Here is a 144,179-nt window from a genome sequence, read left to right on the forward strand (position 1 = left end):
AATGTTATTACATTTTCTAGGAAATATCAAAATACCCCTCAAACACTGTTGCACATGAACTATGATATGAGCTCATGTCAGTGCCAACATAGACATGCTGGATGATTGGAAGGAAGGTTGCGGGAGGGGGGTTGGATGGGGTGACAAATATTGAAGCCAGCTACATTCTGTTCTGTCACTGCCTATTTCGTTTTGTTTGTTTATTTCGTGTATGTAATGTGTGTGTGTGTGTGTGTGTGTGTATCACCTATTTACATTGCCCTGTGATTATTTATTTTTCCTTGTGCATTTCGTGTCTTTATCTTTCATTTTGTGTTTCTCATCTGTTTGCACTGATTTGTGGCTGTCCGTATTTGAGTCTGTGTTTTGTGCCTATATGAATCTCGGTGTGAGAGAGAGGGTGGGGAGGCAACGAGAGAGAGAGTGCGTGCGTGTGTCTATGTGTGTGTGTGTTTGCATGTCTCTCTTTCGGTACCCCGGAAAGATGCAAACAGTAATTGGCTGCCTTTGAAACGGAGCCTGGTTGTGGAGTGGAGGGAGGGGGTGACAGCTGGAGGTGCGAACCAGCTGTAATACGGGAGAGCTGAGGGGGAGGTGAGGGGCGTGAAAGGAGCTAGGCAGAGCATGGCGAAATGGAGAGACTACAAGATTGTTTAGCGAGGGAAAGAAAAACGCCCGAGGGGATTGGGTGGGTGTTCTGAATTCGGTTTTCATTTGAGAAACTCGGATCACTGCATGTGGTTTTAGTGTTGTGACCTGGATAAGAAGTGTGTGGGGTGGGGGCGCTCGAGCGCGGACTGTTACATAAAAAATGCTGTGGGTCTTTAATATAGCACACATCACAATCTGAATTGCCTACTAGTACTTGAGCAATGGCCGGTGCTATTTCTCCACATTACGTCACTTTTTATATTATCTTAAGAGTTAAAAGTAAGAGTCCACGCTTCAGGAAACAGGACCTGCTGCCTGTAGGTTATACATTTCTCTGAAGAAAGCGCTCAACACCATCGACATATACATACAGATTGCAACTCCACTCTTCAGACGCCTGCCGGACGCACTCGCGCACTTTATGAACACCGGTACGGTTGGAGAGTCCCCGCCACAATCTGGTAGGACAGTTGGTATGGAGGCCCTGGCGACTGACCCTACCACTCCCACCCAGTAATGGCCCCCCAAGCATGCCCTGAGGTGTGAAGATGGTCTTTGAAGGCCGTTTACAGTCTTCCACATGGTTTTCTGGTGTGAGAGCTGGCGACAACTGTTTTGGGGTGCCATAAACTCGCCCGTGAGGTGTGAGCTCCCCCTCCCTGTGGCTTTCTTTCATGGAAAGCGGACTCGCAGAATCCCTCGCCCCGTTCAAAAATATTTCTGCAATTTTTTTGGTTCTGGCTGGTGGGGCCACAGCCATAAATGAAAGATGAAGGGAGAGACTGCGGCATGGAGCGCAAGGCAGAGGGGGGCTGTAGAGGGGAGAGAGCACGCAAGGGGGGGGGGGCATACAGTCAAAGAGAGAGAGACCGGCAGCAGACTCAGGAGAGAGCACGCGCACGGGAGGGGTAGAGGAGAGAGACAGTCAAAGAGAAAGAGAAGCTGAGACAGGCAGTCACAGAGAGAGGCAAGCCAGGCAGTGGTTAGTGAGAGAGGCAGAGACAGGTAGTGGAGTGAGATAGAAGCATAAAGAGAGGAGCGAGGCCAAGTAGAAAAGACAGGCAGACAGAAGGTCAATGGAAGAAAAAGAGAGACAGGTAGTCAAAGAAAGAAAGCGAGAGACATTCAGCTCAAGAAAAAAAATGTATCTGGGAGACAAAGAGGGGATTAGTGGAAGGGATGCGATGCGGGGAGACGACATTAGCATTAGTGGGCTGCAAGCACGCGCACACATCAAGATTAGGCGGGAGGGGGTTCGAATCCCGGGGATGTAATGAAGTCTTGTCTGAGGCGGAAGGTGACGTGGATGGAGGGGCTCGGAGGTGGGAGATGTAGGAGACGTGCGTTTTGGGTAGTGCGCAGTTTGGTAATGCCTCCATTGCGTAGTATAAAAACAAGTATGCAACGGATGGTAACTTGAGAGCCATGTGAAGGTTTTGAAGCATTGCAGTGGCAAGCTGGCTACTGAACTTCGAAAGTATTACAAGGAAGGACGCAGCCAGGCCCAGGGCTGTTCACGTGGGTGCAGAGGGAGGGGGTGGGCTGCCTGCTGGCGGGAGGGGGTTCGAATCCCGGGGATGTAATGAAGTCTTGTCTGAGGCGGAAGGTGACGTGGATGGAGGGGCTCGGAGGTGGGAGATGTAGGAGACGTGCGTTTTGGGTAGTGCGCAGTTTGGTAATGCCTCCATTGCGTAGTATAAAAACAAGTATGCAACGGATGGTAACTTGAGAGCCATGTGAAGGTTTTGAAGCATTGCAGTGGCAAGCTGGCTACTGAACTTCGAAAGTATTACAAGGAAGGACGCAGCCAGGCCCGGGGCTGTTCACGTGGGTGCAGAGGGAGGGGGTGGGCTGCCTGCTGGCGGGAGGGGGTTCGAATCCCGGGGATGTAATGAAGTCTTGTCTGAGGCGGAAGGTGACGTGGATGGAGGGGCTCGGAGGTGGGAGATGTAGGAGACGTGCGTTTTGGGTAGTGCGCAGTTTGGTAATGCCTCCATTGCGTAGTATAAAAACAAGTATGCAACGGATGGTAACTTGAGAGCCATGTGAAGGTTTTGAAGCATTGCAGTGGCAAGCTGGCTACTGAACTTCGAAAGTATTACAAGGAAGGACGCAGCCAGGCCCGGGGCTGTTCACGTGGGTGCAGAGGGAGGGGGTGGGCTGCCTGCTGGCGGGAGGGGGTTCGAATCCCGGGGATGTAATGAAGTCTTGTCTGAGGCGGAAGGTGACGTGGATGGAGGGGCTCGGAGGTGGGAGATGTAGGAGACGTGCGTTTTGGGTAGTGCGCAGTTTGGTAATGCCTCCATTGCGTAGTATAAAAACAAGTATGCAACGGATGGTAACTTGAGAGCCATGTGAAGGTTTTGAAGCATTGCAGTGGCAAGCTGGCTACTGAACTTCGAAAGTATTACAAGGAAGGACGCAGCCAGGCCCGGGGCTGTTCACGTGGGTGCAGAGGGAGGGGGTGGGCTGCCTGCTGGCGGGAGGGGGTTCGAATCCCGGGGATGTAATGAAGTCTTGTCTGAGGCGGAAGGTGACGTGGATGGAGGGGCTCGGAGGTGGGAGATGTAGGAGACGTGCGTTTTGGGTAGTGCGCAGTTTGGTAATGCCTCCATTGCGTAGTATAAAAACAAGTATGCAACGGATGGTAACTTGAGAGCCATGTGAAGGTTTTGAAGCATTGCAGTGGCAAGCTGGCTACTGAACTTCGAAAGTATTACAAGGAAGGACGCAGCCAGGCCCGGGGCTGTTCACGTGGGTGCAGAGGGAGGGGGTGGGCTGCCTGCTGGCGGGAGGGGGTTCGAATCCCGGGGATGTAATGAAGTCTTGTCTGAGGCGGAAGGTGACGTGGATGGAGGGGCTCGGAGGTGGGAGATGTAGGAGACGTGCGTTTTGGGTAGTGCGCAGTTTGGTAATGCCTCCATTGCGTAGTATAAAAACAAGTATGCAACGGATGGTAACTTGAGAGCCATGTGAAGGTTTTGAAGCATTGCAGTGGCAAGCTGGCTACTGAACTTCGAAAGTATTACAAGGAAGGACGCAGCCAGGCCCGGGGCTGTTCACGTGGGTGCAGAGGGAGGGGGTGGGCTGCCTGCTGGGAGAAGCTGGGCTGCCTTGAAGGGACAGGGGCAAGTGTGAAGTCACAAAACAAGTGAAAGCGGGATGTAAGTAGGGGGGAGGAGAAGTCTGGGCAGGCAGGATGACTCAGGGGAGGGGGCGGAGCGGGGCAGAGCGGCATGTGGGTGTGAACAAGCCGGGCCTTTGAAGTGAAGCTAAGCTTCACTTCAAAGGTGTCGGAGGAATGCGGGCGGCTGTGCACGCGCTTTTAAGCTCAATGCACATGCGCATTGAGCTTAAAAGTCACGGGCACTGCAAGGAATCGCCACGATTCCTTGCAAGTTAGATAAAGTGTGGATGAGCCCCTATAGTCTCGCTTGCTCGATGCGCATGCGCATCGACAGGCGAGACCTAAAAAAGATGAGCCAGGGCACACGTACTTCTCACACCCATTTAAAAAGCACACAAAGTTGGATTATTTTATGATATCGGCTACTCATCTACCTAATGTGGAAATAGAAATGCTCCCAATGCTAATATCAGATCACAACCCCCTAGTCTTATCGATCGCCTTCAATAAACAAAAAAAAGCCAGACCCTGGACTTTTGACAGAAAGCTATTAGCTGACAGTAATTATATAGCGCGCGTAAAGGATTGGTCCCAGTCGTTCTTTAATGCTAATAGGTATAGTGCCTCTCGCATTGCTGTTTGGGATAGCTTCAAAGCAGGTTTGAGGGGGGAGACAATCAGTTATACTGCCTGCAAGTGGAGAGAAGTGAAGGAAGAGAGAGCGCATCTACTGGGTAAACTGGCAGAGGCAGAGGAACAACATAGGAGGGATGTGTGCCAGGGGAATAGGGATACTCAGAGTATGGAGCGATTGAACAGTTTAAAGGCTGAAATACAAAAGCAACTGGCTAAAATAGCTGCTGCAGAATACCAAACTCAGAGGGCAAGAGTGTACAAAACCGGTGAAAAGGCAGGCAGAGAATTGGCTTTACGTATAAGACAGGCTACATCTAAGAATATTATCACTAAGATTGAAGAGGGGGGCCAAATCTTTAAAATACCAGTTGAAATCCTCGATGTCTTTAGAAGATTTTATCAAAATCTCTATAAGGAAGAGGAAGAATCGGACACTGAGGACCCAGATGTAAATTGGCCGGAAAGTGGCACAAAACTCACATCTATTGAAAGAGACATTCTAGAACAGGATATCACTATGGACGATTTGTTAGAGGCACTACAAGATCTAGCAGCAGGCAAGGCAGCAGGGCCCGACGCTATACCTTTGGAGGTCTATAAACATCTGACAGAAGAAACGTCACCTCTTCTATTGGATTTATTCAATGGAGTTGTAAATACAGGGGTAATACCGGAATCATGGACTAAAACTAATATCGTGGTATTCCATAAGAAAGGTAAACCGGAGGAAAGCCCAGGCTCCTATAGACCAATATCGCTAATAAACAGTGATAATAAACTATACGCAAAAATTATGGCGACGCGAATGGGGAGGATCATTGGGACCCTGGTCTCTCCCTGGCAGCACGGTTTCGTTCCGGGCAGGGGTACAACTGATCACATAAAAAGAGCTATCACATTGTTTGACATCTATGCTGCCGGGGAGGGGGGGGCCGCAATGGTCCTCCTTGACGCGGAAAAAGCCTTCGACCGCGTCAGGTGGAGCTTTCTGTGGAGAGTGATGGAAGATAGAGGATTTGGCCCTAGATTCTTACAGGCAATTCGGGCTATGTATTTTAATCCCACTGCAAGCATTCAACTCATGGGTGAGAGCTCAGATCAGATTCACATAACAAGGGGGACAAGACAGGGGTTTCCGTGTTCACCTATCCTTTTTGCGCTATAAATAGACCCTCTAATCACCCTCATAATGAATAATAATAGAATCAAGCCAATTACTATTAACGGTTTCCACACTAAAGTCCTCGCATATGCAGATGATCTAGCCATAACCACCACGGACCCCGACAGCTCCATGAGGGAAATAGTAAATATCACATCTAACTTTGGGAAAGTATCCGGATATCGTCTAAATGAGGCAAAGACGCAGGTATTATGTTCCAGAAACATAATTAAACGCGATGAAAGATACGTCGACTCTGTAACATACTTAGGAATAATAATTAATGCTCAGCCAAGGGATATTATTAGAGATAACTTTGCACCGTTATTGATAAAAATGAAACTAGATCTAAAACGGATAGATACGCTCCGCTTGTCAATAATAGGTAGGGCCAACGTCATCAAAATGACAATGTTCCCGAAAATCTTATACAAATTCAGATCTATTCCATATAAGATAGATGACATATTGATCAAGGAAATTGAGGCTATCTTTATGAATTTCGTGTGGCAATACGGCAAAGTGAGGAGATCAAGCAAGCTGATGTCCCTTCCCCAGGAGAGGGGTGGGTTGGGAATACCAAATCTCAGGCTTTATAACTGGTCTTGTTTGCTCACAGATATGGCTCTACTCTTCTTTCCTGATGACATTAGATATACTCAGGGAAATATCCCCTCCTTCTGTCAGCTGGCCCTTGGAAGGGAAGCGCACGGGGTTTTGTTGAGAAAATTTGATAAACGATATTTTAAGGCGTCAGTCTTGAAAATATTGGAAGACGCTTGGGGGCTATGGATTTCTGTACAGAAAAACCAGGGTATTCCAAGGTATAATCAACATACTCTACTTTGGAAGTCAGGACTATTTCCACATTTAAGTAGTGACGGGTCATGGAGACATTGGGAAATACAGGGAATCACCACCCTAGGACAAGTAATGATAAAGGGCGTATGTAGACCACTAGAATTTCTAAGACTACGTTATTTACTTCAAGGGTGCCAAGAGTTTAAGTACATGCAGCTGGTTAATACAATAAAATCAAAAAGACCCTGGATAAATATATCCCAAAAATGCGCGCTATTAGACTACATGAAGGGGGGTGGCTGTAAAATAAGGGAAATATACAGGTTATTGATTGAAGCACTCCCTGATGACATGATTAAGACAGAGTCAGCTTGGGCCTCAAAATTAGGCGATCCTGATATTGACCTGGACAAAGTCATTATAATGGATAAAAGGTTCCTGCGATCCTCAAATCTAAGAGCACAGCACTTTATGACCCTCTTTAACTTATATTATACACCGGCGAAATTATATGATTGGGGCAAGAGGGCGGATAACAACTGCCCTAGGTGTGGGAACGGGCCAGCTGATATTGTACACATGTTTTCTGGCTGTAGTAAATTAGCTCCCATCAAGAAGGAAATCGCAGCTTTTTTAGAGGGGCTGCTAGATGTCAAAATAGACCTATTCCCTACACTCTTAATAACTGGTCGTGATACTAAACTAGTTTTAACTATTGAATGTGAGGCGCTCATCTTTATATCAACCGCGGTTTTTAGAATATTAATCGCCGCTGCTTGGAAGGATGTCGAGGTCCCGACTTTCCAAATGTGGATGTGCAGGATGTTGGGGATTCATAATATAGAGTCAGAACTTTATGCTCTAAAGGGATCTTAATCCAGGGAAATGGGTGTACGGATTTGGGCGCCAGTGGCTAAATGGAGGGTATCAAGATGCGGGCCCTTATAATTCCCTTTTGGTATGATTATCTTTTCCTCGACTCTGTTATTATTACTACTCTTCTTTTAAACCCCTGTTTTATATCTAACATTCACTATTTATGATATCTAAGTGCCCTTGCTCTTATATTTTGTAATTGTATTCCTATAATCTCTTGTATATTGTCATGTTTCATATGTATCAAATTGTCTGAACTTTCAATAAAAAAAATACAAAAAAAAAAATAACTATTACAATGCAAGTTGTCACCACGACTTGCTGTAGGGTGCGCTCTGGACTTAGTAATAGTATAATTTACTAATCTAACTCCAGTGTGTGCAACAGTAGGGAAGGTGTTGGAATAGTAAATTATACTATTCCTTAGTTTAGAGCACCCCTACAGCAAGTTGTTGTAACAACTTGTGTTGTAATGGTACTGCGATGTAACAACGCGGTCCTTGTAACAACTGCACTGTAATCTCATGCGTTGTTACGCATGCGATGTGATGGCTGTTTCCCGGTTTAACACATGCAGAGTACATGTGCGATACATAGTGTGCCACCTAACCAGTATGTGAGTCCCCCTGTGAGTTTTCTGATATTGCATCCAGAGATAATAAAACAAACAACATGTATACTTAAGTGAGTCCGGACTATTGGCTTCGCTAGTCCTTTTCAGCTGTATCAAATAACAACAATTATTTTGTTGTGAATAATTACAATTGAAAATTGAAAATGTTTTCTTCAGTTTTGAAAAGCAGAGACTGTGAATTAAACTTTACCAATGTCTTTGGAAGGGGTAGTGAACTTTGGAATGTCTCACTCACAGCAATCCTGTTATCCCTTTCACACACTTTCTTCTGCAGTCTTTTACTCTTTTAGACTATTATACACATTTTCTCCCCACATCTTTCTGTAATCTTCTCTCTGCATATCTCACAATTTCATTCAACTGCCTGAGTGCAGTCAAGGATTGGATGTACATATAGTTTTTACAGTTTTATGACGCAACAGACATGATGAGATACTCACACTGCCTTCTGCCTCAGCTTCAGATCTTTCAATCTTGCACCATACACAAACACCCACACAGAAATTGAACTCCCTCATACACTTGTAGGTGACTTAATTTAAAGTATGCGCTGCAAAAGGGCCATACATTGCATAAAAACAGCTGTTATAGCTAGACGCGGCCGGCACAGGTACGCGCGGTCGGGTGGGGAGGGGCACGGCAGGGGGCAAGTCGACAGACGACGGAATAGGTATTATTTATTTATTTAATTATACCTATCCCATCGTCTGTCGACTTCCCCCTTCCAACCCCGCCCTGCCCCCTGCCCCACCGCCCTTGCCTGTGCCGGCCCCCGCTAGTTATAGCCACATCTGAATTATGAGATCACCTGCAACACCGCGGATCACTTTGGCCAAGAGATTTTGGCTGCTGAAATCTCCATGGGATAATGTAGAGGACACTAAGTAATTACCTGGAGGAATCCGACCCAAAATTACAGATTCCCCAGCAATTACTCAATTCTTATTGGACCCTCAGGATCCAACTTGTTTGGTGGCAGATTTTGTCCCACACTCTCTCATACAACCGCTGTCTGTAACTCAAGGGTGGAGAAAATCCGGGTTGTTCACTGATTCATTCATAATGAAGGCCTGTCAAATTTGGGTAACATGGATTTACATGATTTTTCTACAGTTGTAGGGCAACAATTGCAAAGCAAAACATCTGACCAGTGCAACATTTTGCACTGATTAATCCGTCCCATCATCTGTAAAAATATTGAGCAGAAATTGCTAAAAATATCAGTGTGATTGAGGTGATCCCAAATCTTTAGAGGAAAAACATATCTTTGCTTCTACAGTTCATATTTGTTTTCAATATAACTGTACATGTATTCTACTGCACACTGTTGAGGCAAGTGAACAGTGCATTAAACAAAACCCATAATAATAATCTCATCCTATCTGCCACTTATCAGTCACTTCAGTTCAATCATGCTGATGCACTCATGCAAAATGCACAATTATGCTCTCTTTTCGCTCTCTGTCTCGCTAAAAGACATGCTATGCCCCGGTTTCAAAGAGTACAATCCCTGACTTTTCATACAGTTTTTAATCTTACTCGAAAATGCAATTTCCACCTATCTTTCTTCTTAGTTTGTTTTCTTACTGCACTTCTGTACTTGTTATGATTCTGCTGTGTACTTTGCTCGTGCTCGAAGAAACGCTTATTTGCTTAGAACTAATTGCTTTTCTGCTTTCACGCTCCAGCTTTTTTCTACTTCGTGTTCCACACACGTTTCTCCTCTCCATCCACTGAAGAAATTTACATTGGCATTCAGTTTTTTAAAAATATATTTCAGCTGTTCTTCTTTGCATGATTGCTTTCGTGTGACTGGGTGATGAATAAAAATTGATGCAGTCTGGGTGGAGACTCTCTGCCCCCACCAAGGTGGCTTTGAAAAATTAAGTCCAAACTGTACACAATATTTCACAATCTTTCTACCAAAATTTGTTGAAACGTCGCAGGTTTTTGTAGGCAGTTCTGGCAACCTGGATATACAATTTAGAATGAGTTTTTAGGATATATACCTTTGAATGTAGTGGAGCTTCAGGTATTGTGATGATATTTGTAGAAAAGAAGGAAATAAAGCATGAAGTTAAACAACGCTTCTTGTAACATCTTCTGCTGCAGTGCACTTCTTCTGCTTTGCATTCATGGGATGATGCACAATAGTTTAAGTTCAGAATAGTGTGTTTTCAAGTATGCAATTAATGCTTGATAATTTTGAAGTGGGAGACGCTCACTTCTCGTATAATTTGTTGTGGCAGTTGTCCCTTGTAGCATCAAACACACAATAGGTGATGGCAGGGCTTTAAGTGGGATGAAAAAACTGGGAAGGGGTGGGTCTCATAAAGGGGCGTGGCCAATGTGATCAAGGGCGGGGCCTAAAACACGTAAGCTAAAAATCTGTGCTTACCATAGTGTGCTGCCCGACTTGTATTTTGCTGTTTCTGGCATTGCATCCAGATATATGATACAAGTAACATCATACCTACAACAAGTCAGGATTAGTGGCTTTGCCAATGGTTGTTACTTGCATAAGATAAATAAGCAGCACCTATGGCTTGTATATAATATTGAAAAAGCTTCCACTTACAGCCCTGATGGTACCATGACAATGTTGCTCCTCCTGAGTTTCAAAAAGAGAAGGGAAATCCAGAGAGAAAATGACTCTGTAAAGGATTTCCCTTCCCCTACAACGCTCACCTGGCATGACGCCATACTGAAACTTCTCCACTAGTGACAAGTGAGCAATGTGAGCATGCGCACATCTATGTGCCTTCTATCACTGCTGCCGAGAAACAAACGGACCGCCTGTGCCAGGGCACAAAACAGAGCCCGATAGAGACCTGTTTCGAGGCCCCCTTTAAAAAACTGCAGGTGCTCAGCACCAGTGAGACCCGACCCACTTAAAGCCCTGGGTGATGGCTGCAATAGGTCTAGCCACCTGTGATTGTTTGTGTTAGAATTCCAACCTGCCGTTCTATGGCCCACCCTGACTCCTCAGTTTCGGCACAGTCATATGTATATCCGTTTTGGCCCTACTCCAATAGGAACAGTCCAGCCTGAATTGCCCAAGCCAGGTCCTCCCCAAACCAGAAAAGAAGCAACCCAAGACTGCTTTCGCCATGGTTGTGGATCGTCAGTTAGTTGTATAGTGGTTCCAGCAGCACAGTGAACATGGTACTCACGTCTGATGTTACTTCACTCACATTTTCAACTCATTCTTCTCATACAGCATGGACAGTGAGTCAGCTCATTTCAGCCAATAGCTAACTTTACTGTGAATTATGGCATTCTGCACGTTCACAACATGTACAGACAAAATAGTTCCCTTCAGTGTCAAGTACAGTTATGGTAATGTATGTTTTTGGAGACCAAACAAATATTGTAGTTTTTAACTAATAGATTTCTTTAGGTTGAGAAGGTCCCATAAGCCTCCCCAACAAAATAATCTGCAAAGCAAGCACTGACAAAGCCAAAAGTCTGGCAGCCAAAACAAGATTTATTGGTTTTGCCAGTGCTTGCTTCACTTGCATTGCTTTGCGTTCATGGGACCTCATTTATGAGAAATTGCGCATCGCTGCGTGAAAGCAGCGATGCGTCACTTCTCAGTGCGCACTGCTTGCGACATGATTGATGCGTCATATTTATAATATGGCGCATCATGTCGCAAGGAGTTACAGATACGTCAGTATTTCTGACGTATCTGTAGGCGCAAAAGTGACGCATTGCTGGAGTGTGTCTCAAATGTGACGCAACTCCAGAAATGTGTACTTTCACATGGGCAAGTCCCATGTTGTTAGTGCCTGCGTCAGTCTTACGCCTGCCATGAGGCAGGCATAAGATTTTGACGCATTAGCGGCCAAGAAATGGCGCAGTGAAATCTTATAGATTTCACTGCGTCACTTCCATGACCCTTTCTTGCGTGAAAACGCCCCCATTGCATACATTATACCTGGCGCAGGTATAATGTGGGGCAGGGGTTTACAAAGTGACGCATCTAGGTAGATGCGTCACTTTGTAAATATGGCGCGACAAGGCGCATTTTTTACGCCACTGGTGCGTCAGAAAAAGTGACGCACTGGCGGCGTAAAAGTGACGCACAGCCTCATAAATGAGGCTCTTGGTCTCGCTGACTGTACTCAAAATTCTCCTCCACCAGACACTGAACTTGAGGTCACATGTTCAAGCGAATTATAACATATTAAACAAATAGGCATTTTTTACTATGCACATTTCGCCTGTTACTGGTATCTGGAAGAATTTACATGGATAACCAATTTGAAATGAGGAATGCGTTCTTTTATAGACTGATAAAAACAAAACCTAATTTTTTCTCCCATTCTGACCTTGAAAACGTGCACTCGGCCATAACACCTGTTGTAATGCAGGAGCTGTATTTGCCCTGGGCACAGGTAATGCAGATGCCTATCACGGGACTTATGCATCTTAAAAACGCACTAAGCATTTGCATAGAGGAATTTGTTACTTCACTATGCACTATTCAACTACCAATATCAACAGTAACTTGCTTATGGAATTGCAATATTGGCTACCCACATTCCAATAGATTTTAGTGAACTTTGGTGACATCCTACCCCAAGGGAATCCACAGCTATTCTTAAATTTGCCTCGCGCTTAGCACCGTCTGTAGCACTTTAAAGCGATTGAAAAGCTGCACGGAGTGCTTTACAAAATGCACAAATAAATATAACAACAAACAAACACATACTGTTGGAAATGTCTTCAAAATGCACATGCGTAAGATTTATATTTGAATTTCCAATTTAAAACACACCTAAGCCGACATCGCTGACAATGTAGAATCAGATCTCTCTCATCAGATGCTGATGAACGAATCAAAAGCCCTTTACAGGCAAAGAAGGTTCAGCAATATTAGAACCTTCCTCTGTGTATTGGAGAATATTTTTTTCAAACCATTCACATAAAAGTGTCATAACATCTATGATTATAAATTATCATATCAGAATGATAGTAAAATCCGTAATTTATTCTGTCACTAAGCTTTCTTTTTTAACATGCAGAAATGAAGACGTTTTTCGATCAAGGATACAGAGTTGTATTTAATTATTGGATTGACCTCTGTGTTTGAGTGCTTGTCCACGGTCTATGTTTAATCCATACTTGACAGCCCGATTTCAAATCTTGTCAGTACAGCTCATATTTATATGGCTTGCGGTAAGGTAATGGCATTGTAAACTGCAAAAGCCTCATGCCTTCTTCAGCTTTTGATATTGGTTCAATTAAATTCTGAACATTTTCCTGCTCACAATTAATTTGCGTAACTTGTCCTAATTTTTTAGAAACCATATGAGTTAGTAGGTGAGGTCAAAGAAAATTATAATGATATATTATAATTTTCTATAGTTTGCATGCAATTGCAACCACGTATATTATTGAAATTTGGGGGCAATTTAACGAATATCGTACAAGATAATGCAACAGTTTTCAATGATGCATTGCACAAATGTCAATAGATTTCGTAGCATCAAATTTAGAATATATTGCATTCCTGGGGAGAGGTGCCTGCAAACTTCAGATAATAAAGACGTGATGAGGTATCCTTCCGGGGCAATTTCAGTTTAAAGATGCGCCCATAGCCTTCTGATCTCTGAATCTAGTGTTTAGGAGCACCACAAGCATCATCCAGGGTAAAGTCTGCTGTTTGTCGGCCAAAGATGGCCGCAGAAGCGCAGCAATGCCACAATTCACCTCGCCGTCCAAGCCACGCCTTAAGTCTGTGTGATGCAAACAAAGCTGAGAAAATTCTGGCCTCCTAACTAAAGCATAAACTAAACTGCAAGAGAATTGATTTCCTCATGGATAAATCTAACATCACACACACCTGTCCCCAGAAAACACTAGAAATACTAAACGTTTTTTACCTGTCTCTTTACACAGAGGACTCTGAGATATATGCTTCCGCATGTGCAGCTTATTTTCGAGACATAACACTTCTGTCCATCACGGACCAAGAAAAAGCTAGCCTAAGCTCCCTTTTTTTTCTGGAGGAGGTAGACCTAGCAATTCGTTTGCTAAAAATTAACAGATGGCCAATTTTTTAAAAACCTTTGCCCATGTACTTAAAGCAACCCTCTTGTCCCTTTTTTAACATTTTGCCAACTCTGATGCCATATCCAGCACCATCAGTGAAGCCACTATTGCTGTAATCCCCAAAGAAGTGAAGGACCCTACTCAAGTAAAAAATTACAGATAAATCTCCCTAATTAATCTTGATGCAAAGATTTAAGCTAACATTCTCTGTAAGAGACTAGAACCTATTCTTCCTGGACTAATTAGGAATTCAAAAGTGGGCTTCATGAAACATAGACTCTCCAATGATAACACCCGGCTCCTCTGCCATATTATTGAAAATGCTAAATCGGCCCCCTCTGAAACTGTAGTGGTTACCCTCGATGCTGAAAAAGCATTCAATAAGGTCTCTTGGACTTTGCTCCATGAAACTCTTAAGAAATGTAATTTAGGAGATACCTTCACCAAAATGATCATGGCCCTGTATAGTGGTCCGTCAGCTAAAGTCAGGACGGGGTTTACTTTCCTCTGCATTTAATCTACAAAGAGGAACGAGGCAAGGCTGCCCTCTGTCCCCTCATTATTTATCCTAAGCCTCAAGCCCTTACTACACAAAATCAAATCTAATCTACTACTTCATGGTATCGCCTACAACTACCTCATTGTGAAAGTCACAGCATACGCTGACAATATCTGAATAGTGTCCGAATTGGCTACACAATCTATCCCTGCCCTCCTCCAAACCATTGAAGAACATGACTAAGTCTCTAACTACAAACTCAACAAAGAAAAATCAGAACTCCTTGCTCTGAATAGTCTCTGCTCTAGGGCCTTGTTTGTCAACACAGGTCTCACCTGGCAGCTGAAATGTTCATAGAGGAAGTGGCCCATGGCAGAGGTGTAAGAAACTGAAGCCTGTAGACTTCCGCTTGCGGGAGAGTGAGGTTGAGGATATATGATTTGCCTACGTTTATTTTAAAGCCTGCTACTGCTTCAAAGTGTTCGAGTTCTGACTGCAAGGGTGGGAGGGATGTGGCAGGGTCGGAGAGAGACAAGAGGACATCGTCCACGAAGAGGGACATTTTATGTGGCTCTCTCGTGAATGGTAACCCCTGGATTCCAGGATTATCCCTAACCGCTAGCGCTAATGGTTCAATACTAAGCATACAGTGCAGGGGTGATAGGGGGCATCCCTGTCTAGTGCCTCTAGAGTGGATGAAGGAAGATGATTGTACCCAACTGACCACCACTTTAGAGCGTGGGTGAAGATAATTAGCTCAAATCATAGTAAGAAATTTAGGCGAAAATCCGAATGCCGTGAGTGTGTGGAATAGGAATGTCCAGTCAACCCTGTTGAAGGCTTTCTCAGCGTCCAACCCTACAAATACCGCAGGGATTTGACATCTGTTGGCCTTCTCTATCAGGTGTAGAATTCGACTGGTGTTATCGTGTGTTTGGCGGCCTTTAATAAATCCCGACATGTCAGGGTGTATGTGGTCAGGCATGAGGTCATTCAGTCGTTTGGCTATAATGGAGGAGTACAGTTTCGCATCAAGATTAAGCAAGGCAATAGGCCTATAGGAGGCGCAACAATGAGAGTCCTTCCCTGGTTTGAGTATCACAGAAATCATGGCCTCAGACATTGTGCCAGAGGTCTTTCCCTCTTCCGCCATCTTGTTAAAGAGTCACACAAGGTGGGGACCGATGTCGGGGGCAAATGTTTTATAGAAGAAGACGGTATATCCGTCCGGGACCGGGGCTTTGTGGGGCTTCAAAGCTTTAATGGCAGAATTAACATTGACTATGGTAAAGGGAGCAGTGAGTAAATTGTTCCACCCAGCAGACACCTGGGGCAGTGGCAATGTCTGGAGGTACTCCCGTTGGGTGTCCGAGTCTAGGTCCTTCCCAGAATAGAGGTTTTCGTAAAAGGAACCAAAGATCTCAGCTTTGTCCTCGTCCTTATGTGTAATTTCCTCAAAGGACCCCTGAATGCCACCAATGTACTCTCTCTCCCGCTTATCTTTTAGCTGTCTGGCAAAGTGTTTACCACTCTTGTTGCCCTGGGTATATGATAAAGGTTGTAGTTTGAGAAGCGTGAAGTCCACCCTATTATTATAAATAGCCAGGAGTTTACCTCGGAGCGCTGTCAGGTTGCGAAGGCTTTGCCTCGTGGGATTCAATTTGTAAGTGTGTTCAAGAGAAGTCAGCTCCTCCTCCAATTGCTCCCTCTCTCTAGTGCACTGCGCGTTAAATGCCGAATTAAGGGCAATACATATCCCCCGGAATACTGGCTTAAACGTGTCCCAGGTGATATACTCCGATGTGTCCTACGGTTTATTAATAGCAAAGAATTCAGTGATGGTTTCTCTTAGTCTAATACAGGATTCCTTGTCCCGTGCAAGCGACGTCGGGATGTACCACCTGGGAGTAGTCAAAGCGGTCCCATACCAAGACAGGCATATGGAAAGTAGGCTATGATCTGATACTGAAAGGGGGAATATCTTGGCCTCTTGCAGGGCTCCCTGCAGGGAGTGGCTAATAAAAATGTAATATGTACGATGGACTTGAGAATAGAAAGTGTAGTCTCGTGTCTGTGGATAGAGAGTGCGCCAAGCGTCTCGAAGGCTCATGTCATGAATGCGCTGTTGTGTGTCCATGGAAAAGGAGCCTATGTCCGAGTGACGTGAGTGCTATCCAGGTCTTTCTGCCAGATCAAATTGAAGTCACCCATGAGGATCATTGGACCACAAAGTCCCTTAGTTTCCTCAATAATGTGTGTAAGAAAAACGTCTGTCCAGTATAGGGGGCATACACTGCTACAAAAGTGCATACTTTCCCTCTCAGACGCCCCTTGACCATAACCCAGCGGCCATCTTTGTCACTATGAACTCCTAATGGCTGGAATTGTATGGAAGAACGAAACATGATAGCTACTCCTCTGTGTTTCGTGTGGGCTGAGGACCTGTAGATCAGTGGATAGTGTTTGTGTCGAAGGTGCAAGTCCTCGGCCCTGGCTAAGTGTGTCTCTTGCACCAGAGAGCCCCTCAGAGTCAATTGTTAAAAAGCCACCACTATGTCCCTCTCGCTCCCACCCCGTAACCCCCCAAAAAATCAGGGGGGAAAACAGGTCCGAGGACCCCGTCCACTCCCATCCCAGTAGAAATCTCATAAGAAAAAACATCTTTTTGCGGCTGAAAAGCAGGCCATAATACAGAGCCATATCTAGGAGAATGACAAAGGTAGGGCAGCTGCAATGGAGAATAAAACATATAGCAGGACCCCAGATAACAGTATATATCTAAAAGCAGTTATAGTACTAGACTCCAAACCAGCCTGACTTTAGAAAAAAGGAAACATCACTGCTCTTACATATAGAGCCAAATAAGTCTGTGACTTTCTCACATCTTAAACAGGTGATCGGAGCCATGGAGAAAGGGGCAGTAGGGAGTCCGAAAGTGGGGGATTACGGTTAGAAGCAAGTCTTTATCTGCTGCCACTAGGTATATTAAGAGACGCCGGCCTCAGTAATAATTGTTTATAAGTCTGTGAAGCTCAGTCCTGGCTTGGATGATAGACCACGCAGCTCCCATGGTGCCACCTTTTAAGAGTTCATCAGCGTCCCTTGCGCATACCTACAGACCAGGCGGAAGTTGATATTGGGCCTAGGGAAGGTTCTCCATTTGTACCTTGAGAGGGCCACCCCTCCTTGGAGGGGATGCTCAGAAGGTCCAAACCTTCTTTTAAATCAGTAATGTGGTGTCGCTTATTCTGAAATTCAAAACTGAGACCAAACGGATAGGTCCACTGGTATCTAATTTTGCCATCTCGTAGCTTAGTGGTGATGGGTCTGAACAATTGTCTCCGTGCCAGAGTAGTCGGTGCTAAATCTTGGGTGATGGTGCAAGAGTGACCTTGAAAGGAGATGGAGCCTTTTGTCCTGGCCTCAGGGAGAACTGTCTCCTTTACTTTGTAGGAGTGGAATTTTGCCAAGATGTCGGTGGGGTCTCTTCTCCTCACCATTTTGTACATTTCCCACGTGGTGGACTCTGTCCTATTGTATTTTAAGGTTCTGGGGACCCAGAACCTCTGCAAAGAGTCCCTCTATGAAAGTCTCTAGGTCCGGCTCCTCCACACCTTCCTCCAGGTCTCTGACTCGTATGTTCTCCCTCCGCGCTCCATTTTCAAGGTCCTCTGCCTTGAGCTGCATCTATTGCAACTGGTCCTTGAGTGCACGGACATCATTGCGTAATTCAGTGGAGAGTTGTTCTTGCTCTTGATGCTGTGCCTCCAGGTCTAGCACTCTAGTGCCCACTGAGTACGCATCGTGTTAGAGGGAGGTCAGATGGTTCGTTAGGTCTGTCTGCAATTGTTCCATTGAGGAATTGATGTCTTGGCTGAGTTTGTTGCGCAGTTCAGTTTTAAAGTCTTTAAACATATTCAGTAGTTCTGCCTTTGTGAGGGCCATGGCTGCAGTTCCCGCATCCCCTCACAGCATCGGGTGTTTGTCGGAAGTCGTAAAGAAGTCCGATACCTTACTTGGCGTCTTGCTCGTCACCTTCTTCGGCGCCATATGGATGAGGCCACATGAATCCCCGTAGCCCTGTCAAGGGTGGTGGGAGTACGCCAGGTCCAGGCAGAAGTGAATCATGAAGGGTGGAGTGAGCGAGTTCCACGTGGCACTAAGGAACGGCACAGCCAGGACAGTGATGGTCCCACCTCAAGTTACCAGCTAGGTCTGCTGCACAGTGCCCTGATGAGGTTGACACTGCAATGTGGGAGAGGGAGCGCCATGCTGCCATGGCAACAACCCCGTATATGGTTGAGGCCCTGGTCTGCACCCAGCTCAGTCAGGAGGAGTTAAGCAGGAGAGAGCTCCAGGGAGAGTAGGTTTGCTCCTGTGTGAAAATCTAGCCGCTAATGCGGTCAGCAGATACGGGGTTAACAGGGGCGGAATAGTGTTGCTCGGGTGTCTTCTTCGCTATGCAGACTGGGTGCCCGTGCAGGTGGGTTGATATTTAATGGTTTGGAGTGCTATCGAGAGGGCTCAGGGCAGTTACAGGCTATTGCTGGTCCAGCGGCGGTCGCAAAGGATAAGCCGCGACTTGCACCACCAGGCGCACCGTCCGTTATGGCTGATGTGGGAGACTTTGAGCCCAGGAGATCAAGCACCATATTAGAGTCAGGCATGTGTGATGGAGAATACACCGATCATGTCTGCTCACAGGAGCATGCCGCCACGAGCGTCTCCGAGCATCTGTTAGGAAGGTTAAGTCGGTGCCCTCCTTTTGTGAAATCTGGTGTCCATACCTCCATCAGATGGACCGGGATGTTTCCTGTTGCGGCAGTGCTCCGGCCACTATTTTAGCTCTTGGCGATTTCTCCCCGCAAGGCAGCGCGAGGCAGAATGAGGCCAGTTCAGTCACTCCCAGAGCAATAGGATGGGCTCTGCAGGCGCTTCACATCTTCCGTCACCGATAGGATCTATCTGCAGTAGTTTTGGCCTCGGATAGCCGCCAGTATTTGATCCGGGCCAGCGAGTGGACCGGGAGCTGAGACGGTCTATGTCCAATCAGCCATCTTGCCTGGCCATGCTCCTAGGTGTTTAATATTTTAAATAATGAATGGTAGATATTTACGTAAAATAAAGTGTGTAAATGTTTGTTTTTTGGGCCGTTGTCCTTTTGAAAATATTTGAGAAACATTACTATGATGTGTTTTTAATTTAAATATTCAAATAAAAATTATATTGTTAATTCATTTGTTTTAATAATTTTTTTATGTGGGAAAAATATATTTTCACTATATAAAATAAAAGTAGATTTTTCTAGATTTCTTTATTTTTATTGTCTGTTATAATAAAATACAAGAGTATTAATTTTAGTACTCGAGTATTAATTGTAATGTTCAGGATTTTTTTTAATATTGTGTATTAATACAGTAACCCACCCAAAACCCATTTTATCTTTATATCCCAACTCATTTGTTAGTATAAGATTATTTCAAATAAATATGAAAAACGAGTATTTAATTTTAGTACTCGAGTATTATTTTCAATACTTTGGGGTTATTATGATTTCGGAAGTCCAGCCACCGTCGAAGACCGCCCTTCACAGATCCGCTACAGATAATCGGTCTGATTGCCTAGCGGAGCGATCAGCATCCATAAAATGGTAGCGGTGTCTAGCAGGCACCGTCTGCCAAATTAACATGCTGCATCCCCACCAGTCGGTGTATGGCGGTGAAACCGACATTCACAGGCGTGCAGGGATTGGTTTTGGGGGCCTGTTGTAGGCCCCCCTTGTGTTGGGGGAGGTGTGGGTACCCATGACACCCTCCTACGTTTCACTGCACTAAATGGCAGGCACCAAATGCACAACCTGTATTTTTAACTTCGTGGCTGGTGCTGCAGTCAGCAGCATGCACTGCAGTGTCAAATTGCAAGATGCGACCGCAAGTGCGGATGCCACATGCATGGCTGGTGGTTCCGATTCCCACCACAATGGCAGGCTGACTCGATTCCGCCCGCCATCGTACTGACCCGCTTAGTACTAAATTTCAGTATCCGTGATTTAGTACACTACCCCACCCAAAACCCCTATAATTATATAAAATAAAAGTATATTTTTAGAGATTTTTTTTATTGTCCACGCTAAAAATAAATACCCATGTATTAATTTTAGTTTTTGAGTATTCATTTTAATGTTCAGTACTTTTTTTAAATACTGTGTATTATTACAGTAACCCACACAAAACCCCTTTTTTATTTCTATCCGACCTATTAGAAGGTATAAGATTTTTTATATACTTATTAAAAATCAGAATTAATATTAGAACTCGAGTATTAATTTCAATACTAAGGGGTCTATTAGGATGGCGGATGGATCGTCCCCACCCGTCTAGGGGTTGCGAATCTCTGGCAGACGGTCCTGTTCACCGTTACTTTGTCCGCCCGCCATCGTAATAGTGCCCTTAGTCTCCAAACTGATGGTGGCCTGGCACTGCAGACCATTTTCACTCAGGGACAGACATGGTTTAAATGAAGGCCCCAGGCAGGGAAAATGCCAACAGGCATAGTATTGGTGCAATAGGTTTCTTTGTGCTGACATCTACAGTGGCTCCACTGTTGGTGTTTGAACCAAGAAATAAACAGACAGGGCTTCATCTAATTGTATTGTACTGTTTTCCAGTTATCCTACCTTTAAATGAAGCCCATAGTTTCCCTGCACTCGTATTTTCCTAAGTGACACAAATATCCTGGCAAAAATATAATTGTCAAAAATATTGTGGTTCTATACCTATAATGAAAACTACAAAATCACCATGCAAAAATATTTTTGACCGGAAAAGAAACAGGTACAAAAAAAAATTATCTTAATAAATATTGACTTTATTGTAATAAAATAAAATATCAACAAACCTAAATAAAATATTAAAATAAACATATTAAATGAGTTGTAACCGTAGCGTCTCCCGGTTCACCGATGCTCTGCCCATGAGAGGAGCTGCTCTACAATGGCCGTCATCTCCATGAGCGTTCCGCCCGCTCGGAACCTGTAAGCTCTCGGTGCCTCGCTGCCCCGCTGTTGCCCCGCGGCTTGATACTGACATGCATTGACTAATTAAAAAAGGGTTTGAAGCGGGAATGAAGCGGAGGAAACGACACAGGAAAATTAAAATCGCTGTAGGACGCCGGCACTGAAAGGGCGTTGAAGTTGCTGAAGCCGCTGTAAACTATTGCGAGGAGAATATGAAGACAGCAGCTTGATAGCACAGTGGTGCAACAGCAAGAAGCCAACTGGGAGTTAAGTCCCAGGACCCTGCAGGAACGTGTGAACTGTGAACCAGGGCCGGACTGGGAACTGAAAGCAGCCCTGGCAAATTTTGCCAGACCAGCCCCCGTCCGGCGCGTAGTGTGGCAGCCCCCGTCCGGCGCGTAGCAGGCGAGCGCAGCGAGCGAGCCCGACGGCCACTAGGGTTTTTTTTCAAAAAACGACAGACCAAAATGGTGAATTTTACAGCACATTTTTCATTACATATTCAAATTGTATCAACTTTCAAAGCACAGTAAACAGTAGATGATGACCTTAAAGAACATCAGGTTACCCACCCAGTCATATGTATCCATAGGCATTCTTTCAGACAGCACCAAAAATAGACACAAGTAGTGAATCAGAGAGAACAAAGTAAAAGTGAGACCAAACCCCCCCCCCCACATGGTGTGTAGCGAGCAAGCGCTGTGAGCAACCACTAGGGGGAGTTTGGGGAGTTGAACTTCTCCCCCTCAAGAAAATTTGGGAGACAGAAAGGCCAAAACAAAGCATTTTTCAACACATTTCTCATTACATATTAGATTGTATTCACTTTTAAAGCATAGTAAATGATTACCTATAGAGCACCAGGATACCCAATCCTAAATCACAGACATTCCTACAGAGAACACTAACAAATGAAATGTCGAGCATGAAACATGAATTTAAATTTAACAATTTGTTTCTTCATATAAAATAGCATAAAGACATTTAAAAACACGCTGAACTTCAAACAATTGTGCAAAGGTTCAGAGTAAAAAGTGTACAAGACAATGTGCAAACATTAAATGATTTTTATATATCCTGAGTTTTGTAAACAGTGCTAAAATAAAGCATCTTATGTAAAGTGCAACAGTGCACAACATTATGATTGTAGGCATATTGACATTGTAAACAGCTAACATGTCCTGCCTGAAGTAGCACATCCTTCATATGATATTAAATACTATAAAACATAATAACGTATTTCTTCTCAAACAAGTGTTATATTCAATTGCACTTTGCATTAATTTGTGTCAAGAGGGTGTTTCACGGATGAGATGTCGGAGCAAGTCCCCAAGCAACTACCCATGGGTATTGATGTAAAGCCCTAACTACTAACAAAGGTAGACCTGGATTTAAGACAAAAGCTGATGCCTTCTTGAGGTTTTCCAAGAATGCATGTATGATCTAAAGTACAGCATAAATACAGTTCAGTAAATATTTTAAAGTTTTCCTAAGCATAGGATTTTGTAGTGGATGGATTTTAATTGTTGTTTCAGTGCAAAACCTATGCTGGACAGTAGACATAATGCTCACAGCCTTTCACTATGGTACAAAGGTGTGTGCGTGGTGCAAAGCAGGCTCAAAGAGAGCCAACGCAAGGAGGTCAACTCTGGTTATTGGACTGCATTGTTTGATATTTATAAATGGCCCTCAAAATGTTTACGGTAACATGCACAAGTCAAATGCTTTTCATGTCTAGAGTGCAACCATCAAAGAATATGGATAAAATAAGTGTGATACACTTCTGGAGGGTACAACAACCTGTTAATATTTGTGAATAGATGGTACTCCTAATTACCTGGAAGACATCATTATTACGAAGGACTTCCTATTTAAATATGAAGAGTCTGCATATTAGGCCAAATTCCTGCTGTACCATTCCAGATCAGAGGTATGGTATAATCGGGCACAAGGCAGAACTAAGATCCCAACATGGAGATTCACTGTTTAGGACTTATTGAGAAGGTTGAAGGAGAATGCTAAATAATACAGCGCAAATAAATAGGAGCTATTCAAAGTGATGATCTGAGGAGAGTGCATGGCCAAAAAGTATAGTAACAAACAATAACTGGGACTGAAGAAATAGAAAAAAGATTCAGTTAAGAGAAGCAGCATCTACAATGCAACCGAAAAATGCTAGACTTGTTATATGTATACGAAAAACATGGGCTACCCGTGACAAATTGACTATTGCTACATATAGAAAACCCAGCGCAGTGACCATATAACTAGATCATGAACATATGAAATAGCACAAAAGACCTGCACATTTGCTCAAAGTTGCGTGAAAAACATTGAAATCCACAATTGTCTCAACCTTATACAAACATATTTTGACTTGAACTTATGTAGGTTGTCTACTTACCTATATATTATTGCGGGGCCTCCTCTGATGTGCATGTAAAACGTACCTTTTGCCCAAAAGATTTGTACTGAATTTTGACATTCTGTCCTGAATTTTTGTCCTGAATTTTGACCCTTTGTCCTGAATTCTTACACTCACCGTCCTGAATTTGCACCAATGCCAGTTGGTCACCCTAATCATGCTGGTTACAAGGATCCTCATGAAGAAGGCTGGCTTGGCGCGGTGAGTGCAGGGGATGGGACAGGTGTGAATACTGATGGCGATGGATTGGCACAGATGTATTAAGGGGTTGTATTGTGCGAGTGAGCGATATCTGAGGGTTACTGACTGTTTTGTGTTTTGCCTACGTTCAGGGTCCCTTTGAACTGCGATGCTGCTGTGGGATGGATCCTCCAGAGCTGAGGCCCGGAGCCCCAGTTGTAGCATTGTAGCTTGTTTCATACGGTTGTTTGCCCATCCTTGAATCTATCCCCTGCTGCCAGCCCACACTCCTCTCTTTAATGGGTACAATATCAAGTGGCAGCGCTCAGATTGCACATCATAAAAACGTCTAAACGTCTTATTTATCCCTAGTTAAGTCTTTCACAGCAGCACTTTCATAATAATAGCCGAATTGGGGCAATGTGACTTGTGGGCACCCTTGACCTGGTTACTCTTTCCGGAGCGGAGAAGAGAACCATACCACTACATCACCAGGCTGAGAAAGACCAGGGCGGCCCGGCGAAGAAGACAATGGGAGCATTGCCTGATCCATTTCTCAGCGGGCAGTGCCAGTGCCAGTGCAGTGCTTCCGTTTTTTAATGCTTACAGGCAGCTTGTGTGGGTTTTTGTCTGCGAGTGCAAATTATCCTCTAATTGCATTTCTAATTGAGAGAAGCAAACAGCGTGACATGAGTGACTTATGTGTATGTAACTCTCGAGCCGGGAGGTTATAACTTACAAGTTATGAGGTACATAGTCAGTCACGTAACAAGTTTGCTTCTTTCAGTCACTCTCTGCCCCAATTATTGCATTTAGTAAGATGTGAGGACTATTCTGCAAGTGAGGGAGGCACGTTTCGAACCAGAGGTAGACACTGTGATACAATTACCCATACTGTAAAACTCTGAGCTCCTATCTTCCCCTAGACTAGATATTGCAAGTCCTAGCCTAGATATTGCTGGTTCCACCATGAATGTACTGCTATCAATCATCTGGCCTCCTCTCATATCTTTCTGTCCAGTGCTTTTGTGTTGTCTGAAGATGCCTGGTTTCCGGGTGCGGGATGCATGGTCGGGGTGTGCTCTGGGTTTTCCATCCCTGAGGGTGTTTCTCCGGGGGGGGGTGGGTTCTCCAGGGATTATCGGGCTGAAGATGGTCTGAGCTGATAAGATCTGATGCTCCTGGAAATTGTGTTACTTAAAAACGACTTTGTGAATATAATGGTGTGTCTTATCATGTGTTGAGCGCATCTGTCAAGTGTGTCTTGCAAGTCTCGTGGCAGTGTTGGTCCTTGCGATCTAATTGGAATGCTGGTGTATTTGTATGCATGCGTTCTTGTGGACTCAGTTGAGTTGGCTACTCAAGAGAACTGTGTGTATACTCACACCAAATAAATACGTACTTTAGGACTCAACATGGCGTACCTACTCTTCGAACTCTCTTTAGAATTCTCTCTAGGAGATGAATTCTACACCATCATTACCTAAGGTGCACCTAGTGCCTTAGAGCTCTTTCTTTGTTTTAAGAACAGAGAAGCGATAATGTGACAAAATAACTAAGGTCCCACTGCAGCTGGAGTGCACAGTCTTTATTGTTTATCAGCGTCTCAGGACATCAACAAAACCAATAGGCAAATTGATGAAAAAGGGACGGAATTAGTCCCACTTTGGCCCCTTGAATAACCTACAGTCCTGTCAAGTATCACGCATTGAGTGTGACGCTAATGCATTTCAGTGTGGTGATCCGCATCATCGCACTGAAATGCATTGTCACGCATTATAGCGCCGTTCTGTGCTGCTACAAAAATGCACATTATAAATTGAGCTACAGCACCTGTCAGCGCGGTGCGCACACTGCTCCCAGCAGGCAGAGGCTAACGGGGCTGGGCCTGGCTAGATCTGGTTGCAGCTCTGAAAAGTTAAGTACCGCTACAATGTTACAAGATGTAGAGGCACGTGGCGCCGAAATTAAACTGACGTCACTGCAGTGCCCACTGGTGACGTTAATTGACTTCCTGCCGCCCGCGCTTCTTTAAGTTCTGTGTAGCTCCTGCTCCTTCCTCCTGACATCGCCGCTCTCACCGCAGCAGGGAGGCAGGATGAGGTGATCTTGCGTATCGGCGCTTTCGTTTTCGAGGAGCAGCAAATATCTTCAATCACTGCAACATCAACGCGTAGGCCCCTGCTGCAGCCGGCTTCCCTGTTTGATGCAGAGCTGAGACGGCAGATAGAGAAGGTCTGCTTCCAGACTCCAAGGCGCGAGACCCCGGGGAGTTCAGGGCAGTGAATTTACACGGTGTCACTTAGAGCCAAGGTAAGGAGACACCGGTATGAACTTCCTTGTGGTCACTGACTTGTGTTCAAAACGGAGGTCTGGTCACGGGAGCTCTGATTTCATTATGTTTAATGTAGGACAGGAATAACGTCATTTCTTTTGGGCTCGGCGGGAACACCCGATATTTAAAGTGGTGCTTGTGCTAACAGCGTCGCTCTTCAAACTCTTTCTGTGGCACCTAATGCAGTGTAATTCCTTTACCTGTGTATAGGCTGGTAATTCAATTATTGCATTAGCAGAGGCAGGCGATCCGTGGCACAGCTCCTCCGAAGAGGAAAACACGGAAGTGCCCCCTCCCCACAACGGATTGGGGGTGCTGAGCCACAGTCTGCCATACACACCTACCCTCCCCACGAGGTGTGGGCATTACAGTGAGGCTGGCTGTCAAGGAAACAACCATCTCAAGCCCCCCCCCCCGCCCATCCTCACCTGAACATTCCAGCATGGGGCTTAAATTGAGTTGAAAAAGGGTTCGTAGTTATAGAGCGCTTTCCACGACTTGCAAGGTATCAAGGAACTAGCCTGGCAGATAACCCAGGCAACAACCCCTGGTCGCAATTGACCTGTTCATCTCTGGTAAGTACACAAACAACTCTTCCCTCTCCACTGGCAACCAATGTTGTGCCATCAAATGGCTGCGATACCAGCTTACTGGCTCTCCTTACCCATGCCTCAGTCTCGTCTGTTTTGCTTAATAGCCACAAATCCGTGCGTTTTCATCATGCCCTGGTAGAGCTGAACTTCTGAAAGTGCAGTAGTCTTAAGTATATTAATTCATTTTTTGCCTACCCCAAAAATCTATTTCCAAGAATATCTGCTACATTAAATCATTTAAATAGGTTTTGAAACTCTGAAAGGAAACTCACAGTTACGTGTTTTTAAAGTATATGCATTCATGTTTTGCCTAACCCAGGTAACCCTGAGCACTTACTTCCAAGATCGAGTGTTGTTCTCAAGTGGGTGTAATTTCTAATAAGTATAGGTTTCCCACCTCTTCATTGCTGGATTTGCTTGCGAGAAAGAGTCACTCATAGTCGTTGAAATGTCACTCATAATTACAGTAAAATTATAAAAATGTCACACATAGCAATCTGAAATGGCAGCTATGAACCTACGTCCTTTACAATCTGAAGGAAGACGGCCATTCGTGGCAGTAACTTTATGTTCTGGTGGTCTCTTGCTTATAACTGTGAAAAATGAGCATAAGCAATATCACTCTGCGAGTGCGAACCTGATCCTATTTGCATTTGCATTTCTAATTAAAAGAAGCAAGCAGCGCGACGTGACTATGTACCTGGCTGATAAGTTATAACCTCTCGGGCCGGGACTCCGCCTATCTCTCTGTCCATATACCCGTGTGTATTATCTGTAATTGCAGGTCTGGTCTATATGTGTATTAATACTTGTAAGTGTGTTTGCAGTGGTGCGGGTGTGTTGACCCCTATGTAAAGGTATACCTTGCCCTCTTTTAGATGCCTGCTGGTCTCTGTTTGAAATGACCTGTCTGTTCTTCTGTGTTCATTGTTGTGTGTATGATTGCTGTCCTCTGTACATGGTGCTGGCCTTGCTGCATGTAAGAATTTTCCCTCCCACTCATTACCATCCTTTCTTTCATGCTTACGTCTGTGTCACCTGTATAGAGTGCCTGTTATTGGGTTTTGTGCATACATGTTTGTATCTGTTTCTATGGGTTTCTGGATGCCTTTGTGTCAATTGGGCAATGTGTTATGGATACCTGTTTGTTGGCACCAAATAGAAGGAATTTCTCCGAAAACCGGACAGAAATGAAGTAAACGTTGACATTTCAGTCCCTTTAATTATATCCATTGTCGAGTGTCTGAAGGTTACTCTTGCGTTCCTGCAGTCACATTTTGAGCAGTCTCTATCACTTTGTCTGACAATCTATCTTTTTAGCCAGCCCTATATTTCTGTGTCCTTGTGTGCTGTGTGACTGCAGGAACAACGGACTCACCTCAGGGCAGGCCTGCTGACAGCTGTTGGTGGCAGACACGGGGGTCGGGCTAGGCGGCATTAGAATAAAATTATGGCCCCCTGCCTTCAACTAAGTACCGACGACGTCCGTGCGCACCTCTGCTCCTTGGCTCTCGTCCCTCCTGTGGCAGTAATGCGCAGTTAAATCCCTAATGCGCATGCGGGTCGGGAATTAATTACACCAGCCAGCCGAACCCTGGAGATTGAGGCGCGCAGACGCAGAGGAGGAGACAGGGGCTGCGCACAGGCACCTCCTCCTCCGTCATTTGTTTTGTTAGGTTGCACATTCAGCGATGTGTGCACACCGGACCAATCAATCAGGCTTGCTGGCACTAGTATTCGGGGCAGGCCTGCTTCGGAACTGATCCCAACGACGAAGTGAGTGACGCTGTTGTGGCTTGGGGCCGATTTTCAGTCCGACCGTCACAGGCTGTGACGGTCGGACTGAAAACCGGCCCCCAGCCACAAAACCGGCCCCCTTTTTCGAAAACCGGCCCCCACCCCCCTCCAGCCGACCGGGGGATTGCCTGGTACCCGGACCTCACCAGTCCGGCCCTGCTGTGAACTGGTAGGACATGGGACTTTGGAAGTGGGGGAGGAGATTGAGATTGAATTGCGAAAGAAACAGCGTTTCAGCACACCGTTTCTACTCCAGCCCAGGGCATTGGATACACTGAGAGCTCTTTAAACATTTATTGGATAACTCAGTGTGTTTGCATACATATTTTCAGAGGAGCTTTAACCCATTTAGATGGTACTCAGAATATTTTCCGCGACACTCGCAGTAGAGTGCTTTTTCAACAGCTGTGCTCTAGACGACTTTTGTAGCGGGGGTAAATTCCACCTTTCAGCCTTGTGTCCTTTCCATATATCAGCGCCCAGGAGCTTAGGACTTAGCTGAGCATAGTTGCGCTGCATTATTGAGAGAAATTAAGAGAAGACAACGCCAATAACATTAAAAGTGGTGAAGATGCGAAATAAACAGACTTAAGATGGAGAAGGAAAGGAGTTTTTAAAATATTCTGGCCAATCGCCACCAATGCCCGTACCTGCCCCTAAAGGAGTTCGAAGGAGGCAAAGAAATGCTCAGCAAAGGATGGAGTTAAAATCTAAAGCATTGGCATTTGCTGAGCAAAATAAACAGTTTTGTCAAAATGCCTCTGATGAACCCTTAGAGGAAGAGGAAACTCTATCTGAGCTCTCTGCAGATTTAAGTATGTTGGCTATAGGCGGCGAAGAAAGAGATGGGGATGGAGTTGGCGATGCGCCTAATAGGGAAGTTAATAACTGGGTGAGTTCTAAACAGTATCCTTTCTTTAGTAAGCCCCTCGCTGCGAGGAGCAAATCGATCAGCTCTCCTCATGTAAATAGGGAGGACCAAAGAGCGGAAGATTAAATAGGTCAGATGGTCCAACTGCACCAACAGGATCCCCAAGGCCAAAAAACCTCAACCCGCTCCCGTTCACATGCCGTCAGCTCAGGCAATACATTCACAGCCCCAACTAAATATACAACCAGTGCCAGATCATGTAGAAACAAATATGGTCAACCTGGGGGAAACATCTCTGGCTAGACATTCATCCACTCGAGAGGCCCAATTATCATTACAGACGCCGCAAAAGGAAGGTGGGAATGAGGCCTTGGCAGATAATTTGGAGTCTTCATTTGAATCAGAATTAGAATCAGAATCAGAAAAGGAAATAGCTCCTTCTTCACTGAGAGTTGGCGAAAACCATGGGGGAAAAAAAGGCAAGCGAGATACTTCAGTAAAAGAAATGCTTATAACTATTCAGCAAGAATTAAGAGATCTTAAAATATCACAAGCATTTGAAATCTCACAACTTCATGATAGACTAAGATGGATGAAAATCTATGCAATCTACCCAAAAGGATTACTGAAGTAGAGGCTCGTTTCTCAGTTCTGGAAGATAACATCACTACCATGCAAAAGGTTCTTCAGATGTCAGGGTCCAGCAGAGGGTCGCTACAGGTATACCACGGGTGCCGAGCGTCGAGGGCGGTGTGCCAATTACGCCTCCACCCCCCTCCTGTGACCCATGGTGTGAAACCTTCACACTATCAAAGTGCAGAAACCGTAAAATTGGAAGCCTCCTAAACCAGGAGTTATTAGAAAGACAGCTTTTCTTTCTAATTTTCTTGCACTTTTTCACTATTTATTTTCACTTTCACGTCCCTAGGTAAGGGTGGACCTTAGAGAGTCCATACCGCCAGGGTTTATCTACACCAAGTCCTGAAGAATGCCAGGTAAATTTACACCGTTTCGTGGCTGAAACATGTCGACTGACTTAGGAAACTACCACTTGAATAATTGTGGACATATTTCCTACACATCATTTTATTTATAAGTCCTTAGTGATCCTAATAAAATTAATTTTGATACACTACAGACTTTTTTAAACCTCACATCACTCACTTAATACTCTTTGCACAGCACTGTCCTTACCCACCAACCCGCTCCGCAGTAGATCTGGCGTTGCAGCACACAGAGGGGATGCTAGGTCCCCTCTGTGGGGCCCGATGATGAAGCATGTCATCACTAGGTGGTGAGTGAGGGCTTTCTTTAAAACGCCTTAAGTGAAGTCGTTTCTTTGCTCCTTACTGATGGTCTCTATAATTGCCTTAGAATACTCTTGTTTTGTTTACTAGAATAAAAATAAGTGCCAGATGGAATCAAAGATTCAAGACCTTGAGAACTATAATAGATGGTCCAATTTATGCCTTGAGGGAATATCAGAGGTCCTGGAGAATACGGAAATGGTAAAATGGACTGAGTCTCTGTTGAAGAAGGTAATACCAGAGCTACAAGGAGATCTCACATTTACAGGAGCTCACAAGGTACCTGCATATAAACCCTTGAATTTCAAATATCCATGCACAATTTTAATAAATTTCTCAGACTACAGAATTAAGGAACAAATCTTAAATGCAGCAATATTATTGAGATCGCTTACTACTGATGAAATCAAGAATTTTAAAATCTTCTCTGACATGTCATCAGCTTCAGCCTACAGACGAAAGGATTTTATTAAGATGATTGACTCTTTTAAGGCTAAAGGAGCGCAGGCAATGATTGTGCAACAATCTAAATTAAAAGTTCTAGCCAAAGGAAAATTCTTTATTTTCACGGACACTTCAGAAGCTCAAAACTTTCTTGAAGGTCTTAATGCTGCATAAAGAAAAGGAGAGTCTGTAGTTATAAGAATGAGATTTGTTCGAGAAGTGTCATGAGAAATATCTAAAGTTTTCAGGGGCACCCAGAAGGTGAATCATAATAATAATAATAATAATAAAAGGGGTTTTATCATGCGCAAACATAGCCCAGTGGGCGTCAAGGCGCCTAATTCCAAATCAAGCTCATAACATAGGCCCAGCAGCTCAACCTGTATAAGCTCTCGAAAAGCACCACGTTTTAAGGGCCTTTTTAAACAAGACTAAAGAGGGTAGGGTCTTAATCTCCATTGGCAAGATGTTCCAAAGCTGTGGAGCAACAACGGAGAAGGCCCTGGCTCCCCATCTGGTGAGCTTAAAGCGAGGGACAACAAGTTGGAATAGTCCCGAAGAGCGCAAACACCTTGTGGGATGGTAACGGGTAAGCAGAGAGCTGATAGCGCCATTAGATCCATCCTCGAGTGCTCTGTAGGTCAAGCACAGAATTTTGAAATAGATTCTGTGTTGAATGGGCAGCCAGTGAAGGTCTCTCCTCGCAGCAGTGGCAGAGGAAGCCCTGGGAAGATCCAGGACAAAACGTGCAGCGGCATTCTGCACGATTTGCAGTCGATGTATAAGGCCCTTGTTGGATTCCATGTAAAGAGAGTTGCAATAATCCAACCTGGAACCAACAAGGGCGACTGCAATCTGCTTGCGTGCTTCGAGAGACAGATAGCTGCGAATTCTATTGAGCGTCCTGATCACGCCCCAGCAGGTCGAAACAGTCCGATTCACCTGTAAGGACATCGAGAGTGAGGTATCAAACACTACACCCAGATTTCTAGCAGACTGAGAGGGAGTGGGGCAGATGCCAAGAGAAGGGGGCCACCACTCACTCGACCAGATGTCTTGGTCCTTTCCAAAAATCAGAATCTCAGTCTTGTCGCCATTTAGCTTCAAGAAGTTGGTAACCATCCAATCTGCAACATGTTGCATACAGGACCTGAAGCTAGAGGCAGATGTTATGACAGAGGACTGAGTGAGTGAGACCATAATCTGGGTGTCGTCGGCGTATGAAACCACCTCCATCCCCTGCGATCTTACTAGCCTAGCAAGGGGGGCCACGTAGATGTTGAACAGGGTCGGACTTAATGCTGACCCCTGTGGCACCCCACATTGCAAAGACTTAGCTGGGGAGAGGTGGTTGCAGAGCATCACTCTCTGTTCCCTATTAAGGAGAAAGGAGTTGAGGAGACTCAGGGCCGAACCGGTGACACCAGCCTCCCTAAGCCGAGATGTTAGAATGGCAGGAGACAAAGTGTCAAATGCGGCCGTGAGGTCCAATAGCACAAGAACAGTTGTTTGTCCAGCATCAACCTTGCGTCGGATGTTGTCGACTACAAAGGTGAGAGCAGATTCTGTGCTGTGGTGTTTTCGGAAACCATGCTGGGTAGTGTCAAGATACTCCGAAGCTTCAAGGAAAGAGGATAAATGGCGGTTCAAGTGTGCTTCTAGGATTTTAGCAGGTGCAGGGAGCAAAGAGGTGGGTCTGAAATTTTTCAAGAGGCCAGGATCGAGTGAAGGCTTCTTAAGGAGCGGCTTCACAATGGCCTTCTTCCAGGTAGATGGAAAGATGCCTTGATCAATTGCCCTGTTCATTACCTCAAGTAGGGGGGGAAGGAGGCTGTTCCTACAATCTTTTAACTTTTTGAGAGGCAGAGGATCTAGTGGAGAGGAGGATTTCGTCTTGTCTAGAAGAAGATTCAATCCCTCCAGAGACATAGTAGGAAAAGCAGAAAGGAAGCTAGAAGGGCCAGTATTCAGTGCCTCAGAAGAGCTTATATCAGAAGGAAAATTTTCAACCAGGGAGAGACGTTGTACTTCTAAGGAAGTATGGATGTCATAGATTTTTGTGTGAAAGAAGTCTGCAATATCGTCACAAAGACGTTGAGAACTAACTACGGGATCTGGAAGTTGGAGGGAGCATAGAGAATCAGCTATTTTAAAAAGCTCCCTAGAGGAAGTGAGTGAACTAGTAAGGTTGGAGAAGTATTCCTGTTTCTCCACAATCACTTTCTGCTTATACTCCCGTAGAGCAGACTTGTGAGCCTCCCTATCCATAGGATCCCAGGATTTCCTCCATTTCCTCTCACTGCTTCTGCAGCCCTGTCTTAGAAGTCTAAGATGGTCTGAGAACCATGGCGCTGATGGTTTCCGCCGGGCTACATATCGCAGGGATGCAGGGGCAAGCTTTTCTACTGCGTTAGTAATAGAATCCTGCAGAGATTGTGCTGCCTCATCCGCACCTTTTAAGGAAAGAGCCTCAAGAGTGGGAACAAAAGGGGCAAAGGCCTCATCAGTAAGATTTCTAAAATTTCTTCTAGATACGAAAGGGGTAGTCCCTTTCTTAATAAAATGAGAAGTAGAAAAGGCTAGATGCAGCGGAACCGCAAAATGATCTGTCCACACCAACGGTAAAGGTGTACCGCTGGAGAGTCTAGGATCATTAGAGAAAACCCCGTCAAGAATGTGACCTGCTATATGAGTAGCATTGGTAACAAGCTGAGTGAGATCACAAGCTCCAAGAGATTCAACCAAGGATAGAGTATCCTTAGAGTGGACATCATCGAGATGGAAATTGAGGTCACCTAAGATGGTGAAGGAGGGCTTTCCGAAGTAAGGTTCAAGGATTCTCAGCATATCAGAGGTGAAATTAGCTCTGTAACCAGGCGGCCTATAAATCAATATGCCCGTAAAAGAAATTGAGGGGGCGCAGGTAATACAGAAGTATAGGGCTTTGAAACGATCTTGGGGCGAGGAAAGTAAGTTGACCGTACACAGCAGGGAGGATTTAAAAAGAATGGCAATGCCTCCTCCTCTACGTTTAGGTCTGTCCTGCCTATGTAGAGAATAGCCCTCTGGAATGGCTAAAAGAAGATCATGGCCCGAAGAATCAGTGGCCCAGGTCTCTGTGATGAAAACCCAATCTGGCTGCCTTTCATCCACAAAATCGTGGAAAGCTAGATTATGCTTAATTAACGAACGCGCATTTAGTAGAAACCCAGTGTTATGGAAGACGGTGGGTCTTAAGGAAGAAGGACAAAGGCTGGCAGTAAGAGTGGCCAGGGGATGAAAAAAGGAAGAGCAGGCCGTACAGCGGCAAGAGTGTAAAAACTCTAGCGGAGTAAAACGATGTAAAGAGGGGCACGCAGGAGGTCTGAGAGCCAACAGCGCGGATGGAGCATAGCGCATAAATATCTTACCAGGGAGTAGTGGAGCGGAGGCCAGGTCCAGCCCGACCTGCAGCCCGTCCTCAGCGCGGACGGGCGCAGACGGGCTGAACTCTGGCGTAACTCCGGCGTCATTCTGGCGTCCCCGCAGCGCGTAACCGCTGCGCGTAAGCATGGCTCAATTTACGTACTGCTCGCCTCCTAGAGAGAGGACTAGAGCGTGCAAACAATCCCCCAAAGCAAGATGGCCGCCAACGAGACGTGGGCGAGGGACCCGCCTAAGGCGGTGAATCACCAATTAGAGTGCGGAAGAGAGGGGCAGAGATGCAAGTGTGCGTGGCCGGCAATTCTAAAAGCAAGGTAAAAGCTTGAAATGAAATTAAAATTAAATGACCAAAACGGGCTTTTTAAAATTTCCTGTAAGCTGCTAGCAGGTCGCGCTGCGTGCTGCGTGTAGAGCGCTGCTGGTAATGCGCTGAGCAATAGGAAGCGAACTTGCGAAGTTTGCCTCAATTTATGCACTGCTCGCCTCCTAGAGAGAGGACTAGAGCGTGCAAACAATCCCCCAAAGCAAGATGGCCGCCAACGAGACGTGGGCGAGGGACCCGCCTAAGGCGGTGAATCACCAATTAGAGTGCGGAAGAGAGGGGCAGAGATGCAAGTGTGCGTGGCCGGCAATTCTAAAAGCAAGGTAAAAGCTTGAAATGAAATTAAAATTAAATGACCAAAACGGGCTTTTTAAAATTTCCTGTAAGCTGCTAGCAGGTCGCGCTGCGTGCTGCGTGTAGAGCGCTGCTGGTAATGCGCTGAGCAATCAGGAGCCGCAACAGGATGCAACAAGATGGCATCCAGTAAAAAGAGGAGAAGGATAGTGAGTCTAGCTGGGGTTTCCCTCCTTCAGGAGAGGGTGGGGTGGGGGTGAAGCAGTTAGGAAAAGAGAGTTCATAGATGACATTTTTTTGTTTCAGAATGGTAAAAAGGAGAGTTCAAAGGTGAAATGTAATGTTTCACAATAACTTAGAAGAGAATCTATACATGGGTTCATACGATATCAGTCAAGAGGAAAAAGCACATGGAGCATTTTAATATTCTAATATTTTTGGATATAAGCTATAGTGTAATTTGTCTAATAGATGGAAGATTAGGGGGGAATTTCTATGTCTGTTTTACTTATTTATTGATTATAGTATGCTGCTCATTCTATATTTTACACAATTTGCACAACTTGCACAATTTGCACCATAGTATATTGGTTTACTGCTCGCTTGATTTGCACGACGGGAATGGGCTGTATACACGCTGTCAATACTGTATGCTTTTTCCAACTAGGAAGAATTCCTTTACCTTTTATCAACTGTTATTGGGAAAAAACGTACTGGGATGATATTTCGAGTCATTGTTTACATGCGCAATTTGTACATTCAACGTAAGTTGGACTTTGGTCACCATTATAGGCTGCTAAATGCATATTTTGCACACATTGGCATATTTTGCACTAGAGCACATTGGTCTTATTTGGGTGAATTGCATAATTGAATGGATAGTACGCTACTTGGTAGCATAGTCCGCCTTTTTTTTACTTTTCTTCTCTGGGTCTGTCTACTGCTACCAGGAAAAGATATCTATGGTTATTATTCAGAGGTCATTGTTTGCATGCGTAACTTTGCAGATTTAAGCACGAGTCCCACTTTAGTTAGTGTAGGATGGGATAGGTGCCCTAAGCAAATTAGTTCTCTCTGCTTTTTTAAAGACCTATGATGTATTGGAACAAATTGCCAATTCTGTCCTTCAATGTCAATGGGTTAAATAATAGACGTAAAGCCTCTGCAATGGAAAGTTGGCTTAAAGGACATCACCCTGATGTGGTCTTTATGCAAGAGACACACTTCCAAACTCAGTCTGATGCTAGTAAAACTTTCAAAAACTGCGCAGGCTTTCATTGCGCATCTGTATCAGGCGCAGCCCAGAGGGCGGTGGGCATATTTTTAGGCAAACACGTCCACTTCCACGTTGAGGCATCACACTCACACTCCTGAGGTAGATGGACATTTCTTGATGGCAAATATTATACTCGCTACAATTTACGCACCTGTGATAGATGATCCGCTCCCTATTTTACAATTAAAACAAGCATTATCAGGTATAACCGGACAAATTATTAGGGGAGGCGATTTTAATTTTTTACAGGGCCTGGCTCTTGCCTCAACAAAGACAGATCGTAAGGCAAAATAAACCACAAGTTGCCATCGCTCTATCTAGCTGCAATGCAGATTTAGATATAATAGATATATGGCGTTTTAATAAGCCGACCCAATTTAGGTACTCCTGCCATTCAGCAAAATATGATTCAGCATCAAGGCTAGACTTTTTTCTGACTTCACATAATCTTTTAGTCAGTAAGTTTGAACACATTTTTAATGCTTTCTCAGACCATGCGCTGATCAAAACAGAAATTATTGTAGGAAAGACAGATGAAGGAGTATCCAGAAGGTGGTATTCCAATAAACTTAATTTAGCAGAAGAACAACGGTGTACAGATATCGAGAAGGAGATTAGCTAATTTTTCAATATAAACAAGGACTTTGCCCCAATAAAGGTAACATGGCACGCTTTTAAAACCACATTAAGAGGTATAATTACCTCAAAGGATATCCCACAACAGAGGACCAAAAAGGAGGAGAGAATCGCGATAGAAAACAAGCTTACCTCTGCGAACCTGGAGTACGTTAGGAATAGGAGCTCAAGCACTAGGCAAGAAGGACTAAAAGCCAAAATGAGAATGAGAGACTTTTATTATGAACTAAATGACATGGCAAGTAGGACTTACCTCCAGACAGGCTATGAAGACAGAGAATATAGAGGAAGGCTCTTAGCATGGTAAGCAAAGGAAAATAGAATAGTGCGAAATAGAATAGTGAGCATTCGGAACGAAGCAACTAATATGTATACAACGGTGCAGGTAGGCGAAACCTTTCTCAAGCATTATAAGGATATTTATCAAACAAGTCACCAGGTTCCCTTAGAAGCAGTCAATGACTTTTTATTGGAGTTGACAATCCCAGTTTTGGATAAGAAATTTAGTGAAATGTTATTAGCTGATTTTACAAAAGACGAACTAGATTTAGTTATCAGCTCCCTCCCTAACTGCAAAGCTAGCGGAGTGGATGGTTTGCCTACAGAATTTTTAAAGAAATTTTCCACAACACTCAGCCTCGAATTTTTAAGATTTGCAAACTATCTATTACATGAGGGAGATCCGCCAGCATCCTTTCGTATTGCAGCAGTGGTCAGTATTTTAAAAACGGAAAAAGACAGTGAGATTGTGAACTCTTACAGATCTATAGGTCTTTTAAATACTGACTATAACATTTTTACTAAACTTCTCGCAAATAGATTAAATAAAATGGTGCGTTCACTTATAGAAATGGATCAGAGCGGATTTATAGCAGGGAGGCAGCTTCATGCTAAAACGAATTTCTTATTAGAGGCATTGGATTTTTATTTTACAAACAAGATTAAGGCCCTGGTCTGGTTTTTAGATGCTGGAAAAGCATAAAACCTGGTCTCTTGGAGTTGTCTGTTTTCAATTTTAGAAAAATTTGGCTTCCCAAAATAATTTATATTTTTACTAAAGCAGCTTTATAAAAACTTTCCGGCGCAAATTTTAATTAATTCGGTAAATATAGGGTTATGCCAAGTGAATAGAGGCACTAGGCAGGGTTGTCCCCTGTCCCCGATTTTATTTGCACTATTTATAGGGCCATTAGCAATTGAAAATCAGGGACAAAGGGGCCCATATGGTCCATGTTCAAGGGATGACAAGCATAAAGCTCTATGCCGATGATATTGTCCTTTTTTTAGACTCAAAAACACCCAATTGGAAATTATGATGATATTTTCAGATTTTCCAGAAATAGAAGCCTATAAAATGAATAAATCCAAAACAGAAATCATGCTCTGCAATTGCTGTGCTAATTCCCTATTACCAGAATTTAGACAAGCATACAATACACGCCCTAAGAGATGCCTGGGGATCTATGTGACAGAGAGAGTGGAAGACCTATTCTACTTAAATTATACACCGCTGCTGAAAAAGGTGAAATCCCAGCTAGCATGTTGCAACCAGCTCCCACTTTCAATAATAGGTCGAGTTGTGCTAATTCGAATGTCCATTCTTCCATTATTTACCTTATTTTTTTAGGGCAGCTCCTTGCGTATTACAGACTTCCTATTTTAAAGAGATAGATAGCATATTCTCTTCCTTTTTATGGCCAAATAAAGTACCAAGACTTGTACTCAGCACTTTAAGTTATCCTGTTGCAGAGGGAGGACTTTCTCTCCCAAATATTAGAAATTATTATTATGCGACATTTGCACATTATAGTTTCAAATTTTTCTATTTAGATCCTCAAGAGGCAGAATTTATTTTTAGGAAAAAAATGTTAAGGGAATATAATATCATTGATCCCACAAGAATTACTAAGTAACCCAAGAAAGTGTGTTATAAGACCATTAGATGAATATTTAAGCAAAAATCTCAACTTCTGGAATATGATGGCAGTTTAAGGGTTAATAACTCTACGAGGCTTTCCAATATATACACGGGGGAGAGATGTATGTTAGAGACCAGCATTTTAAGGCTGTGGGAAGAAAATGGGTATGTTCAAGTTGAGGATTTTCTCAGAGGTAGCTGCTGGAAATCATGGTTAGAGACAGAAACAGGGCTCCAACACTTTAATACAATCTTAAAATGGTAATTCATTAAACTAAAACCTATGTTGGAGAAATTAGATAAGGAGAATCTAACCTATAAAGCTAGCATAAGTGAAGTCCTTAACTCCCCGACACAAAGGAAGATCAGCACCTGGGTTGAGATCTTTGAGGAGAACACATCTGTTTCGTTATAGGAAAAAACCAGGGACAGATGGAAGAAAAGGGAGAATACACAGGTCTCTAAGTCAACCTGGAATAAGATTAATATGTTTAATGCAGTAATATTTGGAGGTGCGAATTTTAAATGTATGCAATACTATTCAAAATAGTTGATTTATAGGACACCTTGTTTCCTTCATAAGATATACCCACAATTTGAAAATAAGTGCTTCCGCTGTGCAAAAGAAGATGGAGGCACCTGGTTGAATATTATTTGGGAGTGTCCTAAAATTCACAGTCTATGGAAGGAAATTGAGATATATCTCAGATCCATATTAGACTGAGTCTATTGCAGTTTTGGGTTGCTCACCTACTACCCCCAGGCATGAAGAACATCTTTTCATTGCAGCATTAATAGCAAGATCTTTAATCTTACAGCTTTGGAGAACGGAAAAGGTACCTACCTTTCATGCATGGAGAGCAAAACTACCTAAAATCCAAGAATTAGAAAAAATTATGCAACAAGATCAGGTGCAATAAGAAAGTATGAGAAATATTGGAGCCTATTCGAGATATAGGGTAGGAAACATAATCTATAGATAATTCAATACTATTAAGGCAAATGTAAGGAGGAGCTACGCGGTAACCGGATTGCATATAATAGGAAGGGGGTTTCTGCTTACTTGTTTACATGCACTTCGCACTTTTCTCTTTCGCAATTCACAACCAATGGATATGAACCTAATGAATTCAGTTTTTTATTTGTCAGATAGAAAAATGGTAGTTGTATTCTGATTTACGTATTGGTTGTATAAAAACTGCGCTCGATCAATAATATTTCCGATCTAGATTATATCTGGTATAGAGCGATAGAACAGAGGGGGATTTATTTTTGTGATATTGTGTACCCTTTCAAGATGATCTTTTTAGCGCCTCACATGAATTTACTAATTCTATTTCGAATATTCTGGAACATATATTTATATTTGATAATATGTAGCATTTTGTATCTTAAACCTAGAATGATTTATTGTTGAATATTCTGGAACATATATTTAAAATCGATACTATCTAGCACATTGTACTTTAACTTAAGATGATCTACTGTTTTTTGCAATATTTTTAGAGCAAGTATTTACACTTGATTTTAATGTATCTCTATAAATCCTATGAACTCTCAATGAAAAAAATAGTATATGTAAATACAATTATAAACCTATACTGAAATATTATTATATAGCAAAAAAAAATGTCTTTCTATCCACGATATAATAATGCTAGAAAATATATGTTTTTAATGATACCTTTGCCCCACAATATTTAAAACTCGATATTTTGTAAAAAAAAAACCTTGTTAGAAATAGCACTGATCAACAGGAACAGACGATGCAATTTCATGTTGGATGCATTAGCAATGCACACAATAATTGAGCTGCATGTTCCCATCTATTTGCCAACCTACATCTGCCGTTACTCATTTGCATAATTCAACAGCTTTGCTCAGTTAATGTGTGCGTTTCAAGGTCTCTCTGCCTAGTACTCTTCTGTCTGCTATCTCGAGCGTGACTACATGTCATTGACGGCGCTTTTTGAGATGCATGTTTGCTTGTGTCTGTTTCTGCTATAAACTGTCGATGTAACTACAGTAGGTGCTAATGTGCCTCTGTTTTACGCTCTTACAACCGGCTAATTGATTTACTCTCCTGTTTAGGATTATTACCTTTGATAATAGCTCTTATGTGTCAGGGCCATTCACTCAGCAATCTCCCTGCACGATTGCCCGATATGTTCTTGCTGAACTTGAGACACTGAGGATTAAAATGTGTCCATCAGATTTATAGATACTAATGGCAGGCAATCATGTTTTTCTGTTGTTATTGGTTTTCCTATTTCAGTGATGCTGCTAGGTATGTTTATCTTGGCTGGCAGTCAGGGGAATTTATTTGCACACATTTGTGAGGAAATATATATTGAATGAAGAAATATGGACCTGATGTGCTAACGTTTGGGATTCGCTAACCAGTTGTAGAATGATTTGTGAGAGCCAAGTATGACTTTTGATATGTATTGAGTATTACAAACTAAGGACTCAGTAATGTAGCGCAGCACACTGAATCGCAAGCCAAACTGAGAACAGGGAATAGCGATTCTGTAATAATGAATTGCAAATGGAGGGTGGAAGGCTTTTGCCATTGGTGAATATTTGCAGAATAGCCTTTTTAGTTGTGCAGATAACCATCAGGAGGCAGCAGGTGATAATTAGGTGCTACATATAAACAAGCATTGGCTTTGCCAATAAGGATTGCCTATGCAAGAGCTTTTGGCTTTGCCAAAATGTTTTAGCCATGTTCTACACCAGCGTAGCCTGCTGTTCACCATGGTGAAAAGTTAGTGGCGTAGAGGAGAGTGGTGTGGGGTGTCGTTGAGTGAAATGGCAAAGAGTGGATTAGAGCGTGGCAGAGTAGAGTGGCACAGAGTGTTGTTTATTGGAGGGGCATAGAGTGGAGTCACGTAGAGTGGGGTACAGTTCAGTGGTGTAGAGTAGATGGGACTTGTGTAGAGTGCATTGGCATACTGTGTTGCAGGTTATAGTGGCGTAGAGTGCAATGGCACCGAGTGCTGTGGCATAGAATTCAGCCGTGTACAATGCAGCAACGTAGAATGCAGTCTCGTAGATAAGAGTAATGTATAGCAGAGCGTTGTGGTGTAGAGTTCCATGGTGCAGAATGGAGCGATACAGAGTACAGTGGTACAGAGAGCAGTAGCATAGAATAGAGTGGCATAGAGTACCGTGGTGCAGAGTAGAGCAGAGAATAGAGTTGCAAAGAGTGCAGTGGCGTAGAGTGGTGCAGAGTAGATTGGCATACAGTGCAGTGGCACCGAGTGAATTGGTGTAGAGTGAAGTGGTGTAGAGTAGAGTGGTGTGGAGTAGAGAGCAGTGTCATAGATTACAGTGGTGCAGAATAGAGTGAAGTGGTGTAGAGTGCAGTTGTTTAGAGTAGACTGTGTAGGGTGAACTGGCACAGAGTGCAGTGACATATAGTGCAGTGGTGTAGAGTGCAGTGGCGTAAAATAGATAATTTCAGACTAGAGTGAAGTGACATAGAGTGAAATAGTGCAGTAGTATAGAATAGAATGGCATAGAGTAATGGCATAAAGTGGTGTAGAGTGCAGTGGTGCAGAGCTGATTAGGGTGGCATACAGTGTATTGGCATAGAGTGCAAGGGCGTGGAGTGTAATGATACAGAGTAGAGTGCATTGGCGTAGAGTGTATTGGCATTGAGTGCAGTGTTGTATATAAGCCTAGAGTGGAGTGGCATAGAGTGGAGTGGTGTAGAGTAGATTGGCGACAAGTGCATTGGTATAGAGTAAAGTGGTGCAGAGTAAAGTAGAGAGATGTAGAGTGAAGCGGCACAGAATGCAGTGGCGTAGAGTGCAGTGGTGCAGAGTGCAGTCATGTGTTGTGAAGTGGAGAGGTGCAAAGTGGAGTGCAGTGGGATGAAGTGGTGCAAAGTAGATTGGAGTGGCATAGAGTAGAGTTAGAATCACATTTTGCAATGCAGGTCATGCAATGAACTTCGTTTTATTCATTTAATTGTTTACTTACCTGCAATCATCCATATTCTGGTGTTTACTACCCCCCACCCTGCCCCTCTCCCGCCCCGCCTTTCCGCCCCCTGAAACTCCCTCCACGGGTCGCAACTGCCCACGCTGATGCAATTCAGAAAGGACCTCAAGACCTGGCTCTTTTGGATGAACTCAGCATGTATTCTGATCCGCCACACCCCTCCTCCCCCACAGCACCTTGAGACCATCATGGGTGAGTAGCCACACTTTACAAACCCTGATTGATTGATTGACACTTCAAAATTAATAAAAATTTGCTTTGACTGATCTTTGCTAAATCTTTTAGATGTTGTTTTGTGCCAGAAGATACACTTTCCTCTACCCCAGTATCCAGCAAGATTGTCACTTTGAATCTGGAGAAAGAAAACGTAAACACCAAGCTCACAAAGCTCCCTTGAAAGACAGAGTCTGACAATTGACATTTGTTTTGAATGCACACCAAATTTGACAATATAAGAACGAGATTTACAGGCTTTGTTTACAGAAAGGAGCACTTGTGGAAGAATACAAGACAAGGTAGTGTGATAAGGCTTTGCTCCTTGGGAGAAATGAACTGAACCTGGAAAGCCTAAACAAAAAATCCAGCAAATAGAAAATCAGAAAATGTGAGTTACAAATCACTAAGCCAATGATAAGCAACTGGCAGAAAGCATTCCCAGGGAGGTTTAAGTGCAGTCATGGTTCTCCCTCTGGATACCTCCCTCTAGTGGCATAATTGACCAGGATAAACCTGTTGCCTGAACCAATCTGTGGACCCATTGGCCCTACAATGTCAATGCCCACCCTCTCAAAGGTTGTGCCAATGATTGGTAGTGGGTTCAAGAGGGCTTTAACCCTTGGCTCTCTCTTCCCACTGGCCTGGTTGGTCACACAAGTCCTACAGAATGCATCTGAGGAAGTCTTGATCCTGGGCCAATAAAAGTGAGGGTCAAGATTTACAGAGGTCTGGTCTAGGGCCAGGCATCCTGCCCGTGGAACTTTGTGTGCCAGTCCCAGTATGAAGGGCCTGTAGCATTCGGAAGCCATAAGGTCCTTTGCTGTCCATGTACAGGAACCTTAGGCTAGCTGTAAAGGAGGTTGTCCTCCAAGTAAGTATGGTGACTAGCAGAGGCATCACCTGCTGCTTGGGCTTCAGCCTGTTGCCCCAGTCCCTCAAGGGTTGTGCACTCGCTCTATGCCCTACTGAACTCCTCCTAGGTACATCCTCCTTCTACATGCCTGCAGCAATAACAGGCATGTCACCAACGGGAGTGGTGCCCTCCTCAATGGGCTTCAAGGTGGCTACCGCAGGTGCACTGGGAGTACACTCAGGGGCTGGTTTTCCATGCTCCTTGCCTCTTCCTGTTTTAGGAGCTGGCTGGGCCATTTTCCAGACTGGGCTATGGACCTTGTTGTGGCACAGATCCAATCAGGTAATCCTAACATCTACACATTAGCCTTGAGCTCCACTTCCTTCCAGGTAGTCTGCTCATCGTCATTACATAACAAACTGTCACTGGCATGGCAGGGCTCACCGCAACTTTCAGAAGACCTGAACCCTCGCCCCACTCAAATGTTGCCAGGGCCATATGATAGTGACCCTTTCAGTTGTCAGCCACCACAACCTGGTGGAATGTATTTGGAATAACCTGCTCTGGGGAAACCAGCTGACTCCCTGCCATAGTCATACTGATTCCTGTATCCTTCAGAGCCTTCACAACTTTCCCATTGATGGTGATCCATTGCCTATACTTTGCAGTATTAGAGAGCATATGGGTTTTAGAAAACATTTCACTGTCACCCAGGGACAACACCATAATCTCATTAACCCCTTTGCTGCGGTGCGAGGGGTGCAGGGTGGGGCGTGGCGCTCCCGTACTCAGGACAGCTTCCAGCCGTCATAAATCACGGTGGGTGTGTGCTCATGACGGCCGCGAGCCGTCTGAACTCCACCCACTTTTTCATTCTCTCGCACAGGCAGGGAATTAACACTGTGTGGGCGAAGCGGCAACGTTCCGACAGCTCCTGGCAATCATGAGCACATGCCTACTGTGACTCATGATGGCCGGGAGCCGTCATGAGCACGGAAGGAGTTAAACCCCTATTAACTAGGCCAAACTCCTTTCCAGCACTACACTCAGAACCCCTAGAACCTTTCCTCCAGTGGGTGGTTGTGCTTTTTTTAGACACTTTTGGTTACCTTTCTAGTATCCATACTCGTAGCACTCATAGCACTTAACAGACTTGTGCTGCTGACTTTTTCCAGGGTACTTTTTCTTCTGGTAGCTTGATTTTGAATGAGAACTAGACCTTTTCCCCTGTGAGGAGACCTGAAAAGAAATCCTTCTTTTTATTTCCTCCTCTTTTTTCTGGTGGGAACCCTGACCACCATGAAGACGGGTAAAGATGCTTTCTTGGACACTCTGGTGCTGACTCAAATGCCTGCCTCTTCAGCAATCGTCCTGGGATCAGTAAGCTTACTATCCACTAGGTGTTGGTGCAGCTCTTTAGAGAAAATTATCAAGAATGTGCTCCTTTAAAATTAAGTTGTACAGCCATGAATAATCATCTACATTGCTGCCCACACCCAGCCTTACGGTGCCTTACCAGCATAGTCTAAGCAGTCAACCCAGCTGTGTGTGGATAGCTAGTGATTGCCCCTTAAACTTTGTCAGTATTTCTCAGGTGTCACCCCAAATTTACTGGTCACAATTGCCTTCATAGTAGTGCAGCTTATCTGTTCCTGTACCTCTAGTTTAACAAGAGTGTTCCTCCCCACCATGGTTAAGCACCGCCATAGACTACCACCCCAGAGCTCCTCTGGGACCTTTTGCACTCTTAGAGCCACTTCATAGGCTGCAAACCACTGTCCATGTCACCCCCACCCCATAGCAGCTGACCCTTGAGTCACGTGAAGACACTGCAGTTATGCTGCCACCATTACTGTTGCTGGGCCCTACTTTTAGGGCTCTAATATTTAGCTCTCTGAGGTTGACCTCATGTGTAAGATTCCTCTCCTCCAGAGCCATCCTCCTCTCCTCTAGAGCTTGCTCCTTTTCTAGCTTTTGCTTGACAAGCTCCAGTTTTAACTTTCTCTCCTCCCTCCTGCCTGCCATCTCCTCTGGGCCATTGTCTTGGAGGAAATGCTGCTTCCTGCTCTTGGACCCACTACTTCTCCTGGCAAGTTGTTTACCCTCTCTTCAAGCAGGTCCAGAGCCGCAGCAAACTCCAGAATCAGCTCCTCCTCCTCCTCCTCCTCAGGAATTTCCTGCTCCTCATTTAGATTGACATCCAATGCAACCAGGGACTCTACCCAGGCCTTAAGGCTTTTTGCAACTCCACCTTCCAGCTGAAGCCTCTCATGGAGGTCTGGAAATCTTTGCAAGAAATCTTCCTCTGAACCACAGTGTAAGACACTAAGCTGGCCTGATCAATCGCCAAAACGTCAGCTGCATTTGCAGGTGTAGCTTCTTAAAAGGCCAATCAGGGAGATTTAAAAAGCTACATTTAAATCGTCTAACTGTAAAATTGTACTGAATAATGAGTCATTATATGGTATTGAACAAAAACAAGTCCTATCCTCACCACTGATACCCAATGTTAGAAACTGGGTTTCGGGTTGGCAAAGGTATAAAACCTGTCCAAGCAGAAGCCAGATTCCCAGTCAGTGTAAGCTAGATCTACTCTAAACTATTTGGTTACTTTGGCACAGAGCATTCAGGTTTATCTAAAGAGGCAATGTGTAAAGTATTTCTGCAAGACATACACACACTAACACAAGGAATACACCACAAAAAGACTCCACACAGGTTTAGAAATCTAAGTTCTAATATTCTGACCAAATCAATACCAAAACTACTTAAATCTAATGTTAAGAAGTTGAGATATAAAATTTTAAAAGAACAAATGCAGTAAAGCCCTTAAAAGCAAGTAGCACTAAAAGGTTACTTTAGGTAACGCTAAACCAGGGCAAAGTCAAAGTCTGGGTCTACCACGTGCAAGCGCAGGCCAGCTACAGGACCCACGCTGACCTGGTCGCAAGCAACGAGATGCGTCGAACTTCTCCAAGCAGTGAAGGTGATGCGTTAGTTCCAGGGTAGGTGCTGAGACGCGTGATGTGGTGGATTCTGCCATGCTGTCAAAGGGATGGGATCGATCGCGCCAAGCTGCTGCAAAGGTGATACGCTGTCCGATGCATCAATATCTGGAGGTACAGTGCTGGTGCTGATGAAATGCCCCGATTTTACTCCGGCAACCGGGTCAATGCACCGGTTGTGTTACATACTTCAAAATCCATGTTGCAAGTGTCTGGCCACTTCCATATGCCGGGTACAGAAGCTGGAGTAGAGACTTAGATATCCCTGAATTTCAAGAATAACAGGAAGCAAGCCACCAATCCCGTGGAGATTTTCTAGGAGGGAAGGCAGAGTCCAGCTCTCTTTCAGCAGCAGCAGGGCAATAAACAGAAAAGCAGGCCTTCCGGATCAGAAGTCCAGTTGAGTCCTTCAAGCAGCAAAGCAGTTCTTCTGTCAGAGCTTCAGATACAATTCCAGCAGTGTCTGATTTTAAGGGGTCAGAGACCCAGTACTTATACCTAAAAGTGCCTTTGATGTGAGGGGTGACTTACAAGTAGCTCCTTGAAGTTTACAGTAGTTCCCTTTTTAGCCCAGTCCTTTCTGACAGGCTTTCTTTGGGGGATGAATGAGGGCGGGGGGAGGGGTTAAATCTGCCCATATGTTTGGGGACAGGACACTACCTATTCAAGTGAAGGGTTAGCCCCTCCCTTCCATCCTGCTCAGTCAAGGCCAGCAGAATGCAGATGTATGTAGATGGGTACTCAGACACACCTGTCCTTCCTGTGTTGTGGCTTTCTAGAGGGAATGCACAAAGTGTTGCCTTCACCCCCACTGTCCACCCCCAGCCATGTATTGGAGACAGGCTGTCAGGCACATAGGACTGTATGTGCTGAGAAATGTCTACTGGATTCAAGCTAGCCTGGGTAATAAGGGGTGATGCCCCAAAATAGGTCCCAGGATGCTTGTTTCCTGTCCAGGGAGGACCTGGCTTGTTAGATCGGGCTGGACTGTGAGTATGAGGCACAGGGTCAAGACTGATTTGCATATGGGTGGGTCTAGGGTGGCATGGTGAGCAAAATAACAATGGATTTAACCCAGAGATATTGACTGGGGATGAATGTTTGATTTGCTCTGCATTCCATCCACCATCTATGTTTCTTTTGCTTTCTCACCCTTAGTGCGCCGGGTATGTCCAGAAATGGGTCCGGGGCTAACTGTGCTACTGGATTCAAGCTTGCCCAGCTGATGAGGGGTGATGCCCCGAAATTGGTCCCAGGATGCTTGTTTCCGGTCCAGGGAGAACCTGGCTTGGCAGTTCGTCCTGGACTTTTCCCATGAGGCACATGGTCAAGACAGATTTGCACATGGCTGGGTCTAAACTGAGGTGGCAAGGTGAGCAAAAGAATGAAGGATTTAACCCAGATATCTTGACTGGGGGTGAATGTTTGATTTGCTCTGCATTCCGTCCATCATCTGTGTGTCTTTTATTTTCTAAAAGTAGCATTTCTAAAACAGTAATGTTAAACCAAACTTCATCTGTGAGGATGATCTATCATTACCATTCCAAACATATGAAACATGAAAAAGCTACTCCTCTCTGATCAGCAATTGCAGCTTAAAAGTGTATTAAGCAATTCCCAATGCTAACCTATGAGGGGAATAGATGGTGCAATAGAGAAAAACATAGGCTGTTTGTCACTATAAGGACATACAAAACATAAAAGTGCATGTCCTACCTTTTACTTACATAGCACCCTGTCCTTAGGACTTTCTAGGGCAAGCCTTAGCAGTGATATAAATGTAATAAAAGTTGAGTTTAGAGCTTGGTAAGTAGTTTTAAATGCAAAGTCGTAGTGGCAGTAAACTTCACACACAGGCGCTGCAGTGGTAGGCCTGAGACACATTTATAAGTCTACGTCTGTGGGTGGCACAATCAGTGCTGCAGCCCACTAGTAGCATTTAATGTACAGACCCTGCGTATATGGTATACCACCTTACAAGGGACTTAAACGTAAATGTAAATTAAATATGTCAATCAGGTGTACACCTATTGCCCACATGTTTAGAAAAGAAGCACATGTACTCTAGCCCTGATCAGCATTGGTAAGTGCTCAGAGTCCTAAGGACAACAAAAAGATTCAGAAAAACATGGAGGTAAATATCAGGACGATTGAAAGAAGCCTAACAGCTGGTTTCTGTCTACAGTAGCACAGTGGGCGAGAAATAATGGATTTTGATGCATCCCAAGCAATTGCCAGTGACCAAGATTAATTCAAGCATTCCATTCACACCTTGTTCCTTGTTGCATTATATGCTGTATGACACCGAGAGAAATGCTCTAGAGAACCAGACATGGGATTGTGGGTAAAGGCTCTGTGCATTGTGCCTAAGTTAAGTCAACAGGTAAACTTGATTAATGACAGAAACATAATACAAATGAATGGGCAGTGGTTTTCGTATGGGCCACCTGCTATTACACCCATACAGAGATAGGAATGTAATATGCCTCATATACTGTATTCTGCCACAACTCTTCATACGGAATTGGTAATACTACTGTGCTTAATTTGTGCAGATGTTTTCCAGAGCTCACCTTCTGCACTTAATTGTTCCCACCAGTATTTTCTCATGAGAGTCTACAACATGGGACCTGTCTATTCTTTTATGGAGCTTATCATTTTACCAATGAAATACACCTCTATTAAATACTATTAGATCTTCCAGGCCATTCTTTCTGCTTTGGATGGCTTTGAGTTTTTGGTATGGAGTGTTTGCACTAGCATGTGTCAGTGATGGCAGTTCTAGTTCCAGCAGCCTTCTCAGCAACACCTTCGGACATTACATTTAGCCACAAATTAAGCACTGAAATACAGACTCCTCCTAAACTACATTGGGACGGGGCCATGCGCATTGCACATTGATAGAGGGTGGTCTATTTTGGAGGAGCGCCTTGAGGTCATTCAGTTTAGAGAATGCCCCATGTAATTTAAGTGATTGAGTCAACCAATATATAAACGGGGAAAACATCTCTTTGGTTGTTACATTGATATCTTTTTATATGGCTGGCCCGGCTATTTTCTTATATGGAATATTGCTCAGTCTGATTTTATTTTAGTTTCCCTAACTCGAAAAATAAGCAGTTGTATTATTTTACCTTTTGTGAAAAGTGCTTTGAGATTAGGCAAGAGTCGCACTTTGAGCACATCATTATTATTGTTCATAAACATGCTCCTACAACGATGAACAATGCTTATGCATTTGGAATCAATAGACAGAGTAATATGACCATGAATCTAAAATTCATGTTTGTCAGCCCAGTCATCAATCACCCGAGAGACAGATTAATTGTGAACAAATGGTTACTGCAAGACTGACACTAAAAAAAGGAACAACCTCTTATGTGCTATACTGTTTTTTATTATAAATGTTATATAAACTGTATTTTATAGCTGTTCAGTCTTGAACGAAGTGAGACATTTATAGAATTAGATTTGTCTCATTTTATGCAGATATTTTAATGAAAAGTTGTGGATAATGCAAACCAGCACAGCTGAAAAGGGGGAAATCCTAGAACTTTAAACCTGTTGGACTTTAAAATAGGTCTAGAAATACATTACATAAACTGATTTGGTGTCAGTCAATTGTGTGATGGGGCCAGACACATTTGCACTGGGTGTACAAAGCTACCAGTAAGCCTTGTGAAACTTAAATATTTTCCTTTGCACAAATTTAAGAAAATACAATAAATTACTTAATTATGCAACATGGTATAATGGTGTCATCTCTGGCATTTTGCGTACTAATTGCAAAACAAAATGCCAGAAATTACCCAACATTATGCTGGTATGAACAAAATTTTGCCCAAGCTTAGCTACCAGACAATTGTACATCAGTCATTTTTTTTTGCTAAGCTTTTTTGTTCTCATCACCCATCAGTTTCTCATAACACTGTTCCAGCTACTGTAGAAACTGATTCACTGAGATTGCTGCTGCTAGCTCGCTGGCCCCGCCAGATTAGCATTCACAACATAAAGGGAGTTAATCATTGGACAAGGCAGATGTTAGTGGCATTCGACGTAAGCTTTTCCAGACTCTATCGTAGATTCCCGAATCACATGCCAAATCTACCTAACTTATCGAGCTGGTATTTTTGAGTAGTGCCTCAACAGAAAGGGGCTGTACAGACTTTGAGCCTATATATCTCTCTCCTCGCCAACAAGACCAGGTAAAAAACAAGCCTCACCTTGGTGGTATAAGACCCAATGTTCATCTCGGGGTCCCTCTCAAAAACACCAACTGAGCGCCTACCTTGATTTGATGCCCATCTTTTTTACTAAGGGCCTCACTCACTCTATACCTGTAAGATGACAATGCAGGGCAGAGCATGAACAGGTGCATATCGTCTGATTGTAAAGTGCCACACTTTGGACAAACAAGGGCCTGGCCGATCAGTTTTGTCAACTTGCTCCAGTAGGCCCTGTGGAGAGTAAAAAGGTGGTTTCTCCTAAGTGACAGAGATTTTACCAGCAAATATACAGGGCGTCATTTATGAGAAGCGACGCATCGCTGCGTGAAAGCAGCGATGCATCACTTCTCAGTGCATCCTCCGTGCGACATGATTGATGCGTCATACTTACTGTATGACGCATCATGTCACAGGGAGTTACAGATACGTCAGTATTTCTGATGCATCTGTATGGCGCAAAAGTGACGCATTGCTGGAGTGTGTCACAAAAGTGACGCAACTCCAGCAATGTGTCCTTTCACATGGGGCAAGCCCCATCTGAAAGGGCTTGGGTCAGTCTTACGCCTGCTGTGAGGCAGGTGTAAGATATTGACACATTTTCACCCTAGAAGTGGTGCAGTGAAAGCTGGTAGATTTCACTGTGTCACTTCTTCGAGGCTTACTTACGTGGGAACGCCCACCCTGCATACATTATACCTGATGCAGGTATCATGTAGTGCAGGGGTTTACAAAGTGACTCATCTGCTTAGATGCTTCACTTTGTAAATAGGGTGGAACAGGAGGCATATTTTACGCCACTGATGCGTCACAAAAAGTGACGCAACAGAAGAGCAAAACTATCGCAAGCCTCATAAATAAGGCACAAGCCTCATAAATAAGGCACAATGTATTTAAGGATACTTGCCACATTTGCCTTATGTCACCCTCAACTAAGTCATCCTTCCAGATTAAGTATGGTTCAGGCTGATGTCTGTCTTTAGCCTTTAGGAGTTCCTAATACCACAGTGCCACTTAATTTTGTAATGGCTCAGTGCTTATTAAGTGATTTTCCCACTCACTCTGAGCCTCCTACGACTACTCCCGTGATGCCCAGAATGACTCCAGCTGACAATACTCAAACTTTGAAAGCTTTCCCCTAGTAAGCACTGTGAGTTCTTACCACTCTATGAATCTTACCCACATCTCGCAAGTCCGTTCAGTAGTTCAAACCTGCTTGTCGTAGAGGGTGATTAAGCGAATCATTTAAACATTCTAGTGCACCATGAGAGTCACGGATAGGGGATGAGGATGCACATAACCATCCGCTGGCATAGGCGTTGAGTTTATCTAATATTCAATTATAGTCTCACAGGGGGCTACGGCTCCATCTCATGCAGGTCCACTAGAAGTATGTCCTGTCCCAGTGCAATCCATGATGCACGGATCCCTACCTCCAACACTCACTCCATATTCGCTTCCCTCACACAGTAGCATTCATTCAGTCGATAGATCAGTCTCCTGTGTCCAAATAGGTGAGGCAGAGGTTGCCATTTTGATCAAACCCGTTGCCACCTCTCCTATCCGCCCGGTGAACAGTAGCTTCTCTAACATTTCCCCCAAGTTTTCAAATAGCATTCTTAGTAAGGGATATTAAAGCCTTTCCTAAAATAAACCCTTTCTGTCGCAGGAAGGAACTTCAGCCTTACTATTTCAAAATAGGATCTCTGTATTTATGCAAAAAATTACTCCCTCCATGGCCCATTAATATTGTTGTGCATAGTTTACCAATTGGTGAATTATTTGGTTCATTTGTTAGCATCTGGAAGTTTTTGAAGTGGAATAAATGATAGTAAATCGGGAAATCAGGCAATTCCAAGCCACCTGCCATCAGCTTCCTCTTGAGCTTTTTCTGTGAGCGCCTGATACCTTTGGATGCCCACAGAAAGCTGCACATGTTTTCCTGAGGTTTGCTGGTATGCTCTTTTGGGAACGTTAGGGATATGATGTTAAACAAAAACATGACTTTAGGGAGGATCATCATGTTTACCAGATTTGCTCCACCATAGGTTGTTAATGGCAAGTTATTCCACCTTCCTAGGAGCTTCTCTATCTCATGATTGACTCTTTTCAATTGGACTAGAGGAATATTTTCCAATTTATTGACTATTTGGACTACCTGGTTCCTCATCTGCATCTTGAGAATCCCACATACCACTCTTCATAGTCCATGACATGACCTCTGTTTTATCTTTGTTAATTAGGTATCCTGATATCTTACCAAATCCCCTACATACTCAACCAACCAAGGTATCCTATACAGTGGCATGGCATCTTCATACCAAGCTAATTTGACCTCCAAATCAGAGGCACTGACTGGGATGATGGTAGAGGCCGACCTAACGTGATGAGCAAATGGTTCTATGTAGAGGTTGAATAGGAGGGTGTAGGACTTGGCCCTTTCCCCAGAATTTTTCGTTTTTTATTCCTTTAATTTAGGGTGCCCCCTATTGTAACAAAAGGGTATAGGCCTTGTGTAGTGAAGAAAGCCCTGTGTATGTCTAACTAATGTTAAGGTGCAGGTGCTTACTTCCCCTAACATGGCCGCCACTGACCTCTGCTACTGCAGCGTGGTCTTTGTGGGCGCATTCTAGTAGTCAGGAGCTGGCTAGAACCCTCAAACAATGTATCCATACTAGCCTGCCAGCCTGTCCATAGCCATAATGGTGGAACCACCTAGAACCTCCTGGAACCTTCTGGAACAGGTGAGGTGGCAGCAACTGCCACTGCCAACTGTCAACTGGGACTAAATAAGGAAAGGGAGGGAAACTTTCCTGTCAGACTGAGGGAGCACAGACCTGGGGGAGAACCTACGCAGGAGCTTTAGGCAGTGGGGCCTAGACAGGGACCTATGACACTGGTAGAGACAGAGCCTAGGTGCTGCCTATCAAGTGTTGAGGGATCCTGAATTTGCCCCCCTGACCTGGCCCGGCGGAAGGGGAACCCCAGGTCTGCTTAAAGGGAACTAGCGGAGGAGACTTGATATCAACTTGATATCAACCATCAACTTCAACATCCCCCCCCTTTCAAGGAACCCAGAGACTGCAATTTGCAAGGGCGCAAGAAATATAAAGCGCCAAGAAGAAACCAAATCACCACAGGACTTTTGAGAAATCAACCAGGTATTGGCGCTGTAACACTCCCTGCGCTCCCTGACGCCACCTGGGATCCCTTTTTTTCTGGATTGCCACTGTTGTGTGAACTGTCCTGTGGAACCTGCTGATCTGACTCCAACTAATATAAACTGTCTGCTGGCTAAGCGCTCCTATTCCCTGGCGCTAGCACCCTGCACTACCTGTCCTGAGGAAAGTGCTCCACTGAAGTGAATGCTAAGCGCTATCTCTGCGTAGCGCTAGCCTCCTGAACTGCTAGCCTGACTGAATTGCCTGAGGTTCAAGCACTGTAACTGCCTGCAGAAGCGCTAGAACCCTGAAGCGCTATGACTGCCTGAAGTGCTGTCCTGCATCATTTGAACTGGCTAATTTACTTCAGCTTGCTTAACTGGACAGAGCGCTGTGTCCCAGGCGCTATCCCTCCGATCACCTGCTGAAGAGCTGTGCCTCCTTGAGAAGCGCTTATGTCCTGCAGACTGTTGGGCCCTGAAGCGCTATACTCTTAAAGCGCCACGAAGCTCCTGGGCGCTATTCCTGCCTGAAGCGCTTTTACCCTGATGAGCGCTGACTCTGCCTGAGACGGCTGTTGTGCCTTCAAGCGCTGTCGCCCCCAGAGAAGCACTGCCATTCGTGACCTGCTGACTGAGCCCAGCGCCGTGAAACCCCTGGCGCTAGGCCCCTTTGAAGAGTGCTGTGATGCCCCTACATCTGACACCAGAAAGCCATTACCAGCGCTGTTACTGCGAAGCGTTGTGAACCTGAGAGCTCGGCTGCTGCCTGGGGACCCTTGAGGTACTGTGAAGCGATGTACATCCAGCATCTGTCATTAACTTCAAGCGCTGCATCAGCGAGGTGCTGTGTGCCCAGGACCTGAATTTGCTGCCTGGCGCTGTGTTAGAAGGCTCCCTGAACTGGGGAATAGCCCCATTGGCCCCTTCGAGTACTGGAACTGGGCCAGGGCCCCCCCCAAAAGACACCGTGGGGGCCTCAGCTAATAAAAGTTAACCCCTGCCTGGGGTACAGTTGCATGCCAGTTAGTGTAGCCCTATGCATGTTTATGGATGAGTAATGCAGCGTTTATTCTCTCATGAAATGTTGGGCCTTTTTATGGGGTACTTACCTAATGGAATGTTTTATACTCTTGCCCCAGTGTTCTAACTTCTACCTACCAACAGGGATACTCTTGAATACTGAAATGTTTTATCCCTGCGTCAAGAACTGCAGAGCAAGGAATTGGTTAATTGTGCCTGTCTAATGAAAGGTTTTGTTCCAACCTGAGAATTCCTGCTCATGTGCCATTGTCTAACTGGTTCTTAGGCACAGGGTTTAGATATAATTAATGGAAGGTTGATCCCTGCTTGAGGAGAATGTTATTCTGGGTAAATTAAATGTTTAGTCCTACATAAGGGGCTGTTCTCTTTAAGCTGCAGGAGCTAGGAAAACCTTATTATAGGCCCTGCCGATTCGAGGAGCTTGCTGCGCAAAATTGCTAATGGGGCCTGGGTTCTAATTACCTGTTTATTCCTGATTAAGGAAATGGTTGCTTCTGCCAATTGAATGGTTTACCCTCATTCGAGGCACTGTTTATTCCTGCGTTTTTGGAAATGTTATTGCTGAGAAATGCAGTGTTTGTGCGCCTAATAAAATTCATAAGGAGTTAAGGCTGTAGTAACTTTGGAATTGCCGTAAGGAAATGCACATATTACAATAGGCCTATTTATTACTATTTGAGGGAATGCTCTGCATAGGCCCAATTAAATGTGCAGGTCTTCTGCTCAGAGAAAGGCTACCCTGATTGAAGGAAATGTTTGTTCTTACTTGATGAGATAGGTAATTCTGGCCTAATGAAATGTTTTACACTGGCTTCATAGGAAGTTCTACATCTGCTCAAGGAGAATGTTCTTTCTGGCCTACAGAAATGTATTGTAGCTTATAAAATGTGTAGCCCTAATCTAGGAAATGCTTATTCATACTAGGAGTGATTCCTAAAATGGTTATTCCTGATTAAGGAGTGGGTTATATCTGCACAAGGGGTTGTTTATTCTTAATGAAGTGTTTTCTCCCACTTAGTGCTGCATTTACTGAAAGCCTACAGTTACCTATTCACATGTTTACTGCTGTATAGCGGAACGTTATTTCTTTCCTGATTGGAACACTGAAATGTACCACTGAAATGTTGGTTCTTGTCAAATGAGCCGCTTACTCTTGGCTAAGTGCCTGGTTATTTTTCCTGAAATGGTTTAAGGAAATGTTCACCCTTGCTTGGTGAGAAGTGGGTAATATTCCTACAGATCTAACATGATGTAATGTCATTTAGTTGCCTTTTGTGATGTATTCCTTACAGGTGCTGACAAGAAGCAAGGACGGTCAGGCCTGTGGTTATCTACACTTGATATTATCTAATATTCAGTATTTATCTTATATTTAATATTTATTCACCTAGTATTTATTGCCAAGTGTTGAAATACATGTATTTGAAAGGAAAGCTAATAAGGTAATAATACTGTGAATTCTTGATTACCATGACTCTGCTCAATATATAAAAGTTATTTAATTTTTATACATACTCACTGGAGTGGCGTCACTCATTGCGTGCCCAGTTTTCAGTCTCAGTGGTTGCGTGTGCTGTATGGTCGCTTTGCACATAAGCTTTCGGATGCCTACCCGCTCGTGCCATGCTACCCTCAGGGAGCTGGTGACCCCAGTTCCAACAGAGGGGTAAAAGAAAACACTCTTGTCTAGTACCCCAGATATCAGGAAACAATCTGCTAGATCATCTATACAAAAAACTGACAAATGGTATGTCATATAGGTTCTCTATTGTTCTGATTATATTTTGGTTTAATCTGAAGCTCCTGAGGACTTCCTAGAGATAGGCCCAGTTAACCCTATCAGAGGTCTTTGAGGCGTCTAATTTAATAACCGTCAAAGGCGATTTCTGGTTCCCTGCTAGATCTATGACTCCAATCAAAAGATGATTGAATTCATTTAGGTGTTGCTGGGACAAAGCCCCTCTGATCAGGATGCACCATGCTCCTAATTACCCAGCTTTTCTGCTGTCCAATATCCCTGCGAAGATCTTGTAATCTGTATTTAGCAACAATATCGGTCTATGGGACTTAGCTTTAGTTGGGTGTTTATCGAACTTCAGAACTGAAACTATGGTACCCTCCAACCAGGAGTGTGAGTCCTTCTCCCCCTTGTGGAAAATCGCGTCAAACGAAACCTCAGTGCTTGCATTAACGCCTCCACAATGTCCCTAATGAGCTGGCCCGGAGCCCATCAGGCCCAGGTGCCTTACCACCCTTTATTTCCTTAACCTGAGACTGTATTTCGTCCTCTGTGATCTCTAAGCTTAGAGTTGTAGCCTGATCAATAGCCAGTATTTAATATTCTCTTTCTCTGGCTATATATGTTCTTATTCTTTTGCTTATGTATTTCCTCTCCTCTCCTTATTAGTTACAAGAGACTGCTCTGTATCAGAGTCCTATAACTTGCGTATAGTGTTTGTAGTTCTCTCAGACCTTGTCTTCCATGTTAGAAGGGAGCTGCAATGCTCGTCATATGTGAAGTGCTGCATATTGCTAGTTCTCCATTTATCTTGAATTTTCCTGGCTAACCTGCCTTCGTACGCCGCCTGTATTCCCTCAAGTTCTAGCCGCAGAGCAGATTGCCTAGATGGCTCTTTTATTCAAGCGCCTTTTAACTCCAACTCTTTCAGTGCAATTTTGGGCTGGAGTCTCTTTTTGATTACTCATTTCCCGCTTCCTTCTTTTTTCATATAATTATACTCGCAACATGCACCGTTTACATAAGGATATTGCAGTACTGTCATGCAGCTAGTCTGGTCCAGATATCCTCTACAGCAATACATCCATATAGTACTGAACAGATAAACACAATCCCATCGTAGCAACAAGAATCAAAACCATGCAACAGAGTAAGAAGAAAAGAATGACCACAAATACAATCAATTTCGCTCTTCTCCCTGCAACTGGCTCCCCACCTCCTAATCTCCAGGAAAATAAAGCAATTTTGCTTGACACCTGAAGTGCAGCAATGCTGAGCATCATGGCTTGGCCTCATACCGCTACTCAGGAGGAGTTAGCACATAATCTAGTCAAATAATCATTCCACTGTTCCATAAGGTTACACCTCCCATCCCTGGCTCTGGCATCTGCCCGAATCGAAAGTTCTGCAGATGCCCTACGGATCACATCATTCGGCCAATTGGTAACCACAGGGGAAGTGATTACTTTCCAGGACATGCCAATACATATTTATGCTAGTTCAAGTGCTAGACCTTCAAACACCCTTCATTGTTTTGTTCCTTTCATTACTACCCCAGAATGAAGAAGGCAGAGCACAGGGTCACGTGGCATAAATGAAGGTAGTAACATCTGATATACAGGAGGTTACAGTTTGCCAGAAATCCACAATTACTGGGCAAAGCCACACCATTTGAAAAAAATCAGCATCAGCCTGCTGACATCTGGGGCATGTCTCCATTGGCACCTGGGTAAATCTTTCTATTTTGTCAGGAGAAAGTTATGTGTGGTGTAATAATTAAATTGTGCAACCCTAAAGGGCATTTCATGTAATCGTTCTAACAGATCCTGTAGGTCCACTGATTCTCCTCCCACCAACCCTTAAGAGCCAGTAACCTGATACCTGTGACATCACCCGGCAAAGCTCCATAAATGTGCAAAATAGCACACCCTGACCCCTTTAAGGTTATCATCAATTCTGGTGGGCCAACTTCCTGTGCAGGGTCCCTATCTAAATTCCACACTTTCCCCGCCACTCATCTTAAGGCAGAGTATAGGAGAATCTGACTCAGGTCTACCATGTCCCCCTCCATCAGGTCCACAAAGGTGCAAAGGTTGCCCTCCACCACTATGTCCCATCAAGTTGTGTATCCAGCTCTGGTCCAGGCATCTACTTGAAAAAGCTCTCTCAGCCGCCTGCACTGTGGGCGCACCCAAAGGGGTAGGCTAGGTGCATAAGGCATTGCCCTTTTATTGCAGTGTATGTATTTCGTCCAAACACCATGACGCCACCCTCAATAAAGCGCCGGGGATAGTACGGTATGAGGGACAATCCAAGAGCCACTCCAATAAGAGTGTCCTGAGTCGACACCCAACAGTTCCCTCTCTGGGTTGTCTAGCAGCCATTGAGTTTGTGCCACAGCCTAGTAAAGCTCATAATTGGGGGCACCCAGTGCCCTGTTCTCCAGCGGGCATATAAAGGGTCCAATATAACTCTATGCCTCCTATTAGCCCAAAATCAGTGATGCAAGTATGAGTTGTAAGTCTAGAAAGAATGACTATTTTAATATCACCGGAGGTGCCACAAAAAATAAAGGAGTGATGGAAGGACTAATATTTTGACACTAGACACTCTGCCCGTACGTGATAGAGGTAGCTGTGCCTAAAAGGGTAGCTACTGGCAAATCAAGGTCAAGGCCTTTCCCAGATTCCCCTCCACAAGTTTGTGTTCAGAGTGATAGTTGAAGGTGTCTTACTTCCACAGTAACGGTTTGCTCCCAGTGGAGTTTCGTAAGGGTTCAGGCATTCATAACAAAGGAAATAAACATGATTTCCCCCATTGTATCTGCAGCCCGGAGATGATGCCAAGAGTGTCTAATGCCAACATTACATCTGGTAGTATTGAAGCGTCTGCCGGTAGACACATCAAAGTATCATCAGCATACATGGCAACTAAATTAGGGTGGTCTCCCAATGGGTAGCCCAAGGTTCGTGTTTGTTCCCGTAACTTACAGGCCAATGACTCCATCACCAGTGCGAACAGCAAGGGAGACAAAAGGAACCCTGGATAGTGCCACGTTCAATAGCAGAGCTATCCAAGATGACCCTGCCTGTACACAACCTAGCAACAGGGCGCTCATAAAGGATCCATACCCACCTGAGGAATCTTGTGCCCTAGCCCTAACTTCAATCATACCTCCTGTAAATAAGTCCATTCCAGGATGTCTAGGGACTTTTCAATGTCTAGTGAGGCCACCCACCCCTGCGTATCAGCCCGGCGTATCAACTCCATAACATTGAATAACCAGCAAAGCTTCTGAAAAATGTTCATGCCTGGAATGAACCCATTCTAATCCAATTGGATTACTTTATGTATCATGGGTGTCACTCTATTTGCCAGGACCTTAATCAGTGTCTAATAGTCAAGGTTAATTAATGAAAGGGGGTGATGGGACGCCACCTCAAGCGGATCCCCTCTGGCTTCGGGAGTACTGTTATTAAGGATTTCCACATGTTGTCTGATAATCTTCCCTGGCCAGTGGCTTTTCCGTATACCACCAAATTTCATGAGGAGAGGGAGGCAAGAAATGTGGCTTGGAACTCTACAGGTAGCCCATCTGTACTAGGAATTTTGCCCATTGTTACCTGCTTGATGGCCTATTTCAAGTGTCAGTGGGGGGTTTAGTTCCTGCCTTAAGAGTGGCTCATGAGGGGGCATGTCGAGGGGGCGTAGACAGGCAGTAATCACATCCCACTTCCTCCTTATCACTGTGCCCTTAAGTATGCCTTACAAGTATCCCAAATTATGGGCTGACTAGCAGTTCCATTGTTTAATGCAAGATATTCAGAAGTCTTATCTAACAACTCTTCCAGGAGTACAGCCCTGTCTAATGTTCATTGCCTCACATGTGGCTTTTCCGGAAGGTACAATTTTAGGCATCCCAGAGAATGATCTAATGGTATTGCTAGGAAATGAAAAATTAATCTGCAAGATCATTTAAGGTTTGATCTAAGAGGAAATAGTCAATCTTAGAATGATGACTCTCTTTCTTTACAATAGAAGGTAAACCCTTAGAGATTCCTGACTTCCTACGGCTTATGCCAAGTTCAGATCACTCATCATATCCCTCAATTAGAGTGACATTTTAGGGGAGTTTAACTTGGTTCTTCCCGTTCCGTCTAAATCATTATTTAAAAAATAATTGAAGTTGCCTCCGTCTAATAAAGGTGTGGGTACTTCTAGCAAGTGCTTTTGTAGCCTCTCTAGTGATGCGGGGTCATCGCAATCTGGACCATAGAATGTTGCACTCGACAAATGCATACCAACTAAGAACATCATTTCCACTAACCATCTTTCCATAAAGGCAGTTTCATATTTTACCAGCTTTATCCCTGTGCCATACTCCCCCTTTGCTCCTAACTCACAATTTCCTGTACCCATCTGAGCTTACTAAAGCAGACTTTACACTCCTGTCTCTCTAAGTGCGTTTCTTGTAGCATTATGACCTGAGCACGCTGTCCCTTAGATAGTGATACTCTGTGACTAGACCCTGTTTTCTCTTGGACCTCAGGCCATTTACATTCCAGGTTACTACTTTGACCTCAATATTCTTTTTGTTAGGTGTTCTACTGTCTCCTTCCATCCTAGATTGAACCACACATTCAGCTCTGTCTAAAGTTACAGCATCACCTGCTAAACTGTTATGCGATATGAGGGCTTATTTTTTTGTTTTCTTCCCCTATGCTTCCCACTCATAGTGCTACCCTTCAAACCACCCTGAGTAACCCCACTCCTTATTCTTTTGCATCATGTCCACCATTCCCGAACTCTCACTGGGGATGGCCGCCTTCATCTAATTTGTTTGTGTACTCTTGATTCATTCTACTCCTACTCTTCCCGCACATTTTCTTTTTTCCTCAGAGGCCACTTTCATCTCTGCATTTAAGGGGTCTACTTCAGTAGGATCTCGTAGATTTTGCATCTTGTTCCTCCACATGATCCTCAACATTGCCAGGAACTCCATCTGGGCCTTGGCCCCTAGCTTCTGTAGTTAGTCCATTCTAGTGCCAAGCTCGTACTGCCGCTGCGCTGTCCCTTTACCAATGCCCAACCTCACTTGGTAGGTATATTTTCCATTTCTCTGGACTTTATCCTTCGGTGCATGGGTTAGAACCAACTCCTTAATGACTTAAGTGGCAAAGTTCACAAGGATCTTTCTGGGGTTTTTCCAATTGATGATCGGCTCAAAGGGGTCCTTATGTACCCTTTGAATTTCATTTTCTTGGTGTACTTCTGGTCTGTCCTGCAAGATCCCTTCCTTTAGAAGTTTAATTACATAGGCTTTTTTACATCCCCTGCTTCTGATATTTCCAGGATGTTCCACAGTCTCAGATTACTGAACTTGGTTGATTCTCTAGCCTTTCAAAATCATCCATTAACACTGTATTCTGATGCTTCAGCCCCTCAATTTCTTGGGTGTTAGACTCTATGGCCAGACTCATCTTTTCTATGTTTTCTTCTAAGGTTGAGGTTTTTCATGTGAGGTCATCAATTTTTTTCTGTAATGTGGAGCAATTCTCCTGGATCTCTTTCTGATTAGCCTCAGCAATCTAAACTTTATTCATGATATAAAAGATGCGATTTAACAGAATGCATTTCAAAGATTCCTGCTGGCTACCCCTTATGTCCTGGAAGGACTACTGACTTGCTTCCATGTTGTTTCCCAGCCCACGAGGGTACTTATGATACCTGGTGCCTCGGTGTTACTTATCAGGGGATTGATAGCATTAACAGGAGTATCCTCCTCCTCCCCTGCTGCTGCAAGCAGCTTGAAACGATTGGCAATGGGCATGGATGCCAGCAGTCCTCTTACCAAACTGCACTGAGATTGACCATCCATATCAGGCTGTGCTGTAACTGTTCTGGCATCAATTGGTGAGCCCTGGCCTGTTTAATCAATCTAAAAAAGGAATTAAGTGATGGAGTTGGCATATATAGCGGCCGCACCAGCTTTTTTTCTGACCAAACTGTGGCCTGCCCTTTACTATTCATTTCTTCACCAGCTCCACTATGGTTGGCCCTTCGTCCAAATGTTCTTTTGCTGGAGGGCTCTTGGTTCTCCTTTCCAGACAAGATCGTAGCAATTAACTATTTCTAGCTGGTCCCTGTGATTGATTACCAGTTTTACCTGCCAAGATCAGGGCACTGCTATCTGTATTCTGGCCCAACCTGACGCCCTTGTTGCCCCCGTTTATGCCTCCTGCCCTTGCTACCAAAGCGTTGGAAACAGTAATTACCTGGGGGACGATGTGGAGGTTTGTTGACATTATCCTCTTTCTACTACTGCTTCCAGCTGTTGAGCTGGAGCTCCAAAGTCTTTCTGCTCTGGTGGGTCCCGTGCTGTGCTGAGTCTGCTTGCGTCGACCCTAAAACATGCTGCAGGGAAGTCGACGCTTCACATCAGGGGGAATCGCGACCGCAACCACGGTCCGGCGTCATCGACTGCTTTGGCATAGCCCGAACAGGTAAGTTTTGCCAAATAAAGCAGTGTGGTTTTCAAATTGAATAAAATGGAATTAAAATGAGGTGTAGCTGCAGCTTTAATTGCATCCACTCATGATGGAGAGTATCACTGTTCGCAGGGCGGGCTTTAACACTGGAGGCACCCTGTGCCACAATGTTTGTTGGCACCCCCCCAATAACCACCTCTGTCACGGGTTCCCTAACCACAGCCCTTTAACAGTGCCCCTTAAGTCTCGGATTCATTTAGTTTCATAGCACCACTCGTACCAGTGTAAGGTTTCAAAGCACTTTACATCACACACACATTGCACAGTGACAATCATGTGTGTAAATCAGTGTATAGGAAATGTTACATCAGACAGGACTACAAGGTGTAGTGTAGCAGTGACATTTCATCAATACTGGTAGGCAATAAAGTTCAAGCGTCCTTATCATGGAAATGCACAGATTCAGAATTTAAACTGTAACACCATTGTTAGGGGTTCTCTTTAATAACAAGAATTGTTTTCTACCCAAATGAACCCTTTTGGCAAGATTAGGATAATGAAGACTGGACAAAAAAACATATTGCTCTAACATATTACTTGCAGTTTGCACGTCGTTGTTTGATGACAGTTAATAGTTCAATGCTCTAGATTAGGATTTTGACTTACAAACCACAAGTAACAAAAGGCACTCTCTTACAGAAGAAGTAACCCACTGACCTATTTACATAACATGCATTTTGTTATCTGCATGGTACACGTTCTTAGCAGCAGGCATTTTAACCCACTGCGCTACCTTTGGATGGGTCGAAACTTCCACTAGACAAACCTCCCTCTATTTCCAGGAAGACGATTAATCACCGGAGTTATCTTGACATTTTAATTGATGTCTGAAAATTGCTGGAGGTCAGGAACACAGCAACATGTGCTTTTAAAATGTTAATATACTTGCAAAAATGAGGCCCCCACCCCAAGTCAGCGCCCGGTGTGGTGGCACCGATTGCACCGCACTAGAGCCGGCCCTTGATGAAAAGCAGCGAGACTCCCAAGACTTTCGATGCTGCTTGGTGCAAACCACCTCTAATTCACCTTAAGAATAGCAATCAGAATAACGAGGCAGGCGCTGGAAGTTGGAAGGCGAAGAACAAGTTCATTGCTCTAGAGGAGAGCACATCGCATCAGACACCGGGGCTATCGTCAGGAGGTGCTCTAACTGTATCTCTGATGCCTGACCTTTTATATGTTTCTGTCGTAACTTTATTGCATGGTTAAACATTCCTGGCATTACTTTATTACATAGTGAAACATCCTTGGAATCCCCGCCTTAAGCTAGTTCCCACACAAGTCCAGTAGCAAATGTTCCCCCACCCGGATTTTACAGATGATCGATATCTCGCAGCTGGACATTCCGACCGGACCTAAAACACGTGGGATCGGTCAGATCAAAGGGGTCGGGTCACTGATTAAATTCCGGCCCCTTTGTTGGTGAAGCAAGTTCTGTCATATGCAGGTAATGAACTATGTCCACAGGGGTCGTTAGTGCCTGGGACCAGATTGAGCGGCCAGGTGCAGGGAAGGAGGTTATCAAAGGGCCTGATTGCACGCAGAGGATGAAGGACAAGTGGGTTTGGTGTGGGAAGTGGCTCCAGGGTATTGTCATGCTGACATGGTTTTACGACCTCGGTATGTGTGCTCGGGTTCAGTCAGGGCATGGGGGGATGAGGGAGGCCGGGGTGATGCACAGGTGACCAGTAATGTGGAAAATGGCTGCAGAGACTAAACTGGTTGCCGCTTACGTGATCGTATCGGCCTTCATACACAAGATGGCACCGACAATGTTCATATTTATCGTCTTTTCACACCCTGACTGTTCGCACCTAATCTTCATGAAGCCATCCCCCAGTGCTGAGCTCCTGCGAACGACCTCAGCCCGCCTCAACGTTCCTCGAGAGCCCCCACGATTTAGCCAATTGTGCATTAGTCAAGAACCAACATTTAAACTGACCAACTATGAAACACAAGTGTTTTTGCACTATTCTGATTATGTTAACGTCAACTTTGTACTTGCCATCATTGTAAATATGACTTGAAAATATAGGCGCACAGTGAAAAATAGCTGGAACCATCATAATTTATGTAATCTAGCTGTTGGTGTCTTGGCTTCATATACCAGCAAGTAGTAATTCACCTTTAGTCCCATTGGCTGTACTGCAAAATGCTACGCGAAATCTCCAGGCTTCATTTAGGACAGGGGTCTCCAACCTTTTCTGTAACAAGAGCTAGTTATGTTCAATGAAAATCAGTTACTAATCCTAGTGATGCAAAAGTGAACACTCCATCCATTACAGTGATTGGCTGTTGATTGTCATTTCTTGTGTTTTCATGTTATGTGATCTAAATATTAATGATATTGTAAGGGAATGAAAAGGCATTACATAATTTTTGGTGCACTGATGACCTCCAGTGTTTAAAGTTAGTTATGAATAATGATCAACAAGCTATATAAGGATATGAGGTGGGCGATTAATGCACATACATATATGTGTGTGTGTGCGTATATATATATATAATCGTATGTATAATCATAATGCATTCTGGGAGTTGGAGTTTGGCGCATTCATCACTACGAACAACAGGTGTGCCGATTGCATCAGGGGGAGGAGACTACGGGGTTTGAAAGCATTAAGCAGCAGGACTGGTGTATTTGGGTGAAGGACTCAACACAGTGCAGGGCGCTGAGGAAGGCTTGATGCCGAAATGCATTCGCCGCCACTGAAACATTCTAAATAAAGCAAGTTCCTTATCTTGGAATGCCCTATGGCCTCTGATTTCTTCTACCGAAGGGATGTGGTGTTATATATATATATAGATATAGATATAGATATATATATACATATATATATAGATATAGATATCTATATCTATATCTATATATATTTCCCCGTTATAATTAGTTCCGCTAGCTATAACTCGCCCCCCCCACAATGCACTACTGATGATGTCACACTCATGACATGGTCAGTGACATCACTCATGACATCACTGATGACATCTCAAATATCACTGATGACATAACTGATGACATCATCCAGTGACTGTGTGTTTCTGTAAAGTTTAAATATGTTAAATGTATATAGGGAAAGGCGTATTGAAGAATGAGTAGGTGTATAAGTGTCTGAAAGGATGATTTAGTAGGTGCGTGACTGACTCTATAAGTGAGTGATTAAACGTATCTCACTGAATGCATGGGTTAGTGACTAAACTTTGTGTATGTCTGTATCGTCTGTCTGTTGGTGTGTAAGTGGCTGCATGGGTTTGAGAATAGCTACATGAGTGTCTATATGAGTTATTGATTGGTTGTCTGAGTATCTGTATGGGTGCCTGAGTGTTTGTCTGGGTGGGGTGTGTGTGACTCTGTGCATAGATGTGTGGGTGGGTGATTCACTAGGTGCATGGTTTCAAGAGTGCATCTGCGATGGACTGTATGGGTAGGTGAGTGTGTGAATGGGTGCGTTAGTGGTTGAATGTATATCTCAGTCGTACATGTGTGAGTAACTATGTGAAAGGCAGTGTGTTAGAGTATATAAACGGCTATAAGTGAGAGTGTGTGATCGTGAGAGTGGCTGTATGGATGTGTGTGTGCTTGTATCAGTGATTGTATAAGAGCGTAAGAATGTGCTAGTACTTGTATGAGTAAGTGAGCTGGTGTGTATATAACTGTGTAGGTGAGTACAGGGGAGTGTGATTAATTATTTTCATGACTGACTCGTCAAGTAGATACCTTTATGGATGAGTGGCAATGTGTGAGTGTCTATATAGGTGTATGAGTGCATAAGTTAGTTCTGTACTGCGTGACCGTAAGTATGAGTGACTGTACGGGTGAGTGAGTGGATGTGTGTGTAGACCTAAGAATCAGTGAGTGGGTATGTAGTTATTGGTATTGGAGTGTCTATGGTTTTGAGAATGGCAGTCTGTATTTTAGAGTGGGTGTATCGAAAGTTATATTAGGGTGTAAGAAGATGCATGAAATTATCACATGGATGATGTCATCAGTGATGTCATTTGAAATGTCATCCGTGATGTCACTGACCATATTATGACTGATGTAATGACTGATGTAATATGTGAAGTCATCAGTAGTGCATTGCGGGGGCTGAGGTGCCGGGTTTTTAGGAACCCGGTGGTGCCAGGGGATAACACCCGAAGACCTCTGAGTTCTCCCTTGTTCCGGACCACAAAAACAATGAGTCTTCTATCGCAGTCAAAGATCAAGTTTTATTGGCAGCTACCAAGTAACACGTGTCCCAGAAGTACACCTCACGGACAGTAGGTTCTCGGGAGACTGTTCGTTTTTACAGAACCAGCCTTTTCCTTATATACAAAATATATAGCTCCAAGCAAGAATTCTTGAGTTTATGATATGGCTATACACATATTTCTACAATAATACAAAGAGCGAAGTCATGTAAGCAAGCCCATATTTTAGATGTCCAGTTCATTGATAGATTACCCAGTTAGGCCTGGAACTCCCATCAGATATCGATGAAAACCTCAATAAAGAAGTGCACCTCCTAGTCATAAAACTGGCCATAAACAAGGAACGTGGACAGGTGCGTGTTTGCCGAAAGCATGGTCTGTATGTAGTGAATGGTTTGTGGAATGTTATGCACTGATGTTATCGTATTCGGCCACTGGGCGAGGAGCCGCCCAAACAGGTCTGGCCGAAGGCAGTGGAGTCAGTTGGGACAGGTCAGGGGGAAGTCAGGGAAGGTGGACGTGTCCTTTTGGATCAAGCTCGACCTTTAATTGACTTATCATGAGGGCAAGACGTAAGATGGATGCCGTGTACAAAATGGAGTATAAGGGGTCGGAACGGAAACTACGATTTAGGGGTGTTGGCAATCTTCGATTATGATGCAAATGCACAGGAATGATGTCCTAGTCATTATCGGTTCGTCGATACCAAATTCGTCATGGTATGTGGATGTTTTGTGACACGGAAAAGGACCTCGATATCGGGATAACAACAGGGTCCAGATTTTCAGAACCACAGACCCTCCTTTTGCCCTTATGTAAGGCAATAACTCATGTTAATCTGAGTCCAAATCGGTATGGAGAAATTCGCGGAGATGTTGCTGTAGCATCATTCCGTTACTCAGTTCATCCTTTGACACAGGCTTCCGTACACACGAAGTAGCACAGAGGCCACATAGTGCAGGAGTGCACTGTATACACAGGCAAAACATGAACAGGAGTGCTAAGATCATCCCAATGAAGATCAATGTTTTCCATCCCCAGGCGGTGATCAGCTCCCAGAACCACCCCAGCAAAGACCAATCCCCTTTCTCTACGTGGAGGGAACCAGATATTTCATGTAGCTTAGAGATGGCCTGGTATACCGTCGGCGCATTATCAGGGATGAAAATGCAACAACTAGATTGGATGACTCTACACACACCACCACGATCGGCGAGTATGATATCTAGGGCAATTCGGTTCTGAAGGGTCATGAGTCGATCCGACTGAAGCTCGGTTGTCAAATTGCCAAGGGCTCCGGCCGTTGTAATCACGGCGGATTCAACTATCCTTGCTAACTGACGAATATTCCTGCTGTTCACCATAGGCCCCCAAAACGGCAGAAAACCCTTTGCGAAGTCAGCGAATTCCTGACCCGCGGTGTCGTCTTTACTCACGACACCTCTAGCTGTCCTTGTCCGATGGTAATCTGCTCTGGCCGTGTAGGTGGGAGGCAGCAGAAATGAGATGAAACATGTACCTGAGAAGTCAGGGGGCAACCAGGTGTAGGCTTGGTCGTGGCAGACGAAATACGTGCCTTTGGCTGCTAAGAGTATAGGGGAAGTTCGGGAAGCGAATACATATGTTTCTGTGCAAATGCTCTTTCCTAACTGTGCTGTGGGGTCCCTACCAATACCCTGTAAACATAAGTGACCTCGGTGGGGCACTATCCAAACTGGGCGGGATTTCTTTGCTGCCTGGCTCTTGACCAGGTAAACCCCATGTTTAGTCACGTTCCATCGGGTGTAGGGACTGAGTTCATCTTTGGGTATTGTCAGGTATGTGTCGATATCCCTACTCATATTTCTTATCCCTGCAATTAGTGCCTTGTTACTGGAATCGCTCTCAGTGGAACGGGTCGGGTATGGTTCTAGGGCGAATAGGAACATGGTCTGAAGAGCCCACAGAGAACCATAGTAACTGAATGGCAAAATGAAGTATGGGATCCCCTTATCGGTTGTGTGTGGCATGAGTCCGCATATCCAACAGTTTGATGTGTTCATTATGGACTGGTGTTGGTGTAGAAGCTGAATGAAAGAGTTATTTACAAATTCCAGTCTTCGGGCAGACTCGTGTTCAGGTAGAGGGTGAAAGTAGTGTGGAGAAATAGTGGGAGGAGGTGGTGGCTGAGTGTCATTCGAGAAGGTAACTTTAAATACGAATAGAGTATAACCAGTAAAAAACACGACTATGCTACATAACATTAAAACACATATTATCAGGAATCTTCTTTTGGACAGTATCGTGCATAACTCTTTTTCAAAGTTCGTGAGTCTGATAGGTCTCTCTACCCTAGGAAACTCCATCCTCTAGTTGCTGCCCGCGGTGGTTGATTGATTCTTCCAGGGGGTGCACTCTGTTCAGTCCGGGGTAACTCCCGTGGACCAACCAGAACCGTGGACCTAAAACTTCCCCAGTTGCACTCCCCAGACTTCAACCGCGACCCTAGCAGCAGACCCGGATTGCGGTTCGAAAATCAAAAATGAGCTAGTTCCCTGGGACGAGAGAGCTGAAAAATCCAAAAATAGTTCTTAGGGGAAAAGGGAAATCACATTAGATCAAGCTTTTATTAGTCTCTTTGTCTAGACTGTAGGTTGTACCGTCGTTTCCCAGGTACGGTGTGGTCTTCAAACAATGTCTCAGGTTCGGTAGTGTCCAATTGCATAGACGGTGACACAAGTCCTTGTAAAATATGATCACTCTCCTTCTCGGTACCAGTTTCTTTCAAACGTGCATCGCTAAAAGGGATGAAGCGAGGTACGGATTCGGTCTTGGAGTCGGCAAGTCCTTTATTGACCCATCGGTCGTATGGAAGGGGTAGAGGGACCCGTTTACAGTGGGTCCCATGTACCCAGTTCTTCTTGCCTTCCACCCGAACAGCTGATCTCGTTGAAAGCAGCACCAGGTATGGTCCGGTCCACCTCGGCTGTCCGTTGTTGGTGCGCTGGAAATTCCGCACCAAAACCTATGAGCCGGGTTCGATGAGGTGACCTGGATCGTCAGAGGCTGGCGGAGAGGAACTGTGAACCTGTTGGTGTAAAACACGCAATTTAGTTGTCAATTCGCACAAATAGTCAAGCAGTACCGGGTGTTCTATTTCCCTGAGTTTCTTTGGTCTTGGCACGCCCCAGATGTTGGCTGGGCGGCCAAACACTATCTCATGGGGGCTAAGTCCTAATCTGGAATGGACAGTCATTCTGGTTGACAAGAGTGCTAGAGGCAAGGCGTCGGGCCATTTAAGACCTGTACTGGCTTGGATCTTGGCTAGTTTGAGTTTTAGAGTGCCATTGTAGCACTCTACTAATCCAGCTGATTGGGGGTGATGTGCAGCGTGGAATTTTTGGTGGATGCCTAGACACTCACACACTCTCTTCATCACGCATCCTACGAATTCACTTCCGTTATCACTCCCGACAATTCTAGGCATACCGAACCTCGGGAAGAACTCTTTGACAAGGGCTTTGACAGTTGATAAGGCGGTGTTGTCCTTAGGGGGTACGCTTCCACCCACCTTGAAAAGGCGCAAACAACAACGAGCACATACTTTAGATTGTTGCACCTCTCCATGTGGATGAAATCGAGCTGCAAAACCTCGAACGGATACGTTGGAGGCGCAAAATGACCAGCTGGAGTTGGGGTTCCCCTACCGGGATTGTACTTCAAACACACCATACAGTTTTTGACCACATTCTCTGCATATTTTGGGATATTGCTATTCTGCCATACTGGGGCCAATAGTTTACATATTCCTTTCGAACTGATGTGCGCAATTCCGTGAGCCATCGTTACTACTGCAAGTACGTATGCATTAGGTAATAGCCATCGCTGGTGTTCTGATAGTTCGACCCAACAACCATTCGCATCTAATCTACCTGTGCTTTCTCTCCAATCATTCACCTCGTTCTCAGTGGCCTCGGCTTGTATCGATTTCACGCTTTCAATGGTGTCCTCACACATTCCCACATCAGCAATCCATCTAGCGGGACCCATAACATACATCCGACTCATTGTGTTCCTTGCAGTTTCTTTCGCAACCTCATCTGCAAATGCATTCCCGCGGCCAACATCATCCTGAATCTTTTTGTGTGCACTGCATTTTATGATGGCGACTTATAGTGGCAAGGTAAGTGACTCAAGGAGCTCATTAACTAGCTGACCATGTTGTATATTTGCACCATGGGACGTAAGGAACCCACGTTCACGCCACAATCTCCCAAAACTGTGAGCCACACCAAAGGCATATTGGCTGTCAGTGTACACATTCACTCGCTTTCCTTTTGCCAACACACATGCTCTGGTAAGCGCTATAAGTTCTGCGGCTTGTGCAGAATCGTGGGAAATACGCGCAGTCTCTATAATGGTGTGTAATGTCGTTACGGCATATGCTGTAGTCGTATCACCATTCGGCAACTTGAAACATGAACCATCAACCCATAAAGTGTCATTGCATTCGGGAAGGGGAGTGTCCTGTAAGTCTACTCTCCCTTTTGTCTCTTCTTCTGTCCTAAAGCAGCAGTCATGTTTATCAATCTTGTCTGTGTCTGTTTCTGTTGGGATGGGAAGTAGCGTACTGGGGTTGAGTGTACCACACCTCTTTATGTGGATGTGACTTGCTAGCAGTGTAAGTTCGTAACTGGATAGTCGAGCGCTAGTAAGATGTTGTGTCTTTGTCCTATTTAGCAAAATGTCTACTGCATGCGGAACCATAACGATCAGAGTGTTATTCATGACTAATCCAGCAGACTGTCGAATGCAGACAGCTGCTGCGGCGGTTGCTCTCAGACAACTTGGTAGGGCTTTAGCCACAGGATCTAGAGTTGCCGAAAAATACGTGCATGGGCGCTGTTTGTCCCTAAAGTATTGCGTTAAGACTGATAATGTACAACCTTCTTTTTTGTGGACATATAATGTAAAAGGCTTACTGTAGTTGGGGTTTCCCAACACAGGTGCCGAACATAATGCATCACGCCACTCGTGGAAACTCGTCTGACAATCTTCAGACCAAGGCATAGGATTAGGCGTGTCTTTGCGGAGTAGTGCCAGCAAAGGTTTGGCTAGTAGTGAGAAATTCGGTATCCACTGTCTACAGTACGATGTAATGCCCAAGAAGGCTCGAACCTCTCTCTGTGTCCTTGGGGCACTTAGTTCTGCAATTGCCTGTATTCTTTCTGGTGTCAGTCTCCTTCCCTCCTTCGACAAGATGTGACCTAGGTAGGTCACTTTTTGTCGACAAAATTGCAGTTTTGAAAGGGAGACTTTGTGCTTCATGTCACATAAGTGACGCAATAGTGACAACGTAGCTTCCTTGCAAATCTCCTCAGTGTCTGCGGCGATCAGTAGATCGTCTACGTACTGGATCAAAGTTGACCCATCTGGCAGCATAATTGTATCTAGTTGTGTTTTCAGAGCCTGACTGAATATTGATGGGCTTTCGCAGTAGCCTTGAGGAGCGCATTTGAAGCGGAAACTTCGTCCTCCTAAATTGAAGCCGAAAATATCTCTACTCTCTTCAGCAATTGGGATGCTGAAGAAAGCGTTTTTCAGGTCAATCACCGAGAACCAAGCTGCTGAAACTGGAACCATTGTCAATAAAGCAGTAATGTCGGGGACAACTGGAAACTGCGGTATAACTACCTTATTCACTTCTCTGAGGTCGATCACGAACCTGTATACAGGTGGTCGTGAAGGATCAGTACGTTTTAAGACCGGTAAAACTGGACTGTTACAAACGTTACCTGTTGTTTCTTCGATAACATCTTTGTCGATCAGATCATAAACGATCATTAACAACGCCTTTTCGCATTCGTTAGATATTTTGTATTGGGGAATACGTGGCAATCTAACGTTGGCTTTCAAAGTTATAACGGACGGTGCTATCTCCAAACGACCTACATCATTAGAACCATTAGCCCACAGTATATCAGGAAGTGATGACAATTCAGTTGGAATATCTTCTTTTGACAAATACATTGGGGAAATGACTTTTTTCCCTAAAGTAAGTTGTACTCCCGAGGGAGAACAGTACAAAGTCGCATACAACCTCTTTAGCAAATCCAATCCTAACAAATTTTCACCGCAACCTGTTGTAAGAATGAGGGGTGCTTCTAATTCACAGGGGCCAACAGAAAGGGATATAGGACTAGAGATCGGGTTTCTAACAGGGGCACCAGAGAAGCCTACTGAGACGTTCATTTCGCCAGACAAAGGTGCGCCAGGAAGTTTCGAGTGCATAATAGAACTTTTTGTAGCACCAGTATCCAGCAGAAATGGCTCTGACACTCCTGAGGTAATTACCTCGACATAAGGTCCATCCTGATCTACTGGAACTGAAACAACTCCCTCTCTTTGTCCATGGCTGTCCTAGCAATCGTTACCCTCATTGTCGTGTTCGGTGTAATAGTCGTCAGCATAGTACTGAGCTGACCTGGACGATGTATTATTCTGTTGGTCAAAGCTATTCATGGAATTCTGAGGCGGAAAAGAAGCTGTGTTTTGGGCAAAATTTCCACGGCCCCTACCTCTAGGGGCATGTTGAACACCTCTTCCCCTTACACCTAAAACACTGTTTAAGCGTCGGGCAAGAGCCGGACAATTACTTTTGAAGTGGCCCTCTTCCTTGCAATACGCACATTGATTCGAGCCATACGGAACACGCTGATGGGAAAACTCGTTTCCTTGCGCGTTTCTCGAATACTGTGGTTGTTGCTGATAATTGGGCTGACTAGCCATACGAGGCGGATAGGCCTGCTGGAGAAGAACTTTAGTTTTTAAGTCTTTCGTCTTTTTGTCTGCCTTATCTAGCTCGTCTTTGCGCCTGTTTTCGTAGTACTGAGTTGTTGCTAAAATCTGCGCTGACGTAGAGACAGCCCAAGCACTCTCTGAATCTTTTAGTTTAGTGCACAGTTCAGGAAGCAAATTATGTACAAATTTGTCTACGAACAATCTTTGGCCACCCTCGGTAGCCATATCCTGACCACTATGATCGGTGAAAGTTTCCTCGAATCTCGTGAAAAAGTCAGATACATTCTCGTCTTTCTTCTGCTTGCATGCAGATAGCTTGTCCCAGTTTACGCGTACTTCAGGCATAATTGTCTTCATGTACGCAATAATTCTACCGGGAAGTTCAGCTATTAACGGCTCAGGCTTGAAACCACCGACTTGTCTAGCATCTGTAGTCGCAATGTTCGCCCATGAGTCACCTAATTCTTGGTCATGATCCGTATGACGAATTTTACTCCATAAAGGATGTGGAACAACGTTCCCAAACAACATGTCTATATCCGCTAAATTCATTATACATGAGCTTGCAGTTTGGGACAACTCTTTATAATACCCAGTCGGGTTTTTACGGGGATCGGGTAGTGTCTGCTTGAGTGCTAAAACTTCGGATCTTTTCCAGGGGACATGTACCCATACGCGCTGGAAATGAGGCAGAACCGGTGGAACTGCAGTTGCGTCACCTTCCCTCCAAACCGGAGGAACCTCTCTCATGGGGTACTGTCTCGCTCTTTTCCTACTAGATGTACCACTTTCAGAGGATGACCCAGAATTACCACCCGTACTTCGATGTGATAATAATATCTCAACTGCTTTGTCGACATCGGGACTTACAATCGTGCCTTTCCCAAATTTAAATCGTACATTACACAACTCTTGCGGGTTGCTCTTCTGACCATTATCTTCCAAATCCTCACACAGGAAAACACACATCTGCTCAAACACGTATCTTTGCGTTGGTTCATCCCATTGACGGAAAACGTTCATGACAGACTCTACATCATATCTTGCGGTGTCAATAGCCCAATTCCGTGCTAGCTTATTCAATAATTCCCTTTCCTGATAATCGGGCATTTGGCTTCGTAATTGTCTTCGTTCCGTATTAGGGGTCGTTTTAGGCGACCGAAAAAGTGGTGAAGGAAAGTTAGTAACAATGCTGGCCATTTTATGCCAGACGGAAGGTGAAAGTGGAGGAATAACTGGTAGTAGAACAGAGTCACGCAGAGCAGAAACAGAAACATTCGTAGAACGAGTATCAGAGAGACTAGAAGGTGCGCTAGGCGAAATTTTAGAAGGAACAGTAGGAGAAGTAGATGTGATCGGTGAGCCTTGAGGAGGCTGCACCAGAGAAACAGGAGCCAGCTGAAGAGCAGCTGGTGAGTGCTGTAAAGGAGCCTGTATAACAGCTACCAGAGGTGCAACTAAAGGTTGCGGAGGTGCTGTGGCATTTTGTGCATAGGGTGGTGGCGAATTTAATAAGTGGGACATTAATGGATCTTTCTCGGATCCTTTCTCTTGACCCTGTCCCTTATTTGGTAACATCGGGTAACATTTATCTACTGCTAGTTTCTTGCTCCTAAGCATTTGTTCGCTTTCCTGCTCTTCCTCGTTATCTCTGTATGCAACGGCAGCTTGCACCATCGACATACCTCTTTTATTCCTTTTTGCTAATTTTATTTCTTTCTGTTTGGCTTCTTTGCGCCATAGGCGGAAAGAGTCAAACATCGCCGGCCGGGCTTTTTTCTTGAACAATTTGACCTCTAAGTTATCTAATATTTCTGAGTCGAAACTACCATATTGGGGCTATTTTAAAACACCATCCTTGCGGGTGTATTTTATCCATACTTCGTTATATGCGATAGGACCTACGCCCTGTTTGACATAGAGCTCATACGTTGGAGTTCCAATCGGAGGAACCGGACAAGAATCCTCTAATCGGGAGTCCTTACTACAACCAAGACAAAACAAGTTTCCAAGTCTGCTAAAACCAGGCATCTTCGCTCACTAGTCTAGCTTCAAACTTCAAAGGATTATCTATTACGATATTTCTCGTGAATACACGAGTCCTTCGGCTTTGGGGCTTGCAAGTACCAAATCAAAGCGTATCTCAAGGATACCAAAAACTAAGGACAAACTAAGGACTGGGAGACGCTCCACTTATACTTAACTGAAGTATTTGAAGATCTGTGACGTCGCTAGAAGACTCGTCTATCGTTTCGCTCTACCAAGGATCACTGGGTCCAAAACAAGGCGATAGTCAGGGCAGCAGTCCTTCGTAGCCGTCGGGACGCGGGGAACCTCACAGCAAAGACCTTCGGAACCACGTCGACACACAGGGGTCGCTGAAGTGGCTGGCCGTCCTCCGGAATTTTCACACGAAGCTCCTCACGAACATCTGGCTTGGACCGTCGCCGCTTGATACCGCCCCGAGTTGGGCGCCAACTGAGGTGCCGGGTTTTTAGGAACCCGGTGGTGCCAGGGGATAACACCCGAAGACCTCTGAGTTCTCCCTTGTTCCGGACCACAGAAACAATGAGTCTTCTATCGCAGTCAAAGATCAAGTTTTATTGGCAGCTACCAAGTAACAGGTGTCCCAGAAGTACACCTCACGGACAGTAGGTTCTCGGGAGACTGTTCGTTTTTACAGAACCAGCCTTTTCCTTATATACAAAATATATAGCTCCAAGCAAGAATTCTTGAGTTTATGATATGGCTATACACATATTTCTACAATTATACAAAGAGCGAAGTCATGTAAGCAAGCCCATATTTTAGATGTCCAGTTCGTTGATAGATTACCCAGTTAGGCCTGGAACTCCCATCAGATATCGATGAAAACCTCAATAAAGAAGGGCACCTCCTAGTCATAAAACTGGCAATAAACAAGGAACGTGGACAGGTGCGTGTTTGCAGAAAGCATGGTCTGTATGTAGTGAATGGTTTGTGGAATGTTATGCACTGATGTTATCGTATTCGGCCACTGGGCGAGGAGCCGCCCAAACAGGTCTGGCCGAAGGCAGTGGAGTCAGTTGGGACAGGTCAGGGGGAAGTCAGGGAAGGTGGACGTGTCCTTTTGGATCAAGCTCGACCTTTAATTGACTTATCATGAGGGCAAGACGTAAGATGGATGCCGTGTACAAAATGGAGTCTAAGGGGTCGGAACGGAAACTACGATTTAGGGGTGTTGGCAATCTTCGATTATGATGCAAATGCACAGGAATGATGTCCTAGTCATTATCGGTTCGTCGATACCAAATTCGTCATGGTATGTGGATGTTTTGTGACACGGAAAAGGACCTCGATATCGGGATAACAACAGGGTCCAGATTTTCAGAACCACAGGGCTTGAGTTATAGTTAGCTGAACTAACTATAATGGGGGAATTTCTATGGTTTTGTACGAGTGAAATGTCCAACTAACCATAACGCCCCTGAAACCTATGGTTTTTTTCAGTGAATTTCTAAGGTTTTTTAAATGCTAATTTCAAACTATAACGTGCCTGAAACCTATGGTTTTTTCGCTGAATTGCAAAGGTTTTTAAATGCTAATTTCTAACTAATAATGTGCCTGAAACCTATGGTTTTTTAAGTGAATTTCAAAAGGTTTTTTAAATGCTAGTTTCGAACTATGCCTAGAGAGGTAGGACATATGAAGAAAGTAGACAAATACACAGAAAGAAGCAAAAGAAATGCAGAAAGAAGCAACAGAAGTCCACAAAGACGAAGAAAAGTGCAGGAAGAAGTAAAACATGAGCAGAAAGAACCAACAGAGGAGCAGAAAGAGACCTTGTTGCAAAATCATCCTGTGCCCACAACTTTTTCAGACGGGTACTGGGGTAACTGACTCTGACTAACCAGGCCTAGAGCCAGTGCTATGTTAAAATACACTTAGAATACAGTGAAAACACCTACATACACTAGGGGCACTGTGCTTTGGGGTACCCTTGTGATTAGCATGACCTCTTCTGTAAAGCCCTAGTACATGATAGTGCAGGGGGATAAAACCTACCTCCAAGTCAGAGGAGCAGAAATATGCTACTTTAACTAGTAGTCGCGTTTGCAGAGTGTTGGCAAAAGGGTGCTGGGCATCCAACCAACGCTCAGGAATTCCACTGCGTTGGACTTACAGGAGGTACTAGGAGGGATTCTTGACCCTCAAACTCCCTCAGGACTAAATTGGACTTCATCCCCCATCCCGTAGTCTGCCACGAGGCACATTTGCAGAGTGGTAGAGAAAGGGGGCCATGGCCTCCGAAGACATCTTAGCAATCCTACTGTGTGGGACTTACTGGAGGTAACAAGATGCGTAGTTGGCCCCCAAAGACATCCTTGGGGGCCAACTTCCCAAACTATTACCTCCAGTCAGTCTTACACAGCAGCACAGCAGCATTGGTAAGTACTCGTACCTACCTACCTACATATGTGCTCCCTGGCACACTCTTGCATGGGGATTGAATTCTCCTTCACTGCTGGGGTCCTTTAGGGGCCAACTAGCCTATCTTTTACCTCCAGTAAGCCCCACGCAGTGGGATTGGTGAGAGGTAGACAAAGGCCATGCCCCCTTTCTCCACCACTCTGAAAACTCGCCCCCTGGGGTGTTGTAATTTGGGGGATTAAGTCCCCTTGAATCCTAAGGATCCCTGGGGTCCAACTAGCCCACCAGGTACCTCCAGTAAGCGCCACAGAGCTGCGTTGCAGAGAGGTGTACAAAGGGGCGTGGCCTGGGCCACCTCCCTGCAACACAGACCTGTAGCGCTTACTCGAGGTACCTGGTGGGCAAGTTGGCCCCCAGGGGCCCTCAGGATTGAAGGGGAATTAATTCCCTAACTTAAAACGCGCCTTAGGGCGGGTTTGCACATGTCACCTCAGGCCCGCCCCCACCCTTCACCACTGTGTGAACACGCCCCGTGGAGCGTTTTAAGTTGGGGGATTATGTCCTCTTGAATCCTGAGGGTCCCTGGGGTCCAACTAGTCCACCAGGTACCTCCAGTAAGCGCCACAGAGCTGCGTTGCACAGAGGTATAAAAAGGGGTGTGGCCTGGACCACCTCTCTGCAACCCAGGTCTGTAGCGCTTACTGGAGGTACCTGGTGGGCTAGTTGGACCCCAGGGGCCCTCAGGATTGAAGGGGAATTAATTCCCTAACTTAAAACGCGCCACAGGGCGTGTTTGCACACATGTCACCTCAGGACCCACCCCCTCCCTCTACCACTCCACTGTGCAAACGCGCCTGTGTCGTGTTTTAAGTTGGGGGATTAAGTTCCCTTGATTCCTGAGGGTCCCTTGGGTCCTACTAGCCCACCCGGTAAATCCAGTAAGCACCACAGAGCAGCATTGCATAGAGGTGTAAAAAGGGGCTTGGCCCGGGCCACCTCTCTCCAATGCAGCACAGGTGCGCTTACTGGAGGTACCTGGTGGGCTAGTTGGCCCCCAGGGACACTCAAGGTTGAAGATGAATTAATTCCCCAATTTAAAACGTAATCTTTGTTTTATTAAGAGTCAAAGCAACTACCAGAATATTTTTTACGTGTATGTTAGATGCTTTGGCACCCAAGGCAGTTGCTGAGTGCTGTAGGGAGGGGGCAGGGCCTAGCGGAGATGTGGCTTTTTTTGTTTTTTAAGAAGGAGGGCTGTGTGCCCCCCCCTCCTCTTTCCTTATTTTGGGCCCAGGGGACCCTATCCCCCAGGGCCTTGCCTCTTTTAAAAAAAAACAAGAAAATGTAAACATGAAGGGGACCGCGTGGCCCCCCTCCCGAGGCCAATTAGGGCCCCGGGGACCCCATTATGGCCATAATTGTTTTTTACTACTATTATTATTTAAATCTAGGAGGGGGGCTGCGTGGCCCACCTCTGAGGCCTCTATTATTATCCCCGGCGACCCTTTCCCTGGGGCTGTGCCCCTTTTATTTATTTTCTTTATTTTTAATGGAGGGGCCCCACGTGGCCCCCCTCCTAGGCCACTTCTGGCCCAGGGGACCCCATCCCCCAGGGCCTGGCCTCTTTGTTGGGGACCGTAGGGGGAGCCCCAACGCCCCCACGGTCCTTGCCGGCTTCCCGCGTCCTGCGGGAGCCTGCATTGTTTTTCACATGGGGAGCTGCTGACATGCTGCTCTCCGTGTGGAAAAGCAATGTGGTTTGATTATTGGTTTGCACAGCCCCGGGGAGGTGGTGGTCCCCGGGGCTCGGGGGTCCGTAACCGACCCCCGCATTTGAATATTAGTGCCCCGGGGAAGTGGCGGTACCCGGGGCATGTGGGGGGGTTGAGCCCCTCCACACAGGTGTATATATTTTTTTTTTAAACCGAGGGGGGTGGTGGTCCTCGGAGCAGCGGGGGCCAAGTGCCCCCGCAAAATAATCAATAAAATCCCTGGGGTGGTGGTCCCCGGGGCTTGGAGGGGCATTGGAGGCCCCCCCAACCATTAAAAAAGAAGCCCGGGTGTGGCGGTCCCCGGGGCTGCGGGGCGAGCTGCGTGCCTCCCTGTAACTATTTAATCAAGCTTCAGGGAGGTGGCGGGCCCGGGGGCTTCAATACAACGAAGCACAGGAGCCCATGCTTCATTTTCTTACATTTTCTCTGACGGATTCTTGCACCCAGCGCGAATTCGGTCAATTTCTTTAAAAAAAAAATGCTTTTTTAGGCACTGGGGGTCCTTGTGGGACACCCTGAGCAGGCCTTGGGACGCAGGGTGTTTCTACCCTGCCCCCTTTTCTTGTTTTTCACATTTGTTTTTCTCTTTTCTTGTGACTCGGTTCTACCGAGTCACAAGATCACTGCCAACATTTCCTGGTTTGTAGTGTTGACAGCCAATTAGAATAAAGGTCATTGTCTGGAGGGTCCGCGGATCCACCGCACATATAAATATCGAAGCTTTTCTTTTTTGATTTTCTCGGCAACTACTGAACGGATTTACAACATTTAAGAAAAAGAGTGCTTTCTGAACCAAACACTACCTTTTTGTGTAATTTGGTGTAATTCCGTTCAGCAGTACAAGCTGTAGCCTTGTCTAAAGTTTATTATGGAAAATTCATTTTCCAACCTCTTTTTTTTTAATTTCTCAGGGACTACTGAACGGATTTTGACTATTTAACAAAAAGAGTTCTTTCTGAAACAAGGGCTGCCTTTTTGCCAACTTTGGTGTAATTCCGTCAGCAGTTTGGGCTGTAGCCGTGTCTAAAGTTTCCTAGGGAAAATAACATGGAGAAAACACGTTTTGGGACCCACCTTTTTTCTCGGCCCCCGCTTACCGAATCACCCCAAAAAAGTTCGGGATAGGAGCTGACTGGAACGCCCCACGAGTTTTTAAAAAATTTGGTGAAGATTCGTCATCTGGCGGCAAAGTTATTGGGAAAAGAAAAACTTTTTTCCTATGGAAACTAGGTCTTAACTATAACTATCTACTGGCGACCGCCAGTAGATAATATATATATACACATATATATATATATGTATATATATATATATATAAACATATATATATATATATATAGAGAGAGAGAGAGACACAATGAGAGATATATATATATATTACCTATTGGCAGTCTCCAGTAGGTACTTATAGTTAGGACCAAATTTGAATTTGCATAGAGGAAAAGTTTTTAACCTGCTTATATCTTTGTCGCCGTTTCACGAATCTTCATAAAATTTTCCCTAAAAATGGTGCAGGTAATTTTAGTTCTCCATTGAAATGTTTTGGGGTGATCCATCATGCCCGGGCACAGAAAAAGTGAGGGGGTCAAAAGTGTTTACCATGTTAATTCCTATAGGGGTTTTGAACATGACTACAGCCCGAACCCCAGGACGGAAATACACCAAATATAGCAGAAAGGTATCTCTTGGTCCAGAAAGAGACCTTTTGTTATCTGGTGCAAATCAATTGAGTATCTTTAAATTTATTAAAAGAAAACCAAAAGAAATGTATGGAGGTGTGGCCCCTCCACGAATCCTTATGATCTAGTGCAGAGATATGATTAACCAGGAAGCGTTGGCTGCAATTCTGGGACTTGGAGCTTCAGCCAGGTCTCCCAAAAACTCTGAAAAAAATAAAGAAAAGGTTTGGGGTAGGAATATGCCAATCCCCTAGCTCTGGTGAGGGTGTCCCCTAGGAACCCCAACAGGGCAAAAAAGCAATGTTTTAGATATGTTTGCAGCACAAATCATGACAGATTTACAGATTTACAGATTCATGGCAAAAATAAAGTGTGGTCCCGGCGCTTGTTTTTACTTTAGCCCCTAGGTGGGCCAGGTCCTGGGAACATGAGGGTATTTAAAAAAAAAACAAAGAAAGGAAATGCAGAGCCCCCCCATCTAGGCTCTTTTTAACCTGTGCAGCTCTACCTCCCCAGGGCTTTATTTAAATATTGGAGGGGGGCCATGTCAATCCACTTCCATTGGGCTTTTAAAAGTCACAGGGACCACCTTCTCCCAAGGGCACTATTTAAAATATATGGGGGGTCCACTTGGGCCCCCTCCAAGGGTTTTAAATTAGCCCACGGGGGCCAAATACAACTCTAATTGTTGAGAGGGGGGCGTGCACCTTATATGACCTTGGAGACCACCACCTCCCTGAGGCAGGCCCATGCACACTAAAGAAGGGGGGCCATACAGCCCTCCTTTTGGAGCCATTAACGGCCTTGTGGAACTCCCCTCCACCCCAGGGTCAATTCCTGCTGTCTCCTGAGGTGCCCACCCTTGGGAGAATTCTGTTTGCTGCTTTGCTATCCCTTGACGAGAGCTTTTACAGCTTCCGTCAAGTGCGAACAAACACTAACTCCACTCACAGCAAGCAGGAGCTGTCAAATTGCTTGCGCTTGCTCGGAGCAGAGTTTTCATCTGTTGCCTTGCCCACTGTCAATGGGGAAAGAGATGAAAGATTGGTCCAGATTCAGGGAGCTGCAGATTTAGCTGGGCACCCAGGAAGACGTGGCTGGGCCACCAGGGATGGTGTGTTCTGGCAGAAACCAGCTTGGGGAGAAGGGTCGCGTGGCCCTCCTCTCCCATTGAATTTCGGCTGGGCCTCGGGGGATAGAATCCACCCAAAGGGGGAGGCTGCGCAGCCCCTCTCCGCCTTTAAGGTTAGAGGAAGGAAAACCAAGCAGAAAAGGCAACACCGATGGCATTAAAATTAGCAGGAAATAGGCAAAACAGAGGGCGAAAAACGAGCTGAAAAGGAAGAAAGAAGGGCAGAAAAACAAGCTTCAAAGAGGAGACAAGGATGAGATGCACCCCTGCAACCCCATGACATTACGGGCCTGTTGGGGGCATTGTTTCGACTGCATCTGAAGCTAGGGGGCTAGTGGAAAGCCTTGTGTCCACGTAACGGTCAAGAGTGAGGAGAAGCACTTACTTTAAACAGGGGCATTGCAGGGAAGCTCAGGATGGGCTCCCGAGGATGAGACTGCCTAATGTTCACCCCGAGGGGCGGGCAGACAGGGGTCAGGCAGCTGTACTTATTCTGCTTGACCTGTCTGCCGCCTTCGATACGGTTAACCATGAAATCCTACTGAGACGATTGAAAGAGGTGGGAGTGACGGGCGGCGCCCTCAGGTGGTTCCATTCTTTTCTGTCAGGTAGGCAGCAGGCAGTGTCCCTCTCTCCCTACAAATCAGTTTTTACTAGTGTCTCGCATGGCGTGCCACAGGGCTCGGCCATTAGCCCTATTTTTTTTAATGTTTACATGAGACCCCTGATGGCGGTCATCAAGCGTTATAACATTAAGATCGTTAATTACGCGGATGATACGCAAATAATTCTCTCCATGGAGGGAGCACAGTCAACTTCTTTAGAGGGGTTTCACAGTTGCCTGCGGGACCCAACACTGTGGCTGAGGGATAACTCGCTACAATTTAATGTATCTTAAACGGAGGTGCTTTACTGTGCCATGGGAAGGACCCCTCTGTGTTGAATAGTAACTTTTGGCCCTCAGATTCCCCTAATTTTGGCCAGCCTGTCAAGACAGTTCGCAACCTGGGTGCGACATTTGATTGTAATCTTACCTTGGAGGCGCATGTCACGAAAGTGGTGGGTTGCTGCCTGGCCATCATTTGCTCTCTACGGAAGATCTTTCCGTTGCTCCCCCCTTTGGCGCGTTCACTGATAGCACGGAGTACCGTACTTAGCCGAGTTGACTACTGTAATGCCCTGCTCCTTGAATCTCCAAAGTTTCTATTGGACAGGCTGCAGAGGCTGCAGTCAACCGCAGCTAAGCTGGTATTAGGCTGGTCGAGACGGTCCTCCGCTTCATTGGCCCTGGCGAAGTTGCACTGGCTCCCCGTTAATCAAAGAATCAAGTTCAAAACACTTTGTCTAGTATTTAAGGCCCTGCATGGAATGGGTTCTACCTCTCTTCAACGAAAATTTGAGTGGTACGTTCCTGCCGAACTTTGCATTCATCTGGGGCTAAACTGATAAAAATTCCCCGATTCAAAAAAGTTAGAGCAGGGGGTAGATCCTTTGGGATCTTTGCTGCAAAGCTCTGGAACACTTTACCTTTCGAGCTGAGACAAATCAGTGACCTCCTTCCATTTCGAAGGTACTTAGAAACAAGGCTATTTCCCAAGACTTAGAGGTTGGCAACAATAAGTTCCCACAGAGGTTGTCAGGCTGAGTTACTAGCGCCAAGATGCCTGTTAGGTGATAGTGCGCTTTAGAAATGCAATAAATAAATAAATAAGGGTTTGGTGAGACATAATGCAAATAGGTGATGTGTGCACCTAATAAGTGTGCGTGGTATCACTGTGCCCTGTTGATAAGGCGTAGGCCTAAGGTGGGCCTGGTGTGAATATTATGTTTTGCATAATATGCAGTACTAGTAAGTACTATCATGTGCATGCCTCATGCTTCATGCCTAATGTGGTGTGCAAGAAGCACCCTTACCAGTAGTTACTGGGTACTTCACTAACTCTGAACCCGATTGGCCTTTTAGTGTATATAATCTCTGTAAAGTCATGCCAAGTGCCACCTGGCACAGAGTATATATGTGATTACGTTCTAATGTTTTTTATGGATAATACATAGGATATATTTTGCATTACCTTGTGTGGAGTTTCTTTTGTTGTGTGAATAGTGTGTCACTGCTGTGTAAGTGTTTTGCACAAACGCTTTACTCATTGCCTCTGGGATAAGCCTGACTGCTCTGCCAAGCTATCAAGGGGGAGAGCAGGGGTTATCTTCAGCGTGTAACTCCCTTGCCCTGACTAGAGTGGTGTTTTCTGCCTGGCTTAGGCGCATGCCCTAGTCAACAAGAAATCTCATTTCTAACAGAGGTGTTAGGGTGTGGTCAATGTAAAGTATGATTTAATGTGCAGGGTATGAGTATAGGCAGAAGAATAAAATAATGTTTGATAGCAGCTCCTGTGTGGCATAATTTATCTGCATGCTCCTAGGCTGAGGAAGACACTACACTAGTGAGTACAGAGCACCTGATTTAAACAGGTCTCCAATAATCAAACATACCCTCTTGCTCTCCACTTAGACATTTTTGCATTCTATTCAATTGTTTTTTTTCTGCCATCATCAGAGCAGAAAATCTTGTTTATGTGACAACTGTTTGCTCCCTCTTGAGCAGAAGACAAGAACAAGACAAGAACCATATATTTTACCAGTCAAAGATTGTCAAGCAATATCCTAATTTTTGTGAACAATTTTGTTAATATTAATAATTCATCTACCCGACATCTCTCCTGCAAACATTTCTTTAATTGTCCTTTTCTCTTGTCCAATCCAACCCACCACAAGTTGCAGATGGTACGCCAAGTAATATGCCGTCAGATCTGGCACACACAGCCCAGCTTTGTCATAGGTGCATGCCAATGTATCCCTCTCAACTCTATTTCTCTTTTTCTTAAGATTAAAGTATTTAATGCTGACCTCAGTTGCCCAAGGAACATCCTGGAGATCGTATTCATACTGCATTGAAATAAATACAGGCTTTTGGTAGTATGTTTTTATACATACTACCAAAAGCTATATCAGGAGGATTCACCTAGGGACCTGGGAGAAGTCAAGGCATATCTGAGTTAAATCCCCATGGAACAACTACTTTTAGATGGGCTCCCGCAATGGATTGAGATATTATTATGCATTATTAGTCTCCCTAATGGCAAGGCAGCTGGTTTGGATAGCATCCCTCTGGAATTTTTTTAAATACATTTTCGTCGCAGCTCAAAGACTGTATGACCCAGCTAATTATGCATGTATTTAAGGGTAGAAGACCTCCAGACTCTTGGCCACATGCAAACATAGCGATTTTTCTCAAAAAATAAAAAAACATCCTGCGAGCCTGGCTCATATCGTCCTATAACACTGATTAACAGTGATAGTAAGATTTACTCAAAAATCCTTGCCACCCGTATGGCATAGATTATCCATAAGGTCATCTCCATCAGAAAGCACAGATGTATCCCAGGGCGGGGGACAACAGACCACACAAGGGGGGTTATCTTACTTTTAGATGCTACTAGCATATCCAAACACCCAATGGCACTAATCCTGCTAGATGCAGAAAAGGCCTTTGACCGGGTCTCCTGGTCTTTTCTGTGGGAGAACCTGTCAAGGTTGGGAATTGGAGATGGGCTACTACATGCTATCAAAATGCTTTATTTCCATCCTACGGTAAGGGTATTTGTTAACGGAGCATTTACAGATCCTTTTAAAAATTACAAGAGGCACCTGACAGGGCTGTGCTATTTCACCGTTGCTATTTGCATTCCATATCAACCCTTTTCTCCGACAACTAGAAACTAATAAGGCTATTAGACCTATTGTAACACAGAGATGGGAAACGAAAGTCTTGGCATATGCCGATGATATTGCCCTTGTGACCCCTGATCCTTATACTGCTATACATAAAATCGAAGAAGAAGCAGAGAGGTATGGGACACTCTCGAGATATACTCTTAACCGTGCAAGACGCAAATAGTGGGTAACGAGAACTCAATGATTAATTGTAACAGAGTCATTATGCTACCTACTTAGGGATTAATATATCAGCAACCATTGATAACATCGTCAAAGATAACATCGATCCCCTACTAGATAAAGTCAAACAGGACCTGTCGAGACTGCAAAATCTCCATCTATCTATCATTGGCAGATGCAAAATTATTAAAATGCTATTTTTTGCCAAGTTTTTATACCTTCTGTGTGCAATTCCACTGGAATTCTCAGCTGACTATTCAAAGAAAATAGAAGATCTATTTTCCGATTCATCTGGGCATTCACCAAGCCAAGAAGGGCTAATAAATTCCTTACTTTACCCAGGGAAAGAGGAGGATTGGCCCTACCAAATATAAGACTTTATTACTGGGCCACCACACTACTACACAATTTAGTTCTAATACAAGAGAAGCCGATAGATAGAGCACTTGAAGAAGTACCGACCCCCCCTAGAACTTATAATGAGGGTGGAAGCTTGGGGATGAGCCTGGTGGTACCTAAATGACAACTACTACAAAAAATTCTGATTCAAAACACTACAAGGGGGGTTTAAAATCTGGAAATCAGAGTTGGACGGCTCAATTTTTATACACCACTTTGCAAAAACCCAAATCTGCCAGAAACCTTTAAAGCCCCCCTAAACTAATAGATTCGGTGAGGTTGGACTGACAGAACTTGGAGTTTTTTTCCTCCACTTGGCCTTGTCTCTTTTGAAAACCTTAAAGAATCGTTCAAGATAGATCAAATGGAGTTCTACAAGAATCTTCAAATAAGGGATTTCCTAAACAAGAAAGGTGGCAGACCAATAGGAAACACTAAAAATGATATAATTAATAAACTGATAGAAAACAAAGATCTGTCTACACAGGTAGGTTATAACTTTTTTCAACTCTCTGATGAAAGATGACATTGAGAAAGGGGCGCTAAAGTGGAAAGAGGAAATTGAGGTTTCTGAAGACCTATTTTGTCACTCATGTATATTGGCACTTAACATTTTAATTCAGGCCTGGTTACAGGGAAAATATTACAAAATTTGCTTTTCACTATACTATACTCCCCCAAAAATTGCCAAATGGGGGAGTGGGAAAGGAACATCATGCCCCAGGTGTGCATTATTTCAGGCAGACCTGATCCATATATTTGTCTCCTGTAGCATGCTTAGCAAGTTGAAACTGGAGATCGCCAACTACCAAGGAGGCATTAGGAGTGGAATGCTCCCTCTCTCCGTCCCTGATAGGACAAGGGGTAGCACAGGATGCACAGGGGGAAAATCGGAGATGAATTAGTGTTTATTGGAATGGCATTCTCTGTCTATGCATAGCATCAGCATGGCTAGACCCTAACCCCTCCGGATTCCAGCAATGGCTTTCTCGCCTCCTGGCAGATTATAATCTGGAAAAGGCTATTTATGCAAGGAGGGAAATACACTCACAAATGAAAGGCTTAAAAATCTGGGCACCATTGACTAGAAGGATAGAGGAAAATGGGTAGTTTATAAAGAGGAAACCAACACAGTGATAATATGACACATTGTTTCATTGGGGTTCATGTGTAAGGGAAGTTGATGAATAACGCATGAACAACATAACTGACTGGCTCTAACTGGCAAGTTTGTTAAATTTGTACTAGCTAACTGTAAAGAAGCTAGCATATGATTTTGTGTTAGACACAGGATAATAGAATGTAAGACAATGACCAACTCCGCGTGCTGGTTGGGTGGGGGGGTAGATAAAAAATTCAAAAATGCATATTTGGCCTATGATATTGAATTCCAATGTATGCTTACACTGTCTTATAATATGCAATTTTTTTTTTAAATAAATAAATTCAGGCACCTGGACAGTAATACATTTTTGCTGTACCTAATCTTCCAGCCATGAACAAGAGAAGAGACACCTAAAAATGAATTGCCCCCTGTATGCCCCTGATCAGTATAGTGGGATTAAGTTTATGCCTTCTGCTTTCCATGCATATCAGCATGATTCCCAGATACCTAAATGCCTCCGGTTCCCTGGGTACCTCCAGAGATGAATGTCTCTACACATGTACGGGTGCAAACATCCCCAACAGGTATTTAAATAGTCAAAAAATGATTGCCCTAGGAAATACTCCCAGTCGGGGGGAGGGGGAATGGAGTGACGGCATTGTTTGCAACCTTTTGATTGAGAAAAAGATTGATAGTCCTTTAGATGTCAACATTTTAGTTATGCAGTCTTCCAGTAATAGCTCCAGATATTCTTCTTCCATTTTTCAGGTAGAGCCTCCAGTCACACATTATTATAGCGTGATCTTGATTCCACATCCTTGGTTGATTTTCGGCATTTGTTAATTCTATGCAAGAGATCGGCCAGTTTTGTTTTCTTTTAATGTTGCCATTGTGTGGTCAGTTTTTCCTGCTAGCAACACTCTTTTTGTAACATTGTACAGGACTCTCCACACCAGACCCAAGTCAATTGCAACAGCAGCTACTTTGGTTTCTAGTGAGGTTCTTCTTCCTTGTATGGCTCCACATACACCCACCAACATATGCTTCATTGCTGTCTGTTGCACTGTTCTCGCACCCTCCTGGCTACCAGCCAGCGAAATAGTGTATTCATCTATATTGGTCTTGGTTGCAGTTGTCTTAGTGGCTGTATCTTACACCATTGTGACTGTATGTGATTAACAGCAAGCACAGCACCCCTGCTCTGCTCCACAGTTTCATCTGCCTGCAATTGGGGAGAACAGACCGCCAGAGTCCTGAGTGGAGCACAGATTAGGTCAATGTCCAGCTTCAGAATGAGTAGCTAGAGAAATCATTTGCACATGCAGTAAAAAAAAGTGTAGCTTTTATTTCAGATCTTGATTCCTGCAGGCTCAGTATTCTGGTCTTACTGTTCACGTTACACCAACTGGTCAGTGCAGATCTGACCTGCTTCCTCTCCTAGTGACACCTTGGCTGCAGTCTATTTGAGCTGGTCGAGTGGGCCTCCAAGAAGCGAGGCAGCTACTCTCCTATTTAGCAGGAGGGCATACTAGCTGACATCCTTGCTAGCCCAGCCCTTGATGCACACTGTACACTTATCTGACATTGCCCAGGAACGCCTGAGACCCAGCACCCCTAGTCTGCTCTCTGCTCATCTTCCAGCTCTTCCCCTCCACCCGCTGACGCTGATGCACTGTGATAACTCATCCATCATGACTCCTCCCTTGCAGGACACAGCATCAGCTAGACAGGTAGGTCGTTGTCACTCCTAGTGCCCTTTCAACTACTCATCAATCTATGGGAGTGTAGGGGGAAACAACATTAGATAAGGCTGCCCCCGCTCAGTTATCTATCAATCAACAAGAACCTTATCTAGTCCAAAAAACATCAGTGTTCTAGACCAGTACTGTTGATCGATAGCCCTTTCAACTAAACCTGCTGTGGGTTCCATCTACCGCTGTTATGTTTCTGCTTTCTGGTCCTTAATTTCCCATACTGGTGCCATAGCCAGCGTTAGCCCTAGTTGGCAGCAACGTTGCTGATGCCATCTTGCTCCACAATTCTTAATGGTGTATTGTGTAGAGGGGGGCTTCACTAGCTGCAGATTTCATCCTGGACACAATAGTTATGTTATGTTAAATTGATTTTATAAGGCGTACAGCTACCCAACAAGGGTTTCCCAGGGCCAGCCTGAAGGAACAGAAGAATCTGAGTTTATTGGTTGAACAGCCAAGTTTTTAAACTTTTGACAAAGTTCACATATATTGTTTAATTACGGAGCGATATCGGGAGAGAATTCCTCAAGGTTGGGCCGAGACAAGCAAATCAACGACCACCCATCCGTGAGAGATTAACCCTGGGAACCTCATTTATGAAAAGTGACGCATCGCTGCGTGAAAACAGTGATGCGTCACTTTTCACTGCGCCCTCCTTGCGAGACCAATGATGCGTCATTATGACGCATCATGGCGCAAGGAGTTACAGCTACGTCAGTATTTCTGACGTATCTGTAAGCGCAAAAGTCACGCATTGGTGGAATGTGTCACAAAAGTGACGCAACTCCAGCAATGCGTCCTTTCACATGGGGGAAGCCCCATGTGAAAGGGCTTGCGTCAGTCTTACGCCTGCTGTGAGGCAGGCGCAAGATTTTGACGCAACAGCGTCCTAAAAGTGACGCAGTGAAACCTCATAGATTTCACTGCGTCACTATTACGAGGCTTTTTGCGGGGGAAGGCCTCCTCTGCATACATTATACCTGACGCAGGTATAATGTAGCGCAGGGGTTTACAAAGTGACGCATCTGCTTAGATGCGTCACTTTGTAAATAGTGCGCAACAGGAGGCATGTTTTACGCCGCCGATGCGTCACAAAAAGTGACGCATCGGAAGCGCAAAACTGACGCAAGGACTCATAAATGAGGCCCCAAGAATTTCCCCTGAGTAGTGGAACGTACCAGACATGGAGGTCGGTAAGGAAGGACTAAGGCTTGCAGGTATTGGGGGCGGTGCAAGACTCAAATAGTACTGTGAATTGTTCATGATTGTTGTGCACAGTGATGCTTCTCATATCTGCTTGTGTTTGTTTCATATCCAGATGGGCCACTTAAAGGCATATATAGACATGATAGGCAGCCATAATGCAGAGAGCCTATAGTGTTGCTTTCTTGCAGCATGGTTGCTAGGCTTTATGTAAAGGATTGAAGTTTTGAAGATAATTCGGGTTAATTTGCCCTGATACGTGGTGATGATTTGCCATGTTGACTTTATCATGTCTTGCAGTTTTTGTTGTAATTTCGTTCCCAATGACAGTTTCAAGATCTGATAAACATTGTATGTAATGAGATATAGATGATAGCAGCATGTATTCCCCACTCGGACTGAATTTGGTTCCATCTCTTTTGTTGACGATATTCCGAGTATGGGGGTTCCAGTGAAATTGATTCACAATATTCTATCTTGTGCTTGAGAAGGGTTTGATGAAGGGACGATTTGACACTCCCACCTGACTTACTGTATATTCATCAATAACCCTTTTGGGAGATGCATTCGGAGAATATTATCCTCCTGTATAATTTGAAGTCAATTGATGATGTACTTAAAACGTTTTACAAATATATAGTCGTAGATGGTAATTATAGTACTTTCTGTATATTTTTTAAAGTATTGTTGCTATATTCGTGACGGTGTTTCCGTGTCATAACACAGGTGGCCATCCTCTTCTGTTCCTAGTGCCTCACTTTTCGGTTTTAGCCAACAATGTCAAATGTAAAGATGCTTTCTAAGGCAATTACGCTTGTTTGGGTCTCAGTGACACTGGCACCCCAGTACTCCTAGGTCTATGTCAGGTATAGCCGATCCAATACTAGCACTTCATTTTAGTGGTCCTGGGCCTTTTCCAAATGTGGTGCTCTCCCTTCACTTCACAAAATGGTCTTCTCCATTAAATTGCCAGGTTTGTGAGTGTCAGTTGAATCTCCTATGATACGTCTACATGGGATAGGATGTAGTCTGCCCTTTTTTAATGGAAACCTTAAAGGTGAGTTAGTGGGCAGTTGGGCAAATTATGCTGATTGGTTGTTTTTTGGATGATTGTTCCACTGAAGGTAGCCACCTCCATCCACCATTGACTCTAACCCAGTACTTGCTGAAATAAAGTGTTGAAATGGCTTTTTCTTTCTGCTGACCTCCCTCCACTTCACATGCTACACATGGCTAGCCATTCCCCATTCTTTGAGCACCTCTGTTTTACATCTGTAAAATGTAGTGAAATTTGTCGACCATATCTATCTGCCTGCATGGGGGATGCTGTATCCAGTAATTTAAACTATGTGGATCTGATTGGACATCAGGTGGAAGTTGTTTTCTAATTACCTATATTAGAATACATAGGACTGATAGAATGTGAGTGCCACAGAAGAGGATATAGATGCTGTGTGAAGGGGGTCTTTATGAGAAAGGAGAGGTGATGGGCCATGCACACGGATATCAATTCACAGAAATGCCAGGGTAGCGAAAGTGACATCACATGCCCTTGATCTCCACTTTCACTCTCACACACACACACACACACACACACAACCACACGCACTAACACACACACACATACACGTGTTACCATCCTTGTGGGGTCTATGTGTGAACACCTGCCTTGTGGGGACTAACCTTTTCCAATGTTTTAAAAATATACCAATAACAGAAAAATGTTAAGAAAAAATTCATTATATAGGATCCTGCTTCAAATCTGCAAATATATTATTATTTAATCACGCGCACAGACCATCTTTGTGGGGACTTGAACGTGTGTTACCATCCTTGCGGGGACTTACTCAATAATTATCATTTGTCATTGAATACATTCACAAACACATGGCTAAATGTTATTTTTCAGTGTTTTACCTATATTACATGATAGTTTAGACATATATGTAAAGCTTTGTGTCCTAGAAGCTTCCAACAAATGGATTTTGATGTTCTCAGTAGAAAACTATGGTATATAAAAAGGGTTTCACAGATATCTAGTGTATTGCTGAGTACTCACAAACATTAAGGGATGAGGAAAAATGAATAGTTAAATTAATGTAGAGGCCAAAGAGAATGCAATGTGATCAGATGGGAAAGTCAAGATTGAGATTACCTAATTGTTTTGCAACAACTTCTCCGTCGTCTTGGTATGGTTACAAATTAATAGTCCCCAAATATAGGGCATTTGATTATAGATGCTCAGGTCACCACATATATAGTGTGTGAATATAGATGTGCCCCAGTTCCCACAGAGATAGTGTGTGATTAAAAGACATTCCCAAGTCCCCAAAGAGATGGTGTGTGATTAAACACATGTCCAGGTCCTCACAGAGCTAGTGTGTGATTATAGGGATGTCCAGATATCCACAGAGATTGGTTGTGATTATAGACATGACCCAGCCCCCCCGCAAGGTTATTGTGTGATTATAGACATGGCCAGGTCCCCACAGAGATAGTGTGTGATTATATGAATGCACAGGTCCCCACAGAGATAGTGTGTGATTATAGACATGCCCAGGTCCCCACAGAGATGGTGTGTGATCATAGGAATGGACAGGTCCCCACAGAGATAGTGTGTGTGATTATAGACATGCCCAGTTCCCCACGGAGATAGTGTGTGATTATAAACATGACCCAGCCCCGCCCCCCAAGGTTGTGTGATTATAGACATGCCCAGGTACCCACAGAGATAGTGTGTGATTATAAACATGCCCAGCTCCCCACAGATATAGTGTATGAATAGGATGCACAGGTCCCCACATAGATAGTGTGTGATTATAGATATGCCCAGGTCCCAAAAGAAGATAGTGTGATTGTAGACATGCCCAGATCCCCACAGAGTTAGCGTGTGAACATAAGGAGGCACAGGTCCCCAAAGTGATAGTGTGTGATTACAGAGATGCCCAGGTCCTCACAGAGATAGTGTGTGATTATAGGGATGTCTTGGTCCTTAATAGAGATAGTGTGTGATTATAGACATGACCCAGCCCCCCCAAGGTTATTGTGTGATTATAGACATGGCCAGGTCCCCACAGAGATGGTGTGTGATTATAGGAATGGACAGGTCCCCACAGAGATAGTGTGTGTGATTATAGACATGCCCAGGTCCCCACAGAGATAGTGTGTGATTATAGGAATGCCCAGGTCCCCACAGAGATAGTGTGTGATTATAGGAATGGACAGGTCCCCACATAGATTGTGTGTGTGATTATAGACATGCCCAGGTCCCCACAGAGATAGTGTGTGATTATAAACATGCTCAGGTCCCCGCAGAGATAGTGTGTGAATGTAAGGATGCACAGGTCCCCACAGAGATAGTGTGTGAGTACAGACATGCCCAGGTCCTCATAGAGATAGTGTGTGATTATAAGGATGCACATGTCCCCACAGAGGTAGTGTGTGGTTATAGGGATGCACAGGGATAGTACACAGAGATAGTGTGTTTTTATAGTCATGTTCAAGTCCCCAGAGAGATATTGTGTGATTATAGTCATATTCAAGTCTCCACAGTGATGTGTGGAATGACAGCTATGTTGAAGAACCCTTTTAGATTGGATTACAATAAACATACGGGGCTCATTTATGAGAAATGACGCATCGCTGCGTGAAAGCAGCGATGCGTCACTTCTCAGTGCGCACTCCTTGCGACATTCCTGATGCGTCATATTTAATGTATGACGCATCACGTCGCAAGGAGTTACAGATACGTCAGTATTTCTGACGTATCTGTAAGCGCAAAAGTGACGCATTGCTGGAGTGTGTCACAAAAGTGACGCAACTCCAGCAATGCGTCCTTTCACATGGGGCAAGCCCCATGTGAAAGGGCCTGCGTCAGTGTTACGCCTGCTGTGAGGCAGGCGCAAGATTTTGACGCAACAGCATCCTAAAAGTGACGCCGTGAAATCGCATAGATTTCACTGCGTCTCATAGATTTCACTGCGTCACTTCTACGACCCTTCCTTGCGTTAATACGCCCCCCTTGCATACATTATACCTGGCGCAGGTATAATGTGGAGCAGGGGTTTACAAAGTGACGCATCTACCTAGATGCGTCACTTTGTAAATATGGCACAACAAGGCGCATTTTATACGCCACTGGTGCATCACAAAATGTGACGCACCGGCGGCGTAAAAGTGACGCTCTGACTCATAAATGAGGCCCTAAGTATCTGGCAGCCAAAAGTGTGTCAGCATTGGGAAAAAGAAACTGTGCTTTATCTTTACAGATGTTGTGCTATTTTTGTCTTTCCTGTTGATGCAGCACTTTGCTTGCTATGTCTAGACCAATAGTTAGTAAATCTAATCACCTGGTAATTTCCGAATATTGAAAAATTCTTGGTCTTTTGATATCTCTGCCCAGATCATTTGGGTTAACTGTATATCCCACTTTCAAAAGTATGACCCCGGACCTGATATAGGACTTATTGGAAAACAGACTTTTTTTTTTATCCATGCTATCCAGTCTATTATGGTAAACCGCAAGAAAGAGAAGACTTTTACTTTTTTGTTACCTCCAGCATTGTCGTTATATTCAAAACAACCATTTTATTTATTTGAAAGGTTTTATATAGCGCTAACTACACCTGAGGGTATCAGAGCGCTTCACATCAACAATGAAAATTAACAGGAAAGCAACAATATATATAGAGCAAATTAAACAAATGATCATATAAAATAAAGGAGTAATTAAGATAACATATTGAGCAGCATGTTTATAGCGTAAACAGAAAACAAATTGAGATGACCAGAATGTCGATATAAAAAGTACAAAAACAAATTGAGATGACCAGAATGTCAATAAAAAGTAATTTATACAATATAGCAGGGAGGACTAAGTGGACAATACCAGGGGTGGGGAGGGTATGGTGAGGGGTGACCAAGGATCTAATTACCCCAAAAATGTAGTGAGAAGGTGAATTTTAAGGTTTCTTTTGAAGCTGTCATAGGAGGGGTTGCATCGCAGGTCTTTGGGAAGGGCGTTCCAGATGGTTGGGGCCTTGCCAGAGAAGGAGCGGGATTAGTGATTCTGAGCAATCGGGCACCGCCAGCTTTTTTTAGTTTATTTGAGAGGTAGGTTGGAGTGTTCTGATAGAGGGCTTTGTGCAATTTTATAAGAGGAACGGCCTTCAATGGGGAGCCATTTGAGGGTCTTGTGGGCAGGGGAGATGCAGTCAAAATGTTTACAGTTAGTTGCTAATCTAGCTGTGAGGTTGAGGACGGATTTGATGGGGGCAAGATGGATTTTGGGAGTACCGGAGAAAAGGGCATTCCCGTAATCAATTTTGGATAGGACCAGAGATTGGATAATTAGTTTGAAGTTGTCACCTAAGATAAAAGCTTTGATTTTGTTGAGATGCCGGAGTGTGAAGGGTGCACTTTTTGCTGAATTCTTTACATGTATGTATGTATGTATGTGTCTTGTAAAGCGCACTGCTGCCCTGAGGCGTCGTGGCGCTGTAGACCGCTGAGGAACCCGTCCTGGCTATCCCTGTGAGATGGTCCCTACTGGGTATCTCCAAGGTGAAACCAGGCATCCCCGGCGAATGTGGGGGGCCGTTGTAGAGATGAGGCAAGCTAATGCCCAGAGTTGCCGAGTGTGATCCCTGGTTAGAGTAGGCACCGAGGCGAGAATTATCGAGTCCGCTGACCCTGGTCCACGACCCTGCCGCGCCAGGAATTGAACCCTGGTCCCGGGCCGTTCTCTGCTTCCAGGTCTGCCGCCTCTAACCAGTGAGCCACACCACTCCACATGGGAGTTGAGTGTGAGTTATTGGTGATGGTGATGCCGAGTGATTTGACAGATTTGGCGAGGGAGAGAGAGCAGTTTAGCGCATTAAGGTCAGCGATCCATGTTTGGATGGGGAGAGTGTTGTTTTTGGGAGAGAAGAGGATGATCTTGGTTTTGTTAGGTTTGAGTTTAAGATGGTTGTTATGGAACCAGGTTTGGATCTTGGTTAGTGTAGTGTTAAGGTGTAGGATATCAGCATGGGATTTTATTTTATAGTACAGTTGGGTGTCGTCAGCGTAGAGGTGATAGTTGATTTTTGCTTGTTTAAGTATGAGGGTAAGGGGTTCCATAAAGATGTTGAAAAGGGTGGGGGAAAGGATGGATCCTTGTGGGACACCTAGGGAGACAGAAGTTAGTTTAGAGAGGCTGCTTTGAATTTTAATTTGTTGAGTTCTATGTTGGAAGTAGGATGTGAACCAGGTAAGGACAGTGCCATTAATGCCGAAGCGATCTTTGAGTGCATTGAGTAAGGTTGGGTGGTAGACTGTCAAATCCAGTGGTGAGGTCAAGGAGGATGAGTAGGTAGCTCTCGCCCTTGTCCAGCGCTAAGTGAACATCATCGACTCTGTTAAGCAGTGCGGTTTCGGTGCTGCAACCTTTGCGGAAGCCAGATAAAAGGGGGTCTAGAAGGTTAAATGTGTATATGTGTTTGTCCAGTTGGTGGAGGGTGCATTTTTCAAGGGCTTCGGAGAGGAGGGGGAGGTTGGAGATAGGGTGGAGATGGTTAGGGTTATTGGGGTTGGCTTTGGGATTTTTGGGGATGGGGTGATTTGTCAGAGTTGAAGTGAGGTGGGAACATTTCCTGTAGAGAGGGAGGTGTTGATGATGTTGGTCCAGTAGGAGACAATAATGTGTTTGAGATCTTGGACGAGTGCGGACGGGAGAGGGTCTTCAGTGTGGGAGGATGGTTTGAGTTTGGCTAGGATGTTGAAGACTTCCTGTTCAGAAACGTGTTGAAAGTTATGCCATGAGGCATTATTTGTAAGCGGTGGGATGCTGGGGAGAGGTTCTGGAGGGATGTGTGATGGGAGGAGGAGTGAAGGAATCAGAGGTGTGTTCAAAGGGAGAGGAGGCTAGGGTGTAGTAACCCGGGAGTGTTGAGGGGTGGGTCAGGGTTGAGGGTGGCGGAAAGCACGGTCAATTTTTGCAATTTTTTCACTGCAAAAGTTGGCGATTTCTTCACATTTGTTAATGGAGCCCACCGGGTTAGGGAGTGCCCGTGAGGTTTGATTTCCAATAATGTTGAACAGTTCTCTAGGTGTGTTTTTGGAGCAAGAGAGTTGAAGACGAAAGAATGATGCTTTTTCCGAAAATATGTGTTTTTTGTAGGATGCTCTTGCAGGTCTGAGGAGAGCGAGATAAGATGGGGAAGGGTATTGTCTCCATGTTCTTTCAGCCAGTCTCGGTGAGCGTCTTTCTTTATTAAGGTCAAGGGTGAACCATGATTTAGAGGGAACATTTTTTAGCGCTTTCATTTTTAGAGGGGCGAGTTTGTCTAAAACCTCAGAGATAGTTGTGTTAAAGTGCTGAGTGAGTTAATTTGAATTAGAGGAAGGGGCGGTGAGGCTAAGTTGGGAATGGAATTCATGTTCTAACACGCCGGTGGGAATTTGCCTAAGATTTCTGGTCACAGTTGCAGTCTTAGTGTTTTGTTTAGGGGCGGATGGTGCTGGAGGGGAGATCGTGAACAGGATAAGATGATGGTCAGACCAATCGATGGGGATGGTGTTGGATAAGGATGTCAGATCAGGGTTGGAGATGATGGCATCTAGAGTAGCTCCTGTGGTGAGGGTAAGGGTGTGGCAAAGCTGCTTGAGGTCGCTAATCTCAAGAAGGTTGGTTGCAGGGTCATTGGGTTCAATCCAGGGGAGGTTAAGAACTCCTAGGAAGAGATCATTGGAGTTGGAAAGTAACGATTTAGTTAGAAGGTCGAATAGTTCTTTGGCAAATGGAAGGGGTTCACCAGGAGGGTGGTATATGTATGGAGTCGTATTGGGGGGGGGGCTTTTTATTTTAAGTTTGGCTTCTAAGTATTCAAGGGTTGTGTCGTCAGTGTTATTAATTTGGGAGAGTTGTAGTTCTTTATAAATAATTGCTAGGCCCCCCTATTTTTTCAGGTCCGTCTTTTCTGAGAATAGAGTAGCCGGGGGGTGGGGGGGGTGGCAGAAAGTCAAGGATGGGTATAGAGTGGTCTTTGAGCCAGGTTTCAGTAAGTAAGGCATTGTCAGCATCCTTATGGAGGATGGTTTCAGAAATTTCAGATGAATGCCGGACAGCTGAGCTGCAGTTCGCGAGCATGCAGGTAAGGGGTTTAAGGTTGGTGTTAGGGGAGGGGAGGAGTTGAATGCTGGTGAATTGAGGGGGGTCTGGGGGAGCGTGGAGACTCCGGGCTTCTGCTAGTCCCCTAGATAACAGGAATATTGGAGTGACAGGGGGACCGGTCTTTAGGAGGGGGATTGTTAAGGCAGGCGTTGCAGAGGTCGGGCGGAGTAGGTATTCGAGGTTCAAAGAGGTCTGCAGGAGAGGGGGAGGAGGGGCGTAGTTACCCAGTGTTTGGGGTATGGGTGTTTTCAGTGACTAGTATTTGGAGCATAGGACCAAGAGGGGCGGGCTAAGGGTTTGTTGGAATTTATCCGATTGAAGTCTTTGCTGAGTAGGGTTAGTTCAGTAGCTAGGGTAGAGAGATTGTAGTCTAAGTTACGAAGTGTCTGATGGAGATTGGTAGAGAGATTGTAGTCTAAGTTACGAAGTGTCTGATGGAGATTGGGGAGGAGAGAGGTGGAGGCGTCTGGGATAAAGGAGGGGTTAGAAATGGAGTGGCTAAGTAGAGAGGGTTGTAAGCTTGGAGTGGTAGTTTTAATAGGGGGGGATAATGTGAGTGGTTCTGTGTTAGGAGAAGGATTGGGGAATGCCAGGGGATGGGAGGGGTGTAGGAAGGGGGGTTGGACGTGACATGTGATGGTCTGGTAGGGGGAGAGGGGGAAAGGGGGGTAGGTGGGGGAGAGTATGCGGGTCGAGAGGGGATGCGGTGAAATGGGTGGAAGTGTAGTTTGTGAAGGAAGGGGTGGTGACATGAGGGGTAATGGTCGTGAAGGGACTAGTAAGAGGGGGAGAAGGGGTAATAGGGAGGTTGTGGGTGGCGGAGTTGGTCGGTCATTAGGGGACATGGGGGTTCGGAGGAGTGTATTGTAGGAGTGGGGGGTTGTTCTGGAGAGGGGTGTAGGATAGGATTTAGGGTGAGGGATTTGGTCGGTATTACTTGTCTTTCATTCACCATTGAAGGCCTACATGTGAGAAACTGACCCCTGTACGCGTACTAGCCCATACTGGCAACAAGCATGAATTAAATAGGTTTTCACTGAGCCTTGAGACTTCCCCAATACTCCCCATGATATCTTTCACATACAGAACTGACTCCTCAGGGCACTTTAAACAAAGTAACTTGTCATCCCCACATAATGAGTAGCTGAATGAATGAATGATAAAGGAGACATTATTTATAGTTTCAAGTACTAACATGCATACAAGTGGAGACAGTGGCCACCCTGTCACTAACTTTATGATATCCCCTTGCCAGTCCTGAACCTTGCTTTATGTGTTTAATAGCATGATCCAGTCTATATATGAAGGACCAATGCCTCAAATAGATATTCCCATTCAACTAAATCAAAAGCTTTTTCAGTATCTAACAAGGTATATATGTACCCCTTCCTGTGCAACTTAAGAGAATATTGTATGTGGACCAGTTGTCTCATGTTATTAATTATTTATGATCCTGTGGTTTCTGGTCCAGGTGTAACAATAAAATGACACTGAGAAGTCTGGTTGCATCATCTTACTAAGTAATTTTGTATCAACATTGAGGATCATCAGTGATCCATAACACCTATAAACTACCAGATGGAGATTTACTAATTTAGGGGCATATTTACAAGGAATTGTTGTAGGACAGCTTCACAAATCGTTTTGCTATGTTGACCCATACCAATTTGAAAGGACAGGAATGCACAGTATTTACACAATATGGGGCATTCCTCTCCTTTCAGGCAGTGCTGGTGCACATTTTACAGGTGTGCACCAACTCAGGCACCCTTGCACCATTGTACATGGATGTCTTTGTTGGCACAATTTTTTTGCGCAGGTAGGGGCACCTTCCAGCACAAAAAACAATCCTGAGAGACGTTTTCCTCATTCTATGTGTGAATGCAGCACACATGGAAAGAGGAAAAACAAGGAGAAGTGTAATCATTTCTTTTCATTACGCCTGCTCTAGGGAGGCACAAGGTTGTGGCGCTGCCACAGGTTAACCTGATGTTGTAAATCTGGAGCATCATCAATTTCCATGGGTGTTGAGTGGGAACACCAACAGCAGCACCCATGGAACGTCCCTCCCAATCAGAGTAGGCATTCCCTTACCCCAGATATACAAGTCCATGAAAAGCTACCCAGTATGGCCTTCTGTGTCCTTGTAGGTATGGCTCAGCCCTCTGCACCACTCGAACATCCCACAAAGAGGCTTGTAAATATGCTCCTTAGTGTGTTACGCGGTATAGCAACCATAGCAACAGTAACTGCCTCTTCCCCAGTGCAAGCTCTCTTTCAGTCTGCCTACCAGAATGTCCAGAATAATGCTATGTGGTATCAAGCATACATTTTGTTCTGGAAGGGTACCCTTCCATCACAAAATACCATGCTTAGACTTACAGTAAAACTTTTCTCACTTTGGGTGTGTGCCGTAGAGTGTGGAAAGATAGGAGAATTAAAACAAGTGCTCCTTGTTAGAACCTGTCAGTAGGAGTCATGTTAGATGCAATGCTCAGGCTTCCAGTGTTAATAGATATGGTGTTGCATCAAAATCCATGGTGGCAGCATTAGATTGCCCATGTACCATCCACGGGACACCACCCTTGCCACAAAGTAGCACAAGGCACTAACTGAGTTATTTTTAGGGATACTTTTGTATCCCAGAGACAACCCTTACCCAGCTACTCAAGAGTAAGACACACATCAGGTGATCTGTCAAGTGGCATCTCCAAGACCACCCGATAAAGCATCCAACCCCTGGGGGCAGATTTGCGAGATTGTCACACAGTGCAGTCCAGCACAGCAAGTAACCTTGCTGTGCTCCACTGAGTGACAGGGAAAGGGCAGGAATGCATTACAATTCAAAGAATATGGTGCATCCCTGCCTTCGCCCCATGCAGTGGCTGCCTTTAGAAAGCTTAGAACCAATGTAAGCACCCTTGCACCATGGTGCAAGGTTACTTACACGTTGCATGCAAGATTGCCTTTGTGCAGGAAGGGTCAACTTCCTGCACAAAACAATCCAGAGAGTCATATTTCTCTATGTCTGTGCAGAATGCAGCATACATAGAAAGAGGAAGTAATGAGGAGAAATGAATCTATTTCTCCTTGTTACGCCCCTTCTGGGAAGGTAGATCATTTTGGAGCATTCCCAGGTTTACCAGTTCTAGTAAATCTGGGAATGCATAAACACCATAGCAATTGCATGGGACCACCCATACAATACCTTTAGGAATGCCTCCCTCATGCAGAGTTAGGTAACACATTGATTTGTGCTGCATTGCTTTACTCCAGATTTATGGAGCCCCTCAGGATGACGCAAAGAGGTCTTGCATGGCTTCATAAATAGCAGTTAAGGTTTGGAGCCAGCATGAACCACAGAGCATTTAGTGATTCTGAATTGCTGATGGTAGCAACTGAGAGAGAATTTGTGGGTGCTCCTGTAGGTGGCGTCCTGACTGTATCCCCATCTGCCTTCAAGTTGTTTGCAGTTGTATTAGGTGAGCCTGAGCTCTTCTGTGTTCCAGCTTGCTTGCGGTCTGGTTCTAGTGGCTTTTTTGGCCTTGAGAGGTGCCAAGGTATCTGTGCAGGCAATGATCTAGGCTTTGAAGTCGAAGATAGATTGGGGAATATTGTCTTTGTGTCTAGTCTGGTGGTGTAGGGTTTCAGAGAGTAGGATGTTTAAGATCCAGTGATGGTGTTTCTCCAGTGGTATGGCATGGCTATGCTCTAGTTGAAGGGGTGTTGTCAGGCCAGGTGATTTGTGTGGGCTTCTCTACTGTGAGTTTTCTGAAGCTGGTGAAGATGGGGTTCAGTGGTTGTCTGGAGGCCTGTGTGGGTGTTCCGTTCACTGTGAGAGCCCGAGCTTGGACATGTCCTCGAGGATGTTGGCTGTGTTGATCGGTGAGGTCATCCAGTTGGTAGTTGACGTCACTGAAGAGGATAAAGGCACTTGAGTCGAAGATCAGGGAGGTTGCACTATTTGCGATGGTGTCATTGCAGGTGGTGCATGGCAATAGACAGCAGTGTCACTCAGGAGGTAGTTCACAATGAGGTGTTTGAAGGTCAAGTGTTCCATGTTGCTGGAGGTGCTTTCCAAGGTGGTGGAGCATTGGATGGATTCTTTCAGGATGACAGTGATTCCGCTAGTCTGTTTGTCTTGTCTTGAGATCCTGTATCCTGAAGGATTAGCGTGACAATATTGTGAGCAGATGATGGAGTCAAACAGGTTTCATTCAGTAAGAGCAGTTGTAGTGAGCAGTCATGTCTGTTGAGCACCTCCTGAGGCGGAAAGCCGGGAGGCTGTTGTATGATTCTGCACATTTTGCGCTGTGTACTTTTTAATCTTGTTTTTTAAATTGTACGTGCAGCCGAAATCGGCGTTTTACCCTTTGCACTGTAATTGTAGCAAAATAGCTTGACTTAATAGGCGTTAGCCGACTACCTTGCTCCCCCTCTTTACCGCAGCTCAGGATCACTCCCAGCCGAGTATTGACGCTGTGGAGCCGGTCCCGAGCATTAAATTAGCGGCGGCCATCTTGTGTGTGGGGTAGGATCGAGTGCGCTCTAGTCGCGCATAAAAGGGGTCCCAGAATACCCAGCACCTGATTGCTTGTCTGTTGAGCACCTCCTGAGGCGGAAAGCCGGGAGGCTGTTGTATGATTCTGCACAGTTTGCGCTGTGTACTTTTTAATCTTGTTTTTTAAATTGTACTTGCAGCCGAAATCGGCGTTTTACCCTTTGCACTGTAATTGTAGCAAAATAGCTTGACTTAATAAGCGTTAGCCGACTACCTTGCTCCCCCTCTTTACCGCAGCTCAGGACCACTCCCAGCCGAGTATTGACGCTGTGGAGCCGGTCCCGAGCATTAAATTAGCGGCGGCCATCTTGTGTGTGGGGTAGGATCGAGTGCGCTCTAGTCGCGCATAAAAGGGGTCCCAGAATACCCAGCACCTGATTGCTTGTCTGTTGAGCACCTCCTGAGGCGGAAAGCCGGGAGGCTGTTGTATGATTCTGCACATTTTGCGCTGTGTACTTTTTAATCTTGTTTTTTAAATTGTACTTGCAGCCGAAATCGGCGTTTTACCCTTTGCACTGTAATTGTAGCAAAATAGCTTGACTTAATAAGCGTTAGCCGACTACCTTGCTCCCCCTCTTTACCGCAGCTCAGGACCACTCCCAGCCGAGTATTGACGCTGTGGAGCCGGTCCCGGGCATTAAATTAGCGGCGGCCATCTTGTGTGTGGGGTAGGATCGAGTGCGCTCTAGTCGCGCATAAAAGGGGATGGACATGACTTCGCGCAGCGAACACGCACAGCGGACGCGCCTGACTCGCGCCGGAGTCGCGCCAGAGTCAGGCCCGTCTACGCCCGTGCACGCCAGGACGGGCCAAGGGGCCATGGACCCTGTTACTTCCGACCATTGCGGCTCTATCATCACGTATACGGGTGAGAAGTTAAAACTGCTTAGGTACTTGCCCCCTGTACAGTGCACAACATGCGTATTGCCGAGCCATAATTTTAAATGCACTCACTGCAATTTCTCTACGGGCCGGATGGCCGTGTGTAAACAAATGAAACCTTTACATAAACGGGGTAAACCTAGGGGTAGAACTAGAGGCTCTAGATCTCCTCCCATTTGTACAAAGCTTCAGTTTTGGAGCATTAACTGTAGATCACTCCCGAGACATAGGATTCATATCTATGATTTTATAGTTGATGTCAAACCCGATGCCGTGTTCCTTACCGAAACCTGACTTCATGAGAGCTCTGGGCCTGATGTTGCCATGGCGGTGCCCGATGGCTATATAATAGTCAGGAAGGACAGAGACTCTGGTAAAGGAGGCGGCATTGCGATAATTCTTAACTCAAAATATACTTGTACTTTTGATGTCTTTCCTATGCCCGGATGTGAAGCTGGATATTTTAAAATCTCTATCAGCTCCCAGTTTACTTTGTCAGGTCTCTTGATTTACCGACCTCCTGGAAACGCGAATGCCTGGACGGCGTCTTTTGCAGACACCATCGCTCCTCTATCCCTGAAGGCTGCCAATTTTACTATTCTTGGCGACCTGAATCTCCATCTGGAAGACGAACTATGTAATGTTAGCAAACTCTTTTTATCTGAACTTGAAGCCTTAAATATTTTGTTATGCAACTCAGGACCTACACATTCTGCAGGGCATTTGTTGGACCCTGTTCTTTCCAATCTATCTTTTGAATGCTCCTCCCCTTCTCGTCCTCTGGAATGGTCAGATCATTATGCTGTACATTTCTCCCTATCCCTGACTAAAACCCAGACTAGTGGCAATGGTAGTAAGGATGTGTTGATACGTCAATGGACTAGGCTCGACATCTCTGAGTTCAACAGGCGCTTGATGGACACTCTCCCGAAGACCGATATATCTACCTCTGTGTTGAACTCAGAGGTATCTAAATGGCTGAGTACTACTATTGATGCACTTCTCCCTCTAACATCTAAAAATTCTATGTCCCATCGAGCTCCTGCGCCCTGGTTCTCTGAGGACCTAAAGTGTATAAGATCTAATTGTAAGAATCTTGAAAGGAAGTGGAAGCGCTCCTACTCTGCTACTCGTAAAACGGCTTATAAGGAAGCCCTTAGGGACTATCACCATCAATGTAAAATGGCCAGAGCCGCCTATGTTTCCAATACGGTTACCAATGCCCAAAACTGCCCTCGTACTCTTTTCTCGGTGGTGAAAAAGTTAACAGGGGCAGATGTGGTGATGGCCCCCCCTGCTCTAGACGAGACTCAGTGTAACTCTATTGCAGAGTTCTTTATATCCAAAGTAGAGCGTATCTATGACTCACTAAGTCTTTCTACATCTAATGATGAGACACAATCTGAGTCAACAGTGACTCTAGATCCTCTGCCTTCTGCAATGAATATACTTGCAAACTGGCTGCCCTTTGATGACACCTCTTTCTCTCTCTGCCTGAATAGCATTAAATCTGGCTCCCCTCGGGACCCGGTACCGGTCAAAATTTTAAAATCACTTGAACCTGGCCCACGTCACGTATTAATGCAACTTCTCAACTCCTCATTATCCGAGTCCCTCCTTCCACAGGAATGGAAGCATGCAATGATTGTTCCTTTATTAAAAAACGGCTGGAGCTGATATTACCAACTTTTCTAACTTCAGACCAATCTCATTGCTTCCAATTCTGTCGAAAATCCTGGAGAGGCATATTAATACGCAACTAACTCACCTTGTGGAAAGCAAGGGATTTCTCCATCCTTCCCAGTCAGGCTTTAGAGCGCATCATTCGACCGAAACTACACTCCTGGGAGTTACCGAAAGTCTGAGACACAGTGTCGATCGTGGAGAAACATCTGCCCTCATTCTTTTGGACTTGAGCGCGGCGTTCGACACTGTGTCCCATTCTATTCTCCTTATGACTCTTCGGTCCCTGGGTGTAGAAGGCGCTGCACTTGCCTGGATAGCCTCTTTTTTAAGTGACCGCACTTTTCAGGTGTTTTCGGCCTCTGCTTCATCTAAGATCTGTCCATCGGCGTACGGCGTGCCTCAGGGGTGTATAATTAGTCCTCTATTATTCAACATCTATGTAAGACCCCTGGCCACCATCATAGAGGAAGCCGGACTCACTTTATACTCCTACGCCGATGACACACAGATCATCTTCTCTCTCTCTAACACAGAGGGCACAGATACCTCTGTCTTGAGAGAAGGCCTGGTTCGTGTCTCTAGGTGGATGAAGAATAATTTCTTGAAACTTAACGGTGACAAGACCGAGGTTGTGATACTTGGCAGGGGTAAGGAGCTCTAGGGACCCCACCATTGGCCTAATGATATGGGACCTACCCCTCAGCCTGTAACTGTAGTTCGCAATCTCGGGTTCCTCATTGATGAGAAACTTACGATGAGACAGCAGGCTGTAAAGGTAGCCGCTATTTGTTTCGCCACCTTGAGATGGCTTCAAAAAATTCTCTGGATGTTGCCCCCTTCCACACAAAGAACGGTAGTCCAGGCGTTGGTTGTTTCCCGCCTGGACTACGGCAACGTTCTATATCTCGGAGCTGATCTGACAACCATAAAAAAACTCCAGGTTGTTCAGAACGCAGCTGCTCGGCTGCTTCGCAACGTCCCCAGGAGGATATCCGCCTCTCCAGCTCTTCTCGACCTACATTGGCTTAGAGTCCCGGAGAGAATCAAGTTCAAGGCCCTTTGCCATGTTTTTAAAATTAAGCAAGGCTCTGCCCCTAAATACCTTCAGGGCCTTATTCAGGCCTATAAACCTAATCGTGTCCTCAGATCTTCAGGGAACGGTGATTTTTCCATCCCCAGATTTAGGCTAGCTAGAATGGGAGGCCGCTCTTTTGCCTTTCTGGGGCCTAAACTCTGGAATACTCTTTCCATGACCCTGAAGACAGAAATCAATCTTTTTCGCTTCCGTAAAGGGCTTAAAACCTGGCTCTTCCAACAGTAAATTGGAGCTTCCTTTTGGCATACTCAGCATACAAATTCTTCTTCAGTCTGTCCCTTAGCGCCGGGAAACCCACTGCGGGTAGCTGTGCGCTTTATAAGCTTAAATAAATAAATAAATAAATAAATAATACATCTTGGCACTGAACAACATACCCAACTCAATGATACTCATTTTATTGACCACAGAAGGATGAAAGTGCACCGGGCAGGAGGTCTGACACAGGCCCCTACAGTGGATGCATTAATCCACTAAGCCACCAGACTCAGTAGTTTAGTGACTACATGAAGCCCCATCAACCTCAAGTGGCAGTGCTCCATTTGGCATCACCACAATGTGAACAGATGGAGTGTTCTAATGAGCTGCAGTCCCAGAGGCAGGAAAACACTGCCATAGGAAAGGACTTCCACCTGTCCGGAGACTGTGACTGCTAAAAACTAGTGACAATTGCAAAGGTCTGTTGTGCTATTCTGCATCAATCAATAAAGGCCTGAGAGGTAAATCTGCTGTCCTCAGCCTACTGGCTGAGGCATGGACTGTGCGACTCTGAATGGTGCACCACTAACTCCTGTGCTGTTCTGCATCTCAGCGAACAGGCAGCAAGAGGCCAAAAACTAGAAACTGAGAGATTGTTTGCTGAACCCCCAGTGATGAGTACAGTATATCATTTTGCTGTGAAATGAAAGTACTTCTCTTTTTAATAAGACAGGCTCTGGACTGGATAGTAAATCAATATGTCTGCTTTTTGACTACTTGAGTACTGCGTCTCTAGTTCTGCACTACTTCCCTAAGAAGATTTTGGCAGCTGACCCTCACTACCATGAGAGTTCAGTGCGAAAAAGATGTGCTTGGCCCAGTTTGCTGATGAATTGTGTGAAGAACTACAGTACACCAAAGGCAGATGACCGAATCACTAGACTCGTGGCCCAGTAACCCCTGCTTGCCCTGTGACCTTCCCTTAGCAAGTCTTACACATCCACATGTGCAAACCAGCAAACTCTAATAATTCAGGGGAAATGCCATGCCACTCATAAAATGACAAAAAGAACAATTGATGGACAGACTGCAGAACAATGTAATACATTCACCCCAGTTCAAAGATATAGGCCTAAATCCACTGTTTTTGTGCTCCCCATGCCATTCCAGTTTAAACCCAGCCATATGCAAATCAGTCTTGACCCTGCGCCCAATGGGAACAGTCAAGACCACCTGCCAGGTCCTAGAAACAAGCATCCTAGGACCGGTTTCAGGCTGTCAGCCCTCATCATCCGGATATCTTGACTCCATTGGCATGGAGAGCAAAGGACCCACGTCTAAGCATACCCATCCCACTAGGGTTGAGGAACAGGGTCATGAATGATTTGCATATAGCTGGGTCCAAACTGGGGTTGCGAGGTGAGCAAAAGAACAATGGATTAAACTCAGATCTTTGTGACTGGGGGTGAATGTTTGCATTGTTCAGCATTCCGTCCATCATTTGTTCCATTTGTCACCCTAAGTGGAAAGGGTATGCCCAGATGTGGGTCCCGTGCTCACTGCACCACTGGATTCAAGATAGCCTGGCTGATGAAGGGTCATGCCCTGAAACCACTCCCAGGATGCTTGTTTCCGGTCCAGGGAGGACCTGGCTTGGCAGTTTGAGTCAGACTGTTCCCATGAGGAACAGGGTCAAGACTGATTTCCATAAAGCTGGGTCCAAACTGGTGTGGCGTGGTGAGCAAAAGAATGATGGATTAAACCCAGATCTTTGTGACAGGGTGTGAATATTTGCATTGTTCAGCATTCCGTCCATCATTTGTTCCCTTTGCACTCATAAAATGACAGCACAACTGAAGAGTACAGTGTACAACAGACAAGAGCACCTGTGGCATTGAGAGCTCACTGAAGCACCAAGTTAAATACAAACAAGGGCAGGAAGCCTAAACATCTGAAACAAAAAGCAATGTAGTGAAAGGGAAATTATGGTGAAATAAGATACCGTAAAGAACGCATTTCAATCTATCACAGAACAGTAGTAGTCAAAAAAAAATTGCATACTGGGAGAATAAAATAAGTACTGTGAAAAACATTGTTGAGGTCTGAGTCCATCATCTTGCAAAAGTGCCATAATACCTTTGCCGTAGCTTCTTCTCAAGGACTATGTGGTGAAATGACCTCCCATTTAATAAATAAGGTCTTCACAATAAGAAATACCAAGTGTTACACCATGTTATGTCAGAAGAGCCTACTTACCGTACAACCACCTTTTGGTTTCAAATCTAGCAACAAAGAGCACATGATCACCTGTTTAAAGAAAGACCTACAGATCTTCCCCATGGCCATATTCCATCATCTCTGCTACTTAGGTTTTCCATAGTCTTTTATTTTGTGGGAAACAATCACACTATTAATAGCAAAATCCAACTTAGTTCCAAAAGTCCCCAATAATTATTGGCAATACCATGTTATCTCTCATTGAGGTGATCATTGAGAACCCAGTAGGATCACCATTGCAAGTATACTGAAAACAATACCAGTTAGTAAACACCTCTCAATGTGGTTTCCACCCAGCATTACTGAGTATCAGTGAAATTTTCAGAACGATAACAGACAGAGACTGTTGTACTCCGCCTATTTGTCTATCTGCAGTAGCTGAATGGAAAACATCAGCAAAAGAAAGCTTTTCTGTGTTGCATTATTTTTGTCTTCATTGAAGGGCAGACTTATAATTTCATTTCCAGGTAAAGCAGGAAAATATACATGAAGCACTTTTATTTTGGCAGGAGTATCTTATATGTGAGGTGCTGCACACTATAAAATGTGTGCAGCACCAGTAGTGACTATTACAGAAATAAGGACGTGATAGGAACTTGCTGAAAGTATGGACAGTCACCAATGGAGGTAAAGAGACTTCCTCAGATCTGTAAAATGTTTTTGTCTGGCACCGAAGACACAGTTAAAACCAAAGTGGCACATTTATGAGAAGCTTTTATTGCATTTGCAGCACGCAACATGATACATGTGTGACGCAAACCTCTAAGTCAGATTTTTGAAGCCATGCAAAGCCACTTTGCAAGGCTCCGAGTGACTTAAAAAATCTGGAGTAGCGTAACGCAGCGCAATTTACGGTGCTGCACTACTCTGCCCTGGGAAGGCGTTGCATGGATGTCCCCACGCAATTCCCACTGTTTTTGATGCGTCACCAGATTTACCAGTACTGGTAAACCTGGGAAATCACCAAAACGTTATGCCTTTCCAGGGGAGGTATGACAGAAGAAATATTTCTATTTCTCTTTGTTCTGTCCTCTTTCTCTGTGCGTTGCATATTGCAGCCCACATAGAAAGACCAATTTATCTTTCAGGATTATTTTTGTGCCGTAAGGTGCTCCTTCCTGCACAAAAACAATATTGGCAACAACACAGACTTGAACCATGGTGCAAGGGTGCCTACGTTGATGCTGTGCTGCCAAAAAGGCACCAGCGCAGGGGAAAGGACAGGAATGCACTGTATTGCCTTAAATACGACCCTTACTACTCTTTAGTAGTAAGGCAAAAAGTGACTTGATGCGCTAAACTGCACGACTTTCCCATAAATTAGCCCCAAGTAGAGGTACAAAAAATTCAGCTAAAAGTTCCCTAACAAAATTAATAATTTACTCTTCGCCATCTTTATTTCCAGCTTTGAATACTTCTTTGGGCATGGACTTTTTAAAGGCATATTGAATTGCAAATTAAATCATTTGATTTTGCTAAATTATTAAGTATGCTACGCTTGTGAATGCACAGCCTTCTTGCAAATAATCTTGTTTAGGTTCATTGAATGCTTCTGTCATCGCCCATCATCAGACCAATAAACATTTTACGATATTTAAGATCGTAAGATATTTATTTAAAAAAAAAAATTAGCAGCAGGAGCTTGCAACATCAAAGCATTTTACATGTGGAGAAAAAGCGTTAAAGTTTGTCACCTAACAGAAAAACATCCTATGGTGTTGCAAACTGGGAACACCTCCCTTCTTCTCCTTGAACATTTACCTCTGAAGTAGCATTACATTTTCGAATAGTAAATGGTTAAAGATTTTGAACCAATGCAGTTCTGAAAAAGTACATGACAACAAAAAGAGTAGACCAAGTCAGGAGGGGGTGTGTGTCTGAACAGGCGAATGTGGAACAGTTGGAAGAGATTCTGGGTGAAGCCAAAGACTGTTAAGTTACAGAGGTTTGAATAAATCCCATCAGACCACCCATTTGGCGGAGTTTCATCATTTAGGAATTGATAAATATTCAAACATTCTCCCGGCCATTTAGTGCCAGGGTAACATAGAAACTCTATGTACATCGCTCCTCAATGTAATAAAGTTGATAAAGTGCAGTGCTCAAAAAGTAAAGGTGAATAAAAATGACTACTCAGACTCAAGAACTTTTCAAAACATAGAGGTCTAGGTGTCAAAGGTTTAAAAACACGCCAGGTGATTGGATACTACCCTGTGGCGCTAAGCAAGATGGTCGACATGTTTCAGCCTCTGGGGGATGTACCCCGGCTTTCTTCAGGACCTTTTGTATAACCTTGCTACTGCAACTATCAAAAATTGGTGATATGAGGAACAGTAAAAAATTGTGCTTATGAAAAGTCACATATCTACCAGGAACTTTTGTATTCCAATGTTCGCTGGACGAAGGGAGACGAGACTTCTTCCCAGCTTTGTGTGGGTGATGACCCCACCTCACCCGGCAACCGCTCGGGAGAATGAGGCCCCGCTCTGTCCGTCGGTACCCCTAGTGTGAAATTCACATAGACAATTATTTGAATGTCGAAGTGAAAGAAACATTTTAAATTCCCTAAACCGTTCTTTAAAAACAAATCTATTTCTACTCCTGCACTAACACGGCAGTATTTTTTAAATGCACACTATGTACAGTAGTTTGTATGTGTTGAAACTGTTTATATACTTTAAATGTTATAGGTAAAATATGTGTGATTGTCCATTTTATGCTCCAGGCCTAAATTCGCTGCCTTAGCTTACATTAGCACACAAACGCATCTGAAACTTGTATGTTTGTTACCAATAATTGCTCATGCTGAACAGAATTGGCAAAAAAGAGCATGGGTACTCACATATATTTCCCAGGAGTCAAAATGTTTGGTCTGCGAGTGCCGAGGGCTGCATTGATGCCAGCAGAGTGGTGGTTGGGGAAGGAGGATTGGCGGGCGGTGTCTGGGGTACAGTGGAATTAGGGGAAGTGAAGCATACATCTAGTGATAAACTGCACAATGAGAAACCAGAAAACCTGGGGTTAAATCTGGCTTCTCAACTTAACCAAATTGTGCGATCCTAGGCAATTGTTTTCACTTTTTCCTCCTTTTTCTTCATTATCACATATATGAAGACCTTAAAATATATGACTTCAAGATATGTGCTTTCCAAAATACTCTCATGTGTTTGAGTTAATAAATTGGAATGTTGTTTATTTTTTATTGGAACCCATGCCACCCAAAAGGATTCGCATAACAACTTATTGTTGTCAGGGTGGGGGGAATTATTTATGTTTTTACATTCATGTTTAAAAACTTCTCAACACACTAATATAATCTGATGTACTAAGGAGAAATGGTACTGCATGTAAAATAATACACTTTTTGAATTTTAAAGAGACTTTATAAAATGTGTATACTTTTGTTGAAAATGAAAATGTTCCTAAAATTAAGAGATGCAGGCCACCCTTGTATTTCCTTTCTTTAACTTCACTTACTCTTTAAATAAATGCTTGGTTGTTTATTTAACAACGTTCTGACGTTAGTGCTGAATCGAGGGGGAGAACTGGGCCGGTGTGCGGGAGGGGCGAGGGAAGCCCCCTAATTGCGAATTACCCCTCTGAGGTGTTGTTGCATGAGGCGGGTGGGTGGTGTATGCGGGGACAGGTAGGGGAGGTTGATGGATATAGTGGCATTAGCTCTAAAAATGGGGGACTTTGAGACCAAAAGTCTCAGACCGTGAGGGAATTTTTGGGAATAGGTGATGTGGAGTAAATCGTAGAACATAGATCTCCATTGAGCTCTTCTTTTAGTGTAGAATATCAGGTCACTAGTAATAGTACCTTTTTTAGGGCAGAGGTGGGGGTCAGAGATAAGGGATTCTGGATTGGCTTTGAATAGTTTGTGTTTTAGAGTTTTGGTCGCATTTTTGAGTAGGTTGTCCGGATAGTTAATTGTGCAGCTGTTAGATCCTGACTTTTCAAGTCTGAGGTCCATGTTGCGAAGTGAAGGAGTGGCCCTGGAGGAGAGAGCTTAGTGAACGTGGGAAGGCAGTGAGGAAGGTGAGTGCAGGAGCTAGTAAACGTGGTTTGGCATTGAGTTAGGAGTGCGCAGGAGTCATGCTCAGCCATGCATTGAGGCACCTATCGGGTCACACATTGAGTAGGATACATGCCAATTAATTAAGGCGATACCAATAGTCTGAAATATCGAAATACAAGCACAAGGAAGCAGGACTGTTGAGCCCAACATGTTAAAACTGCTTGAATCACATTGGCTGATTGAGCCTTTTCTCCTGACACCCAATGGGGTCCAACAATTACCCTGGACTGTACTGCAGGCCCTCACACTCACATCACAGTAACATTTTGCAGGTGCCATTACTGGATTTAGGGGCTCAGTACCAAAGTCTTGGAAAAAAACAGAAGGCGCATTGTAGGCACCCCTTGGCCATCAGGCTTCTTACACAATAATCACAACAGTGACATCAGACAAGATTTCATTAGTGACCATTACATGCAGGATTACTAGTATTGACCACCACTGTACATCTGGCAAGTTCACTAACATTGTCCTAAGAAAATGTGTTATCAATTTTGATTTGGAATGCCTTTAGATGCCCCCAATGATTTTCTTTGGGCCCAATGTACCAAACTACTCTAATGAGACCAAACGAGGCCCTCCTGTGAGGTTTGTCTGTATTCCTGTGGAAGTCTATACAAGTGTCTGCCTCATGATACCTCTTAACTGTTCAAACTTCCTTGGTAGTACCACAGTACTAGAAAGTAATTACAAAGTACGGAATGCTGGGGTTGGTCAAACATGGGGTTGCGTGCAGGGCCCTCTGGTCATCCATAACAGCACATGGCCAAAGTTCAAGCGCAGCAGGGGTGGCTGCATGCAAAGGGTTGGATGGTGGTCCTATTTAGAATTTGATTTAAAAAAATCTATGAAAATACAACAGGTTAAAGTGATGTTTGATAAGATCAGGTTCTAACACCTTAACATTTGTTTTAAAATAAAACAGAAATTCACTGAAAAAACAAGGTTTGATGTTACCTTATTATTAGGCAGCGGAAGGCGAGAAAAACTAATGTTAAAAAACCTAAGGAACACTGAAATACACCATTTATAGTTTAGTCCACTTCCTATATCTTGCAGCTTCATCATGCACTGCCTATGACCTCACAAATGAAGTAACTTATCAATAAATCCGAGAATTGCTAAGCGCACTAACCCGGGAGGGTCTCAAGGCGCTGGGGGAGGGGGGGTGATGGTGAGCAGCTCCGGTCAGTCAAAGAGCCAGGTCTTGAGGGTCTTTCTGAAGATGTGCAGAGAGAGGCGCATCTGATTTCCACTGGGAGCTCGTTCCAGGTCTTGGCTGTGATGTAGGAGAAGGACCTTCCACCCGTTCTGGCTCTGCGGATGCGAAGGGTTTGGCCAAGGTTGGCGGATCAGAGGATTCTCTTGGGTATGTGGAAGAATATTCTTACATTGAGGTTATGGGGTCCGGTGTTGTGGAGGCATTTGTAGGCGTTGGTGGGTATCTTGAAGGTTACTCTCTTCTTGATGTGGAGCAGGTGTTGGGTGATGTGTACTTGTCAAGGGATGCCGAGAATGAGTCTGGCTGCGGTGTTATGTATGGTCTGAAGTTTGTGGAGCAGGAACTTGTTGATTCCAGCGTAGAGGGTGTTTCTGTAGTCCAATCTGCTGGTTATGAGTGTGTGGGTCTTTCTTGATTCAGTGGGGGGGGATCCATTTGAAGATCTTGCGCAGGATACGGAGGGTGTTGAAGCAGGGGTAATGAGGAGGGAGTAGTCGAGTATGATGCTGAGGTCAGTGGGGGTGGCGGGGCTGCCGAGGACATTCGGCCACCAGGTGTTGTCCCATGCGGTGGGAGAGGGTCTGAGGATGAGGGCCTTCCATCTTCTCTAAGTTGAGTTTCAGGCAGCTGCTGCTCATCCAGAATGCGACCTTCTTCATTCCTTCCTGGAAGCTGACTTGGGTGGTGGTGGGATCCTTGGTGAGGGAGAGGATGAGCTGGGTGTCGTTGGCATAGGAGACTACGTTCAGTCCGTGCTGTCTGACAATGGCAGCTAGAGGGGCCATGTAAATGTTGAAGAGCGTCGGGCTGAGAGAAGATCCTTGAGGTACTCCGCAGTTGATCTCTCCGTGTTCGGAGAGAAAGGGTCGCAGTCTGATTCTTTATGTTCTGCCGGTGAGGAAGGAGCTGAGACATTTGAGGGCGGTTCCCTGTATGTTGGCATCATGGAGGCTGGTGGCGAGAGTGCGGTGGGAGAAGGTGTAGAAGGCTGCGGAGATGTCGAGTAGGATCAGGGCTATGGTGAATCCTTGGTCAAGGAGGATGCGGATGTTTTCTGTGGTGGCCAGTAGGGCGCTCTTGGTGCTATAGTTGCTGCAGAATGCAAAGGGGAGGAGGGAGATGGGTCGGTAGTACTTGAAGTCTGAAGGATTTGCCGAGGGCTTCTTGAGAAGGGGCTTGACCTCTGCGCGTTTCCAGTCATCAGGAAAAATTCCAGTTTCGAAGGAGGTGTTGATGGTGTGTCGTAGTTCCGTTGCAATAGCAGCAGCAGCTCTGTGGAAGATGAGGGAAGGGCAGGGGTCTGTGGGTGCTCCTGAGTGGATGCTTTTCATGGTAGATTCAGTGTCTTCTGTGGTGACTGGGATGCAGGCGGAGATGGTGGGTTGATGGTCGTTGGTGGGGGAGTGAGTGGTTTAGTTGTCCTGTGTCAGTTTGTTGAAGTTGTCATAGAGGGACTTGATTTTTGGATGGAAGAAGGTGCTGAGCTTGTTGCGGAGGTCCTGGGAGAGGGTGATGTCCGTGGCTTCGCTGGGGGGTTTAGTGAATTCTTGGCTAATGCTGAAGAGTCCCTTCCAGTTGCTGGGGTTGGCGGTGATCTTGTTCTGGATGAAGGTTTTTTGGTTGATCTGATAAGTTGGGAATGTTCTGTCATGGTGTTCTTGTATGTGGTGCGGTCTTCCGAAGATTTGCTGTTCCTCCAATTCTTCTCAAGACGTCTGCAGGTGCGTCTGGATTCATGGAGGTTGGCGGTAAACCAGTTGCCCTTTCTGGAGTGTTGTCTGTCTGGGTTGCGAAGGGATGCGAGTTCGTCTGAGCAATTGGTGATCCATCTGTGTAGTCCTTTTGCAGCGATGTTGGCGTCAATCGGGGTGGGGGCATCGCGGTTGAGGGTGGAGTTGAGGTGCTCCTCGATGACCTTGCTGCAGTCCCTTTGAGATGGGCAAGGTGTAGGTTTGAGGGCTGTGGGTTCGTTGATGTGGAAGTGAACGCAGTTGTTGTCAGTCCAGAGGGGCTGTGAGGTGTGGCTGAAGTGGACATTGTTGCCTCCTGCGAGGATGCCATGTGGGTGGGGGTGGTGATGAGCTGTTGCAGTCAGAGGTTGGTGAGGTTGTCCAGGGGGGTGGAGGAGTTGGGGTCATTGAGGTTGTCGAGGTGAAATTTGAGGTCTCCGATGAGTATGTAGTCCATGGAGGTGATGGCACAGAGGGCAACAAGGTTGGCGATGGTAGTGGTGAGCACTGTCCAAGGTCCAGGTGGCCTGTAGGCAAGGGTGCTGCTTAGAGTTGTTCTAGGGCTGGTTGAGATCTGGAAGTGGAGGTTTTCCATGTTGGTGGATGAGTTGTTCGTGGTGGAGGTAAACAGACGTACGGAGCTCTTGTGTGCGATGGCGAGTCCTCCTCCTTGGCGGTTGGGACAGTCATTCCTCTGGATCTTATATCCATTGGGGATGGCAGAGGCGATATCGGGGGCAGAGGAGGTGTTCGTCCAGGTTTCTGTGAAGAAGGCGACGTCTGGCGAGAGGGGGTCAAAAGGTTCCAGATCTCTATGGCATGTCTGTGCAGGGAGCGCACATTGGGGAGGATGCACTTCAGAGCTTTGGTGGAGTTGGCGTCGGGTGTGGGGGCGGCGGCCTTGGTGGTGCGGAGGGTGGTGAAGGATCGGCAGCAGGAGAACTGGCGATGGGTGGTGTTTAGCGTGGAGAACCTGCAGTTGTTATTCCTTTGGGGGTTGAGTGTTAGGACGGCAGTAGAATCGTAGTGGTGGCTGGTCGGAGAACCAGGGTCCCTGGCGCTGGTCTGGTCGCAGACGGGCTTGCCTTTGGCATGTGAGTGGCGCGCCCGTTGCGCAGTGCTGCCGTTAAATATGGAAGTGGGAGGGAGGCGCAGCGGGAGCGGGAAACTGGCGATGGAGGGGCTGCAGGGGCAGCAGCGGTGGGAAAGAAGGGCACAACAGCAAAAACAGGAAGAAGGAAAACAGGCAAAGAGGCACAAAAACAGAAGGCACAATAACAAGCACATGGCACAGATCTAAGGCACAATAACAGAGGCACTGGATAACAGTAATTAGAGAAATAACAGACAGGTAAAAGCAGCACAATAACAGGGCACAGAATAAGAGAAATTACAGAGCTTAACAGACAGCAAAAGATGACAAAATAACAGGGCACAGAATAACAGAAAGTAGAACGTGCACCAGCAGAGAGGCAGACAGACTCCTGGAACCTACTGGCGTGGGTGATGCTGGGTCGGCAGTGGTGGCACACCAGCGGGGCTGCTGTGGGAGAGAGAAGGACCCTGGCAGAGAATAGCAGACAGCAAAATACAGCACAATACCAGGGCACAGAATAACACAGTAGAACTGGCACAAGATGGTATTTCTCATATCGCTGAAAGTTCAATATGATGTTCTAAAAGTTATTTTGGAGCTGGTTGCTGTGCAGACAATAAAGATCTCCAAACACACCATTGCCCTGTATCATTCTCATGCATGAAGTGGTGCATGTGAGTAGTAGGGAATAGCTCATTTAAAATGAATGGGATTCCACCCCATCCTCCGCAGACTAACGGGAATACCATCATCTTTCAGTGCAAAATACAACTCTAGTCATTCAATCATCTAGCCATTATCTAAAAGTTCATATTACATTGTGCATATTAATATACAAACAAAGGAAAAGCAAAATAAAGACTCTAAATTCCTTGTACATGCATTAAAATGTAACAATTGGCATTCATGCCTGTAGATTATGTTCCAACAAATGATAGAATCAGTTTATATTGAATATCAGTGTAGTGCACCATCATTGTTTTGTTTCAGATAAGGATCAAATGGCAATAGCAAAGTTTTTTGGGACTTGAAACTGACCTATTTTGCTTTAAGTGATGTTCATAAGAGCACTAACAATTTTCATGCTCAAAAAAATATAAATTTAGCAGCTTCATGTAACAAAGTTTTATTTTAATAAATAGAGAAAAGGTTAATATTCATGAAAAATAGTTATAAAGCTTTTCCTTTCAAATGTCTGGCCTTCTGGCTCATAGTGGGTTTTTCTGGTGAGCAAAGTGTGTTTAAATGCAGTGTGTTTAAGACCGCAGTACCGCCTCCTGCCTACAGGGACAGAGTGAGCAGAAATATAAACACACTTGATGAAACACAGGTCCCCACAAGGTCATTTTTTTAAAAGTTGTAAAAATTGACACAGATGTTGTTTAAGTCATTTTTTATCATTTAGAAGACATTGCCTTCTGGGGACCTGGGTTCAAGTCCCCACAGTGCAATCAAGTCCCCACAGCGTGAGTGTGTTATCACACCCAAGTCCCCGCAAGGATAGTAACACAAACCCACACACACATATTCACACATATACACTCTCTCACAGATAAACACACACTCACCCGCAAGCACGCACACGACATAAATTTAAAAGCATTTTTTATACTTATCTCAGCTGCCTGGAAGGGATTATTCCATCTTATTGTACTCCATTTTTATAGACTATAAGTGAATAATATATTTTATTTATTCACTATAAGTGTAACAAAAAATTGACAGAAAATAAAGAGAGTGGAGCCCCAGCTGCCCCTGTGTTCCCGGCACTGAATGTGCCACCTCTAAGGCCAGTGGTCACAAAGGCAGTGCTAGGGGTAGCAATGCAATGATTTTGTTTTAAAAAACGGAGAAAAAAAACGAACCTGACAGAGTACCAAAGCAAGATGGTATTTCTGGGCCCCAACTCGATGAGGAGACAGAAAATATCATCTATCACAGAAAATGACCATTGTAAAATATAAACACCTTGCAGTAGGGAAGCATTCCAAGAGACTCTGCCAGCGACTTCAATTATTTAAACACTTATTGGCATAGCTTTGGCTGGCATTAACCTCTCAGGTTCATTCTAATTCATTTTAATACCTTGCTGGATTCTAGAATGCTTTAATCACTTAGAGTACTCTACGCCACTGTAAGAACAAAATATCAACACGGTATACACGAAAGAAAGACTGCTGTAAGAAGGCGTTACAATCAGGTTAAATGTGTATGTATTTACCTGCATTTTAGATGGACAGTAATATGCAAGAAGACGGGTGTGCACAGGTTTCTTGTGAGAAGCTAGCCTCTTGCACAAGCACTCATATTTCAGTCCAAAGGGACAAGGATATTTTAATCGGTAGATTTTTCTCTTCTTTGGCTGCGGGTCTTAAAAACATTTTTACAGGAAGTCTGTGCAGGTGTTGTGGAAAACAACAACCCATCATTACAACAGTGGAGTAGGAATTAAATAACAGAGAATGTCCGCACCAAGTTTAAGAAAACAATATAAATTTGAGTTGAAGACTAGCACATAATTGTTCAGTAGGTTCAAAAGATATATGCAAAGTGAACCATTAAACACTCGAGGTCAGATGTACTAATGTTTCACACAACACAGTGCAGCAACCAAATTTGCTGTATTGCTGTGCGCACGGGGAAAAACGCAGTGTATCATTTAATCCATTTCCATTTCAACAGCTTTATTTGACAGATTAAGTCATAACAGCATTTACATTAATACAGATTAGATTAGTTAGGTAAAACAGCTGCCATGATGAATCATATAAACTGGATTACACGGGCATACAAAAATTACTTTCTTTTTCTCTTAAAAAGTATTACATGCATTTGTTATAAGCATTGATAAAATTACATTATCATATAATACCTGAATGAAAGGGCAAGCAAAAGTAGCCTTTAAAACATTAAATGTATGCACTTATTGTAAAAGTTAATACAATTACATTACAAGAGTCATAATAAAAACATTAACATTTATAATTCATAACACAATTTTTGGATGAATTTGACACCTGACCACCTTCTGTGTTAATCGCTCTATTGTATCTAATTAATCAGTTTCTCTCTGAAGTCTCTTGGCCTATTCATCAGTGATCAATTGAACATCTACTATAGAAAATCAATTAGCTTTATTTGGTCGCATCATCAAGTATCCTCACCTAAATGTAGGGAGTTAGACCTTAATAATCATGACCACCCTAGGAATTTTGCCATGGCTAAAGCAATCGTTGCTGCAGTATCAGTCCGCAAGATTCTTTCAGCTTCGCTAGCCCTTCTTGTGCCCAGGAGCTTACATATTGGGAACAGCCAGACACGACGCGGGATAGCATACCCAGTCCAAACAAAGGGTAGGGGAGACAAAGTTTCATTGCTAGACTTACATACTGGGCATACATCAACAGTAAGTTTGTTCCATCTAGCAGTAAATGCTCTTACTGGCAATGTGCCTACCCTGAACTGAAAATAAAGTTTACGATCTAGTGGTTTCCTAATTTGGTCCCAGTATGACTCCAGCTTTGGGATGACTTTTTTTTTTTTTTTTTTAAAGAATGCCTCTTATATTTTCAATTGTTGTTTCCGGCATTCTTCATTAAAAATCTGATAAGTAGATGAGCTCTCCTGAAAATCATTTTTTAACAAGGTAAATGAATGTCAGTTTGGAGGAAAGACTCGCATAAGCGGTCAGGCCGATTTTTGGACTGGAGTTTAAGTTTCAATAAAGTCAATCATGATAATTGAATGCAGAATTTTCTTTTTTCAAGGAAGTTTTTAACCATGTCCATTAGGATGTGGCTAGTAGGATAAGATTATGGCCAATCTATTCATATTTCATGGGGGTCATTTAAATGTTGTTTATTTGAAAAGAATGTCAGTCATTAAGACTCAACCACGGAATATGATCATTGAGTCCTGCCTGGTTTCTTTTTTTTTTTTTTCTTTTTTTTTTTTTTTGTCCTCATTTGCCTGACCTCGATTCCAAGAAAAGGACGCCAATCACCATACATGACAATATGCCAAAGGTAAGATCATAAGCATTATTATAGCATAGACATGGAGACCGGACCGGAGACACTTTCTGGAATTATCGAGAAGGGGAAGATGTTAGGCGGCCTGCCAATCCCCTCTACAACTCCATCGGGGCTAGTTAAGCCTGTAGGACCAAATACTTTCGAACGGGACCACCACATTGGACCATGGAGTATAAAAGCATAATCATCGGACCCGGGGAAAAAAAAAAAAGAAACCCCGGGGATGATGGCACAAAAGTTACCTCCACTGAACCAACAAATTCCAAAAGGTGAGGTTACAATTACTACAGGATCTTGCCAGATCCACCTTTGATGTATCATAAAGGGACATCAGCCAGCCGGCGTGTGATGGTGCCTTAGAGTCGCCCCAGTATTTACAAATCTGCCGTCTCGCAAGAAGAATAGCATAGAACAAGAAGACCTTTGCCTGTCCAATAACATTGTCGTCGAGCCCAAAAATAATTAGAGGTAGTGAGAGAGATAATGATGTTTTAAGAATCGAGTCCAAGGTGACTTTTATCTCGTCACAAAAAAGCTTAATTGGGGGGCACTCCATAAACATATGGATATCTGAGGCACCGGAGAGGTTACATTTATTACAGAATTTTCCTGGGTTGGAATTTGGATAGCCTTTGCGGGGATAGGTAAGCTCGATGGACAGTAAACAGGTGATTCCGCCTCAACCATGCGGGCTTAACGCTTTTGTACAGAAGAGTGAATGATCTTACCCACAAATCCTCGCAATGAAGGCCCATGTCACCTGCCCACTGCTCATCGGGGAGGGTAAACTCCCCATCCACCTCCTCCAACATGGTCCAATACCAAAAGGCTATTTCTCTGCCCCCCGGTTACCTTTCTACCAGCTGGTGTTCCAAGTTACTACTCCTCCCCAAATGGGCTTTTTTCCTGATCAGCTCTCTAGACCAGCTGATGAGCTGTATATATTTGAACCTAGACAATGCCGGGCCCACTCTCTCGTATAGCTCTTCCCATTCTACCTATGCCCCTCCTGCTAGCAGTTCATCCCATCTTAGGATCCCTGCCTCTCTTAGGGGTACCGCAAGGCTGTCCCCAAAACAAGGGGGAAGCCCCGGGGAATCCCAAATTGGAGCGAGATTTGAGAAATAGGCCAACCCAATTCTTGCCTTTATCAGCACCCAAGTTTTGGCCAATAAGTGTAGGATCTTTAACCTCACCTTTTTGAAGAACTTCTGCTCCCCAAATTTAAATAAAAAACCATCGAGTGGTAGGTCCGCCCCAATCAGCATGGCCTCATACATTTTCCCAATGGAAGAACTTGACGGGGGTTTCGACTACATCTTAGAATGCGTCATTTGAAACGCCCATGCGTAGCTCTGTAGCAAGCCCTCCCTTTTCTCTCCTCCTTCTCAATTTATTCCAGGCCAGTCTGGTAGCCTTGTAATTCCAGACAAATGAGTCATTTTCCTGTTGGCATTTTTGGAGTTGCTTGGAGTCGAAGGCTAATGGGATGCTGTTGAAAATAGACGTGAACTTAGGAAGAATGGACATTTTTATTCTCCCTAGAATGGGCAATGGGAGAAAAGTCCAAGATTTTAGAAGCGACCGGCATTCACGGAGGACTTTTTCCAGATTGTTACCGACTTCTTGAGTGATCTTAATTCCCAGAAAACGCATTGATGAAGTTACTGCCAACTGTGTGTTACAGATGTTCCACATCATGATCTCGGTTTTCCCTATGTTGATCTCGTACCCCGAGATCCGCCCGAATTCTTCCGCCCTTTTAACAACTATGGGAAAAGCTTGCACAGGGTCAGAAGTATAGATAATGATGTCATCTGCATAGAGTCCCGCTTTACCCATCCTCCAAACTCAAAAGAGGGGATATTATGCTCCTCTCTCAAGATTTGCGCAAAGGGTTCAATGTACATATTAAAAAGGAGGGGGGAAAGCGGGCAACCCTGCCTGGTTCCCCTCATGATTTTTTAAAAGGACTCGGTGAGGATACCATTGACCAACAGTTTAGCCCTGGGGTCCCTGTACAGAAGATCGATGGTTTTACAAAAGTTGGGCCCAAACAGAAACTTTCTCATTAACGCTGCCAGATAGGGCCAATTGACCCTATCGAATGCTTTAGTAACATCCAGAGTGAGCGTGGCCAAGGGGAGAGAAAAAGTAGAGGCGATATCTATGGCCCCAACCAGGTCGTAGGTTAGGTCTGCCAACTGGCGCCCCCTTATAAAACCCTTCTGATCTTGGTGGATAATTGAGCCGATCTCGCTCCCCAATCGTGCCGACAGAATAGCGGCAAAGATCTTATAATCGCTATTTAAGAGCGAGATCGGCCGATAGGACTCACAATCAATCGGGTCCTTGCCAGGCTTAGGGATTAGCACAATAGTCGCCTCGCTTCATGAGTCAGGTGGTGCCAAGCCATTTAAAAAAATACCATTAAAGAGGGCGGTCAGTGCTGGAACTATAGCCGGACCTAATACCCGATACAACTCCCCAGGTAAACCATCTGGGCCTGCCGCTTTGCCTCGCTTCAACTGCCCCATAATTTTACTAACCTCTGCTTCTGAAATTTCCCTATCGAGAAGTTCACACTGATCCTTTGTAAGAGTAGGCAATTGAACCTTTCCTAACCAGGAATCCCTAACCATAGGGTCGTCCGTAGTCTCCTCCTTATAGATGGTCTGAAGGAATTCCTGAAAGGCGCTTCCAATATCCAGGTTGGAAGTCCTAGCTGTTAACTCCCCAACCCTTTTAATTTCCCTAATATGTTTTTTGACTTGGTCTGATTTTATCTTCCAGGCTAGGACCTTACCAGCCGCCTCTCTGTACTCAAAATTTGAGAGTTTGCTCGCCTCCCACCTCTTTCCAACCCTCTCCTGTAGTACAGTTTCCAGTTTTTTTTCCAGTTTGGCCCGATTCTCACAATCTTCTGCAGATCCTCTCGCAGGCCCACACCTCTGATCTATAGTACGCAGTTCCTGCTCTAAGTTTTTGATTGCCTCCCTATATACCTTCCCTCTGTGTGAGGCTCTGTTGGTTATACACCCACTTAAGTAAGCCTTTAGAGCTTCCCACACCGTTAGTATGCTAGCCGAGTTCAAGTTAATTTTCAGGAAGGAAGTAGACTCCGCTAACAGGAAGCTTTTCTCATCCTCTTCAAGCAGGATCGTCCGATCGAAGGACCAAGAGGTGTGTCTGATCTGTTGGGAGTGTGTTAGAATAAAAACAATAGCTGAGTGATCTGAAAAGTGGGAGGGAAGGTATACCAATTCCTTCAATGCCTCTCTAAGATTATAGCTAAAGAGGGCATAGTCGATCCTTGACTTGTGGTTGGTTTTAAAGTTTTGGAAAGAAACCCCCGGAGTATTGCCCGCCCTCTCCCTCCATACATCCGCTAAACCTAGAGTTGACATTATTGATAGAAGAGTGAGCCTAGATTTGAAAGGCGTCATGGCTCTGGAATTCGGGAACTTATCAAGCCTGGGATTTAAGACTATATTGAAGTCTCTGGCCCAGACTACCGGATCTTGGGAGGTAATTAACAAGCTCTGAATCTTGTTTATAAAGGATACGTTGTTTTGGTTCGGGCCGTAGTAGCCCACTAAGGTATATGGGTTGCCGTCTAAGACTATCATCCATCTCCCACTGAGGTCTTCATCTTGGTCCACAATCTGTGCCTTAGCTGCCATCTAAAAAAGGATCTCTCGAATATTGGCATTGTGATTTGTGCAAACGAATTTGTCCACCCACCTCTGCTTTTTCAACATTTCATTTACTTAATGTTTAAGCAAATGTGTCTCCTGAATGATGATGACCTGCGCGGGGGAGTCTCTCAAATACTGTAAGATTCTGTGTCTCCTTCCCCTCACACGCAGGACATTAACATTCCAGGATAAAAATTGGACTGCAGTCATAGCCCCTTCCTACTACCACTCATCCCCCACCAGAAGGACTGACACCACTCAGATGTACGAAGTGGAATCCCTTGACCAAGCAGACATGACTCAGGTGACGTTTGGAGAACTTTCTCAAGACGAGATTAACGAGAACAGGTTTACAAGGACTTTTTAACTTTTCACCCCCCCCCTCTGTACCACCTCACCCTTCCCTCCTCCCCTAAAAAAACCATCCCTCATTACGCTGGCTAGATAGATAGCCAGGTTTGCGCCCTTGGACTTCCCCTCCCCTCCGCCTCACCTATATTATTTACAGGTGCCGGCTAAAAGGCAAGCCTGTTAAGAGCGATAAAAAAAAGAAAAAAGAAAGAAAGAAACTTGCAAAAAAATAAGGGCACTGAGGGGGCAGGAAGGTAGGAGTGAAAGAAGGAAGGAAACTCCTAACCCCCCTCCCCATTTTTGGACTCTAAGTAATAAAAACATTTTTTTTTTCCTTTCCTTTTTTTTCGGTCTTTTCTCCTCTCTTTTCTTCTCCCCCTTTTTCCCATTTGTTTTATATATATTTATTTGTGTTCTAGCCTCCTTTTTATATCTTTTTAATTACCAGTTTTTTTAAACTATTCGGTTTACCTACAGATATAAATTTTGTTTCATTTTGTCTCATTTTTTAGCTTTTTAGTTCATATTTATTTGTACTTATAATTTATTTGTTCATTGATTTCTCTTACTCCATTTTCAAGGGTATATTTTTAAGTGGCTGTCTGACCCCCCCAGAAAAGGGAACATTGCTGTACTTTTACATGGATCTACCTTTTTGGCCCGTGCAACCTTAGGCTCAATAGATGGGACAGATAAAATGTAAAAGGTGATGTATGGGGCGTGGTCCCTTTATAGCTAGAACCCCCCCCCCGTGAGTGATCGGTGACAGATGCAATTAATTTGTCAGCTTCCAGAGGGGAGCGGATGTTGTGCATTTTATTATTATACATAACCCTCAAGAAGGATGGGAACCTCATCTGCACTGTTGCCCCAACAGCCCTAAACTTTTCCATTTTTAGGCCAAGCTCCCATTGTCTGTCTAGGGTAGTTTTGGAGAGATCGGACCGAACCTCAAAAGAGAAGTCTGGGGCCTTTAGTGACTTCGCCTTTAGTGCGAGATTGAGGATTTTTTCTTTTAAGGTATAAGTAAGGAAATTCAGTAAGATCTTTCTAGGTTTCACTCTCCCGGGGTTGAGGCGGAAGGGGTCTCTGTGAATTCTCTGGATATCTCTCTTCAGGATTTCCTCTGTTTCCTCCAGATTGAGGGCATTCTTTAATAGTGACACCACAAAAGCCTTGATGTCTCCACCCTCCTTCCCCTCCGGGACCCTAAGAAGTCGAAGGTTGTACCTTCTAGAGTAGTTCTCCAGGGACTCAACCCTTTCTTTCATCGCATCCCCCTCTCTCCAAAGGGAATGGATCCTGGTCTCTGCAGACTCCAAACTCGCTCTGAGTTCCCAGACTGAACCTTCCAGGCTCTCTGTTCTTTCAAAGAGCCCATCTACCTTTTTCTCAAGGGTATCACAAACAGCCCTGATTTCATTCTGTGTTTGACTTGGATTCCGCGAAGCCGTTCCTAATCTCTTCTCCCATAGCAGTTAACAGTACCTCCAGTGAGCTGCCACCCCCCTTCTCTCCAACTTTTCCTCCGACCATATTGTCTCCCGTGACCCCCTCAATAGGATTGAAATCCCCATGATCTGCTGCTGGAATAGATTCTGATGTTGTCTCTGTTGTCTCTGTTGTGACAGCCAAACTGGTGGAGTCAATCGCTATGGCCACTGGGGCAGTGGTATCCTCATTCATGTTTCCCTGGAGGGCAGAGATCTCGGCCTCTATCCTTTGTGTCACGACCAGAAGTTGAGGCAGGGCCTTATAATATGATCGCAACGAAGGAGTAATACGGTTCAAACTGCCACCAAACCCCTTGGTTTAAACTTTACCTATACCCTTTGACTTGGGGTTGGAACTATTTTTAGGGTGTGGTGTTCCCCCTTTAGTAAAAGCCCCCTGCTTCACCCCAGGGCTGTCACTGATGTAATCCGCTTCCACCCCGGCCACGACCTCAGCCTCGGCCCCAGCTTCTCCCTGTACTCCCACATCGCTACCTCCGTCCGTGCCACAGTCTGGGATACAATGGGGGGCTTGCAACTCTCCCCTTCCTTTCCCGCAGGTGTACTGTTCCGGGACCCCTTCCCCCGCCTTCTACCCTTGGCTCCTCGTCTCCCCAATGTGTTACTGATGGCTTTTGGGGGCTTCAAGGATTCTGCACCATTAGTTCTCCCCAACCCCTTTGTCCCATCCTCCCGCTCCCCCACCTCCCTACTACGTTCACTCAGTTCACTGGAAGCTACGAGGGGTCCACAGCCAGTTCTCTTCGCTTCTGGATACAGATTACTTTCTTCCCTGGTAGCGTTGTCTTCAGGCTTCGATTCGCCCGGGCGGGGGTTAACAAAGATCGGGTGAATCCGCTCTTCTCCTCTCTCTCCTCCTCCTGTTCTGAGGAGTCCACGAGCCGCCGCCCTGCGGCCGCGCCATAGCTCCACGGCTGCCTGTGTCCACCGCTGAAGCGAGGCGGGGGAGGTTCCGACTTCACGCCCACACACATCGACGCCGAGCCCGGAGCCATTTTCCATACACCTCCCGTTTAGCTTAACTGCTCCTTGAACCCCCGGCAGGTGCCGACAAGTCTCTACATTGGTCTAGATGCCGGCAACATCCGGGTAGTGAGTATGATGCAGTGCGGGGGGGAGAGAGTCAGTCCTTGATGCGCGCACCGCCCTAACCAGCGGCCGCCATGTTTTCCCTCGAGTCCTTTGGGATGACTTTATGTTCCAGAAAAAGGCTAGTTAGGGAAGATGGCTCGTTCAATCTGAGAGTTATACTGAGTCCATTCCCAGTATTTGTGCTTCAGGATCTCTTTTGAAGGGAATTTAGAATTTACAGGATCGATCCATAGTGAAGTCATACCTAAGGTAGACAAAATGTCTCTAACCACCCGTAACCACTTTATACAGTGCAGGGTATCAGCCCTCATTATGTCTAGAAAACCTGTCGCCTAGCCTTCAAGCTCCGGTGTAGTCCAAATTCTCCGCCAATAAAGGAGAGGTCGAAATTTGGATATGGCTGCAATAGGCTTTCTCCCAAGATTTTATAATAGCGGACACATTAGGGTACTTTGTGGAAGCCTATTAATATTCCTCAGGAACCTATTTTCTGAAGACCTGAGGAGGGATAGGTTCTCAAACCCCCAGAGTTCAGAACCGTACAGGGCTGAGCTGATATCTTTCATATTGTAAATTTCTAAGTCTGGGCTAATGGGCTTAGTATGTGAGGAGTTACGTTCCCTGTGTAGCACCCCTGACAGTTGCCTATATTTAAGGGATGCTAAGTCAATCTGCTGATCCCATTTCATATTATCCTGGAAGTTTACCCCAGGTAGGTGAACTCCTTAACCTGTTCTAATGACCTATCATTCATTAGATGCCCCCTCTATAGGCCCTATGCGGATTAAATGCCATCCTCGAAATCCAGCTTGAAATGGGGACAAGACCTTAAACTCCTCAATCCATTCTAGTACTCTATTGAGCACCAACCTTCCCATTATCTTTTGCAGACAGTCAATTAGGCTGATTGGCCTATAATTCCCTGGGCATGATTTGCCCCATTCCTTATACACAGGAATAATGTTTGCCCCCTTCCAGGAGTTGGAGATTGGGGCTCATTGGGCGATAGTATTTGTCAACAAAAGAATGTAGCAGCACCATCTATCCTTGTCGTATAAAAAAGTCTCCCGTTATGCCATCTGGACCAGGTGCCTTCCCAGCCAATACTGGTTCAAGTGCAGACTCTATCTCAGCCCTACTGAAGGTGTTGTCCCGGAATGGTATTCAATTAATCTCGACCTTCTCTTCGGCTAGGTTTAAGGCATATTGGGGTTTAAAGTGGTTTTCCCAGTCCTTCTGTGATACATGGTTTTGGGACCACTCGTCTTGTCCCCCATTGTCCTGTTTATAAACATTCCAAAATTGTTTGGGATTTTTCATGGCGCAGGCCTCCATTAGTTCCTGCCACATTTTATCGTCCCATGATTTCTTAGCTTTTGCCTGTGTGACCTTGTAAAAAGACCTAGCTACTCGTACTTTTATGAGGTTGTCACCTTTACACCTTTAATGGCTGCCCCTAGAGCTAGACGTGCATCTCGGCATTTTTTACTGTACCAGTTCCCCACTTTCTGATTTGGAGCTTTACACTTCTTGCCCTGCTAAAAGGAATAGGTACGTAAACAGCAATAAAATGTGTTGTGTGTGCTTGTTGAATGAGCTAAGTCCCTATATTTTGTTACACTTGCCTCTAATTCATTGAATGCATTATCCGTGCCCTTGTTAATATTATCTAGCAGGTCTGGCATTTCTATTATTCTTACCCACTTGAGATATCTTAGATCATTAGTTGGTACAACGTCACCTGTGGAGTATCCGTTTCTTGCTTGAGTATGTGTTTTTTGACTGCTCAGATCTATAGTCCCGCACAAGGGTTTATGGTCACTTTCTAGCCTATTTATGACCACCATGTCACCCAGGGCATGCCATAGTTCCAGGCTCATCAATACATAATCAATTCTACTAGCACTGTAGCTGTTATTAAAGGTGTTAGCCCCTTGTCTATCTGACTGTGTGCGTCCATTTAGGACCGCAGGCCCCTTTCCATACGGATATTGTTTATTTGAATAACCACATCAGACCACTTTCTTATGGGGTTTAGCGCTAATATTGCGATACCCCACTTATTATCTTCTTCTGTAAGGTGACACCCTTCTTTAGTTAGAGGCTCAAACGTTGTGTTAAAATCCCCCGCTACTATGACATTCAAAACATCCTGAAGTGAGTCAGGAGATCCTTGAGAGCCGCTAAAACTCCCGACCTTTTCCCTCTTGTACCTCTTACATAGACATTGTATATGTCTATGTTCTGATGATCACGCGTAATTAGTCTGACTGCCTGGATATCTTGGATCTGGGTTGGAAGTACCTGTATGTTTACCTCAAGATCTTGTCGCACCCAGATTGTCAGGCCACCTGATGGCCTCCCTTTTGCTTCCTTGCTAGCCACAATATGATAGTTTAAATACCCAGCACAGAACAGGGGTGTTTCTGCCCAGGTTTCTTGAAAGAGGCAGATATAATATTCCTCTATAAAAGCATGCCACTCGGGAAAGCCCATCTTCGTGCCTAGGCCTGCAATGTTCCAGCTCAACATGCGGTTCATGAATGTAGTTGTACCTAGGGGCAGTTATTTCCTAGGTGTATGAGATGGGGAGATGCCCTCCTCCAGAGTACCTTCTATCTGGGTAGGAAAGGTCTGGTCCATCTCAAAGGGCAATGCCTGCACTACTGTTAGAACTTTAGGGTTTACATGGCTAGCCAATGGGATAGGACTAGGTTTCCCTGTTTTTCTCAATCGTTATTATCAAGTGTGGGGCTTCCCTGCATGCTAAATGATCTACAACTGGGCATGTAGTTGTTCCTATTGCTAGGTGGGGGAGCATCTAAATTGGATTGTTGATTGCTCTGGGGGGCTTGAACGAAACTCCATCGTGAAAAGATTCTCAACTAAATCTATACCTTTCATGATAAGCTCAATACAGTTGTAGCAGTGGTTTGGGGAGGTTAACCTTCGCGCAGCTACTATATCATCTTAAATACAGAGAAACCTGACGCTTTGTTTCTTACAGAAACATGACTTCATGCCAGTTCAGGCCCAGATGTGGCCAGCGCCCTCCTTCCTGGCTTTGCCATTTCTAGAAGCAACAGAGAAACTAGGAAAGGTGGTGGGATTGCAGTAATTTTTAAATCAATATACTCCTGTAAACTTGAGCCTCAGCCTTTCCCAGATTGCGAAGCCGCTTTGTTTAAACTTGCTGTCTCTCTTCAAATGACCTTGTCTCGTCTGCTCATCCACCGCCGCCCCCCCCCCCACCCCCGGTAACGCCAAGAAATGGCTTGCTGCCTTTCCTGATTTAGTAGCTCCTTTTGTAATGAAGGCTGCCAATTTTACTTTTTTGGGGACTTTAACTTTCATTTAGAAGATCTTCAGAATAATGGGAGCAGTACCCTTCTATCCGATCTTGAAGCTCTTAATCTGCTGTTACAAAACCAGGGCCTACCCATCAAGTGGGTCATCTGTTGGATCCAATCTTGTCCAACCTGTCCTTTGATTGCAGTTTACCTGTTCTTCCTCTAGGATGGTCTGATCATTATGCTGTCCTATTCCAATTAGCCATCTCTGGGGATACTGCGTTAGTCCTCACAGATGACATAGGCAGCCGGAGGACCTGGAATAAGTTAGATCTAGATTCCCTTAATAGTCTTCTAACGGCTAATCCCCCAGACACCAAACTACCTCTTCGATCTTTAAATTCTGCGGTGGCCAATTGGTTAGCCAGGTCCATTGACTCCTGCTTGCCTTTGGTACCAAAATACAGCTTCGCTCACCATCCTCCTGCTCCAAGGTTTAACTATGAAATCCAAATGCAAGAACTTGGAAAGAAGATGGCGGAAGTACTATGCCCCCAGTTGTAAGTCTGATTAAAAAGCCGCCCTTAATATGTATCACCTAGCCTGTAAGGCGACAAAAGCCTCTTTCCTTTCAAACACCATCACTAACTCATTGAACCGTCCATGGACCCTATGTTCCATGGTCAAGAAACTCGCAGGTTCTAACACTTCACCTGCACCACCCACCTTCGACGAGAGTCAATGCAATAATATTGCAGATTACTTCATCACTAAGGTTGAGACCATTTATAGCTCCTTAATGACCTCCATCCCCGTTAATAAGGAAAGTCTCTTGTCTGGTATAACCTGCGAGAGTCACTGTTCTTCATCAGCCAAGATCTCTATATGGTCTCCTTTTGACGACAGATCTTTTTTTTACTTTCTAGCTAGGGTAAAATACCGTTCTACTTTAGACCCCTTACCCGCTAACATTTTCACCAGACGTCCAGACGCTTTCACCAGACGTCCTTGGAGTCCTTAAACAACTTCTAAACTCCTCTTTATGAGAGTCTTGTGTCCCCCGAGATTGGAAGCGAGCTATGGTGGTCCCTTTGTTAAAAAAGTCTGGAGCCGATCCCTCGATTTTGTCAAATTTTTGCCCAATTTAACTATTACCTGTGCTTTCCAAACTCTAGGAAAAACATGTGAACTTTCAGCTTATAGCCCATGTGGAAAGTTCAGGTTTTTTACATCCTTCCCAATCAGGATTTAGAGCTCATTTTTCCACAGAGACCACCTTACTGGGGGTAACTGAGAAATTGCGCTCCTGCCTTGACCGGGGGGAGACAACGGCGCTCATTCTTCTCGATTTGAGCGCCGCATTCGACACAGTGTCACATACCATTCTCCTAAAGTCTCTCCAGTCAGCAGGAGTTAAAGACCCCGCTAACTTGGTTGACCTCCTTCCTCAGCGAACGTACGTTCCAGGTCTTTTCTTCCAATTCGTCATCCACTGTCAGGTCATCTGCGTACGGAGTTCCTCAGGGGTCCACTTTGAGCCCTTTGCTCTTTAACATCGATGTGAGACCCCTGGCGACCATTGTGGAGGAAGCGGGTTTATCCCTATTTTCGTACACCGATGACACTCAAATTATTTTTTCTTTGTCTTCCGCTAAGGGAGCTTCTTTATCTTCCCTTCAGCTTGGGCTACGCCGGGTTTCGGTGTGGATGGGTGCCAATCTGTTGAAACTAAACGACTGAGGTTGTTATTTTGGGTAAACACAAGCATTTCTAGGGCCCCCAACATTGGCTCAAGGAAATGGGTCCTCTTCCACAGCCTGTTACCAATGTTCGTAATCTTGGGTTTATTATTGACAACAATCTCTTAATGCGGCAACAGGTGGTTAGCGTTGCCGCCACCTGTTTTACCATCTTAAGGTGGCTGCGGAAGATCATCTGGATGCTCCCTGACTCCACTAAAAGAATGGTAGTCCAGGCACTTGTCACCTCTCTCCTGGACTACGGTAATATTCTTTATTTGGGAGGGGGTCAGGAGGTATTGAAGAAGCTCCTTCTCATGTCTTGGACCCAGGCTCTGGAATTCCATCCCAGTTCTGTGAAACATGAATCTTCTTACCTCAAGTTTCGCCGAAATCTTAAAACATGGCTCTTCTCTCAGTGATTAGCCCTCCGTTTACCCAGTCTGCAGTTGTAGACCTCCCTGCGCCGGGAAACCCTGTTGGGTAGCTGTGCGCATTACAAATTTAATTTAATATTAATAATAATAAGGAGAAGAAGATGAGGAAGAGGAAACAGGGGTCAGCCCGTAGGAAAATCGGATCATCATCACGGAGGTGATAGAACACTAACAATAACTGTTTGTCACCTCCACTATGTCATTAGCAATGCAAACGTAAATATTGCAGTCCATCGTGAACAACGTGAATGTTGAGGAGGTCAATGTAGGAGGTCAAGAGGCACTAGCCTGATGTGAAAAGCCAAACCAAGCAGAAACTCGCTGACAACAGGATGGCAGCAACGGCGACTGGAGGTGGGAGTCCTGCACGGCAGGAGGAGCTGGATGAGCTGTAGTCAATGGTGGACACAGTCATCAGTGTGGAGATGGTGCATGGAGTTGGGAGTCACAGCTCGATATGACCTGACCCAAAAGCAACATGGTGAGTAATGACCAGGGGCTGGGAGGAAGGGGGGAGATGGCCACAATGGCACACATTCACAATTATGTGTAGCACACTGCACACCCACAATGATTGTGGAACATGTCCCTGATACCATTGGCACACTGCAGCACACATAGAAACACCAAGTAGGCCCCCGACCACTATGTGCACAAAGGGGCCCCCCTCCCTATCACCAATCCCACAACCTACCCATGCGCATTTGCTGAAACCAGCAAAGAAGCGTCTCTGTGAGCCACAATGACAATGCAAGTGACACTGCATGACTGATAGCATGGCTGAAGTCAAAATACATGACATAGTGCATGAAACGACACTGAGGTGGCCCAGTGTGGATCATATCTTCAAAGTAGCAGTTCACACTCTGACACATCCACGTGCATATACAACCCCTGACGTCAACAACACATCTGCAGACAAACAATGCACAAGAGTACAAAAACCGTCCAAGAGCACAAATGACTCAAGTTGCCAACATCTCAGCACAGTAAAAGCACACGAGTCAAAGGCACACTGCCTCAAAGGGATAAGAGGCCGCTAAATCAGAGCTGCAGGAGTGACTCTCCCGCAATGCAGCACACACAATTAGCAATCACAGCACATCAACATTGACAACAATGTGGTACAAAGTGCAACACTTTCACTACAGGAGAGAGGACACAACTGATGCAGCTCATGCTTAGAAACTGGCCAATCACATCTGGCATAGCAGGAAACTGTGAGATGATAATGTACGAGTACAACCTCACATCTGTCATGTAGTCGAAATGTCCACTGTCTCCCATCAAATAGCCAGCTCCTCCGAAACAGTCACAATGTACATTGTCATGCCGTCTGTCTGTAAACATGTACAATGCGTCAACATACATGCAACACACTTTTAACCTGCATCTCCCCTTTACATTGCAGAGGGTCAATCAACACCTCCTGCAGAGCAGACTAGACATCTCTTCAGCTTATGGTGCACCAATAGCGATACACACACAACAGTTGGCATGTATGAGCCAAGAGCCGGAGCAGCCTTGCACTCCTTGTTCAATCTCTCTCTCTTTCTCTTTCTCTCTCTCTTCGTCTCTCTCTCTCTCTGTCTTTCTCTCTCTGTCCCTTTCTCTCCCTCTCTCTCTCCTTCTCTCTCTTTCTCTTTCTCTCTCTCTCCCTTTCCCTCTCTTTCTTTCTTTCTCTCTCTCTTTCTCTCTATCTCTCTCTCTTTCTCTCTCTCTCTGTCCGTTGATGAGCGCATGAGAGACTTTCTTATCTTTCATTTTGTCTTGCAGGCTGTGACTTACAGATTGTCCAGGGAAGACCCACCATGACTCTTCCAAATAGTTGTTTTGAGTTAAATTTGAATGAAATATTTTGTATAGAAATTCAAAGATGAATCAATGATTCTCCTTTTTCTTACCGCACATGAATGTTAATTGTTGTAATTGTGTGATATCAGGCAAATTGTTTTGTTCATGATTTTGTAAAGTTGATGTAAAATATCTTTGTTCCGGGGGGGGGGGGGAGTGGAGTTGGGCCCGTGGGGGAGGTGGTCCTGGGGGTGGTGGTGGTGGGTGTTGTGGCCCTCTTGGGGCTCCGAGCTGCATGATCAGTAGCTCCATGGCATCTGTTTTTCTTCAGGTGTGGCTATGGGCTGGGCTCCCTGTTATGGTTCAGGTTGCCGTCTGACTTAACACCAGGTAAGAGCAGGTGTTAAATCCCTGCTGCTTACGCGCCTTATCGCCTGTTTTCAGATCTTATCGCCGATCTGGCTGGTCGTTGAGAATATTGCGAAGTGGTGTTATTGTGGCTTTTTGCACAGGAACGCCTACTCTCCATCTCATTAGCGTTAGTTGCCAGTGTCATCCGTGGCGATATTTTTTGCGACTGCTATCGCAGGAAAACTGGCGTTGTCGGCTGTTAGCACCAGCTTGTGAATAGGGCGATAAATCGATCGCCACTTTGGCTGAGATAAAGTGCCGCTAACTCGGCGATAAGTCCTTGAGAATATGCCCCAAAATATTTGTTCACCTATTTACTTTCCAGCGTAAAACCTGTTTACGCTGGAAAAAAAATTGAAAGTAAAGCAAACCAGCGCTATGCACTGCTTTGCATTAATTAGTACCCAGGGGATGTACTATGGATGATGCATGGGCATTCCCATGCAGCCACCCAAGGTTTCCGATACTAAGCCCTATGTACTTAAAAAGTAGACAATGTTTAATGTCAGAAAATAGCGCCCATTTTAGATAGGCGCTATGAAGGAGAAATGCTTTTATTTCTCCTTTCTTTTCCAACTTTGGATGTATGCTGCCCTGTAAAGCACTAATACAAAGTGGAAAAAGGTTTGGCGTTAGTATAAGTATAGTATTTTGTACTGAAAGGGAATCCTTCCAGTAAAAAACCTATGCTCACGGACACACCCTTGCATTATGGGGCAAAGGTTTGTCTGTGTCGCACAGCCGCACATTTCTGCGCCAATGTTTGGGAGGGGGGAGGAGAGTGCCATATTTCTGTAAATATAGCGCTCTCTTGCTCTCTCCTTCTTTTGCAAAGCAGTTTTTGCGGCTGCTGCACTAAGCTGTATGAGAAACTGATAAATCTGGCCCTTTCTGTCAAATGGCAGGTACCCTTGCAAAACGTTATATACTTTGCGTAGATTTAATTTGGTTTTTGCTGTCAGGAGCTTCAGCAAATCTGTGCTTCGGTCTTAAAAAGGTATCATTTTCAAAGCAAATCGGAAAACAAACTACGAAAATATCCCCAGAAAAAAATCAATGTTTAAAAGTGTTACATCAAAATACGTTAATATCAAACATAATTGAAAATGTCATCGTTTAAAATAAATGATAAACATGTTTAAATTGCAAATCAAGCAGAGCCAACCAAAATACAAATATACCAAAAATAACAGCAGATATTAAAATGTAACTAGGTAAACAAAACTGAGGCAGCTAGTAAACTTTATCCAAAGAACAATTACAGGTAAAATGTCACCTTAAAAATCAACATCAAACACAATAATAAAATTCTAAAGCTAAAATAATACGAAACATATTAAATAAAATTAAGCGAATGCCTCAAAATAGAAAAATAATTGGAAATAATGAAAAAGAAAAAATATTACACTCTATATATTTTAGTCCTCAGGAGATTGAGTAGACTAGCTGTTTCTTTGCGCAAAAGTAAATAGCAATACCCCAAATGGGGACCGATGTGAGAATATACTCAGGCAGAGTTCCCTTTACTTCATGTATATTTGCAGGCACACCCATTACTGAATCACCAATAAACATGTGGTATCACCTTTAACCCTGGACGGAGCAGGCGTAGTGCCTCTACGTGAAGTTCCATGGAGTTAGAAAGCAACTCTGTGGAACTTCGCCGCGCTCTCCCCCCTCCCAAAATAATACAAATTCATTAAAAGGAACTTACCTGCCCACAAGACGTACAACGTAGGAGTCATCAGTGAAGCAGGACGGCGGGGAGAAGGCAGGAGAGCGGCGATTTCCAGGAGGAGGCAGCAACGGGGCAGGTAAGTGCCTTTTAATTAGTTTTAATTCATTTGGGAGGGTGGATGGTCCGGCTAACCATGCTCCGCCATGGAGTCGTACTTTTTGCCTGAGCTTCGCATTCGCAACAGAACGCGGAGTAGTCAAAACTACATAAACTCCGCTGTCGGAGCGTAGTAGCCACCCGGGGTTAATCACCATTCACCCAAGTCCAAATGTTTAAATGATAAAATATGATCGTCAAACAGGAAGCTGGCACAGTTCGCCCTCCACAACTGGTTACAGTTCTCTTCAGGAACCCAGCCACCCAGCTTCAAAAGATAGCCAGTGACTGGTGAACATATGGTCTTACAACACAAGCGGACTAATGGGGCTTTTCCTTTACGTTTCAAAGTGCGACGCTTGATGTGCCATAAATTGGCTGACAATAGTCTGGAGGCACGGTGGAAAAGGAAGGAAAACGTAATGGCACTTCAGTATTTATTGCCAGAGATTGTTTGTGCTTTATTCTGATTATTCACTGGAGGGAGAGCGCTCTCATTTGCCTCTCACCCAGCTCTCTGCACGGCCATCAACATCAACCCCTCTTTGTAGCGGAAGGGTATGCGGGTGATGGTATGCAGGTGATGGTATGCAGGTGATGGTACTATGTAGGTATCTTCCTAGACTGTCAAAATTTGCTATGCGTCAATGATTGGTTGGTAATTCAAGTACTTGTGAGTATGTAATGTCATGCAGGTGATGGTATGCAGGTGATGGTATGCAGGTGATGGTATGCCGGTGATGGTACGCAGGTGTTCATGAACCAAGCTGAAGACTTCTATTGCATGCAGAAGGAGAGCAACCATCTCTGCTACCTCATGTATCAGGACTGGAAGCCAGCAGCTTCAGAAGTACCTGTTCTTATGGATAATGTGGGACTGATGCAAGCCAACACAAGCCTTCTGCCCCTACCGTGTGCGTCCCGGGGCAGGGGTCGCAAACGTGGTTTAAGTTTTTTAACACCGTAGATTTAAATCTTGCTTTTGCTACTTCCGTACCATCTTCCTGTGCCACTTAAGGGGGATTTGGGGGGGCAGCCGACCGTAGGGAGGCTTGCACACCCGGGGATGTTTGGGGCAGTAGGGGGGGGGGGGGATAGGTGTCCTAGACAGGCACCCGTAGCTTGGGCTCCTTGGGCTGGTTTGGGCTCCTTGGGCGGTTTTTGGGCTGGCCGGGGATATATACGGCCATTTTGTAGCTGGGGGCACCATTTCAGGTGCAGTGACACGGCAGCCGGGGGTGCTAGGTGGAAAGCGTTGTCCTTGTCACGTGGTGTTCGGCGGCGCGAGAGGGTGCTGTGGAGCGTCGGTTTTCGTTTCCTACGTAGCGGTGTTGTTTGTGATGGCGGAGCGGGATCCCAGAGTCGCGGAGGCGTTGCGGTTGCTGGGGGAGGCGGGCCGGCTGGATGTCCTCAGGCCGGACTTTCAGGTGAGGCCACCGCCGCGGCGCGCTGCCAACGGCGCCGCGGCGGCCGTGTGGGCCTGTGAGCCGCCGCGGTCGCGACCGCGGCCGGCTCTGAGTGTGCAGAGGGGAGGCGGGGCTGGGGGCGGCGGCGCGAAGGCCGCGAAGAAGCGTGTGGCGGCGGTGCCGCGTAAGGCGGGGGGAAAGGGCGGGGGCGCGAAGGCTGGCCAGCGGGGGGCGCTTAAGAAGGCCCTGGAGTTCGTGGAGGGTGGCGGAGGGCAGGCACCGGTGGCGGTGGGGGGGGAGGGGGTGCGGGCGGCAATTGACGGGGACGGAGGGGTGGGGGGGGAGGGGGTGTCTACAGTGCCGGCAGGGCTGGTTGGTGAGGGGTCGGGGGAAGGGAGTGCAGGGGGGGTGAACCAGGAGGTGCAAGGAGGGGGGGGTGGGGGTGAAGGAGTGGGGGGGGCGGGGTCCCCTGAGGTGGTGGAAGAGACTGAGGTGGAGGAGATGGGTGGGGGGGCTGACACAGAGTTGGACTGGAGCTCTTCAGGGTCGGAGGGGGGTAGGGGCTTGGGGGTACAGGAGAGAGGATCGTCCCCAGGGCTGGAGAGGGGGGGGGGGTGGGGGGCCAAGGGGAGGGGGGGCTTGGAGAGCGGGAGAGGCGGGGGCGTGTGGGGGGTAGGGGGTGGGTCGGGAGACGGGGGGTGGTATGGAGGGGGGGCATGTGGGGGGGGGGCGTGGGGCGCGGCGGGGGGCTGGGATGGAGGGTACGGAAGGGGTGCGGGGCCTGGTTGGGGGTCCGGCGGGTGGGGTGGCACCGGGGGCTGGAGCAGCATGGGTGGGTGGGGCATGGGTGGCGGAGGGGTTCCCTCGCGTCGCGGCGGTCACTCGGCGGGGTGGGGACGGGGGGCGCCGCTGGGGTGGGAGAGTGGGTGGGGTGAGTGGGGGGGTGATGGTGGGTTTGTGCACCCCGGTATGCTGGACTCCACTTTTTTCCCTTGGCAGGAGCTGCTTGCGAGGCGCTCGGGTGAGCAGCATGCGGCTCTACTCCACCGAGAGGATGGGCCGGCTCTGTCTAGTGCGGGCGGTCGCGCTCCAACGAGGGACCTGTCAATGGAGCGTGGTGGATGGCGGCGGGGGTCAGCCCCGCCGGCCCCCCCCCGAAGGGTTGTTACGGCCGCCGGGGGCGGGGGAGTAGTTGGGGATGAACAACTTATTGAACCGGGCGTGAGTGGAAGGGATCGGCGTGGGAGTGTGGATTTGGGTGAATTGATGAGAGTGTGTCGGGAGAGAGCGGGCTTGAGCCGGGTGGATCCCCCATGGGGGGGTCGGGAATGTGTGGATGTGGCGGCGGAGGAGTCCGCGGAGGAAGGGGAGATTCGGGAGGACAGGGGGGAATGTAATGTTGTTGCCAGTATTTTACAGGTGCCGGCGAGGCAGGAAGCACCGAGAGTGTCGGCCCCCTCAGCTCCACTGGTTAGGCGGCGGGATCCGGTTCGGACGCCGACCTTGACGCCAGGTAAGACGGGAGAAGGGGCGGAGAGTGGTAAGCGGCGATGTGTACGAGTTTCAGTGGGGACTGGGGGGGAGGGAGCTGAGGGTTGGAGGCTGGTGCGGGGACGGTACATGCGGGACACCGGAGTGGGCACGGATGGCGCGGCGGACGGGGTGGCCGGCGCGGGAGGTGGGTCGGACACGGTCGCAGGCGCGCGAGAGGGAGAGGGGTCGGGGGCGGTCGCCGGCGCGCGGGAAGTGCCGGGTGCGGTCGCCGGGAAGGAGGCGGCGAGCGGGAAGGAAAGTTGCGTGGTACCGGTGCGTAAGTTGCCATACATGGGCATTACGAAGCCACTGGGTGCGCACCTGTCGTTGGCTACGAAGGAAAAGATTTGGAAGGGGGAGTATGTCGACATACTCAAGCTTCTCCACCGGGAGTTGACGTCCAAAGAGGGATCGAAGGAGGAAGAGCAGGAGTTGGCCAGGCGTCCGAAGGTGCCGTTGACACTGGACAACTGGTCGGCGGCTTTCCTTATTTACGCAAGTGTGTACTGCGAGAAGTTCCCCGACCGATCCGTGGCACTCATGAAATACATGGATGTGGTGCGGAGGGCCCAGGTGACGTACGGCGGTTTCGCATGGTCGCACTATGACGCGGAGTTTCGGGCGCGAATGGCGGCGGATCCGGAAGCATTGTGGGGGGAGCTGGACGCGGACTTGTACCAGCAGACGATGGGCGGGGCCAAATTCGGCCACACCATTTACACGGCCAGTGGGTTGCCAGTGGGTTCCCCCCCCTTTACCGCGCGCCCCACCCGGGGGGTGGGGCGGGGTGAGTCCACCGGGCAGGCCGCGCTCGGGGCCTGTTGGGATTTCAATAGAGGGTCGTGCGGGCGGGCAACTTGCCGTTTTAGGCATGAGTGCTCGAATTGCGGAAAGCGGCACCCGGCGCAGCGGTGCTGGGGGCTCGTTGGACAGCCAGGCCACCAGCAGGGGCACGGAGGTCCCCAGGGAGGGGGGCAGCGGGGTGGTGGGCGAGGGGGGGGAGCCGGAGCTTTGGGCAAAGGCTCGTACTCCGGTTAGGCTGGAAAGGATGGAACCCTGGTTGGCGGCGTATCCGCGGGCGGAGGATGCTGAGGTGCTGCGTCGGGGTTTTCGGGAGGGATTCCGCCTGGGCTACGAGGGCCCCCGGATTGCCCGCTGGGCGGACAATCTGAAGTCAGTCAATGCACACAAGGGTATCGTGCGGGAGAAGTTGTTCAGGGAGGTCAGAGAAGGGAGGATGGCGGGCCCGTTCACGGAGCCACCGATGCCTGACTTGATCATCTCCCCCATTGGGGTGGTGCCCAAGAAGGAGGAGGGGCAGTTCCGGCTGATACAACATCTGTCTTGGCCGGAGGGGGAGTCGGTGAACGCGTACATTTCGGCGGACTTGGCGTCGGTGACTTACTCGTCGGTGGACGTGGCGCGGAGGCTTGTCACGGCGGCAGGGAGGGGCGCCTTGATGGCTAAATGCGACGTCAAGTCGGCCTTTCGGCTTCTCCCGGTACATCCGGCGGATTTCCAGCTGCTGGGGATTCAATTTGAGGGGTGCATTTTTGTGGACAAGGCACTGCCGATGGGTTGTTCCATCTCGTGCTCGCTCTTT

The sequence above is a fragment of the Lissotriton helveticus genome, chromosome 3_1, assembly GCF_964261635.1.
Source record: "Lissotriton helveticus chromosome 3_1, aLisHel1.1, whole genome shotgun sequence".
Classification (NCBI taxonomy): domain Eukaryota; kingdom Metazoa; phylum Chordata; class Amphibia; order Caudata; family Salamandridae; genus Lissotriton; species Lissotriton helveticus.